This window comes from Schistocerca serialis, chromosome 2 (assembly GCF_023864345.2).
Source record: "Schistocerca serialis cubense isolate TAMUIC-IGC-003099 chromosome 2, iqSchSeri2.2, whole genome shotgun sequence".
NCBI classification, from domain to species: domain Eukaryota; kingdom Metazoa; phylum Arthropoda; class Insecta; order Orthoptera; family Acrididae; genus Schistocerca; species Schistocerca serialis.
In genome coordinates, this window is record NC_064639.1 from 26,721,672 (window position 1) to 26,865,850 (window position 144,179).

Here is a 144,179-nt window from a genome sequence, read left to right on the forward strand (position 1 = left end):
GGAATACATTGAACCTGCAGTGGTGTATCGGAAACTAATATTGGTCTCACAGGAAAGGAACAAAGCACAGACTCTAAGAAGTCTCACTCTTCTTGCACTTAAGGCATCATAGTGCCATTTGTAGTTAATTCCGATGCGATTTCTGTGTTTCATCGTCAATGTGAAGGTTCAAGAAATACATTGATCCGGCAGCGGTATATCGGAAACTAATACTGGTCTCACAGGAAAGGATCAATGCACAGACTCGAAGAAGTCACACTCCTCTTGCACTTAAGGCGGCATTCTGCCTTTTGTATTAAATTCCGATGCGGTTTCTGTGTTTCATCGTCAATGTGAATGTCCAACGAATACATTGAACCTGCAATGGTGTATCCTAAACTAATACTGGTCTCACAGGGAATGCTCAAAGCACCGACTGTAGGAAGAGTCTCTGTTCTTGTAGTTAAGGTAGCATTGTGCATTTTGTATTTAATTCCGATGCGATTTCTGTGTTTCATCGTTAATGTGTATGTCCAAGGCTTACATAGAACCTGCAGTGGTGCATCGGAAACTAATACTGGTCTCACAGGAAAGGATCAAAGCACAGACCCTAAGAAGTCTCACTCATCTTGCACTTAGGGCGGGATTGTGCCTTTTGTATTTAATTCCCATCTAATTTCAGTGTTTCATCGTCAGAGTGAATGTCCAAGGAATTCATTGAACCTACAGTGGTGAATCGGAAACTAATACTGGTCTCACAGGGAAGGCTGAAAGCACCGACTGTAAGAAGAGTCTGTATCCTTGTACTTAAGGCGGCATTGTGCCTTTTGTATTTAATTCCGATGAGATTTCTGTGTTTCATCGTCAATGTGACAGATCCAAGGAATACATTGAACCTGCAGTGGTGTATCGGACACTAATACTGGTCTCACAGGAAAAGATCAAAGCACAGACTCTAAGAAGTCTCACTCTTCTTGCACTTAAGGTGGCATTGTGAGTTTTGTATTCAATTCCGATTTAATTTCAGTGTTTCATCGTCAATGTGTATGTCCAAGCAATACATTGAACCTGCAGTGCTGTATCGGAAACTAATACTGGACTCACAGAGAAAGCTCAAAGCAACGACTGTAAGAAGAGTCTCTATTCTTGTACTTAAGGCAGAATTGTGCCTTTTGCATTTAATTCCGATGCGATTTCTGTGTTTCATCGTCAAAGTGAAGGTCCAAGGAATACATTGAACCTGCAGTGGTGTATCGGAAACTAATACTGGCCTCACAGGAAAGGATCAAAGCACAGACTCTAAGAAATCTCACTCCTTTTGCACTTAAGGCGGCATTGTGCCTTTTGTATTTAATTCCGATGCGATTTCTGTGTTTCATCGTCAATGTGAAGGTCCAAGGAATACATTGAATCTGCAGTGGTAAATTGGAAACTGATACTGGTCTTACAGGAAAGGATCAAAGCACAGACTCTAAGAAGTCACCCTCCTCTTCCACTTAAGGCGGCATTGTGCCTTTTGTATTTAATTCCTATGCGATTTCTGTGTTTCATCGTCAATGTGAATGTCCAAGAAATACATTGAAGCTGCAGTAGTGTATCGGAAACTAATACTGGTCTCGCAGGAAAGGATCAAAGCACAGATTCGAAGAAGTCTCACTCTTGTTGCACTTAAGGCGGCAATGTGCCTTTTGTGTTTAATTCCGATGCGATTTCAGTGTTTCATCGTCAATGGGTATGTCCAAGGAGTGCATTGTACCTGCAGTGGTGTGTCAGAAACTAATACTGGTCTCACAGGGAATGCTCAAAACACCGACTGTAAGAAGAGTCTCTATTCTTATACTTAAGGCGGCATTGTGCCTTTTGTATTTAATTCCGAATCGATTTCTGTGTTTCATCGTCAATGTGAAGGTCCAAGGAGTACATTGAACCTGCAGTGGTGTAACGGAAATTAATACTGGTCTCACAGGAATGGATCAAAGCACAGACTCTAAGAAGTCACACTCATCTAGCACTTAGGGCGACATTGTGCCTTTTGTATTTAATACCGATGCGATTTCTGTATTTCATCGTCAACCTGTATGTCCAAGGAATACATTGAACCTGCAGTGGTGTATCGGAAACTAATACTGGTCTCACAGGAAAGGATCATAGCACAGACTGTAAGAAGTCTGTCTCTTCTTGCACTCAAGTCGCATTGTGCCTTTTGTATTTAATTCCGATCCAATTTTAGTGTTTCATCATCAACGTGTATGTCCAAGGAATACATTGAACCTGCAGTGGTGTATCGGAAACTAATACTGGTCTCAATGAAAAGAATCAAAGCACAGACTCTAAGAAATCTCACTCTTCTTGCACTTAAGACGGCATTGTGAGTTTTGTATTCAATTCCGATTTAATTTCAGTGTTTCATCGTCAATGTGTATGTCCATGGAATACATTGAACCTGCAGTGGTGTATCGGAAACTAATACTGGTATCACAGGGAATGCTCAAAACACCGACTGTAAGAAGAGTCTCTATTCTTGTACTTAAGGCTGCATTGTGCCTTTTGTACTTAATTCCGACGCGATTTCTGTCTTTCATCGTCAATGTGAAGGTCCAAGGAATACATTGAAACTGCAGTGGTGTATCGGAAACTAATACTGCTCTCACAGGAAAAGATCAAAGCACTGACTCTAAGCAGTCTCTCTCCTCTTGAACTTAAGGCGGCATTGTGCCTTTTGTATTTAATTCCGATCTAATTTCAGTGTTTCATCGTCAATGTGTATGTCCATGGAATACATTGAACCTGCAGTGGTGTATCGGAAACTAATCCTGGTCTCACAGGGAATGCCCAGAACACCGACTGTAAGCGAGTCTCTATTCTTGTACTTAAGGCTGTATTGTGCCTTTTGTACTTAATTCCGACGCGATTTCTGTGTTTCATCGTCAATGCGAAGGTCCAAGGAATACATTGAACCTGCAGTGGTGTGTCGGAAACTAATACTTGTCTCACAGGGAATGCTCAAAGCACCGACTGTAAGACGAGTCTCTGTTCTTGTACTTAAGGTAGCATTGTGCATTTTGTATTTAATTCCGATGCGATTTCTGTGTTTCATCGTCAATGTGTATATCCAAGGCATACATAGAACCTGCAGTGTTGCATCGGAAACTAATACTGGTCTCACAGGAAAGGATCAAAGCACATACCCTAAGAAGTCTCACTCATCTTGCACTTAAGGCGGCATTGTGCCTTTTGTATTTAATTCCCATCTAATTTCAGTGTTTCATGGTCAGTGTGTATGTCCAAGGAATTCATTGAACCTGCAGTGGTGAATCGGAAACTAATACTGGTCTCACAGGGAAAGCTGAAAGCACCGACTGTAAGAAGAGTCTGTATCCTTGTACTTAAGGCGGCATTGTGCCTTTTGTATTTAATTCCGATGAGATTTCTGTGTTTCATCGTCAATGTAAATGTCCAAGGAATACATTGAACCAGCAGTGGTGTATCGGAAACTAATACTGGTCTCACAGGAAAGGAACAAAGCACAGACTCTAAGAAGTGTCACTCTGCTTGCACTTAAAGCGGCATTGTGCCATTTGTATTTAATTCCGATGCGATTTCTGTGTTTCATCGTCAATGTGAAGGTTCAAGGAATACATTGAACCTACAGTGGTATATCGGAAACTAATACTGGTCTCACAGGAAAGGATCAATTCACAGACTCGAAGAAGTCAGACTCTTCTTGCACTTAAGGCGGAATTCTGCCTTTTGTATTAAATTCCGATGCGATTTCTGTGTTTCATCGGCAATGTGAATGTCCAAGGAATACATTGAACCTGCAGTGGTGTATCGGAAACTAATACTGGTCTCGCAGGAAAGGATCAAAGCACAGACTCTAAGTAGTCTGACTCTTGTTGCACTTAAGGCGGCATTGTGCCTTTTGTATTTAATTCCGATGCGATTTCTGTGTTTCATCGTCAATGTGATGGTCCAAGGAATACTTTGAACCTGCAGTGGAGTATCGGAAACTAATACTTGTCTCACAGGAAAGGATCAATGCACAGACTCAAAGATGTCTTACTCTTCTTGCACTTAAGGCGGCATTGTGCTTTTTTTAATTAATTCCGATCTAATTTCAGTGTTTCATCGTCAATGTGTATGTCCATGGAATACATTGAACCTACAGTGGTGTATCGGAAACTAATACTGGTCTGACAGGGAATGCTTAAAACACCGACTGTAAGAAGAGTCTCTATTCATGTACTTAAATCTGCATTGTGCCTTTTGTACTTAATTCCGACGCGATTTCTGAGTTTCATCGTCAATGTCAAGGTCCATGGAATACATTGAACCTGCAGTGGTGTGTCGGAAACTAATACTGGTCTCACACGGAATGCTGAAAGCACCGACTGTAAGAAGAGTCTCTGTTCTTGTACTTAAGGTAGCATTGTGCCTTTTGTATTTAATTCCTATGCGATTTCTGTGTTTCATCGTCAATGTGAAGGTCCAAGGAGTACATTGAACCTGCAGTGGTGTAACGGAAATTAATACTGGTCTCACAGGAAAGGATCAAAGCACAGACTCTAAGAAGTCACACTCATCTAGCACTTAGGGCGACATTGTGCCTTTTGTATTTAATACCGATGCGATTTCTGTGTTTCATCGTCAACGTGTATGTCCAAGGAATACATTGAACCTGCAGTGGTGTATCGGAAACTAATACTGGTCTCACAGGAAAGGATCAAAGCACAGACTGTAAGAAGTCTGTCTCTTCTTGCACTCAAGTCGCATTGTGCCTTTTGTATTTAATTCCGATCCAATTTTAGTGTTTCATCATCAACGTGTATGTCCAAGGAATACATTGAACCTGCAGTGGTGTATCGGAAACTAATACTGGTCTCACAGGGAATGCTCAAAGCACCGGGCGTAAGAAGAGTCTCTGTTGTTGTACTTAAGGCGGCATTGTGCCTTTTCTACTTAATTCCGATGCGATTTCTGTGTTTCATCGTCAGTGTCAAGGTCCAATGAATACATTGAATCTGCAGTGGAGTATCGGAAACAAATACTGGTCTCAGAGGAAAGGATCACTGCACAGACTCTAAGAAGTCTCTCTCTTCTTGCACATAAGGCGGCATTGTGCCTTTTGTATTTAATTGCGATGCGATTTCTGTGTTTCATCGTCAATGTGAATGTCCAAGGAATACAATGAACCTGCAGTGGTGTATCGGACACTAATACTGGTCTCACAGGAAAGGATCAAAGCATAGAATCTAAGAAGTCTCACACTTCTTGCACTTAAGTCGTATTGTGCCTTTTGTATTTAATTCCTATCTAATTTCATTGTTTCATCGTCAACGTGTATGTCAAGGAATACATTGACCCTGTAGTGGTGTATCGGAAACTAATACTGGTATCACAGGGAATGCTCAAATCACCGACTGTAAGAAGTGTCTCTATTCCTGTACTTAAGGCGGCATTGTTAATTTTGTATTTAATTCAGATGCGATTTCTGTGTTTCATCGTCAATGTGAAGGTCCAAGGAATACATTGAACCTGCAGTGGAGTATCGGAAACTAATACTGGTCTCACAGAAAGGATCAAAGCACAGACTCTAAGAAGTCTCACTCTTCTTGCACTTAAGGTGGCACTGCGCCTTTTGTATTTAATTCCGATGTAATTTCAGTGGTTTATCGTCAATGTGTATGTCCTAGGAATACATTGAACCTGCAGTGGTGTATCGGAGACTAATACTGGTCTCACAGGAAAGGATCAAAACACAGACTCTAAGAAGTCTCACTCTTCTTGCACTTAAGGTGGCATTGTGAGTTTTGTATTCAATTCCGATTTAATTTCAGTGTTTCACCGTCAATGTGTATGTCCAAGCAATACATTGAACCTGCAGTGGTGTGTCAGAAACTAATACTGGTCTCACAGGGAATGCTCAAAACACCGACTGTAAGATGAGTTTCTATTCATATATTTAAGGCAGCATTGTGGCTTTTGTATTTAATTCCGACGCGATTTCTGTGTTTCATCGTCAATGTGAAGGTCCAAGCAGTACATTCAACCTGCAGTGGTGTGTCGGAAACTAATACTGGTCTCACAGGAAAGGACCAAACCACAGATTCTAAGAAGTCACACTGTTCTTGCACTTAAAGCGGCATTGTGCCTTTTGTATTTAATACCGATGAGATATCTGTGTTTCATCGTCAGTGTTAATGTCCAAGGAATACATTGAACCTGCAGTGGTGTATCGGAAACTAATACTGGTCTCCCAGGAAAGGATCAAAGCACAGACTCTAAGAAGTCTCACTCTTCTTGCACTTAAGTCGCATTGTGCCTTTAGTATTTAATTCTGATCTAATTTCAGTGTTTCATCGTCAACGTGTATGTCCAAGGAATACATTGAACCTGCACTGGTGTATCGGAAACTAATACTGGTCTCAAAGGGAATGCTCAAAGCACCGACCGTAAGAAGAGTCTCTATTCCTGTACTTAACGCGGCATTGTGCATTTTGTATTTAATTGTGGTGCGATTTCTGTGTTTCATCATCAATGTGAAGGTCCAAGAAATACATTGAACCTGCAGTGGTGCATCGGAAACTAATACCGGTTCACAGGAAAGGATCAAAGCACAGACTATAAGAAGTCCCACACTTCATGCACTTAAGGCGGCATTGTGCCTTTTGTATTTAATTCCGATCTAATTTCAGTAGTTCATTGTCAGTGTGTATGTCCAAGGAATACATTGAACCTGCAGTGCTGTATCGGAAACTAATAATGGACTCACAGGGAATGCTCAAAACACCGACTGTAAGAAGAGTCCCTATTCTTGTACTTAGGGCTGCATTGTGCCTTTTGCATTTAATTCCGATGCGATTTCTGTGTTTCATCGTCAATGTGAAGGTCCAAGGAATACATTGAACCTGCAGTGGTGTATCGGAAACTAATACTGGCCTCACAGGAATGGATCAAAGCACAGACTCTAAGAAATCTCACTCCTTTTGCACTTAAGGCGGCATTGTGCCTTTTGTATTTAATTCCGATGCGATTTCTGTGTTTCAATGTCAATGTGAAGGTCAAAGGAATACATTGAATCTGCAGTGGTAAATCGGAAACTGATACTGGTCTCACAGGAAAGGATCAAACCACAGACTCTAAGAAGTCACACTCCTCTTACACTTAAGGCGGCATTGTGCCTTTTGTATTTAATTCCGATGAGATTTCTGTGTTTCATCGTCAATGTGGATGTCCAAGAAATACATTGAACCTGCAGTGGTGTATCGGAAACTAATACTGGTCTCGCAGGAAAGGATCAAAGCACAGACTCGAAGAAGTCTCACTCTTGTAGCACTTAAGGCGGCAATGTGCCTTTTGTGTTTAATTCCGATGCGATTTCAGTGTTTCATCGTCAATGTGTATGTCCAAGGAGTACATTGTACCTGCAGTGGTGTGTCAGAAACTAATACTGGTCTCACAGGGAATGCTCATAACACCGACTGTAAGAAGAGTCTCTATTCTTATACTTAAGGCGACATTGTGCCTTTTGTATTTAATTCCGAATCGATTTCTGTGTTTCATCGTCAATGTGAAGGTCCAAGGAGTACATTGAACCTGCAGTGGTGTATCGGAAACTAATACTGGTCTCACAGGAAAGGATCAAAGCACAGCCTCTAAGAAGTCACACTCTTCTTGCACTTAAGGCGGCATTGTGCCTTTTGTATTTAATACCGATGCGATTTCTGTATTTCATCGTCAACGTGTATGTCCAAGGAATACATTGAACCTGCAGTGGTGTATCGGAAACTAATACTGGTCTCACAGGAAAGGATCAAAGCACAGACTCTAAGAAGTCACACTCTTCTGGCACTCAAGTCGCATTGTGCCTTTTGTATTTAATTCCGATCTAATTTCAGTGTTTCATCATCAACGTGTATGTCCAAGGAATACATTGAACCTGCAGTGGTGTATCGGAAACTAATACTGGTCTCACAGGGAATGCTCAAAGCACTGGGTGTAAGAAGAGTCTCTGTTCTTGTAGTTAAGGCGGCATTGTGCATTTTCTATTTAAATCCGATGCGATTTCTGTGTTTCATCGTCAATGTCAAGGTCCAATGAATACATTGAATCTGCAGTGGAGTATCGGAAACTAACATTGGTATCAGAGGAAAGGATCTCTGCACAGACTCTAAGAAGTCTCTCTCTTCTTGCACTTAAGGCGGCATTGTGCCTTTTGTATTTAATTCCGATGCGATTTCTGTGTTTCATCGTCAACGTGTATGTCCAAGGAATACATTGAACCTGCAGTGGTGAATCGGAAACTAATACTGGTCTCACAGTGAATGCTCAAAGCACCGACTGTAAGAAGAGTCTCTATTCCTGTACTTAAGGCGGCATTATTAATTTTGTATTTAATTGCGATGCGATTTCTGTGTTTTCATCAACAATGTGAAGGTCCAAGGAATACATTGAACCTGTAGTGGTGCATCGGAATCTAATACTGGTTCACAGGAAAGTATCAAAGCACAGACTATACGAAGTCCCACTCTTCTTGCACTTAAGGGGGCTTTGTGCCTTTTGTATTTAATTCCGATCTAATTTCAGTAGTTCATCGTAAGTGTGTATGTCCAAGGAATACATTGAACCTGCAGTGGTGTATCGGAAACTAATACAGGTCCAACAGGGAAAGCTCAAATCACCAACTGTAAGAAGTGTCTCTATTCTTGTACTTAAGGCGGCATTGTGCCTTTTGTATTTAATTCCGATGCGATTTCTGTGTTTGATCGTCAATGTGAATGTCCAAGGAATACATTGAACCTGCAGTGGTGTATCGCACACTAATACTGGTCTCACAGGAAAGGATCAAAGCACAGACCCTAAGAAGTATCACTCTTCTTGCACCTAAGGCGGCATTGTGCCATTTGTATTTAATTCCGATGCGATTTCTTTCCTTCATTGTCAATGTGAAGGTTCAAGGAATACATAGTACCTGCAGTGGTATATCGGAAACTAATACTGCTCTCACAGGAAAGGATCAAAGCACACACTCGAAGAAGTCACACTCTTCCTGCTCTTAAGGCGGCATTCTGCCTTTTGTATTTAATTCCGATGCGATACCTGTGTTTCATCGTCAATGTGAAGGTCCTAGGAATACATTGAACCTGCTTAGGTGTATCAGAAACTAATACTGGTCTCACAGGGAATGCTCAAAGCACCCACTGTGAGAAAAGTTTCTAATCTTGTACTTAAGGCGGCATTATGCCCTTTTAATTTAATTGCGATGCGATTTCTGTGTTTCGTCGTCAATGTGAAGGTCCAAGGAATACATTGATCCTGCAGTGGTGTATCGGAAACTAATACTGGTCTCACAGGGTATGCGCAAAGCACCGCCTGTAAGAAGAGTCTGTATTGTTGTACTTAAGGCGGCATTTTGCCTTTTCTATATAATTCCGATGCGATTTCTATGTTTCTTCGACAATGTGAATGTCCTAGGAATACATTGAACCTGCAGTGGTGTATCGGAAACTAATACTGGTCTCACAGGGTGTGCTCAAAGCACCGACTGTAAGAAGAGTCTCTATTCTTGTACTTAAGGCGGCATTGTGCATTTTGTATTTAATTCCGATGCGATTGCAGTGTTTCATCGTCAATGTGTATGTCCAGTTAATACATTGAACCTGGAGTGGTGTATCGGAAACCAATACTGGCGTCACAGGGAATGGTCAAAGCACCGACTGTACGAAGAGTCACTATTCTTGTACTTGTGGCGGCATTGTGCCTTTTGTATTTAATTCCGATGCGATTTCCCTGTTTCATCGACAATGGGAAGATCCAAGGAATACATTGAACCTGCAGTGGTGTATCACAAACTAATACTGGTCTCACAGGGAATGCTCAAATCACCGACAGTAAGAAGAGTCTATATTCGTGTACTTAAGGCGGCATTGTGCCTTATGTATTTAATTCCGATTCGATTTCTGTATTTCATCGTAAATATGAAGGGCCAACGAATACATTGAACCTGCAGTGGTGTATCGGAAACTAATACTGGTCTCACAGGAAAGGATAAAAACACAGACTCTAAGAAGTCTCATTCTTCTTGTACTTAAGGCGGCATTGAGTCTTTTGTATTTAATTCCGATGTAATTTCAGTGTTTCACTGTCAATGTGTTGTCCAAGGAAAATATTGAACCTGCAGTGGTGTATCGGAAACTAATACTGGTCTCACATTGAATGCTCAAAGCACCGACTGAAAGAACAGTGTCTATTCTTGTAGTTATGGTGGCATTGTGCCTTTTGTATTTAATTCCGATGCGATTTCGGTGTTTCATCGTCAATGTGAGGGTCCGTGGAATACACTGAACCTGCAGTGGTGTATCGGAAACTAATACTGGTCTCACCGGGAATGCTCAAAGCACCCAATGTAACAAAAGTTTGTAATGTTGTACTTAAGGCGGCTTTGTGCATTTTGTATTTAATTTTGATGCGATTTCTGTGTTTCATCGTCAATGTGTGAGTCGGAGGAATACATTGAACCTGCAATGCTATTTCGGAAAATAATACTGGTCTCACAGGAAAGGATCAAAGCACAGACTCTAAGAAGTCTCTCTCTTCTTGCACTTAAGGCGGCATTGTACCTTTGGTATTTACTTCCGATGTAATTTCAGTGTTCCATCGTCAATGTGTATGTCCAAGGAATACATTGAACCTGCAGTGGTGTATCGGAAACTAATACTGGTCTCACAGGCAATGCTCAAAGCACCGACTGTAAGAAGTGTCTCTATTCTTGTACGTAAGTCGGCATTTTGCCTTATGTATTTAATTCCGATTCGATATCTGTATTTCATCATCAATATGAAGGGCCACGGAATACAATGAACCTGCTGTGGGGTATCGGAAACTAATACTGGCCTCACAGGAAAGGATAAAAACACAGACTCTAAGAAGTCTCATTCTTCTTGTACTTAAGGCGGCATTGAGTCTTTTGTATTTAATTCCGATGTAATTTCAGTATTTCATCGTCAATGTGTATGTCCAAGGAATACATTGAACCTGCAATGCTGAATCGGAAACTAATACTGGTCTCACAGGGAAAGCTCAAAGCATCGACTGTAAGAACAGTCTCTATTCTTTTACTTATGGTGGCATTGTGCCTTTTGTATTTAATTCCGATGCGATTTCTGTTGTTCTTCGTCAATGTGAAGGTCCGAGGAATACACTGAACCTGCAGTGGTGTATCGGAAACTAATACTGGTCTCACAGGCAATGCTCAAAGCACCGACTGTAAGAAGAGTCTCTATTCTTGTACTTAAGTCGGCATTGTGCCTTATGTATTTAATTCCGTTGCGATTTCTGTGTTTCATCGTCAATGTGATGGTCCAAGGAATACATTGAACCGGCAGTGGTGTATCGGAAACTAATACTGGTCTCACAGGGAATGCTCAAAGCACCGACTGTAAGAAGAGTCTCTATTCTTGTACTTAAGGCTTCATTGTGCATTTTGTATTAAATTCCGATACGATTTCAGTGTTTCATCGTCAATGTGTATGTCCAGATAATACATTGAACCTGCAGTGGTGTATCGGAAAGTAATACTGGTCTCACAGGGAATGCTCAAAGCACCGACTGTACGAAGAGTCACTATTCTTGTACTTGTGGCGGCATTGTGCCTTTTGTATTTAATTCCGATGCTATTTCCCTGTTTCATCGTCAATGTGAACATCCAAGGAATACATTGAACCTGCAGTGGTGTATCAGAAACTAATACTGGTCTCACAGGGAATGCTCAAATCACCGACTGTAAGAAGAGTCTATATTCTTGTACTGAAGGCGGCATTGGGCCTTTTGTTTTTAATTCAGATTCGATTTCTGTATTTCATCGTCAATATGAAGGGCCAAGGAATACATTGAACCTGCGGTGGAGTATCGGAAAGTAATACTGGTCTCACAGGAACGGATAAAAGCACAGACTCTAAGAAGTCTCATTCTTCTTGTGCTTAAGGCGGCATTGAATCTTTTGTATTTAATTCCGATGTAATTTCAGTGCTTCATCGTCAATGTGTATGTCCAAGGAATACATTGAACCTGCTGTGGTGTATCGGAAACTAATACTGGCCTAACAGGAAAGAATAAAAACACAGACTCTAAGAAGTCCCATTCTTCTTGTACTTAAGGCGGCATTGAGTCTTTTGTATTTAATTCCGATGTAATTTCAGTGCTTCATCGTCAATGTGTATGTCCAAGGAATACATTGAACCTGCAGTGGTGTATCGGAAACTAATACTGGTCTCACAGGGAATGCTCAAAGCACCGACTGTTAGGGCAGTCTCTATTCTTGTAGTTATGTTGGCATTGTGCCTTTTGTATTTAATTCCGATGCGATTTCTGTGTTTCATCGTCAATGTGAAGGTCCGAGGGATACACTGAACCTGCAGTGGTGTATCGGAAACAAATACTGGTCTCACAGGGAAAGCTCAAAGCACCGACTGTAAGCAGAATCAATATTCTTGTACTTAAGGCGTTATTGTGCCTTTTGTATTTAATTCGGATGCGATTTCTGTGTTTCATCGTCAGTGTCAGGGTCCAAGGAATACATTGAACCAGGAGTGGTGTATCGGAAACTAATTATGGTCTCACAGGAAAGGATCAAGGCACAGACTCCAAGAAGTGTCACTCTTCTTGCACTTAAGGCGGCATTGTGCCTTTTGTATTTAATTCCGATGCGATTTTAGTGTTTCATCGTCAATTTGTAAGTCCGAGGAATACATTGAACCTGCAGTGCTGTATCGGAAACTAATACTGGTCTCACAGGAAAGGATCAATGCACAGACTCTAGGAAGTCTCACTCTTCTTGCACTTAAGGCGGCATTGTGCCTTTTGAATTTAATTCCGATGTAATTTCAATGTTCCATCGTCAATGTGTATGTCCAAGGAATACATTGAACCTGCAGTGGTGTATCGGAAACTAATACTGGTCTCACAGGGTATGGTCAAAGCACCGACTGTAAGAAGAGCCTCTGTTCTTGTACTTAAGGTGGCATTGTACATTTTTATTTAATTCCGATGCGATTTCAGTGTTTCATCGTCGATGTGTATGTCCAGTTAATACATTGAACCTGCAGTGGTGTATCGGAAACTAATACTGGTCTCACAGGGAATGCTCTAAGCTCCGACTGTACGAAGAGTCACCATTCTTGTACTTGTGGCGGCATTGTGCCTTATGTATTTAATTCCGATGCGATTTCCCTGTTTCATCGTCAATGTGAAGATCCAAGGAATACATTGAACCTGCAGTGGTGTATCAGAAACTAATACTGGTCTCACAGGGAATGCTCAAATTACCGACTGTAAGAAGAGTCTCTATTCTTGCACCCAAGGCGGCATTGTGCCTTTTGTATTTAATTCCGATGTAATTTCAGTGTTACATCGTCAATGTGTATGTCCAAGGAATACATTGATCCTGCAGTGGTGTATCGGAAACTAATACTGGTCTCACAGGGAATGCTCAAAGCACCGACTGTAAGAAGAGTCTCTATTCTTGTACTTAAGGCGGCATTGTGCATTTTGTATTTAATTCCGATGCGATTTCTGTGTTTCATCGTCAATGTGAAGGACCAAGGAATACATTGAACCTCCTGTGGTGTATCGGAAACTAATACTAGGCTCACAGGAAAGGATCATAGCACAGACTCTAAGAAGTCTCACTCTTCTTGCACTTATGGCGGAATTGTTCGTTTTGTATTTAATTCCGATGTAACTTCAGTGTTTCATTGTCAATGTTTATGTCCAAAGAGTACACTGAACCTGCAGTGGTGTATCGGAAATTAAAACTGGTCTCACAGGGAATGCTCAAAGCACCGACTGTAAGAAGAGCCTCTATTCTTGTACTTAAGGCGGCATAGTGCATTTTGTCTTTTATTCCGAAGCGATTTCTGTGTTTCATCGTCAATGTGAAGGTCCTAGGAATACATTGAACCTGCAGTGGTGTATCGGAAACTAATTATGGTCTCACAGGAAAGGATCAAGGCACAGCCTCCAAGAAGTGTCACTCTTCTTGCACTTAAGGCGGCATTGTGCCTTTTGTATTTAATTCCGATGCGATTTTAGTGTTTCATCGTTAATGTGTATGTCCGAGGAATACATTGAACCTGCAGTGCTGTATCGGAAACTAATACTGGTCTCACAGGAAAGGATCAAAGCACAGACTCTACGAAGTCTCACTCTTCTTGCACTTAAGGCGGCATTGTGCCTTTTGAATTTAATTCCGATGTAATTTCAGTGTTCCATCGTCAATGTGTATGTCCAAGGAATACATTGAACCTGCAGTGGTGTATCGGAAACTAATACTGGTCTCACAGGGAATGCTCAAAGCACCGACTGTTAGAGCAGTCTCTATTCTTGTAGTTATGGTGGCATTGTGCCTTTTGTATTTAATTCCGATGCGATTTCTGTGTTTCATCGTCAATGTGAAGGTCCGAGGGATACACTGAACCTGCAGTGGTGTATCGGAAACTAATACTGGTCTCACAGGGAAAGCTCAAAGCACCGACTGTAAGCAGAATCAATATTCTTGTACTTAAGGCGTTATTGTGCCTTTTGTATTTAATTCGGATGCGATTTCTGTGTTTCATCGTCAATGTCAGGGTCCAAGGAATACATTGAACAAGGAGTGGTGTATCGGAAACTAATTATGGTCTCACAGGAAAGGATCAAGGCACAGACTCCAAGAAGTGTCACTCTTCTTGCACTTAAGGCGGCATTGTGCCTTTTGTATTTAATTCCGATGCGATTTTAGTGTTTCACCGTCAATGTGTAAGTCCGAGGAATACATTTAACCTGCAGTGCTTTATCGGAAACTAATACTGGTCTCACAGGAAAGGATCAAAGCACAGACTCTAAGAAGTCTCACTCTTCTTGCACTTAAGGCGGCATTGTGCCTTTTGAATTTCATTCCGATGTAATTTCAGTGTTCCATCGTCAATGTGTATGTCCAAGGAATACATTGAACCTCCAGTGGTGTATCGGAAACTAATACTGGTCTCACAGGGTATGCTCAATGCACCGACTGTAAGAAGAGCCTCTGTTCTTGTACATAAGGTTGCATTGTACATTTTGTATTTAATTCCGATGCGATTTCAGTGTTTCATCGTCGATGTGTATGTCCAGTTAATACATTGAACCTGCAGTGGAGTATCGGAAACTAATACTGGTCTCACAGGGAAGGATCAAAGCACAGACTCTAAGAAGTCTCACTCTTCTTGCACTTAAGGCGGCATTGTGCCTTTTATATTTAATTCCGATGTAATTTCGGTGTTTCATCGTCAATCTGTATGTCCAATGAATACATTGAACCTGCTGTGGTGTATCGGAAACTAATACTGGTCTCACAGGGAATGTTTAAAGCACCGACTGTTAGAAGAGTCTCTATTCTTGTACTTAAGTCGGCATTGTGACTTTAGTATTTCATTCCGATGCGATTTCTGTGTTTCACCGTCAATGTGATGGTCCAAGGAATACATTGAACCTGCAGTGGTGTATCGGAAACTAATACTGGTCTCACAGGGTATGCTCAAAGCACCGACTGTAAGAAGAGTCTCTATTCTTGTACTTAAGGCGGCATTGGACATTTTGTATTTAATTCCGATGCGATTACAGTGTTTCATCGTCAATGTGTATGTCCAGTTAATACATTGAACCTGGAGTGGTGTATCGGAAACCAATATTGGCGTCACAGGGAATGGTCAAAGCACCGACTGTACGAAGAGTCACTATTCTTGTACTTGTGGCGGCATTGTGCCTTTTGTATTTAATTCCGATGCGATTTCCCTGTTTCATCGTCAATGGGAAGATCCAAGGAATACATTGAACCTGCAGTGGTGTATCGGAAACTAATACTCGTCTCACAGGGAATGCTCATGGCACCGACTGTTAGAGCAGTCTCTATTCTTGTAGTTATGGTGGCATTGTGCCTTTTGTATTTAATTCCGATGCGATTTCTGTGTTTCATCGTCAATGTGAAGGTCCGAGGTATACACTGAACCTGCAGTGGCGTATCGGAAACTAATACTGGTCTCACAGGGAAAGCTCAAAGCACCGACTGTAAGCAGAATCAATATTCTTGTACTTAAGGCGTTATTGTGCCTTTTGTATTTAATTCGGATGCGATTTCCGTGTTTCATCGTCAATGTCAGGGTCCAAGGAATACATTGAACCAGGAGTGGTGTATAGAAAACTAATTATGGTCTCACAGGAAAGGATCAAGGCACAGACTCCAAGAAGTGTCACTCTTCTTGCACTTAAGGCGGCATTGTGCCTTTTGTATTTAATTCCGATGCGATTTTAGTGTTTCATCGTCAATGTGTAAGTCCGAGGAATCCATTTAACCTGCAGTGCTGTATCGGAAACTAATACTGGTCTCACAGGAAAGGATCAAAGCACAGACTCTAGGAAGTCTCACTCTTCTTGCACTTAAGGCGGCATTGTGCCTTTTGAATTTAATTCCGATGTAATTTCAGTGTTCCATCGTCAATGTGTATGTCCAAGGAATACATTGAACCTCCAGTGGTGTATCGGAAACTAATACTGGTCTCACAGGGAATGCTCAAAGCACCGACTGTAAGAAGAGTCTCTATTCTTGTACTTAAGGCGGCATTGTGCATTTTGTATTTAATTCCGATGCGATTTCTGTGTTTCATCGTCAATGTGAAGGACCAAGGAATACATTGAACCTCCTGTGGTGTATCGGAAACTAATACTAGGCTCACAGGAAAGGATCATAGCACAGACTCTAAGAAGTCTCACTCTTCTTGCACTTATGGCGGAATTGTTTGTTTTGTATTTAATTCCGATGTAACTTCAGTGTTTCATTGTCAAAGCTTATGTCCAAAGAATATACTGAACCTGCAGTGGTGTATCGGAAACTAAAACTGGTCTCACAGGGAATGCTCAAAGCACCGACTGTAAGAAGAGCCTGTATTCTTGTACTTAAGGCGGCATAGTTCATTTTGCATTTTATTCCGATGCCATTTCTGTGTTTCATCGTCAATGTGAAGGTCCTAGGAATACATTGAACCTGCAGTGGTGTATCGGAAACTAATTATGGTCTCACAGGAAAGGATCAAGGCACTGACTCCAAGAAGTAACACTCTTCTTGCACTTAAGGCGGCATTGTGCCTTTTGTATTTAATTCCGATGGGATTTTAGTGTTTCATCGTCAATGTGTAAGTCCGAGGAATACATTGAACCTGCAGTGCTGTATCGGAAACTAATACTGGTCTCACAGGAAAGGATCAAAGCACAGACTCTAAGAAGTCTCACTCTTCTTGCACTTAAGGCGGCATTGTGCCTTTTGAATTTAATTCCGATGTAATTTCCGTGTTCCATCGTCAATGTGTATGTCCAAGGAATACATTGAACCTGCAGTGGTGTATCGGAAACTAATACTGGTCTCACAGGGTATGCTCAAAGCACCGACTGTAAGAAGAGCCTCTGTTCTTGCACTTAAGGTGGCATTGTACATTTTGTATTTAATTCCGATGCGATTTCAGTGTTTCATCGTCGATGTGTATGTCGAGTTAATACATTGAACCTGCAGTGGTGTATCGGAAACTAATACTGGTCTCACAGGAAAGGATCAAAGCACAGACCCTAAGAAGTCTCACTGTTCTTGCACTTAAGGCGGCATTGTGCCTTTTATATTTAGTTCCGATGTAATTTCGGTGTTTCATCGTCAATGTGTATGTCCAAGGAATACATTGAACCTGCAGTGGTGTATCGGAAAGTAATACTGGTCTCACAGGGAATGCTCGAAGCACCGACTCTAAGCTGAATCTCATTTCTTGTACTTAAGGCATCATTGTGCCTTTTGTATTTAATTCCGATGCGATTTCTGTGTTGCATCGTCAATGTGAAGGTCCAAGGAATACATTGAACCTGCAGTGGTGTATCGGAAACTAATACTGGTCCACAGGGAATGCTCAAAGCACTGACTGTAAGAAGAGCCTCTATTCTTGTACTTAAGGCGGTATAGTGCCTTTTGTATTTTATTCCGATGCGATTTCCCTGTTTCATCGTCACTGTGATGATCCAAGGAATACTTTGAACCTGCAGTGGAGTATCTGACACTAATACTGGTCTCACAGGGAACGCTCAAATCACCGACTGTAAGAAGAGTCTATATTCTTGTACTTAAAACAGCATTGTGCCTTTTGTATTTAATTCCGATTCGATTTTTGTATTTCATCGTCAATGTGAAGGTCCAAGGAATACATTGAACCTGCAATGGTGTTTCGGAAACTAATACTTGTCTCACAGGAAAGGATTAAAGCCCAGACTCCAAGAAGTGTCACTCTTCTTGCACTTAAGGCGGCATTGTGCCATTTGTATTTAATTCCGATGTGATTTCAGTGTTTCATCGTCAATGTGTAAGTCCAAGGAATACATTGAACCTGCATTGCTGTATCGGAAACTAATACTGGTCTCAATGGAAAGGATCAAAGCACAGACTCTACGAAGTCTCACTCTTCTTGCACTTAAGGCGGCATTGTGCCTCTTGTATTTAATTCCGATATAATTTCTGTTTTTCATCGGCAATGTGTATTTCCAAGGAATTCATTGAACTTGCAGTGGTGTATCGGAAACTAATACTGGTCTCACAGGAAGGGATAAGAACACAGACTCTAAAAAGTCTCACTCCTCTTGTACTTAAGGCGGCATTGAGTCTTTTGTATTTAATTCCGATGTAATTTCAGTGTTTCATCGTCAATGTGAATGTCCAAGGAATACATTGAACCTGCAGTGGTGTATCGGAAAGTAATACTGGTCTCACAGGGAATACTCAAAATACCGACTGTAAGAATAGTCTCTATTCTTGTATTTAAGGCGGCATTGTGCCTTTTGTATCTAATTCCGATGCGATTTCTGTGTTTCATCGTCGATGTGATGGTCCAAGGAATACATTGAACCTGCAGTGGTGTATCGGAAACTAATTTTGGTCTCACAGGGAATGCTCAAAGCACCGACTGTAAGAAGAGTCTCTATTCTTGCACTTAAGGCGGCATTGTGTCTTTTGTATTTAATTCCGATATAATTTCTGTTTTTTATCGGCAATGTGTATGTCCAAGGAATACATTGAACCTGCAGTGGTGTATTGGAAACTAATACTGGTGTCACAGGGAATGCTCAAAGCAACGACTGTAAGAAGAGTCTCTATTCTTGTACTTAAGGCGGCATTGTGCCTTTTGTATTTAAATCCGATGTAATTTCTGTGTTTCATCGTCAATGTGAAGGTCCGAGGAATACATTGAACCTGCAGTGGTGTACCGGAAACTAATACTGGTCTCACCGAGAATGCTCAAAGCACCGACCATAAGAAGAGTCTCTATTCTTGTACTTAAGGCGGCATTGTGCCTTTTGTATTTAATTCCGATGCGATTACTGTGTTTCATCGTCAATATGAAGGTCCAAGGAATACATTGAACCTGCAGTGGTGTATCGGAAACTAATACTGGTCTCACAGGGAATGCTCATGGCGCCGACTGTAAGAAGAGTCCCTATTCGTGTACTGAAGGCGGCATTGAGCATTTTGTATTTAATTCCGATGCGATTTCTGTGTTTCATCGTCAATGTGAAGGTCCAAGGAATTAATTGCACCTGCAGTGGTGTATCGGAAACTAATACTGGTCTCACAAAAAAGGATTAAAGCACAGACTCTAAGAAGTCTCACTCTTCTTGCACTTTTGGGGGAATTGTTCGTTTTGTATTAAATCCGATGTAATTTCTGTGTTTCATCGTCAATGTGTATGTCCAAGGAATACATTGAACCTGCAGTGGTGTATCGGAAACTAATACTGGTCTCACAGGGAATGCTCAAAGCATCGACTGTAAGATGTGTCTCTATTCTTGTACTTGAGGCGGCTTTGTGCCTTTTGTATTTAATTCCGATGCGATTTCTGTCTTTCATCGTCAATGTGAAGGTCCAAGGAATACATTAAACCTGCAGTGGTGTATCGGAAACTAATACTGGTCTCACAGGGAATGCGCAAGGCACCGACTGTAAGAAGAGTCTGTATTCTTGTACTTAAGGCGGCATTTTGCTTTTGTATTTAATTCCGATGCGATTTCTGTGTTTCTTCGTCAATGTGAAGGTCCTAGGAATACATTGAACCTGCAGTGGTCTATCGGAAACTAATACTGGTCTCTCAGGGAATGCTCAAAGCACCGACTGTAAGAAGAGTCTCTATTCTTGCACTTAAGGCGGCATTGTGCCTCTTGTATTTAATTCCGATATAATTTCTGTTTTTCGTCGGCAATGTGTATGTGCAAGGAATACATTGAATCTGCAGTGGTGTATTGGAAACTAATACTGGTCTCACAGGAAATGCTCAAAGCACCGACTGTAAGAAGAGTCACTATTCTTGTACTTAAGGCGGCATTGTGCCTTTTGTATTTAATTCCGATGTAAATTCAGTGTTTCATCGTCAATGTGTATGTCCAGTCAATACATTGAACCTGCAGTGGTGTATCGGAAACTAATACTGGTATCACAGGGAATGCTCAAGGCACCGACTGTACGAAGAGTCACTATTCTTGTACTTGTGGCGACATTGTGCCTTTTGTATTTAATTCCGATGCAATTTCTGTGTTTCATCGTCAATGTGAAGATCCAAGGAATACATTGAAACTGCAGTGGTGTATCGGAACTAATACTGGTCTCACAGGGAATGCTCAAAGCACCGACTGTAAGAAAAGGCTCTATTCTTGTACTTAAGGCGGCATTGTGCCTTTTGTATTTAATTCCGGTGCGATTTCTGTGTTTCATCGTCAATGTGAAGGACCAAGGAATACATTGAACCTGCAGTGGTGTATCGGAAACTAATACTGGTCTCACAGGAAAGGATAAAAACACAGGCTCTAAGAAGTCTCACTCTTCTTGTACTTAAGGCGGCATTGAGTCTTTTGTATTTAATTCCGATGTAATTCCAGTGTTTCATCGTCAATGTGTATGTCCAAGGAATACATTGAACCTGCAGTGGTGTATCGGAAACTAATACTGGACTCACAGGGAATGCTCAAAGCACCGACTGTAAGAAAAGTTTCTAATCTTGTACTTAAGCCGGCTTTGTGCCTTTTGTATTTAATTCCGATGCGATTTCTGTGTTTCATCGTCAATGTGAAGGTCCAAGGAATACATTAAACCTGCAGTCATGTATAGGAAACTAATACTGGTCTCACAGGGAATGCGCAAAGCCCCGACTCTAAGAAGGGTCTGTATTCTTGTACTTAAGGCGGCATTTCGCCTTTTGTATTTAATTCCGATGCGATTTCTGTGATTCTTCGTCAATGTGAAGGTCCTAGGAAGACATTGAACCTGCGGTGGCCTATCAGAAACTAATACTGGTCTCACAGGCAATGCTCAAACCACCGACTGTAAGAAGGGTCTCTATTCTTGCACTTAGGGCGGCATTGTGCCTTTTGTGTTTAATTCCGTTATAATTTCTGTTTTTCTTCGGCAATGTGTATGTCCAAGGAATACATTGAACCTGCAGTGGTGTATTGGAAACTAATACTGGTCTCACAGGGAATGCTCTAAGCACCGACTGTAAGAAGAGTCTCTATTCTTGTACTTAAGGCGGCATTGTGACATTTGTATTTAATTCCGATGTATTTTCAGTGTTTCATCGTAAATGTGTATGTCCAGTCAATTCATTGAACCTGCAGTGGTGTATCGGAAACTAATTCTGGTCTCACAGGGAATGCTCAAAGCACCGACTGTAGGAAGAGTCACTATTCTTGTACTTGAGGCGGCATTGTGCCTTTTGTATTTAATTCCGATGCGATTTCTCTTTTTCATCGTCAATGTGAAGATCCAAGGAATACATTTAACCGGCATTGTTGTATCGGAAACCAATACTGGTCTCACAGGGAATGCTCAAAGCACCGACTGTAAGAAGAGTCTATATTCTTGTACCTAATGCGGCATTGTGCCTTTTGTGTTTAACTCCGATTCGATTTCTGTATTTCTTCGTCAATGTGAAGGACCAAGGAATACATTGAACTTGCAGTGGTGTATCGGAAACTAATACTGGTCTCACAGGAAGGGATAAGAACACAGACTCTAAGAAGTCTCACTCCTCTTGTACTTAAGGCGGCATTGAGTCTTTTGTATTTAATTCCGATGTAATTTCAGTGTTTCATCGTCAATGTGAATGCCCAAGGAATACATTGAACCTGCAGTGGTGTATCGGAAAGTAATACTGGTCTCACAGGGAATACTCAAAATACCGACTGTAAGAATAGTCTCTATTCTTGTATTTAAGGCGGCATTGTGCCTTTTGTATCTAATTCCGATGCGATTTCTGTGTTTCATCGTCGATGTTATGGTCCAAGGAATACATTGAACCTGCAGTGGTGTATCGGAAACTAATTTTGGTCTCACAGGGAATGCTCAAAGCACCGACTGTAAGAAGAGTCTCTATTCTTGCACATAAGGCGGCATTGTGTCTTTTGTATTTAATTCCGATATAATTTCTGTTTTTTATCGGCAATGTGTATGTCCAAGGAATACATTGAACCTGCAGTGGTGTATTGGAAACTAATACTGGTGTCAAAGGGAATGCTCAAAGCAACGACTGTAAGAAGAGTCTCTATTCTTGTACTTAAGGCGGCATTGTGCCTTTTGTATTTAATTCCGATGTAATTTCTGTGTTTCATCGTCAATGTGAAGGTCCGAAGAATACATTGAACCTGCAGTGGTGTATCGGAAACCAATACTGGTCTCACAGGGAATGCTCAAACCACCGACCGTAAGAAGAGTCTCTATTCTTGTACGTAAGGCAGCATTGTGGCTTTTGTACTTAATTCCAATGCGATTTCTGTGTTTCATCGTCAATGTGAAGGTCCAAGGGATACATTTACCCTGCAGTGGTTTATCGGAAAGTAATACTGATCTCACAGGGAATGCTTAAAGCACCGATTGTAAGAATGGTCTCTATTCGTGTACTTAAGGCGGCATTGTGCCTTTTGTATTTAATTCTGATGCGATTTCTGTGTTTCATCGTCAATGTGAAGGTCCTAGGAATACATTGAACCTGCTTAGGTGTATCAGAAACTAATACTGGTCTCACAGGGAATGCTGAAAGTACCGACTGTAAGAAGAGTCTCTATTCTTGTATTTAAGACGGCATTGTGCCTTTTGTATTTAATTCCGATGCGATTTCTGTGTTTCATCGTCAATGTGAAGGTCCAAGGGATACATTGAACCTGCAGTGGTGTATCGGAAACTAATACTAGCCTCACAGGGAATGCTCAAAGCACCGACTGTAAGAAGAGTCTCTATTCTTGTACTTACGCGGCAGTTTGCCTTTTGTATTTCATTCCGATGCGATATCTGTGTTTCATCGTCAATAAGAATGTCCAAGGAATACATTGAACCTGGAGTGGTGTATCGGAAACTAATTCTGGTCTCACAGGGAATGCTCAAAGCACCGACTGTATGAAGAGTCTCTATTCTTGTAGTTAAGGCGACTTTGTGCCTTTTGTATTCAATTCCGATGCGATTTCTGTGTTTCATTGTCAATGTGAAGGTCCTACGAATACATTGAATATGCTGAGGTGTATCGGAAACTAATACTGGTCTCACAGGGAATGCTGAAAGCACCGACTGTAAGAAGAGTCTCTATTCTTGTACTACACGGCAGTTTGCCTTTTGTATTTCATTCCGATGCGATTTCTGTGTTTCATCGTCAATGTGAAGGTCCAAGGGATACATTTAACCTGCAGTGGTGTATCGGAAACTAATACTGGTCTCACAGGGAATGCTCATAGCACCGACTGTAAGAAGGATCTCTATTCTTGTACTTAAGGCGGCATTGTGCCTTTTGAATTTATTTGCGATGCGATTACTGTGTTTCATCGTCAATGTGAAGGTCCAAGGAATACATTGTGCCTGCAGTGGTGTATCGGAAACTAATACTGGTCTCACACGGAATGCTAAAAGCACCGACTTTAAGAAGAGTCTCTATTCTTGTACTTAAGGCGGCATAGTGCCTTTTGTATTTAATTCCCATGCGATTTCTGTGTTTCATCGTCAATGTGAAGGTCCTAGGAATACATTGAACCTGCTGAGGTGTATCGGAAACTAATACTGGTCTCACAGGGAATGCTGAAAGCACCGACTGTAAGAAGAGTCTCTATTCTTGTACTACACGGCAGTTTGCCTTTTGTATTTCATTCCGATGCGATTTCTGTGTTTCATCGTCAATGTGAAGGTCCAAGGTTTACATTGAACCTGCAGTGGTGTATCGGAAACTAATACTGGTCTCACAGGGAATGCTCAAAGCACCGACTGTAAGAAGAGTCACTATTCTTGTACTTAAGGCGACATTGTGCCTTTTGTATTTAATTCCGATGCGATTTCTGTGTTTCATCGTCAATGTGAAGGTCCTACGAATACATTGAACCTGCTGAGGTGTATCGGACACTAATACTGGTCTCACAGGGAATGCTGAAAGCACCGACCGTAAGAAGAGTCTCTATTCTTCTACTTACACGGCAGTTTGCCTTTTGTATTTCATTCCGATGCGATTTCTGTGTTTCATCGTCAATGTGAAGGTAAAAGGAATACATTGAACCTGGAGTGGTGTATCGGAAACTAATTCTGGTCTCACAGGGAATGCTCAAAGCACCGACTGTAAGAATGGTCTCTATTCGTGTACTTAAGGCGGCATTGTGCCTTTTGAATATAATTCCAATGCGATATCTGTGTTTCATCGTCTATGTGAAGGTCCAAGGGATACATTTAACCTGCAGTGGTGTATCGGAAATTAATACTGGTCTCACAGGGAATGCTCATAGCACCGACTGTAAGAAGGATCTCTATTATTGTACGTAAGGCGGCATTGTGCCTTTTGAATTTAATTCCGATGCGATTTCTGTGTTTCATCGTCAATTTGAAGGTCCAAGGAATACATTGTGCCTGCAGTGGTGTATCGGAAACTAATACTGGTCTCACAGGGAATGCTCAAAGCACCGACTGTAAGAAGAGTCTCTATTCTTGTACTGAAAGCGGAATTGTGCCTTTTGTATTTAATTCCAATGCGATTTCTGTGTTTCATCGTCAATGTGAAGGTCCTAGGAATACATTGAACCTGCTTAGGTGTATCGGAAACTAATACTAGTCTCACAGGGAATACTGAAAGCACCGACTGTAAGAAGAGTCTCTATTCTAATATTTAAGTTGGCATTGTGCCTTTTGTATTTAATTCCGATGCGATTTCTGTGTTTCATCGTCAATTTGAAGGTCCAAGGAATACATTGAACCTGCAGTGGTGTATCGGAAACTAATACTGGTCTCACAGGGAATGCTCAAAACACCGACTGTAAGAAGAGTCTCTATTCTTGTACTTAAGGCGACATTGTGCCTTTTGAATTTAATTCCGATGCGATTTCTGTGTTTCATCGTCAATGTGAAGGCCCTAGGAATACATTGAACCTGCTGAGGTGTATCGGAAGCTAATACTGGTCTCAAAGGGAATGCTCAAAGCACCGACTGTAAGAAGAGTCTCCATTCTTTTACTTATTCGGCAGTTTGCCTTTTGTATTTCATTCAGTTGCGATATCTGTATTTCGTCGTCAATGTGAATGTCCAAGGAATACATTGAACCTGGAGTGGTGTATCGGAAACTAATTCTGGTCTCACAGGGAATGCTCAAAGCACCGACTGTAAGAAGAGTCACTATTCTTGTACTTAAGGCGACATTGTGACTTTTGTATTTAATTCCGATGCGATTTCTGTGTTTCATCGTCAATGTTAAGGTCCTAGGAATACATTGAACCTGCAGTTGTGTATCGGAAACTAATACTGGTCTCACAGGGAATGCTCAAAGCACCGACAGTAAGAAGAGTCCCTATTCTTGTACTTAAGGCGACATTGTGCCTTTTGTATTTAATTCCGATGCGATTTCTGTGTTTCATCGTCAATATGAAGGTCCGAGGAATACATTGAACCTGCTGAGGAGTATCGGAAACTAATAGTGGTCTCACCGGGAATGCTGAAAACACCGACTGTAACAAGAGTCTCTATTCTTGTACTTACGCGGCATTTTGCCTTTTGTATTTCATTCCGATGCGATTTCTGTGTTTCATCGTCAATGTGAACGTCCAAGGAATACATTGAACCGGGAGTCGTGTATCGGAAACTAATTCTGGTCTCACAGGGTATGCTCAAAGCACCGACCGTAAGAAGAGTCTCTATTCTTGTACTTAAGGCGGCATTGCGCCTTTTGTATTTAATTCCGATGCGATTTCTGTGTTTTATCGTCAATGTGAAGGTCCTAGGCATACATTGAACCTGCTGAGGTGTATCGAAAACTAATACTGGTCTCACAGGGAATGCTGAAAGCACCGACTGTAACAAGAGTCTCTATTCTTGTACTTACGCAGCAGTTTGCCTTTTGTATATCATTCCGTTGCGATTTCTGTGTTTCATCGTCAATGTAAAGGTCCAAGGAATACATTGAACCTGCTGAGGTTTATCGGAAACTAATACTTGTCTCACAGGGAATGCTGAAAGCACCGACTGTAAGAATGGTCTCTATTCTTGTACTTAAGGCGGCATTGTGCCTTTTGAATTTAATTCCAATGCGATATCTGTGATTCATCGTCAATGTGAAGGACCAAGGGATACATTTAACCTGCAGTGGTGTATCGGAAACTAATACTGGTCTCACAGGGAATGGTCATAGCACCGACTGTAAGAAGGGTCTCTAATCTTGTACTTAAGGCGGCATTGTGCCTTTTGAATTTAATTCCGTTGCGATTTCTGTGTTTCATCGTCAATGTGAAGGTCCTAGGAATACATTGAACCTACTGAGGTGTATCGGAAACTAATACTGGTCTCACAGTGAAAGCTCAAAGCACCGACAGTAAGAAGAGTCTTTATTCTTGTACTTGAGGCAACATTGTGTCTTTTGTATTTAATTCCGATGGGATTTCTGTGTTTCATCGTCAATATGAAGGTCCTAGGAATATATTGAACCTGGAGTGGTGTATCGGAAACTAATACTGGTCTCACAGGGAATGCTGAAAGCACCGACTGTAAGAAGAGTCTCTATTCTTGTACTTACGCGGCAGTTTGCCTTTTGTATTCCGTTCCGATGCGATTTCTGTGTTTCATCGTCAATGTGAATGTCCAAGGACTACATTGAACCTAGAGTGGTGTATCGGAAACTAATTTTGATCTCACAGGGAATGCTCAAAGCACCGACTGTGAGAAGAGTCTCTATTCTTGTACTTATGGCGGCATTGCGCATTTTGTATTTAAATCCGATGCGATTTCTGTGTTTCATCGTCATTGTGAAGGTCCTAGGAATACATTGAACCTGCTGAGGTGTATCGGAAACTAACACTGGTCTCACAGGGAATGCTGAAAGCACCGACTGTAAGAGGACTCTCGATTCTTGTACTTACGCGGCAGTTTGCTTTTTGTATTTCATTCCGATGCGATTTCTGTGTTTCATCGTCAATGTGAAGGTCCTAGGAATACATTGAACCTGCAGTTGTGTATCGGAAACTAATAGTGGTCTCACACTGAATGCTCAAGGCACCGACAGTAAGAATAGTCTCTATTCTTGTACTTAAGGCGACATTGTGCCTTTTGTATTTAATTCCGATGCGAGTTCTGTGTTTCATCGTCAATATGAAGGTCCTAGGAATACATAGAACCTGCTGAGGAGTATCGGAAACTAATACTGGTCTCACCGGGAATGCTGAAAGCACCGAGTGTAAGAAGAGTCTCTATTCTTGTACTTACGCGGCAGTTTGCCTTTTGTATTACATTCCGATGCGATTTCTGTGTTTCATCGTCAATGTGAATGTCCAAGGACTACATTGAACCTAGAGTGGTGTATCGGAAACTAATTCTGGTCTCACAGGGATTGCTCAAAGCACCGACTGTGAGAAGAGTCTCTATTCTTGTACTTAAGGTGGCATTGCGCATTTTGTATTTAATGCCGATGCGATTTCTGTGTTTCATCGTCATTGTGAAGCTCCTAGGAATACATTGAACCTGCTGAGGTGTATCGGAAACGAATACTGGTCTCACAGGGAATGCTGAAAGCACCGACTTTAACAAGAAACTCTATTCTTGTACTTAAGGCGGCATTGTGCCTTTTGAATTTATTTCCGATGCGATTTCTGTGTTTCATCGTCAATGTGAAGGTCCAAGGAACACATTGTGCCTGCAGTGGTGTATCGCAAACTAATACTGGTCTCACATCGAATGCTCAAAGCACCGACTGTAAGAAGAGTCTCTATACTTGTACTTAAGGCGGCATTGTGCCTTTTGTATTTATTTCCGATGCGATTTCTGTGTTTCATCGTCAATGTGAATGTCCAAGGAATACATTGAACCAGGAGTGGTGTATCGGAAACTAATTCTGGTCTCACAGGGAATGCTCAAAGCACCGACTGTATGAAGAGTCTCTATTCATGTACTTAAGGCGGCATTGCGCCTTTTGTATTTAATTCCGAAGCGATTTCTGTGTTTCATCGTCAATGTGAAGGTCCTAGGAATACATTGAACCTGCTGAGGTGTATCGGAAACTAATACTGGTCTCACAGGGAATGCTGAAAGCACCGACTGTAAGAAGAGTCTCTATTCTTGTACTTACGCGGCAGTTTGCCTTTTGTATTTCATTCCGATGCGATTTCTGTGTTTCATCGTCAATGTGAAGGTCTAAGGAATACATTGAACCTGCAGTGGTGTATCGGAAACTAATTCTGGTCTCACAGGGAATGCTCAAAGCACCGACAGTAAGAAGAGTCGCTATTCTTGTACTTAAGGCGACATTGTGTTTTTTGTATTTAATTCCGATGCGATTTCTGTGTTTCATCGTCAATGTGAAGTTCCTAGGAATACATTGAACCTGCTGAGGTGTATCGGAAACTAATACTGATCTCACAGGGAATGCTGAAAGCACCGACTGTAAGAAGAATCTCTATTCTTGTACTTACGCGGCAGTTTGCCTTTTGTATTTCATTCCGATGCGATTTCGGTGTTTCATCGTCAATGTGAATGTAAAAGGAATACATTGAACCTGGAGTGGTGTATCGGAAACTATTACTGGTCTCACAGGGAATGCTCAAAGCACCGATTGTAAGAAGAGTCTCTATTTTTCTACTTAAGGCGACATTGTGCCTTTTGTATTTAATTCCGATGCGATTTCTGTGTTTCATCGTCAATGTGTAGGTCCTAGGAATACATTGAACCTGCAGTGGTGTATCGGAAACTAATTCTGGTCTCACAGGGAATACTCAAAGCACCGAACGCAAAAAGAGTCTCTATTCTTCTACTTAAGGCGACATTGTGCCTTTTGTATTTAATTCCGATGCGTTTTCTGTGTTTCAACATCAATGTGAAGGTCCTAGGAATACATTGAACCTGCAGTTGTGTATCGGAATCTAACACTGGTCTCACAGGGAATGCTCAAACCACCGACTGTATGAAGAGTCTCTATTCTTGTACTTAAAGTGGCATTGCGTCTTTTGTTTTTAATTCCGATGCGATTTCTGTGTTTCATCGTCAATGTGAAGGTCCTAGGAATACATTGAACCTACTGAGGTGTATCGGAAACTAATTCTGGTCTCACAGGGAATGCTCAAAGCACCGACTGTAAGAAGAGTCACTATTCTTGTACTTAAGGCGACATTGTGACTTTTGTATTTAATTCCGATGCGATTTCTGTGTTTCATCGTCAATGTTAAGGTCCTAGGAATACATTGAACCTGCAGTTGTGTATCGGAAACTAATACTGGTCTCACAGGGAATGCTCAAAGTACCGACAGTAAGAAGAGTCCCTATTCTTGTACTTAAGGCGACATTGTGCCTTTTGTATTTAATTCCGATGCGATTTCTGTGTTTCATCGTCAATGTGAATGTCCAAGGACTACATTGAACCTAGAGTGGTGTATCGGAAACTAATTTTGATCTCACAGGGAATGCTCAAAGCACCGACTGTGAGAAGAGTCTCTATTCTTGTACTTACGCGGCAGTTTGCCTTTTGTATTACATTCCGATGCGATTTCTGTGTTTCATCGTCAATGTGAATGTCCAAGGACTACATTGAACCTAGAGTGGTGTATCGGAAACTAATTCTGGTCTCACAGGGATTGCTCAAAGCACCGACTGTGAGAAGAGTCTCTATTCTTGTACTTAAGGCGGCATTCCGCATTTTGTATTTAATGCCGATGCGATTTCTGTGTTTCATCGTCATTGTGAAGCTCCTAGGAATACATTGAACCTGCTGAGGTGTATCGGAAACTAATACTGGTCTCACAGGGAATGCTGAAAGCACCGACTTTAACAAGAAACTCTATTCTTGTACTTACGCGGCAGTTTGCCTTTTGCATTTCATTCCGATGCGATTTCTGTGTTTCATCGTCAATGTGAAGGTCCAAGGAATACATTGAACCTGCTGAGGTGTATCGGAAACTAATACTGGTCTCACAGGGAATGCTCTAAGCACCGACTGTAAGAAGAGTCTCTATTCTTGTACTTACGCGGCAGTTTGCCTTTTGTATTTCATTCCGATGCGATTTCTGTGTTTCATCGTCAATGTGAAGGTCTAAGGAATACATTGAACCTGCAGTGGTGTATCGGAAACTAATTCTGGTCTCACAGGGAATGCTCAAATCACCGACAGTAAGAAGATTCGCTATTCTTGTACTTAAGGCGACATTGTGTTTTTTGTATTTAATTCCGATGCGATTTCTGTGTTTCATCGTCAATGTGAAGTTCCTAGGAATACATTGAACCTGCTGAGGTGTATCGGAAACTAATACTGATCTCACAGGGAATGCTGAAAGCACCGACTGTAAGAAGAGTCTCTATTCTTGTACTCACGCGGCAGTTTGCCTTTTGTATTTGATTCCGATGCGATTTCGGTGTTTCATCGACAATGTGAATGTAAAAGGAATACATTGAACCTGGAGTGGTGTATCGGAAACTATTACTGGTCTCACAGGGAATGCTCAAAGCACCGACTGTAAGAAGAGTCTCTATTCTTCTACTTAAGACGACATTGTGCCTTTTGTATTTAATTCCGATGCGATTTCAGTGTTTCATCGTCAATGTGTAGGTCCTAGGAATACATTGAACCTGCAGTGGTGTATCCGAAACTAATTCTGGTCTCACTGGGAATACTCAAAGCACCGACTGCAAGAAGAGTCTCTATTCTTGTACTTAAGGCGGCATTGCGCATTTTGTATATAATTCCGATGCGATTTCTGTGTTTCATCGTCAATGTGAAGGTCTAAGGAATACATCGAACCTGCAGTGGTGTATCGGAAACTAATTCTGGTCTCACAGGGAATGCTCAAAGCACCGACAGTAAGAAGAGTCGCTATTCTTGTACTTAAGGCGACATTGTGCCTTTTGTATTTAATTCCGATGCGATTTCAGTGTTTCATCGTCAATGTGTAGGTCGTAGGAATACATTGAACCTGCAGTGGTGTATCCGAAACTAATTCTGGTCTCACTGGGAATACTCAAAGCACCGACTGCAAGAAGAGTCTCTATTCTTGTACTTAAGGCGGCATTGCGCATTTTGTATTTAATTCCGATGCGATTCCTGTGTTTCATCGTCAATGTGAAGGTCCTAGGAATACACTGAACCTGCTGAGGTGTATCGGAAACTAATACTAGTCTCACAGGGAATGCTGAAAGCACCGACTGTAAGAAGAGTCTCTATTCTTGTACTTAAGACGACATTGTGCCTATTGTATTTAATTCCGATGCGATTTCTGTGTTTCAACATCAATGTGAAGGTCCTAGGAATACATTGAACCTGCAGTTGTGTATCGGAAACTAACACTGGTCTCACAGGGAATGCTCAAAGCACCGACAGGAAGAAGAGTCTCTATTCTTGTACATAAGGCGACATTGTGCCTTTTGTATTTAATTCCGATGCGATTTCTGTGTTTCATCGTCAATGTGAAGGTCCTAGGAATACATTGAACCTGCAGAGGTGAATCGGAAGCTAATACTGGTCTCACAGGGAATTCTGAAAGCACCGACTGTAAGAAGAGTCTCTATTCTTGTACTTACGCGGCAGTTTGCCTTTTGTATTTCATTCAGATGCGATATCTGTGTTTCATCGTCAATGTGAATGTCCAAGGAATACATTGAACCCTGAGTGGTGTATCGGTAACTAATTCTGGTCTCACAGGGAATGCTCAAAGCACCGACTGTATGAAGAGTCTCTATTCTTGTACTTAAGGCGGCATTGCGCCTTTTGTATTTAATTCCGATGCGATTTCTGTGTTTCATCGTCAATGTGAAGGTCCTAGGAATACATTAAACCGGCTGAGGTGTATCGGAAACTAATACTGGTCTCACAGGGAATGCTGAAAGCACCGACTGTAAGAAGAGTCTCTATTCTTGTACTTACGCGGCAGTTTGCCTTTTGTATTTCATTCCGATGCGATTTCTGTGTTTCATCGTCAATGTGAAGGTCTAAGGAATACATTGAACATGCAGTGGTGTATCGGAAACTAATTCTGGTCTCACAGGGAATGCTCAAAGCACCGACAGTAAGAAGAGTTTCTATTCTTGTACTTAAGGCGACATTGTGCTTTTTGTATTTAATTCCGATGCGATTTCTGTGTTTCATCGTCAATGTGAAGTTCCTATTAATACATTGAACCTAGTGAGGTGTATCGGAAACTAATACTGATCTCACAGGGAATGCTGAAAGCACCGACTGTAAGAAGAGTCTCTATACTTGTACTTACGCTGCAGTTTGCCTTTTGTATTTCATTCCGATGCGATTTCGGTGTTTCATCGTCAATGTGAATGTAAAAGGAATACATTGAACCTGGAGTGGTGTATCGGAAACTATTACTGGTCTCACAGGGAATGCTCAAAGCACCGATTGTAAGAAGAGTCTCTATTTTTCTACTTAAGGCGACATTGTGCCTTTTGTATTTAATTCCGATGCGATTTCTGTGTTTCATCGTCAATGTGTAGGTCCTAGGAATACATTGAACCTGCAGTGGTGTATCGGAAACTAATTCTGGTCTCACAGGGAATACTCAAAGCACCGAACGCAAAAAGAGTCTCTATTCTTCTACTTAAGGCGACATTGTGCCTTTTGTATTTAATTCCGATGCGTTTTCTGTGTTTCAACATCAATGTGAAGGTCCTAGGAATACATTGAACCTGCAGTTGTGTATCGGAATCTAACACTGGTCTCACAGGGAATGCTCAAACCACCGACTGTATGAAGAGTCTCTATTCTTGTACTTAAAGTGGCATTGCGTCTTTTGTTTTTAATTCCGATGCGATTTCTGTGTTTCATCGTCAATGTGAAGGTCCTAGGAATACATTGAACCTGCTGAGGTGTATCGGAAACTAATACTGGTCTCACAGGGAATGCTGAAAGCACCGACTGTAAGAAGAGTCTCTATTCTTGTACTTACGCGGCAGTTTGCCTTCTGTATTTCATTCCCATGCAATTTCTGTGTTTCATCGTCAATGTTAATGTCCAAGGAATACATTGAACCTGGAGTGGTGTATCGGAAACTAATACTGGTCTCACAGGGAATGCTCAAAGCACCGACTGTAAGAAGAGTCTCTATTCTTGTACTTAAGGCGACATTGTGCCTTTTGTATTTAATTCCGATGCGATTTCTGTGTTTCAACGTCAATGTGAGGGTCCTAGGAATACATTGAACCTGCAGTTGTGTATCGGAAACTAACACTGGTCTCACAGGGAATGCTCAAAGCACCGACAGTAAGAAGAGTCTCTATTCTTGTACTTAAGGCGGCATTGCGCCTTTTGTATTTAATTCCGATGCGATTTCTGTGTTTCATCGTCAACGTGAAGGTTCTAGGAATACATGGAACCTGCTGAGGTGTATCGGAAACTAATACTGGTCTCACAGGGAATGCTGAAATCACCGACTGTAAGAATGGTCTCTATTCTTGTACTTAAGGCGGCATTGCGCATTTTGTATTTAATTCCGATGCGATTTCTGTGCTTCATCGTCAATGTGAAGGTCCAAGGAATACATTGAACCTGCAGTGGTGTATCGGAAACTAATACTGGTCTCACAGGGAATGCTCAAAGCACCGACTGTAAGAAGAGTCTCTATTCTTGTACATAAGGCGACATTGTGGCTTTTGTATTTAATTCCGATGCGATTTCTGTGTTTCATCGTCAATGTGAAGGTCCTAGGAATACATTGCACCTGCTGAGGTGTATCGGAAACTAATACTGGTCTCACAGGGAATGCTGAAAGCACCGACTGTAAGAATGGTCTCTATTATTGTACTTAAGGCGGCATTGTGCCTTTTGAATTTAATTCCAATGCGATATCTGTGTTTCATCGGCAATGTGAAGGTCCAAGGGATACATTTAACCTACAGTGGTGTATCGGAAACTAATACTGGTCTCACAGGGAATGCTCATAACACCGACTGTAAGGAGGGTCTCTATTCTTGTACTTAAGGCGACATTGTGTCTTTTGAATTTAATTCCGATGCGATTTCTGTGTTTCATCGTCAATGTGAAGGTCCAAGGAATACATTGTGCCTGCAGTGGTGTATCGGAAACTAATACTGGTCTCTCAGGGAATTCTCAAAGCACCGACTGTAAGAAAAGTCTCTAATCTTGTACTTAAGGCGGCATTGTGCCTTTTGTATTTATTTCCGATGCGATTTCTGTGTTTCATCGTCAATATGAAGGTCCTAGGCATACATTGAACCTGCTGAGGTGTATCGGAAACTAATACTGTTCTCACAGGGAATGCAGAAAGCACCGACTGTAAGAAGAGTCTCTATTCTTGTACTTAAGACGGCATTGTGCCTTTTGTATTTAGTTCCGATGCGATTTCTGTGTTTCATCGTCAGTGTGAAGGTCCAAGGAATACATTGAACCTGCAGTGGTGTATCGGAAACTAATACTGGTCTCACAGGGAATGCTCAAAGCACCGACTGTAAGAAGAGTCTCTATTCTTGTACTTAAGGCGACATTGTGCCTTTTGTATATAATTCCGATGCGATTTCTGTGTTTCATCGTCAATGTGAAGGTCCTAGGAATACATTGAACCTGCAGAGGTGTATCGGAAACTAATACTGGTCTCACAGGGAATTCAGAAAGCACCGACTGTAAGAAGAGTCTCTATTCTTGTACTTACGCGGCAGTTTGCCTTTTGTATTTCATTCCGATGCGATATCTGTGTTTCATCGTCAATGTGTATGTCCAAGGAATACATTGAACCTGGAGTGGTGTATCGGAAACTAATTCTGGTCTCACAGGGGATGCTCAAAGTACCGACGGTAAGAAGAGTCTCTATTCTTGTACTTAAGGCGGCATTGCGTCTTTTGTATTTAATTCCGATGCGATTTCTGTGTTTCATCGTCACTGTGGAGGTCCTAGGAATACATTGAACCTGCTGAGGTGTATCGGAAACTAATACTGGTCTCACAGGGAATGCTGAAAGCACCGACTGTAAGAAGAGTCTCTATTCTTGTACTTACGCGGCAGTTTGCCTTTTGTATTCCATTCCGATGCGATTTCTGTGTTTCATCGTCAATGTGAATGTCCAAGGACTACATTGAACCTAGAGTGGTGTATCGGAAACTTATTCTGGTCTCACAGGGAATGCTCAAAACACCGACTGTAAGAAGAGTTTCTCTTCTTGTACTTATGCAGCAGTTTACCTTTTGTATTTCATTCCAATGCGATTTCTGTGTTTCATCGTCAATGTGAAGGTCCAAGGAATACATTGAAACTGCAGTGGTGTATCGGAAACTAATACTGGTCTCACAGGGAATGTCAAAGCACCGACTGTAAGAAGAGTCTCTATTCTTGTACTTAAGGCGACATTGTGCCTTTTGTATTTAATTCCAATGCGATTTCTGTGTTTCATCGTCAATGTGAAGGTCCTAGGAATACACTGAACCTGCTGAGGTGTATCGGAAACTAATACTGGTCTTACAGGGAATGCTGAAATCACCGACAGTAAGAATGGTCTCTATTCTTGTACTTAAGGCGGCATTGTGCCTTTTGAATTTAATTCCGATGCGATTTCTGTGTTTCATCGTCAATGTGAAGGTCCAAGGAATACATTAAACCTGCAGTGGTGTATCGGAAACTAATACTGGTCTCACAGGGAATGCTCAAAGCACCGACTGTAAGAAGAGTCTCTATTCTTGTACTTAAGGCGACATTGTGCCTTTTGTATATAATTCCGATGCGATATCTGTGTTTCATCGTCAATGTGAAGGTCCTAGGAATACATTGAACCTGATGAGGTGTATCGGAAGCTAATACTGGTCTCACAGGAAATTCTGAAAGCACCGACAGTAAGAAGAGTCTCTATTCTTGTACTTACGCGGCAGTTTGCCTTTTGTATTTCATTCCGATGCGATATCTGTGTTTCATCGTCAATGTGAATGTCCAAGGGATACATTGAACCTGGAGTGGTGTATCGGAAACTAATTCTGGTCTCACAGGGAATGCTCAAAGCACCGACTGTAAGAAGAGTCTCTATTCTTGTACTTAAGGCGGCATAGCGCCTTTTGTATTTAATTCCGATGCGATTTCTGTGTTTCATCGTCACTGTGAAGGTCCTAGGAATACATTGAACCTGCTGAGGTGTATCGGAAACTAATACTGGTCTCACAGGGAATGCTGAAAGCACCGACTGTAAGAAGAGTCTCTATTCTTGTACTTACGCGGCAGTTTGCCTTTTGTATTTCATTCCGATGCGATATCTGTGTTTCATCGTCAATGTGAAGGTCCAAGGAATACATTGAACCTGCAGTGGTGTATCGGAAACTAATACTGGTCTCACAGGGAATGCTCAAAGCACCGACTGTAAGAAGAGTCTTTATTCTTGTACTTATGACGGCATTGTGCCTTTTGTAATTAATTCCGATGCGATTTCTGTGTTTCATCGTCAATGTGACGGTCCAAGGAATACATTGAACCGGCAGTGGTTAATCAGAATCTAATACTGGTCTCAAAGGAATGCTCAAAGCAACGACTGTAAGAAGCGTCTCTATTCTTGTCCTTAAGGCGGCATTGCGCCTTTTGTATTTAATTCCGATGCGATTTCTGTGTTTCATCGTCTATGTGAAGGTGCAAGGAATACATTGAACCTGCAGTGGTGTATCGGAAACTAATACTGGTCTCACAGGGAATGCTCTAAGCACCGACTGTAAGAAGAGTCTCTATTCTTGTACTTAAGGCGGCATTGCACCTTTTGTATTTAATTTCGATGCGATTTCTGTGTTTCATCGTCAATGTGAAGTTCCTAGGAATACATTGAACCTGCTGAGGTGTATCGGAAACTAATACTGGTCTCACAGGAAATGCTGAAAGCACCGACTGTAAGAAGAGTCTCTATTCTTGTACTTAAGGCGACATTGTGCCATTTGTATTTAATTCCGATGCGATTTCTGTGTTTCATCGTCAATGTGAAGTTCCTAGGGATACATTGAACCTGCTGAGGTGTATCGGAAACTAATACTGGTCTCACAGGAAATGCTGAAAGCACCGACTGTAAGAAGAGTCTCTATTCTTGTACTTACGCAGCAGTTTGCCTTTTGTATTTCCTTCCGATGCGATTTCTGTGTTTCATCGTCAATGTGAAGGTCCAAGGAATACATTGAACCTGCAGTGGTGTATCGGAAACTAATACTGGTCTCACAGGGAATGCTCAAAGCACCGACTGTAAGAAGAGTCTTTATTCTTGTACTTATGACGGCATTGTGCCTTTTGTAATTAATTCCGATGCGATTTCTGTGTTTCATCGTCAATGTGACGGTCCAAGGAATACATTGAACCGGCAGTGGTTAATCAGAATCTAATACTGGTCTCAAAGGAATGCTCAAAGCAACGACTGTAAGAAGCGTCTCTATTCTTGTCCTTAAGGCGGCATTGCGCCTTTTGTATTTAATTCCGATGCGATTTCTGTGTTTCATTGTCTATGTGAAGGTGCAAGGAATACATTGAACCTGCAGTGGTGTATCGGAAACTAATACTGGTCTCACAGGGAATGCTCTAAGCACCGACTGTAAGAAGAGTCTCTATTCTTGTACTTAAGGCGGCATTGCACCTTTTGTATTTAATTTCGATGCGATTTCTGTGTTTCATCGTCAATGTGAAGGTCCAAGGAATACATTGAACCTGCAGTGGTGTATCGGAAACTAATACTGGTCTCACAGGGAATGCTCAAAACACCGACTGTAAGAAGAGTCTCTATTCTTGTACTTAAGGCGACATTGTGCCTTTTGCATTTAATTCCGATGCGATTTCTGTGTTTCATCGTCAATGTGAATGTCCAAGGAATACATTGAACCTGGAGTGGTGTATCGGAAACTAATTCTGGTCTCACAGGGAATGCTCAAAGCACCGACTGTAAGAAGAGTCTCTATTCTTGTACTTACGCAGCAGTTTGCCTTTTGTATTTTATTCCAATGCGATTTCTGTGTTTCATCGTCAATGTGAAGGTCCAAGGAATACATTGAACCTGCAGTGGTGTATCGGAAACTAATACTGGTCTCACAGGGAATGCTCAAAGCAACGACTGTAAGAAGAGTCTCTATTCTTGTACTTAAGGCGACATTGTGCCTTTTGTATTTAATTCCAATGCGATTTCTGTGTTTCATCGTCAATGTGAAGGTCCTAGGAATACACTGAACCTGCTGAGGTGTATCGGAAACTAATACTGGTCTCACAGGGAATGCTGAAAGCACCGACTGTAAGAAGAGTCTCTATTCTTGTACTTACGCGGCAGTTTGCCTTTTGTATTTCATTCCGATGCGATATCTGTGTTTCATCGTCAATGTGAAGGTCCAAGGAATACATTGAACCTGCAGTGGTGTATCGGAAACTAATACTGGTCTCACAGGGAATGCTCAAAGCACCGACTGTAAGAAGAGTCTTTATTCTTGTACTTATGACGGCATTGTGCCTTTTGTAATTAATTCCGATGCGATTTCTGTGTTTCATCGTCAATGTGACGGTCCAAGGAATACATTGAACCGGCAGTGGTTAATCAGAATCTAATACTGGTCTCAAAGGAATGCTCAAAGCAACGACTGTAAGAAGCGTCTCTATTCTTGTCCTTAAGGCGGCATTGCGCCTTTTGTATTTAATTCCGATGCGATTTCTGTGTTTCATCGTCTATGTGAAGGTGCAAGGAATACATTGAACCTGCAGTGGTGTATCGGAAACTAATACTGGTCTCACAGGGAATGCTCTAAGCACCGACTGTAAGAAGAGTCTCTATTCTTGTACTTAAGGCGGCATTGCACCTTTTGTATTTAATTTCGATGCGATTTCTGTGTTTCATCGTCAATGTGAAGTTCCTAGGAATACATTGAACCTGCTGAGGTGTATCGGAAACTAATACTGGTCTCACAGGAAATGCTGAAAGCACCGACTGTAAGAAGAGTCTCTATTCTTGTACTTAAGGCGACATTGTGCCATTTGTATTTAATTCCGATGCGATTTCTGTGTTTCATCGTCAATGTGAAGTTCCTAGGAATACATTGAACCTGCTGAGGTGTATCGGAAACTAATACTGGTCTCACAGGAAATGCTGAAAGCACCGACTGTAAGAAGAGTCTCTATTCTTGTACTTACGCAGCAGTTTGCCTTTTGTATTTCCTTCCGATGCGATTTCTGTGTTTCATCGTCAATGTGAAGGTCCAAGGAATACATTGAACCTGCAGTGGTGTATCGGAAACTAATACTGGTCTCACAGGGAATGCTCAAAGCACCGACTGTAAGAAGAGTCTTTATTCTTGTACTTATGACGGCATTGTGCCTTTTGTAATTAATTCCGATGCGATTTCTGTGTTTCATCGTCAATGTGACGGTCCAAGGAATACATTGAACCGGCAGTGGTTAATCAGAATCTAATACTGGTCTCAAAGGAATGCTCAAAGCAACGACTGTAAGAAGCGTCTCTATTCTTGTCCTTAAGGCGGCATTGCGCCTTTTGTATTTAATTCCGATGCGATTTCTGTGTTTCATCGTCTATGTGAAGGTGCAAGGAATACATTGAACCTGCAGTGGTGTATCGGAAACTAATACTGGTCTCACAGGGAATGCTCTAAGCACCGACTGTAAGAAGAGTCTCTATTCTTGTACTTAAGGCGGCATTGCACCTTTTGTATTTAATTTCGATGCGATTTCTGTGTTTCATCGTCAATGTGAAGTTCCTAGGAATACATTGAACCTGCTGAGGTGTATCGGAAACTAATACTGGTCTCACAGGAAATGCTGAAAGCACCGACTGTAAGAAGAGTCTCTATTCTTGTACTTAAGGCGACATTGTGCCATTTGTATTTAATTCCGATGCGATTTCTGTGTTTCATCGTCAATGTGAAGTTCCTAGGAATACATTGAACCTGCTGAGGTGTATCGGAAACTAATACTGGTCTCACAGGAAATGCTGAAAGCACCGACTGTAAGAAGAGTCTCTATTCTTGTACTTACGCAGCAGTTTGCCTTTTGTATTTCCTTCCGATGCGATTTCTGTGTTTCATCGTCTATGTGAAGGTGCAAGGAATACATTGAACCTGCAGTGGTGTATCGGAAACTAATACTGGTCTCACAGGGAATGCTCAAAGCACCGACTGTAAGAAGAGTCTTTATTCTTGTACTTATGACGGCATTGTGCCTTTTGTAATTAATTCCGATGCGATTTCTGTGTTTCATCGTCAATGTGACGGTCCAAGGAATACATTGAACCGGCAGTGGTTAATCAGAATCTAATACTGGTCTCAAAGGAATGCTCAAAGCAACGACTGTAAGAAGCGTCTCTATTCTTGTCCTTAAGGCGGCATTGCGCCTTTTGTATTTAATTCCGATGCGATTTCTGTGTTTCATCGTCTATGTGAAGGTGCAAGGAATACATTGAACCTGCAGTGGTGTATCGGAAACTAATACTGGTCTCACAGGGAATGCTCTAAGCACCGACTGTAAGAAGAGTCTCTATTCTTGTACTTAAGGCGGCATTGCACCTTTTGTATTTAATTTCGATGCGATTTCTGTGTTTCATCGTCAATGTGAAGGTCCAAGGAATACATTGAACCTGCAGTGGTGTATCGGAAACTAATACTGGTCTCACAGGGAATGCTCAAAACACCGACTGTAAGAAGAGTCTCTATTCTTGTACTTAAGGCGACATTGTGCCTTTTGCATTTAATTCCGATGCGATTTCTGTGTTTCATCGTCAATGTGAATGTCCAAGGAATACATTGAACCTGGAGTGGTGTATCGGAAACTAATTCTGGTCTCACAGGGAATGCTCAAAGCACCGACTGTAAGAAGAGTCTCTATTCTTGTACTTACGCAGCAGTTTGCCTTTTGTATTTTATTCCAATGCGATTTCTGTGTTTCATCGTCAATGTGAAGGTCCAAGGAATACATTGAACCTGCAGTGGTGTATCGGAAACTAATACTGGTCTCACAGGGAATGCTCAAAGCAACGACTGTAAGAAGAGTCTCTATTCTTGTACTTAAGGCGACATTGTGCCTTTTGTATTTAATTCCAATGCGATTTCTGTGTTTCATCGTCAATGTGAAGGTCCTAGGAATACACTGAACCTGCTGAGGTGTATCGGAAACTAATACTGGTCTCACAGGGAATGCTGAAAGCACCGACAGTAAGAATGGTCTCTATTCTTGTACTTAAGGCGACATTGTGCCTTTTGAATTTAATTCCGATGCGATTTCTGTGTTTCATCGTCAATGTGATGGTCCAAGGAATACATTAAACCTGCAGTGGTGTATCGGAAACAAATACTGGTCTCACAGGGAATGCTCAAAGCACCGACTGTAAGAAGAGTCTCTATTCTTGTACTTAAGGTGACATTGTGCCTTTTGTATATAATTCCGATGCGATTTCTGTGTTTCATCGTCAATGTGAAGGTCCTAGGAATACATTGAACCTGCAGAGGTGTATCGGAAGCTAATACTGGTCTCACAGGAAATTCTGAAAGCACCGACTGTAAGAAGAGTCTCTATTCTTGTACTTACGCGGCAGTTTGCCTTTTGTATTTCATTCCGATGCGATATCTGTGTTTCATCGTCAATGTGAATGTCCAAGGGATACATTGAACCTGGAGTGGTGTATCGGAAACTAATTCTGGTCTCACAGGGAATGCTCAAAGAACCGACTGTAAGAAGAGTCACTATTCTTGTACTTAAGGCGGCATTGTGCCTTTTGTATTTAATTCCGATGCGATTTCTGTGTTTCATCGTCACTGTGAAGGTCCTAGGAATACATTGAACCTGCTGAGGTGTATCGGAAACTAATACTGGTCTCACAGGGAATGCTGAAAGCACCGACTGTAAGAAGAGTCTCTATTCTTGTACTTACGCGGCAGTTTGCCTTTTGTATTTCATTCCGATGCGATATCTGTGTTTCATCGTCAATGTGAATGTCCAAGGGATACATTGAACCTGGAGTGGTGTATCGGAAACTAATTCTGGTCTCACAGGGAATGCTCAAAGCACCGACTGTAAGAAGAGTCTCTATTCTTGTACTTAAGGCGGCATAGCGCCTTTTGTATTTAATTCCGATGCGATTTCTGTGTTTCATCGTCACTGTGAAGGTCCTAGGAATACATTGAACCTGCTGAGGTGTATCGGAAACTAATACTGGTCTCACAGGGAATGCTGAAAGCACCGACTGTAAGAAGAGTCTCTACTCTTGTACTTACGCGGCAGTTTGCCTTTTGTATTTCATTCCGATGCGATATCTGTGTTTCATCGTCAATGTGAATGTCCAAGGGATACATTGAAACATCAGTGGTGTTTCGGAAACTAATACTGGTCTCACAGGGAATGCTCAAAGCACCGACTGTAAGAACAGTCTTTATTCTTGTACTTAAGGCGACATTGTGCCATTTGTATTTAATTCCGATGCGATTTCTGTGTTTCATCGTCAATGTGAAGTTCCTAGGAATACATTGAACCTGCTGAGGTGTATCGGAAACTAATACTGGTCTCACAGGAAATGCTGAAAGCACCGACTGTAAGAAGAGTCTCTATTCTTGTACTTACGCAGCAGTTTGCCTTTTGTATTTCCTTCCGATGCGATTTCTGTGTTTCATCGTCAATGTGAAGGTCCAAGGAATACATTGAACCTGCAGTGGTGTATCGGAAACTAATACTGGTCTCACAGGGAATGCTCAAAGCACCGACTGTAAGAAGAGTCTTTATTCTTGTACTTATGACGGCATTGTGCCTTTTGTAATTAATTCCGATGCGATTTCTGTGTTTCATCGTCAATGTGACGGTCCAAGGAATACATTGAACCGGCAGTGGTTAATCAGAATCTAATACTGGTCTCAAAGTAATGCTCAAAGCAACGACTGTAAGAAGCGTCTCTATTCTTGTCCTTAAGGCGGCATTGCGCCTTTTGTATTTAATTCCGATGCGATTTCTGTGTTTCATCGTCTATGTGAAGGTGCAAGTAATACATTGAACCTGCAGTGGTGTATCGGAAACTAATACTGGTCTCACAGGGAATGCTCTAAGCACCGACTGTAAGAAGAGTCTCTATTCTTGTACTTAAGGCGGCATTGCACCTTTTGTATTTAATTTCGATGCGATTTCTGTGTTTCATCGTCAATGTGAAGGTCCAAGGAATACATTGAACCTGCAGTGGTGTATCGGAAACTAATACTGGTCTCACAGGGAATGCTCAAAACACCGACTGTAAGAAGAGTCTCTATTCTTGTACTTAAGGCGACATTGTGCCTTTTGCATTTAATTCCGATGCGATTTCTGTGTTTCATCGTCAATGTGAATGTCCAAGGAATACATTGAACCTGGAGTGGTGTATCGGAAACTAATACTGGTCTCAAAGGGAATGCTCAAAGCACCAACTGTAAGAAGAGTCTCTATTCTTGTACTTAAGGCGACATTGTGCCTTTTGTATTTAATTCCGATGCGATTTCTGTGTTTCATCGTTAATGTGAAGGTCCTAGGAATACATTGAACCTGCAGTTGTGTATCGGAAACTAATACTGGTCTCACAGGGAATGCTCAAATCACCGACAGTAAGAAGAGTCTCTATTCTTGTACTTAAGCCGACATTGTGCCTTTTGTATTTAATTCCGATGCGATTTCTGTGTTTCATCGTCAATATGAAGGTCCTAGAAATACATTGAACCTTCTGAGGAGTATCGGAAACTAATACTGGTCTCACCGGGAATGCTGAAAGCACCGACTGTAAGAAGAGTCTCTATTCTTTTACTTACGCGGCAGTTTGCCTTTTGTATTTCATTCCGAAGCGATTTCTGTGTTTCATCGTCAATGTGAATGTCCAAGGAATACATTGAACCTGGAGTGGTGTATCGGAAACTAATTCTGGTCTCACAGGGAATGCTCAAAGCACCGACTGTAAGAAGAGTCTCTATTCTTGTACTTACGCAGCAGTTTGCCTTTTGTATTTTATTCCAATGCGATTTCTGTGTTTCATCGTCAATGTGAAGGTCCAAGGAATACATTGAACCTGCAGTGGTGTATCGGAAACTAATTCTGGTCTCACAGGGAATGCTCAAAGCAACGACTGTAAGAAGAGTCTCTATTCTTGTACTTAAGGCGACATTGTGCCTTTTGTATTTAATTCCAATGCGATTTCTGTGTTTCATCGTCAATGTGAAGGTCCTAGGAATACACTGAACCTGCTGAGGTGTATCGGAAACTAATACTGGTCTCACAGGGAATGCTGAAAGCACCGACAGTAAGAATGGTCTCTATTCTTGTACTTAAGGCGACATTGTGCCTTTTGAATTTAATTCCGATGCGATTTCTGTGTTTCATCGTCAATGTGATGGTCCAAGGAATACATTAAACCTGCAGTGGTGTATCGGAAACTAATACTGGTCTCACAGGGAATGCTCAAAGCACCGACTGTAAGAAGAGTCTCTATTCTTGTACTTAAGGTGACATTGTGCCTTTTGTATATAATTCCGATGCGATTTCTGTGTTTCATCGTCAATGTGAAGGTCCTAGGAATACATTGAACCTGCAGAGGTGTATCGGAAGCTAATACTGGTCTCACAGGAAATTCTGAAAGCACCGACTGTAAGAAGAGTCTCTATTCTTGTACTTACGCGGCAGTTTGCCTTTTGTATTTCATTCCGATGCGATATCTGTGTTTCATCGTCAATGTGAATGTCCAAGGGATACATTGAACCTGGAGTGGTGTATCGGAAACTAATTCTGGTCTCACAGGGAATGCTCAAAGAACCGACTGTAAGAAGAGTCACTATTCTTGTACTTAAGGCGGCATAGCGCCTTTTGTATTTAATTCCGATGCGATTTCTGTGTTTCATCGTCACTGTGAAGGTCCTAGGAATACATTGAACCTGCTGAGGTGTATCGGAAACTAATACTGGTCTCACAGGGAATGCTGAAAGCACCGACTGTAAGAAGAGTCTCTATTCTTGTACTTACGCGGCAGTTTGCCTTTTGTATTTCATTCCGATGCGATTTCTGTGTTTCATCGTCAATGTGAAGTTCCTAGGAATACATTGAACCTGCTGAGGTGTATCGGAAACTAATACTGGTCTCACAGGGAATGCTGAAAGCACCGACTGTAAGAAGAGTCTCTATTCTTGTACTTACGCGGCAGTTTGCCTTTTGTATTTCATTCCGATGCGATTTCTGTGTTTCATCGTCAATGTGAAGGTCCAAGGAATACATTGAACCTGCAGTGGTGTATCGGAAACTAATACTGGTCTCACAGGGAATGCTCAAAGCACCGACTGTAAGAAGAGTCTTTATTCTTGTACTAATGACGGCATTGTGCCTTTTGTAATTAATTCCGATGCGATTTCTGTGTTTCATCGTCAATGTGACGGTCCAAGGAATACATTGAACCGGCAGTGGTGTATCAGAAACTAATACTGGTCTCAAAGGGAATGCTCAAAGCAACGACTGTAAGAAGCGTCTCTATTCTTGTCCTTAAGGCGGCATTGCGCCTTTTGTATTTAATTCCGTTGCGATTTCTGTGTTTCATCGTCTATGTGAAGGTGCAAGGAATACATTGAACCTGCAGTGGTGTATCGGAAACAAATACTGGTCTCACAGGGAATGCTCAAAGCACCGACTGTAAGAAGAGTCTCTATTCTTGTACTTAAGGCGGCATTGCACCTTTTGTATATAATTTCGATGCGATTTCTGTGTTTCATCGTCAATGTGAAGGTCCAAGGAATACATTGAACCTGCAGTGGTGTATCGGAAACTAATACTGGTCTCACAGGGAATACTCAAAGCACCGACTGTAAGAAGAGTCTCTATTCTTGTACTTAAGGCGACATTGTGCCTTTTGTATTTAATTCCGATGCGATTTCTGTGTTTCATCGTCAATGTGATGGTCCTAGGAATACATTGAAACTGCTGAGGTGTATCGGAAACTAATACTGGTCTCACAGGGAATGCTGAAAGCACCGACTGTAGGAAGAGTCTCTATTCTTGTACTTAAGACGGCATTGTGCCTTTTGGATTTAATTCCGATGCGATTTCTGTGTTTCATCGTCAATGTGAAGGTCCTAGGAATACATTGAACCTGCAGAGGTGTATCGGAAACTAATACTGGTCTCACAGGGAATTCAGAAAGCCCGACTGTAAGATGAGTCTCTATTCTTGTACTTACGCGGCAGTTTGCCTTTTGTATTTCATTCCGATGCGATATCTGTGTTTCATCGTCAATGTGAATGTCCAAGGAATACATTGAACCTGGAGTGGTGTATCGGAAACTAATTCTGGTCTCACAGGGAATGCTCAAAGTACCGACGGTAAGAAGAGTCTCTATTCTTGTACTTAAGGCGGCATTGCGTCTTTTGTATTTAATTCCGATGCGATTTCTGTGTTTCATCGTCACTGTGGAGGTCCTAGGAATACAATGAACCTGCTGTGGTGTATCGGAAACTAATACTGGTCACACAGGGAATGCTGAAAGCACCGACTGTAAGAAGAGTCTCTATCCTTGTACTTACGCGGCAGTTTGCCTTTTGTATTCCATTCCGATGCGATTTCTGTGTTTCATCGTCAATGTGAATGTCCAAGGACTACATTGAACCTAGAGTGGTGTATCGGAAACTAATTCTGGTCTCACAGGGAATGCTCAAAGCACCGACTGTAAGAAGAGTCTCTATTCTTGTACTTACGCAGCAGTTTGCCTTTTGTATTTTATTCCAATGCGATTTCTGTGTTTCATCGTCAATGTGAGGGTACAAGGAATACATTGAACCTGCAGTGGTGTATCGGAAACTAATACTGGTCTCACAGGGAATGCTCAAAGCACCAACTGTAAGAAGAGTCTCTATTCTTGTACTTAAGGCAACATTGTGCATTTTGTATTTAATTCCGATGCGATTTCTGTGTTTCATCGTCAATATGAAGGTCCTAGGAATACATTGAACCTGCTGAGGAGTATCGGAAACTAATACTGGTCTCACCGGGAATGCTGAAAGCACCGACTGTAAGAAGAGTCTCTATTCTTTTACTTACGCGGCAGTTTGCCTTTTGTATTTCATTCCGATGCGATTTCTGTGTTTCTTCGTCAATGTGAATGTCCAAGGAATACATTGAACCTGGAGTGGTGTATCGGAAACTAATTCTGGTCTCACAGGGAATACTCAAAGCACCGACTGTAAGAAGAGTCTCTATTCTTGTACTTAAGGCGACATTGTGCCTTTTGTATTTAATTCCGATGCGATTTCTGTGTTTCATCGTCAATGTGATGGTCCTAGGAATACATTGAAACTGCTGAGGTGTATCGGAAACTAATACTGGTCTCACAGGGAATACTCAAAGCACCGACTGTAAGAAGAGTCTCTATTCTTGTACTTAAGGCGACATTGTGCCTTTTGTATTTAATTCCGATGCGATTTCTGTGTTTCATCGTCAATGTGATGGTCCTAGGAATACATTGAAACTGCTGAGGTGTATCGGAAACTAATACTTGTCTCACAGGGAATGCTGAAAGCTCCGACTGTAAGAAGAGTCTCTATTCTTGTACTTACGCGGCAGTTTGCCTTTTGTATTTCATTCCGATGCGATTTCTGTGTTTCATCGTCAATGTGAAGTTCCTAGGAATACATTGAACCTGCTGAGGTGTATCGGAAACTAATACTGGTCTCACAGGGAATGCTGAAAGCACCGACTGTAAGAAGTGTCTCTATTCTTGTACTTACGCGGCAGTTTGCCTTTTGTATTTCATTCCGATGCGATTTCTGTGTTTCATCGTCAATGTGAAGGTCCAAGGAATACATTGAACCTGCAGTGGTGTATCGGAAACTAATACTGGTCTCACAGGGAATGCTCAAAGCACCGACTGTAAGAAGAGTCTTTATTCTTGTACTAATGACGGCATTGTGCCTTTTGTAATTAATTCCGATGCGATTTCTGTGTTTCATCGTCAATGTGACGGTCCAAGGAATACATTGAACCGGCAGTGGTGTATCAGTAACTAATACTGGTCTCAAAGGGAATGCTCAAAGCAACGACTGTAAGAAGAGTCTCTATTCATGTCCTTAAGGCGGCATTGCGCCTTTTGTATATAATTCCGATGCGATTTCTGTGTTTCATCGTCTATGTGAAGGTGCAAGGAATACATTGAACCTGCAGTGGTGTATCGGAAACTAATACTGGTCTCACAGGGAATGCTCAAGCACCGACTGTAAGAAGAGTCTCTATTCTTGTACTTAAGGCGGCATTGCACGTTTTGTATTTAATTTCGATGCGATTTCTGTGTTTCATCGTCAATGTGAAGGTCCAAGGAATACATTGAACCTGCAGTGGTGTATCGGAAACTAATACTGGTCTCACAGGGAATGCTCATAGCACCGACTGTAAGAAGAGTCTCTATTCTTGTACTTAAGGCGACATTGTGCCTTTTGTATTTAATTCCGATGCGATTTCTGTGTTTCATCGTCAATGTGATGGTCCTAGGAATACATTGAACCTGCTGAGGTGTATCGGAAACTAATACTGGTCTCACAGGGAATGCTGAAAGCACCGACTGTAGGAAGAGTCTCTATTCTTGTACTTAAGACGGCATTGTGCCTTTTGTATTTAATTCCGATGCGATTTCTGTGTTTCATCGTCAATGTGAAGGTCATAGGAATACATTGAACCTGCAGAGGTGTATCGGAAACTAATACTGGTCTCACAGGGATTTCAGAAAGCACCGACTGTAAGATGAGTCTCTATTCTTGTACTTACGCGGCAGTTTGCCTTTTGTATTTCATTCCGATGCGATATCTGTGTTTCATCGTCAATGTGAATGTCCAAGGAATACATTGAACCTGGGGTGGTGTATCGGAAACTAATTCTGGTCTCACAGGGAATGCTCAAAGTACCGACGGTAAGAAGAGTCTCTATTCTTGTACTTAAGGCGGCATTGCGTCTTTTGTATTTAATTCCGATGCGATTTCTGTGTTTCATCGTCACTGTGGAGGTCCTAGGAATACATTGAACCTGCTGAGGTGTATCGGAAACTAATACTGGTCACACAGGGAATGCTGAAAGCACCAACTGTAAGAAGAGTCTCTATTCTTGTACTTACGCGGCAGTTTGCCTTTTGTATTCCATTCCGATGCGATATCTGTGTTTCATCGTCAATGTGAATGTCCAAGGACTCCATTGAACCTACAGTGGTGTATCGGAAACTAATTCTGGTCTCACAGGGAATGCTCAAAGAACCGACTGTAAGAAGAGTCTCTATTCTTGTACTTAAGGCGGCATTGCGCATTTTGTGTTTAATTCCAATGCGATTTCTGTGTTTCATCGTCAATGTAAAGGTCCTAGGAATACATTGAACCTGCTGAGGTGTATCGGAAACTAATACTGGTCTCACAGGGAATGCTGAAAACACCGACTGTAAGAAGAGTCTCTATTCTTGTACTTACGCGGCAGTTTGCCTTTTGTATTTCATTCCGATGCGATTTCTGTGTTTCATCGTCAATGTGAATGTCCAAGGAATACATTGAACCTGGAGTGGTGTATCGGAAACTAATACTGGTCTCACAGGGAATGCTCAAGGCACCGACTGTAAGAAGAGTCTCTATTCTTGTACTTAAGGCGACATTGTGCCTTTTGTATTTAATTCCGATGCGATTTCTGTGTTTCATCGTCAATGTGAAGGTCCTAGGAATACATTGAACCTGCAGTTGTGTATCGGAAACTAATACTGGTCTCACAGGGAATGCTCAAATCACCGACAGTAAGAAGAGTCTCTATTCTTGTACTTAAGGCGACATTGTGCCTCTTGTATTTAATTCCGATGCGATTTCTGTGTTTCATCGTCAATATGGAGGTCCTAGGAATACATTGAACATTCTGAGGAGTATCGGAAACTAATACTGGTCTCACCGGGAATGCTGAAAGCACCGACTGTAAGAAGAGTCTCTATTCTTGTACTTACGTGGCAGTTTGCATTTTGCATCTCATTCCGATGCGATTTCTGTGTTTCAACGTCAATGTGAATGTCCAAGGAATACATTGAACCTGGAGTGGTGCATCGGAAACTAATTCTGGTCTCACAGGGAATGCTCAAAGCACCAACTGTAAGAAAAGTCTCTATTCTTGTACTTAAGTCGGCATTGCGCCTTTTGTACTTAATTCCGATGCCATTTCTGTGTTTCATCGTCAATGTGAAGGTCCTAGGAATACACTGAACCTGCTGAGGTGTATCGGAAACTAATACTTGTCTCACAGGGAATGCTGAAAGCACCGACTGTAAGAAGAGTCTCTATTCTTGTACTTACGCGGCAGTTTGCCTTTTGTATTTCATTCCGATGCGATTTCTGTGTTTCATCGTCAATGTGAAGGTCCTAGGAATACATTGAACCTGCAGTTGTGTATCGGAAACTAATACTGGTCTCACAGGGAATGCTCAAATCACCGACAGTAAGAAGAGTCTCTATTCTTGTACTTAAGGCGACATTGTGCCTCTTGTATTTAATTCCGATGCGATTTCTGTGTTTCATCGTCAATATGGAGGTCCTAGGAATACATTGAACATTCTGAGGAGTATCGGAAACTAATACTGGTCTCACCGGGAATGCTGAAAGCACCGACTGTAAGAAGAGTCTCTATTCTTGTACTTACGTGGCAGTTTGCATTTTGCATCTCATTCCGATGCGATTTCTGTGTTTCAACGTCAATGTGAATGTCCAAGGAATACATTGAACCTGGAGTGGTGCATCGGAAACTAATTCTGGTCTCACAGGGAATGCTCAAAGCACCAACTGTAAGAAAAGTCTCTATTCTTGTACTTAAGTCGGCATTGCGCCTTTTGTACTTAATTCCGATGCCATTTCTGTGTTTCATCGTCAATGTGAAGGTCCTAGGAATACACTGAACCTGCTGAGGTGTATCGGAAACTAATACTTGTCTCACAGGGAATGCTGAAAGCACCGACTGTAAGAAGAGTCTCTATTCTTGTACTTACGCGGCAGTTTGCCTTTTGTATTTCATTCCGATGCGATTTCTGTGTTTCATCGTCAATGTGAAGGTCCAAGGAATACATTGAACCTGCAGTGGTGTATCGGAAACTAATACTGGTCTCACAGGGAATGCTCAAAAGCACCGACTGTAAGAAGAGTCTTTATTCTTGTACATATGACGGCATTGTGCCTTTTGTAATTAATTCCGATGCGAATTCTGTGTTTCATCGTCAATGTAACGGTCCAAGGAATACATTGAACCGGCAGTGGTGTATCAGAAACTAATACTGGTCTCAAAGGGAATGCTCAAAGCAACGACTGTAAGAAGCGTCTCTATTCTTGTCCTTAAGGCGGCAGTTTGCCTTTTCTATTTAATTTCGATGCGATTTCTGTGTTTCATCGTCAATGTGAAGGTCCAAGGAATACATTGAACCTGCAGTGGTGTATCGGAAACTAATACTGGTCTCACAGGGAATGCTCAAAGCACCGACTGAAAAAAGAGTCTCTATTCTTGTACTTAAGGCGACATTGTGCCCTTTGTATTTAATTCCGATGCGATTTCTGTGTTTGATCGTCAATGTGATGGTCCTAGGAATACATTGAACCTGCTGAGGTGTATCGGAAACTAATACTGGTCTCACAGGGAATGCTGAAAGCACCGACTGTAGGAAGAGTCTCTATTCTTGTACTTAAGACGGCATTGTGCCTTTTGTATTTAATTCCGATGCGATTTCTGTGTTTCATTGTCAATGTGAAGGTCCAAGGATACATTGAACCTGCAGTGGTGTATCGGAAACTAATACTGGTCTCACAGGGTATGCTCAAAGCACCGACTGTAAGAAGAGTCTCTATTCTTGTACTATAGGCGGCATTGCGCCTTTTGTATTTAATTCCGATGCGATTCCTGTGTTTCATCGTCAATGTGAAGATCCAAGGAATACATTGAACCTGCAGTGGTGTATCGGAAACTAATACTGGTCTCACAGGGAATGCTCATAGCACCGACTGTAAGAAGAGTCTCTATTCTTGTACTTAAGACGGCATTGAGCCTTTTGTATTTAATTCCGATGCGATTTCTGTGTTTCATCGTCAATGTGAAGATCCAAGGAATACATTGAACCTTGAGTGGTGTATCAGAAACTAATACTGGTCTCAAAGGGAATGCTCAATGCACCGACTGTAAGAAGAGACTCTATTCTTGTACTTAAAGCGGCATCGCGCCTTTTGTATTTAATTCCGATGCGATTTCTGTGTTTCATCGTCAATGTGAAGGTGCAAGGAATACATTGAACCTGCAGTGGTATATCGGAAACTAATACTGGTCTCACAGGGAATGCTCAATGCACCGACTGTAAGAAGAGTCTCTATTCTTGTACTTAAGGCGGCATTGCACATTTGTATTTAATTCCGATGCGATTTCTGTGTTTCGTCGTCAATGTGAAGTTCCAAGGAATACATTGAACCTGCAGTGGTGTATCGGAAACTAATACTAGTCTCACAGGGAAGGCTCAAAGCACCGACAGTAAGAAGAGTCTCTATTCTTGTACTTATGACGGCATTGTGCCTTTTGTAATTACTTCCGATGCGATTTCTGTGTTTCATCGTCAATGTGAAGGTCCTAGGAATACATTGAACCTCCTGAGGTGTATCGGAAACTCATACTGGTCTCACAGGGAATGCAGAAAACACCGACTGTAAGAAGAGTCTCTATTCTTGTTCTTACGCGGCAGTTTGCATTTTGTATTTCATTCCGATGCGATTTCTGTGTTTCATCGTCAATGTGAAGGTCCAAGGAATACAATGAACATGGAGTTGTGTATCGGAAACTAATACTGGTCCCACAGGGAGTGCTCAAAGCACCGAGTGTAAGAAGAGTCTCTATTCTTGTACTTTAGGCGACATTGTGCTTTTTGTAATTAATTCCGATGCGATTTCTGTTTTTCATCGTCAATGTGAAGGTCCCAGGAATACATTGAACCTGCTGAGGTGTATAGGAAACTAATACTGGTCTCACAGGGAATGCTGAAAGCACCGACTGTAGGAAGAGTCTCTATTCTTGTACTTACGCGGCAGTTTGCCTTTTGTATTTCATTCCGATGCGATTTCTTTGTTTCATCGTCAATGTGAAGGTCCAAGGAATACATTGAACCTGGAGTGGTTTATCGGAAACTAATTCTGGTCTAACAGGCAATGCTCAAAGCACCGACTGTAAGAAGAGTCTCTATTCTTGTACTTAAGGCGACATTGTGCCTTTTGTATTTAATTTCGATGCGATTTCTGTGTTTCATCGTCAATGTGAAGGTCCTAGAAATACATTGAACCTGCTGAGGTGTATCGGAAACTAATACTGGTCTCACAGGGAATGCTGAAAGCACCGACTGTAAGAAGGGTCTCTATTCTTGTACTTAGGCGGCAGTTTGCCTTTTGTATTCCATTCCGATGAGATTTCTGTCTTTCATCGTCAATGTGAATGTCCAAGGAATACATTTAACCTGGAGTGGTGTATCGGAAACTAATACTGGCCTCACAGGGAATGCTCAAAGCACCGACTGTAAGAAGAGTCTCTATTCTTGTACTTAAGGCGACATTGTGCGTTTTGTATTTAATTCAGATGCGATTTCTGTGTTTCATCGTCAATGTGAAGGTCCTAGGAATACATTGGACCTGCTGAGGTGTATCGGAAACTAATACTGGTCTCACAGGGAATGCTGAAAGCACCGACTGTAAGAAGAGTCTCTATTCTTGCACATAAGACGGCATTGTGCATTTTGTATTTAATTCCGATGCGATTTCTGTGTTTCGTCGTCAATGTGAAGGTCCTAGGAATACATTGAAACTGCTGAGGTGTATCGGAAACTAATGCTGGCCTCACAGGGAATGCTGAAAGCACCGACTGTAAGAAGAGTCTCTATTCTTGTACTTAAGACGGCATTGTGCATTTTGTATTTCATTCCGATGTGATTTCTGTGTCTCATCGTCAATGTGATGGTCCAAGGAATACATTGAACCTGCAGTGCTGAATCGGAAACTGATACTGGTCTCACAGGGAATGCTCAAATCACCGACTGTAAGAAGAGTCTCTATTCTTGTACTTAAGGCGGTATTGCACCTTTTGTATTAAATTCCGATGCGATTTCTGTGTTTCATCGTCAATGTGAATTTCCAAGGATTACATTGAACCTTGAGTGGTGTATCGGAAACAAATACTGGTCTCACAGGGAATGCTCAAAGCACCGACTGTAAGAAGAGTCTCTATTCTTGTACTTAAGTAGTCATTGTGCCTTTTGTATTTAATTCCGATGCGATTTCTGTGTTTCATCGTCAATGTGAAGGTCCTAGGAATACATTGAACCTGCAGTTGTGTATCGGAAACTAATACTGGTCTCACAGGGAATGCTGAAAGCACCGACTGTAAGAAGAGTCTCTATTCTTGTTCTTAAGCGGCAGTTTGCCTTTTGTATTTCATTCCAATGCGATTTCTGTGTTTCATCGTCAATGTGAATGTACAAGGAATACATTGTACCTGGAGTGGTGTATCGGAAACTAATACTGGCCTCACAGGGAATGCTCAAAGCACCGACTGTAAGAAGAGTCTCTATTCTTGTACTTAAGGCGACATTGTGCGTTTTGTATTTAATTCAGATGCGATTTCTGTGTTTCATCGTCAATGTGAAAGTCCTAGGAATACATTGGACCTGCTGAGGTGTATCGGAAACTAATACTGGTCTCACAGGGAATGCTGAAAGCACCGACTGTAAGAAGAGTCTCTATTCTTGTACTTAAGCGGCAGTTTGCCTTTTGGATTTCATTCCAATGCGATTTCTGTGTTTCATCGTCAATGTTAATGTCCAAGGAATACATTGAACCTGGAGTGGTGTATCGGAAACTAATACTAGTCTCACAGGGAATGCTCAAAGCACGGACTGTAAGTAGAGTCTCTATTCTTGTACTTAAGGCGACATTGTGCCTTTTGTATTTAATTCCGATGCGATTTCTGTGTTTCATCGTCAATGTGAAGGTCCTAGGATTACATTGAACCTGCAGTGGTGTATCGGAAACTAATACTGGTCTCACAGGGAATGCTCAAAGCACCGACTGTAAGAAGAGTCTCTATTCTTGTACTTAAGGCGACATTGTGCCTTTTGTAATTTATTCCGATGCGATTTCTGTGTTTCAACGTCAATGTGAAGTTCCTAGGAATACATTGAACCTGCTGAGGTGTATTGGAAACAAATACAGGTCTCACAGGGAATGCTGATAGCACCGACTGAAAGAAGAGACTCTATTCTTGTACTTACGCGGCAGTTTGCCTTTTGTATTTCATTCCGATGCGAATTCTGTGTTTCATGGTCAATGTGAATGTCCAAAGAATACATTGAACCTGGAGTAGTGTATCGGAAACTAATTCTGGTCTCACAAGGAATGCTCAAAGCACCGACTGTAAGAAGAGTCTTTATTCTTGTACTAATGACGGCATTGTGCCTTTTGTAATTAATTCCGATGCGATTTCTGTGTTTCATCGTCAATGTGACGGTCCAAGGAATACATTGAACCGGCAGTGGTGTCTCAGAAACTAATACTGGTCTCAAAGGGAATGCTCAAAGCAACGACTGTAAGAAGAGTCTCTATTCTTGTCCTTAAGGCGGCATTGCGCCTTTTGTATATAATTCCGATGCGATTTCTGTGTTTCATCGTCTATGTGAAGGTGCAAGGAATACATTGAACCTGCAGTGGTGTATCGGAAACTAATACTGGTCTCACAGGGAATGCTCAAAGCACCGACTGTAAGAAGAGTCTCTATTCTTGTACTTAAGGCGGCATTGCACGTTTTGTATTTAATTTCGATGCGATTTCTGTGTTTCATCGTCAATGTGAAGGTCCAAGGAATACATTGAACCTGCAGTGGTGTATCGGAAACTAATACTGGTCTCACAGGGAATGCTCAAAGCACCGACTGTAAGAGGAGTCTCTATTCTTGTACTTAAGGCGACATTGTGCCTTTTGTATTTAATTCCGATGCGATTTCTGTGTTTCATCGTCAATGTGATGGTCCTAGGAATACATTGAACCTGCTGAGGTGTATCGGAAACTAATACTGGTCTCACAGGGAATGCTGAAAGCACCGACTGTAGGAAGAGTCTCTATTCTTGTACTTAAGACGGCATTGTGCCTTTTGTATTTAATTCCGATGCGATTTCTGTGTTTCATCGTCAATGTGAAGGTCCTAGGAATACATTGAACCTGCAGAGGTGTATCGGAAACTAATACTGGTCTCACAGGGATTTCAGAAAGCACCGACTGTAAGATGAGTCTCTATTCTTGTACTTACGCGGCAGTTTGCCTTTTGTATTTCATTCCGATGCGATATCTGTGTTTCATCGTCAATGTGAATGTCCAAGGAATACATTGAACCTGGAGTGGTGTATCGGAAACTAATTCTGGTCTCACAGGGAATGCTCAAAGTACCGACGGTAAGAAGAGTCTCTATTCTTGTACTTAAGGCGGCATTGCGTCTTTTGTATTTAATTCCGATGCGATTTCTGTGTTTCATCGTCACTGTGGAGGTCCTAGGAATACATTGAACCTGCTGAGGTGTATCGGAAACTAATACTGGTCACACAGGGAATGCTGAAAGCACCAACTGTCAGAAGAGTCTCTATTCTTGTACTTACGCGGCAGTTTGCCTTTTGTATTCCATTCCAATGCGATATCTGTGTTTCATCGTCAATGTGAATGTCCAAGGACTCCATTGAACCTACAGTGGTGTATCGGAAACTAATTCTGGTCTCACAGGGAATGCTCAAAGCACCGACTGTAAGAAGAGTCTCTATTCTTGTACTTAAGGCGGCATTGCGCATTTTGTGTTTAATTCCAATGCGATTTCTGTGTTTCATCGTCAATGTAAAGGTCCTAGGAATACATTGAACCTGCTGAGGTGTATCGGAAACTAATACTGGTCTCACAGGGAATGCTGAAAACACCGACTGTAAGAAGAGTCTCTATTCTTGTACTTACGCGGCAGTTTGCCTTTTGTATTTCATTCCGATGCGATTTCTGTGTTTCATCGTCAATGTGAATGTCCAAGGAATACATTGAACCTGGAGTGGTGTATCGGAAACTAATACTGGTCTCACAGGGAATGCTCAAAGCACCGACTGTAAGAAGAGTCTCTATTCTTGTACTTAAGGCGACATTGTGCCTTTTGTATTTAATTCCGATGCGATTTCTGTGTTTCATCGTCAATGTGAAGGTCCTAGGAATACATTGAACCTGCAGTTGTGTATCGGAAACTAATACTGGTCTCACAGGGAATGCTCAAATCACCGACAGTAAGAAGAGTCTCTATTCTTGTACTTAAGGCGACATTGTGCCTCTTGTATTTAATTCCGATGCGATTTCTGTGTTTCATCGTCAATATGAAGGTCCTAGGAATACATTGAACATTCTGAGGAGTATCGGAAACTAATACTGGTCTCACCGGGAATGCTGAAAGCACCGACTGTAAGAAGAGTCTCTATTCTTGTACTTACGTGGCAGTTTGCATTTTGTATCTCATTCCGATGCGATTTCTGTGTTTCAACGTCAATGTGAATGTCCAAGGAATACATTGAACCTGGAGTGGTGCATCGGAAACTAATTCTGGTCTCACAGGGAATGCTCAAAGCACCAACTGTAAGAAAAGTCTCTATTCTTGTACTTAAGTCGGCATTGCGCCTTTTGTACTTAATTCCGATGCCATTTCTGTGTTTCATCGTCAATGTGAAGGTCCTAGGAATACACTGAACCTGCTGAGGTGTATCGAAAACTAATACTGGTCTCACAGGGAATGCTGAAAGCACCGACTGTAAGAAGAGTCTCAATTCTTGTACTTACGCGGCAGTTTGCCTTTTGTATTTCATTCCGATGCGATTTCTGTGTTTCATCGTCAATGTGAAGGTCCAAGGAATACATTGAACCTGCAGTGGTGTATCGGAAACTAATACTGGTCTCACAGGGAATGCTCAAAGCACCGACTGTAAGAAGAGTCTTTATTCTTGTACTTATGACGGCATTGTGCCTTTTGTAATTAATTCCGATGCGATTTCTGTGTTTCATCGTCAATGTAACGGTCCAAGGAATACATTGAACCGGCAGTGGTGTATCAGAAACTAATACTGGTCTCAAAGGGAATGCTCAAAGCAACGACTGTAAGAAGCGTCTCTATTCTTGTCCTTAAGGCGGCATTGCACCTTTTGTATTTAATTTCGATGCGATTTCTGTGTTTCATCGTCAATGTGAAGGTCCAAGGAATAAATTGAACCTGCAGTGGTGTATCGGAAACTAATACTGGTCTCACAGGGAATGCTCAAAGCACCGACTGAAAAAAGAGTCTCTATTCTTGTACTTAAGGCGACATTGTGCCCTTTGTATTTAATTCCGATGCGATTTCTGTGTTTGATCGTCAATGTGATGGTCCTAGGAATACATTGAACCTGCTGAGGTGTATCGGAAACTAATACTGGTCTCACAGGGAATGCTGAAAGCACCGACTGTAGGAAGAGTCTCTATTCTTGTACTTAAGACGGCATTGTGCCTTTTGTATTTAATTCCGATGCGATTTCTGTGTTTCATTGTCAATGTGAAGGTCCAAGGAATACATTGAACCTGCAGTGGTGTATCGGAAACTAATACTGGTCTCACAGGGTATGCTCAAAGCACCGACTGTAAGAAGAGTCTCAATTCTTGTACTTAAGGCGGCATTGCGCCTTTTGTATTTAATTCCGATGCGATTCCTGTGTTTCATCGTCAATGTGAAGATCCAAGGAATACATTGAACCTGCAGTGGTGTATCGGAAACTAATACTGGTCTCACAGGGAATGCTCATAGCACCGACTGTAAGAAGAGTCTCTATTCTTGTACTTAAGACGGCATTGACCCTTTTGTAACGGCATTGAGCCTTTTGTATTTAATTCCGATGCGATTTCTGTGTTTCATCGTCAATGTGAAGATCCAAGGAATACATTGAACCATGAGTGGTGTATCAGAAACTAATACTGGTCTCAAAGGGAATGCTCAATGCACCGACTGTAAGAAGAGTCTCTATTCTTGTACTTAAAGCGGCATCGCGCCTTTTGTATTTAATTCCGATGCGATTTCTGTGTTTCATCGTCAATGTGAAGGTGCAAGGAATACATTGAACCTGCAGTGGTGTATCGGAAACTAATACTGGTCTCACAGGGAAGGCTCAAAGCACCGACAGTAAGAAGAGTCTCTATTCTTGTACTTATGACGGCATTGTGCCTTTTGTAATTACTTCCGATGCGATTTCTGTGTTTCATCGTCAATGTGAAGGTCCTAGGAATACATTGAACCTCCTGAGGTGTATCGGAAACTCATACTGGTCTCACAGGGAATGCAGAAAACACCGACTGTAAGAAGAGTCTCTATTCTTGTTCTTACGCGGCAGTTTGCATTTTGTATTTCATTCCGATGCGATTTCTGTGTTTCATCGTCAATGTGAAGGTCCATGGAATACAATGAACATGGAGTTGTGTATCGGAAACTAATACTGGTCCCACAGGGAGTGCTCAAAGCACCGAGTGTAAGAAGAGTCTCTATTCTTGTACTTAAGGCGACATTGTGCTTTTTGTAATTAATTCCGATGCGATTTCTGTGTTTCATCGTCAATGTGAAGGTCCCAGGAATGCATTGAACCTGCTGAGGTGTATCGGAAACTAATACTGGTCTCACAGGGAATGCTGAAAGCACCGACTGTAGGAAGAGTCTCTATTCTTGTACTTACGCGGCAGTTTGCCTTTTGTATTTCATTCCGATGCGATTTCTTTGTTTCATCGTCAATGTGAAGGTCCAAGGAATACATTGAACCTGGAGTGGTTTATCGGAAACTAATTCTGGTCTAACAGGCAATGCTCAAAGCACCGACTGTAAGAAGAGTCTCTATTCTTGTACTTAAGGCGACATTGTGCCTTTTGTATTTAATTTCGATGCGATTTCTGTGTTTCATCGTCAATGTGAAGGTCCTAGAAATACATTGAACCTGCTGAGGTGTATCGGAAACTAATACTGGTCTCACAGGGAATGCTGAAAGCACCGACTGTAAGAAGGGTCTCTATTCTTGTACTTAGGCGGCAGTTTGCCTTTTGTATTCCATTCCGATGAGATTTCTGTCTTTCATCGTCAATGTGAATGTCCAAGGAATACATTTAACCTGGAGTGATGTATCGGAATCTAATACTGGCCTCACAGGGAATGCTCAAAGCACCGACTGTAAGAAGAGTCTCTAATCTTGTACTTAAGGCGACATTGTGCGTTTTGTATTTAATTCAGATGCGATTTCTGTGTTTCATCGTCAATGTGAAGGTCCTAGGAATACATTGGACCTGCTGAGGTGTATCGGAAACTAATACTGGTCTCACAGGGAATGCTGAAAGCACCGACTATAAGAAGAGTCTCTATTCTTGCACATAAGACGGCATTGTGCATTTTGTATTTAATTCCGATGCGATTTCTGTGTTTCGTCGTCAATGTGAAGGTCCTAGGAATACATTGAAACTGCTGAGGTGTATCGGAAACTAATGCTGGCCTCACAGGGAATGCTGAAAGCACCGACTGTAAGAAGAGTCTCTATTCTTGTACTTAAGACGGCATTGTGCATTTTGTATTTCATTCCGATGTGATTTCTGTGTCTCATCGTCAATGTGATGGTCCAAGGAATACATTGAACCTGCAGTGCTGAATCGGAAACTGATACTGGTCTCACAGGGAATGCTCAAATCACCGACTGTAAGAAGAGTCTCTATTCTTGTACTTAAGGCGGTATTGCACCTTTTGTATTAAATTCCGATGCGATTTCTGTGTTTCATCGTCAATGTGAATTTCCAAGGATTACATTGAACCTTGAGTGGTGTATCGGAAACAAATACTGGTCTCACAGGGAATGCTCAAAGCACCGACTGTAAGAAGAGTCTCTATTCTTGTACTTAAGTTGTCATTGTGCCTTTTGTATTTAATTCCGATGCGATTTCTGTGTTTCATCGTCAATGTGAAGGTCCTAGGAATACATTGAACCTGCAGTTGTGTATCGGAAACTAATACTGGTCTCACAGGGAATGCTGAAAGCACCGACTGTAAGAAGAGTCTCTATTCTTGTTCTTAAGCGGCAGTTTGCCTTTTGTATTTCATTCCAATGCGATTTCTGTGTTTCATCGTCAATGTGACTGTACAAGGAATACATTGTACCTGGAGTGGTGTATCGGAAACTAATACTGGCCTCACAGGGAATGCTCAAAGCACCGACTGTAAGAAGAGTCTCTATTCTTGTACTTAAGGCGACATTGTGCGTTTTGTATTTAATTCAGATGCGATTTCTGTGTTTCATCGTCAATGTGAAAGTCCTAGGAATACATTGGACCTGCTGAGGTGTATCGGAAACTAATACTGGTCTCATAGGGAATGCTGAAAGCACCGACTGTAAGAAGAGTCTCTATTCTTGTACTTAAGCGGCAGTTTGCCTTTTGGGTTTCATTCCAATGGGATTTCTGTGTTTCATCGTCAATGTGAATGTCCAAGGAATACATTGAACCTGGAGTGGTGTATCGGAAACTAAAACTAGTCTCACAGGGAATGCTCAAAGCACGGACTGTAAGTAGAGTCTCTATTCTTGTACTTAAGGCGACATTGTGCCTTTTGTATTTAATTCCGATGCGATTTCTGTGTTTCATCGTCAATGTGAAGGTCCTAGGATTACATTGAACCTGCAGTGGTGTATCGGAAACTAATACTGGTCTCACAGGGAATGCTCAAAGCACCGACTGTAAGAAGAGTCTCTATTCTTGTACTTAAGGCGACATTGTGCCTTTTGTAATTAATTCCGATGCGATTTCTGTGTTTCAACGTCAATGTGAAGTTCCTAGGAATACATTGAACCTGCTGAGGTGTATTGGAAACTAATACAGGTCTCACAGGGAATGCTGATAGCACCGACTGAAAGAAGAGACTCTATTCTTGTACTTACGCGGCAGTTTGCCTTTTGTATTTCATTCCGATGCGAATTCTTTGTTTCATGGTCAATGTGAATGTCCAAAGAATACATTGAACCTGGAGTAGTGTATCGGAAACTAATTCTGGTCTCACAAGGAATGCTCAAAGCACGGACTGTAAGTAGAGTCTCTATTCTTGTACTTAAGGCGACATTGTGCCTTTTGTATTTAATTCCGATGCGATTTCTGTGTTTCATCGTCTATGTGAAGGTGCAAGGAATACATTGAACCTGCAGTGGTGTATCGGAAACTAATACTGGTCTCACAGGGAATGCTCAAAGCACCGACTGTAAGAAGAGACTCTATTCTTGTACTTAAGGCGGCATTGCACGTTTTGTATTTAATTTCGATGCGATTTCTGTGTTTCATCGTCAATGTGAAGGTCCATGGAATACATTGAACCTGCAGTGGAGTATCGGAAACTAATACTGGTCTCACAGGGAATGCTCAAAGCACCGACTGTAAGAAGAGTCTCTATTCTTGTACTTAAGGCGACATTGTGCCTTTTGTATTTAATTCCGATGCGATTTCTGTGTTTCATCGTCAATGTGATGGTCCTAGGAATACATTGAACCTGCTGAGGTGTATCGGAAACTAATACTGGTCTCACAGGGAATGCTGAAAGCACCGACTGTAGGAAGAGTCTCTATTCTTGTACTTAAGACGGCATTGTGCCTTTTGTATTTAATTCCGATGCGATTTCTGTGTTTCATCGTCAATGTGAAGGTCCTAGGAATACATTGAACCTGCAGAGGTGTATCGGAAACTAATACTGGTCTCACAGGGATTTCAGAAAGCACCGACTGTAAGATGAGTCTCTATTCTTGTACTTACGCGGCAGTTTGCCTTTTGTATTTCATTCCGATGCGATATCTGTGTTTCATCGTCAATGTGAATGTCCAAGGAATACATTGAACCTGGAGTGGTGTATCGGAAACTAATTCTGGTCTCACAGGGAATGCTCAAAGTACCGACGGTAAGAAGAGTCTCTATTCTTGTACTTAAGGCGGCATTGCGTCTTTTGTATTTAATTCCGATGCGATTTCTGTGTTTCATCGTCACTGTGGAGGTCCTAGGAATACATTGAACCTGCTGAGGTGTATCGGAAACTAATACTGGTCACACAGGGAATGCTGAAAGCACCAACTGTAAGAAGAGTCTCTATTCTTGTACTTACGCGGCAGTTTGCCTTTTGTATTCCATTCCGATGCGATATCTGTGTTTCATCGTCAATGTGAATGTCCAAGGACTCCATTGAACCTACAGTGGTGTATCGGAAACTAATTCTGGTCTCACAGGGAATGCTCAAAGCACCGACTGTAAGAAGAGTCTCTATTCTTGTACTTAAGGCGGCATTGCGCATTTTGTGTTTAATTCCAATGCGATTTCTGTGTTTCATCGTCAATGTAAAGGTCCTAGGAATACATTGAACCTGCTGAGGTGTATCGGAAACTAATACTGGTCTCACAGGGAATGCTGAAAACACCGACTGTAAGAAGAGTCTCTATTCTTGTACTTACGCGGCAGTTTGCCTTTTGTATTTCATTCCGATGCGATTTCTGTGTTTCATCGTCAATGTGAATGTCCAAGGAATACATTGAACCTGGAGTGGTGTATCGGAAACTAATACTGGTCTCACAGGGAATGCTCAAAGCACCGACTGTAAGAAGAGTCTCTATTCTTGTACTTAAGGCGACATTGTGACTTTTGTATTTAATTCCGATGCGATTTCTGTGTTTCATCGTCAATGTGAAGGTCCTAGGAATACATTGAACCTGCAGTTGTGTATCGGAAACTAATACTGGTCTCACAGGGAATGCTCAAATCACCGACAGTAAGAAGAGTCGCTATTCTTGTACTTAAGGCGACATTGTGCCTCTTGTATTTAATTCCGATGCGATTTCTGTGTTTCATCGTCAATATGAAGGTCCTAGGAATACATTGAACATTCTGAGGAGTATCGGAAACTACTACTGGTCTCACCGGGAATGCGGAAAGCACCGACTGTAAGAAGAGTCTCTATTCTTGTACTTACGTGGCAGTTTGCCTTTTGTATCTCATTCCGATGCGATTTCTGTGTTTCAACGTCAATGTGAATGTCCAAGGAATACATTGAACCTGGAGTGGTGCATCGGAAACTAATTCTGGTCTCACAGGGAATGCTCAAAGCACCAACTGTAAGAAAAGTCTCTATTCTTGTACTTAAGTCGGCATTGCGCATTTTGTACTTAATTCCGATGCCATTTCTGCGTTTCATCGTCAATGTGAAGGTCCTAGGAATACACTGAACCTGCTGAGGTGTATCGGAAACTAATACTGGTCTCACAGGGAATGCTGAAAGCACCGACTGTAAGAAGAGTCTCTATTCTTGTACTTACGCGGCAGTTTGCCTTTTGTATTTCATTCCGATGCGATTTCTGTGTTTCATCGTCAATGTGAAGGTCCAAGGAATACATTGAACCTGCAGTGGTGTATCGGAAACTAATACTGGTCTCACAGGGAATGCTCAAAGCACCGACTGTAAGAAGAGTCTTTATTCTTGTACTTATGACGGCATTGTGCCTTTTGTAATTAATTCCGATGCGATTTCTGTGTTTCATCGTCAATGTAACGGTCCAAGGAATACATTGAAACGGCAGTGGTGTATCAGAAACTAATACTGGTCTCAAAGGGAATGCTCAAAGCGACGACTGTAAGAAGCGTCTCTATTCTTGTCCTTAAGGCGGCATTGCACCTTTCGTATTTAATTTCGATGCGATTTCTGTGTTTCATCGTCAATGTGAAGGTCCAAGGAATACATTGAACCTGCAGTGGTGTATCGGAAACTAATACTGGTCTCACAGGGAATGCTCAAAGCACCGACTGAAAAAAGAGTCTCTATTCTTGTACTTAAGGCGACATTGTGCCCTTTGTATTTAATTCCGATGCGATTTCTGTGTTTGATCGTCAATGTGATGGTCCTAGGAATACATTGAACCTGCTGAGGTGTATCGGAAACTAATACTGGTCTCACAGGGAATGCTGAAAGCACCGACTGTAGGAAGAGTCTCTATTCTTGTACTTAAGACGGCATTGTGCCTTTTGTATTTAATTCCGATGCGATTTCTGTGTTTCATTGTCAATGTGAAGGTCCAAGGAATACATTGAACCTGCAGTGGTGTATCGGAAACTAATACTGGTCTCACAGGGTATGCTCAAAGCACCGACTGTAAGAAGAGTCTCTATTCTTGTACTTAAGGCGGCATTGCGCCTTTTGTATTTAATTCCGATGCGATTCCTGTGTTTCATCGTCAATGTGAAGATCCAAGGAATACATTGAACCTGCAGTGGTGTATCGGAAACTAATACTGGTCTCACAGGGAATGCTCATAGCACCGACTGTAAGAAGAGTCTCTATTCTTGTACTTAAGACGGCATTGAGCCTTTTGGGGTTAATTCCGATGCGATTTCTGTGTTTCATCGTCAATGTGAAGATCCAAGGAATACATTGAACCTTGAGTGGTGTATCAGAAACTAATACTGGTCTCAAAGGGAATGCTCAATGCACCGACTGTAAGAAGAGTCTCTATTCTTGTACTTAAAGCGGCATCGCGCCTTTTGTATTTAATTCCGATGCGATTTCTGTGTTTCATCGTCAATGTGAAGGTGCAAGGAATACATTGAACCTGCAGTGGTATATCGGAAACTAATACTGGTCTCACAGGGAATGCTCAATGCACCGACTGTAAGAAGAGTCTCTATTCTTGTACTTAAGGCGGCATTGCACATTTGTATTTAATTCCGATGCGATTTCTGTGTTTCGTCGTCAATGTGAAGTTCCAAGGAATACATTGAACCTGCAGTGGTGTATCGGAAACTAATACTGGTCTCACAGGGAAGGCTCAAAGCACCGACAGTAAGAAGAGTCTCTATTCTTGTACTTATGACGGCATTGTGCCTTTTGTAATTACTTCCGATGCGATTTCTGTGTTTCATCGTCAATGTGAAGGTCCTAGGAATACATTGAACCTCCTGAGGTGTATCGGAAACTCATACTGGTCTCACAGGGAATGCAGAAAACACCGACTGTAAGAAGAGACTCTATTCTTGTTCTTACGCGGCAGTTTGCATTTTGTATTTCATTCCGATGCGATTTCTGTGTTTCATCGTCAATGTGAAGGTCCAAGGAATACAATGAACATGGAGTTGTGTATCGGAAACTAATACTGGTCCCACAGGGAGTGCTCAAAGCACCGAGTGTAAGAAGAGTCTCTATTCTTGTACTTAAGGCGACATTGTGCTCTTTGTAATTAATTCCGATGCGATTTCTGTGTTTCATCGTCAATGTGAAGGTCCCAGGAATACATTGAACCTGCTGAAGTGTATCGGAAACTAATACTGGTCTCACAGGGAATGCTGAAAGCACCGACTGTAGGAAGAGTCTCTATTCTTGTACTTACGCGGCAGTTTGCCTTTTGTATTTCATTCCGATGCGATTTCTTTGTTTCATCGTCAATGTGAAGGTCCAAGGAATACATTGAACCTGGAGTGGTTTATCGGAAACTAATTCTGGTCTAACAGGCAATGCTCAAAGCACCGACTGTAAGAAGAGTCTCTATTCTTGTACTTAAGGCGACATTTTGCCTTTTGTATTTAATTTCGATGCGATTTCTGTGTTTCATCGTCAATGTGAAGGTCCTAGAAATACATTGAACCTGCTGAGGTGTATCGGAAACTAATACTGGTCTCACAGGGAATGCTGAAAGCACCGACTGTAAGAAGGGTCTCTATTCTTGTACTTAGGCGGCAGTTTGCCTTTTGTATTCCATTCCGATGAGATTTCTGTCTTTCATCGTCAATGTGAATGTCCAAGGAATACATTTAACCTGGAGTGGTGTATCGGAAACTAATACTGGCCTCACAGGGAATGCTCAAAGCACCGACTGTAAGAAGAGTCTCTATTCTTGTACTTAAGGCGACATTGTGCATTTTGTATTTAATTCCGATGCGATTTCTGTGTTTCGTCGTCAATGTGATGGTCCTAGGAATACATTGAAACTGCTGAGGTGTATCGGAAACTAATGCTGGCCTCACAGGGAATGCTGAAAGCACCGACTGTAAGAAGAGTCTCTATTCTTGTACTTAAGACGGCATTGTGCATTTTGTATTTCATTCCGATGTGATTTCTGTGTCTCATCGTCAATGTGACGGTCCAAGGAATACATTGAACCTGCAGTGCTGAATCGGAAACTGATACTGGTCTCACAGGGAATGCTCAAATCACCGACTGTAAGAAGAGTCTCTATTCTAGTACTTAAGCGGCAGTTTGCCTTTTGTATTTCATTCCAATGCGATTTCTGTGTTTCATCGTCAATGTGACGGTCCAAGGATTACATTGAACCTTGAGTGGTGTATCGGAAACAAATACTGGTCTCACAGGGAATGCTCAAAGCACCGACTGTAAGAAGAGTCTCTATTCTTGTACTTAAGTTGTCATTGTGCCTTTTGTATTTAATTCCGATGCGATTTCTGTGTTTCATCGTCAATGTGAAGGTCCTAGGAATACATTGAACCTGCAGTTGTGTATCGGAAACTAATACTGGTCTCACAGGGAATGCTGAAAGCACCGACTGTAAGAAGAGTCTCTATTCTTGTTCTTAAGCGGCAGTTTGCCTTTTGTATTTCATTCCAATGCGATTTCTGTGTTTCATCGTCAATGTGAATGTACAAGGAATACATTGTACCTGGAGTGGTGTATCGGAAACTAATACTGGCCTCACAGGGAATGCTCAAAGCACCGACTGTAAGAAGAGTCTCTATTCTTGTACTTAAGGCGACATTGTGCGTTTTGTATTTAATTCAGATGCGATTTCTGTGTTTCATCGTCAATGTGAAAGTCCTAGGAATACATTGGACCTGCTGAGGTGTATCGGAAACTAATACTGGTCTCACAGGGAATGCTGAAAGCACCGACTGTAAGAAGAGTCTCTATTCTTGTACTTAAGCGGCAGTTTGCCTTTTGGATTTCATTCCAATGCGATTTCTGTGTTTCATCGTCAATGTGAATGTCCAAGGAATACATTGAACCTGGAGTGGTGTATCGGAGACTAATACTAGTCTCACAGGGAATGCTCAAAACACGGACTGTAAGTAGAGTCTCTATTCTTGTACTTAAGGCGACATTGTGCCTTTTGTATTTAATTCCGATGCGATTTCTGTGTTTCATCGTCAATGTGAAGGGCCTAGGATTACATTGAACCTGCAGTGGTGTATCGGAAACTAATACTGGTCTCACAGGGAATGCTCAAAGCACCGACTGTAAGAAGAGTCTCTATTCTTGTACTTAAGGCGACATTGTGCCTTTTGTATTTAATTCCGATGCGATTTCTGTGTTTCAACGTCAATGTGAAGTTCCTAGGAATACATTGAACCTGCTGAGGTGTATTGGAAACTAATACAGGTCTCACAGGGAATGCTGATAGCACCGACTGTAAGAAGAGTCTCTATTCTTGTACTTAAGCGGCAGTTTGCCTTTTGTATTTCATTCCGATGCGAATTCTGTGTTTCATGGTCGATGTGAATGTCCAAAGAATACATTGAACCTGGAGTAGTGTATCGGAAACTAATTCTGGTCTCACAAGGAATGCTCAAAGCACCGACTGTAAGACGAGTCTCTATTCTTGTACTTAAGGCGGCATTGCGCCTTTTGTATTTAATTCCGATGCAATTTCTGTGTTTCATCGTCAATGTGAAGGTCCTAGGAATACATTGAACCTGCTGAGGTGTATCGGAAACTAATACTGGTCTCACAGGGAATGCTGAAAGCACCGACTGTAAGAAGAGTCTATATTCTTGCACATAAGACGGCATTGTGCCTTTTGTATTTAATTCCGATGCGATTTCTGTGTTTCGTCGTCAATGTGAAGGTCCTAGGAATACATTGAAACTGCTGAGGTGTATCGGAAACTAATGCTGGCCTCACAGGGAATGCTGAAAGCACCGACTGTAAGAAGAGGCTCTATTCTTGTACTTAAGACGGCATTGTGCCTTTTGTATTTCATTCCGATGTGATTTCTGTGTCTCATCGTCAATGTGATGGTCCAAGGAATACATTGAACCTGCAGTGGTGAATCGGAAACTGATACTGGTCTCACAGGGAATGCTCAAATCACCGACTGTAAGAAGAGTCTCTATTCTTGTACTTAAGGCGGTATTGCACCTTTTGTATTAAATTCCGATGCGATTTCTGTGTTTCATCGTCAATGTGAATTTCCAAGGATTACATTGAACCTTGAGTGGTGTATCGGAAACAAATACTGGTCTCACAGGGAATGCTCAAAGCACCGACTGTAAGAAGAGTCTCTATTCTTGTACTTAAGTTGTCATTGTGCCTTTTGTATTTAATTCCGATGCGATTTCTGTGTTTCATCGTCAATGTGAAGGTCCTAGGAATACATTGAACCTGCAGTTGTGTATCGGAAACTAATACTGGTCTCACAGGGAATGCTGAAAGCACCGACTGTAAGAAGAGTCTCTATTCTTGTTCTTAAGCGGCAGTTTGCCTTTTGTATTTCATTCCAATGCGATTTCTGTGTTTCATCGTCAATGTGAATGTACAAGGAATACATTGTACCTGGAGTGGTGTATCGGAAACTAATACTGGCCTCACAGGGAATGCCCAAAGCACCGACTGTAAGAAGAGTCTCTATTCTTGTACTTAAGGCGACATTGTGCGTTTTGTATTTAATTCAGATGCGATTTCTGTGTTTCATCGTCAATGTGAAAGTCCTAGGAATACATTGGACCTGCTGAGGTGTATCGGAAACTAATACTGGTCTCACAGGGAATGCTGAAAGCACCGACTGTAAGAAGAGTCTCTATTCTTGTACTTAAGCGGCAGTTTGCCTTTTGGATTTCATTCCAATGCGATTTCTGTGTTTCATCGTCAATGTGAATGTCCAAGGAATACATTGAACCTGGAGTGGTGTATCGGAAACTAATACTAGTCTCACAGGGAATGCTCAAAGCACGGACTGTAAGTAGAGTCTCTATTCTTGTACTTAAGGCGACATTGTGCCTTTTGTATTTAATTCCGATGCGATTTCTGTGTTTCATCGTCAATGTGAAGGTCCTAGGATTACATTGAACCTGCAGTGGTGTATCGGAAACTAATACTGGTCTCACAGGGAATGCTCAAAGCACCGACTGTAAGAAGAGTCTCTATTCTTGTACTTAAGGCGACATTGTGCCTTTTGTATTTAATTCCGATGCGATTTCTGTGTTTCAACGTCAATGTGAAGTTCCTAGGAATACATTGAACCTGCTGAGGTGTATTGGAAACTAATACAGGTCTCACAGGGAATGCTGATAGCACCGACTGAAAGAAGAGACTCTATTCTTGTACTTACGCGGCAGTTTGCCTTTTGTATTTCATTCCGATGCGAATTCTGTGTTTCATGGTCAATGTGAATGTCCAAAGAATACATTGAACCTGGAGTAGTGTATCGGAAACTAATTCTGGTCTCACAAGGAATGCTCAAAGCACCGACTGTAAGACGAGTCTCTATTCTTGTACCTAATTCGGCATTGCGCCTTTTGTATTTAATTCCGATGCAATTTCTGTGTTTCATCGTCAATGTGAAGGTCCTAGGAATACATTGAACCTGCTGAGGTGTATCGGAAACTAATACTGGTCTCACAGGGAATGCTGAAAGCACCGACTGTAAGAAGAGTCTATATTCTTGCACATAAGACGGCATTGTGCCTTTTGTATTTAATTCCGATGCGATTTCTGTGTTTCGTCGTCAATGTGAAGGTCCTAGGAATACATTGAAACTGCTGAGGTGTATCGGAAACTAATGCTGGCCTCACAGGGAATCCTGAAAGCACCGACTGTAAGAAGAGTCTCTATTCTTGTACTTAAGACGGCATTGTGCCTTTTGTATTTCATTCCGATGCGATTTCTGTGTCTCATCTTCAATGTGATGGTCCAAGCAATACATTGAACCTGCAGTGGTGAATCGGAAACTAATACTGGTCTCACAGGGAATGCTCAAAGCACCGACTGTAAGAAGAGTCTCTATTCTTGTACTTAAGACGGCATTGAGCCTTTTGTATTTAATTCCGATGCGATTTCTGTGTTTCATCGTCAATGTGAAGATCCAAGGAATACATTGAACCTGCAGTGGTGTATCAGAAACTAATACTGGTCTCAAAGGGAATGCTCAATGCACCGACTGTAAGAAGAGTCTCTATTCTTGTACTTAAAGCGGCATCGCGCCTTTTGTATTTAATTCCGATGCGATTTCTGTGTTTCATCGTCAATGTGAAGGTGCAAGGAATACATTGAACCTGCAGTGGTATATCGGAAACTAATACTGGTCTCACAGGGAATGCTCAATGCACCGACTGTAAGAAGAGTCTCTATTCTTGTACTTAAGGCGGCATTGCACATTTGTATTTAATTCCGATGCGATTTCTGTGTTTCGTCGTCAATGTGAAGTTCCAAGGAATACATTGAACCTGCAGTGGTGTATCGGAAACTCATATTGGTCTCACAGGGAATGCAGAAAACACCGACTGTAAGAAGAGTCTCTATTCTTGTTCTTACGCGGCAGTTTGCCTTTTGTATTTCATTCCGATGCGATTTCTGTGTTTCATCGTCAATGTGAAGGTCCAAGGAATACAATGAACATGGAGTTGTGTATCGGAAACTAATACTGGTCCCACAGGGAGTGCTCAAAGCACCGAGTGTAAGAAGAGTCTCTATTCTTGTACTTAAGGCGACATTGTGCTTTTTGTAATTAATTCCGATGCGATTTCTGTGTTTCATCGTCAATGTGAAGGTCCCAGGAATACATTGAACCTGCTGAGGTGTATCGGAAACTAATACTGGTCTCACAGGGAATGCTGAAAGCACCGACTGTAGGAAGAGTCTCTATTCTTGTACTTATGCGGCAGTTTGCCTTTTGTATTTCATTCCGTTGCGATTTCTGTGTTTCATCGTCAATGTGAAGGTCCAAGGAATACATTGAACCTGGAGTGGTTTATCGGAAACTAATTCTGGTCTAACAGGCAATGCTCAAAGCACCGACTGTAAGGAGAGTCTCTATTCTTGTACTTAAGGCGACATTGTGCCTTTTGTATTTAATTTCGATGCGATTTCTGTGTTTCATCGTCAATGTGAAGGTCCTAGGAATACATTGAACCTGCTGAGGTGTATCGGAAACTAATACTGGTCTCACAGGGAATGCTGAAAGCACCGACTGTAAGAAGGGTCTCTATTCTTGTACTTAGGCGGCAGCTTGCTTTTGTATTCCATTCCGATGCGATTTCTGTCTTTCATCGTCAATGTGAATGTCCAAGGAATACATTTAACCCTGAGTGGTGTATCGGAAACTAATACTGGCCTCACAGGGAATGCTCAAAGCACCGACTCTAAGAAGAGTCTCTATTCTTGTACTTAACGACAATGTGCGTTTTGTATTTAATTCAGATGCGATTTCTGTGTTTCATCGTCAATGTGAAGGTCCTAGGAATACATTGGACCTGCTGAGGTGTATCGGAAACTAATACTGGTCTCACAGGAATGCTGAAAGCACCGACTGTAAGAAGAGTCTCTATTCTTGCACATAAGACGGCATTGTGCCTTTTGTATTTAATTCCGATGCGATTACTGTGTTTCGTCGTCAATGTGAAGGTCCTAGGAATACATTGAAACTGCTGAGGTGTATCGGAAACTAATGCTGGCCTCACAGGGAATGCTGAAAGCACCGACTGTAAGAAGAGTCTCTATTCTTGTACTTAAGACGGCATTGTGCCTTTTGTATTTCATTCCGATGTGATTTCTGTGTCTCATCGTCAATGTGATGGTCCAAGGAATACATTGAACCTGCAGTGGTGAATCGGAAACCAATACTGCTCTCACAGGGAATGCTCAAAGCACCGACTGTAAGAAGAGTCTCTATTCTTGTACTTAAGGCGGCATTGCACCTTTTGTATTAAATTCCGATGCGATTTCTGTGTTTCATCGTCAATGTGAATTTCCAAGATTTACATTGAACCTTGAGTGGTGTATCGGAAACAAATACTGGTCTCACAGGGAATGCTCAAAGCACCGACTGTAAGAAGAGTCTCTATTCTTGTACTTAAGTTGTCATTGTGCCTTTTGTATTTAATTCCGATGCGATTTCTGTGTTTCATCGTCAATGTGAAGGTCCTAGGAATACATTGAACCTGCAGTTGTGTATCGGAAACTAATACTGGTCTCACAGGGAATGCTGAAAGCACCGACTGTAAGAAGAGTCTCTATTCTTGTTCTTAAGCGGCAGTTTGCCTTTTGTATTTCATTCCAATGCGATTTGTGTGTTTCATCGTCAATGTGAATGTCCAAGGAATACATTGAACCTGGAGTGGTGTATCGGAAACTAATACTGGCCTCACAGGGAATGCTCAAAGTCCCGACTGTAAGAAGAGTCTATATTCTTGTACTTAAGGCGACATTGTGCGTTTTGTATTTAATTCAGATGCGATTTTTGTGTTTCATCGTCAATCTGAAGGTCCTAGGAATACATTGGACCTGCTGAGGTGTATCGGAAACTAATACTGGTCTCACAGGGAATGCTGAAAGCACCGACTGTAAGAAGAGTCTCTATTCTTGTACTTAAGCGGCAGTTTGCCTTTTGTATTTCATTCCGATGCGATTTCTGTGTTTCATCGTCAATGTGAATGTCCAAGGAATACATTGAACCTGGAGTGGTGTATCGGAAACTAATACTAGTCTCACAGGGAATGCTCAAAGCACGGACTGTAAGTAGAGTCTCTATTCTTGTACTTAAGGCGACATTGTGCCTTTTGTATTTAATTCCGATGCGATTTCTGTGCTTCATCGTCAATGTGAAGGTCCTAGGATTACATTGAACCTGCAGTGGTGTATCGGAAACTAATTCTGGTCTCACAGGGAATGCTCAAAGTACCGACGGTAAGAAGAGTCTCTATTCTTGTACTTAAGGCGGCATTGCGTTTTTTGTATTTAATTCCGATGCGATTTCTGTGTTTCATCGTCACTGTGGAGGTCCTAGGAATACATTGAACCTGCTGAGGTGTATCGGAAACTAATACTGGTCTCACAGGGAATGCTGAAAGCACCGACTGTAAGAAGAGTCTCTATTCTTGTACTTAAGCGGCAGTTTGCCTTTTGTATTTCATTCCGATGCGATTTCTGTGTTTCATCGTCAATGTGAAGGTCCCAGGAATACATTGAACCTGCTGATGTGTATCGGAAACTAATACTGGTCTCACAGGGAATGCTGAAAGCACCGACTGTAGGAAGAGTCTCTATTCTTGTACTTATGCGGCAGTTTGCCTTTTGTATTTCATTCCGTTGCGATTTCTGTGTTTCATCGTCAATGTGAAGGTCCAAGGAATACATTGAACCTGGAGTGGTTTATCGGAAACTAATTCTGGTCTAACAGGCAATGCTCAAAGCACCGACTGTAAGAAGAGTCTCTATTCTTGTACTTAAGGCGACATTGTGCCTTTTGTATTTAATTTCGATGCGATTTCTGTGTTTCATCGTCAATGTGAAGGTCCAAGGAATACATTGAACCTGGAGTGGTGTATCGGAAACTAATTCTGGTCTCACAGGGAATGCTCAAAGCACCGACTGTAAGAAGAGTCTCTATTCTTGTACTTAATGCGGCATTGTGCCTTTTGTATTTAATTCCGATGCGATTTCTGTGGTTCATCGTCAATGTGAAGGTCCAAGGGATACATTGAACCTGCAGTGGTGTATCGGAAACTAATACTGGTCTCACAGGGAATGCTCAATGCACCGACTGCAAGAACAGTCTCTATTCTTGTACTTAAAGCGACATTGTGCCTTTTGTATTTAACTCCGATGCGATTTCTGTGTTTCATCGTCAATGTGAAGGTCCTAGGAATACATTGAATCTGCTGAGGTGTAGCGGAAACTAATACAGGTCTCACAGGGAATGCTGTAAGCACCGACTGTAAGAAGAGTCTCTATTCTTGTCCTTAAGACGGCATTGTGCTTTTTTGTATTTAATTCCGATGCGATTTCTGTGTTTCATCGTCAATGTGAAGGTCCAAGGAATACATTGAACTTGCAGTGGTGTATCGGAATGTAATACTGGTCTCACAGGGAATGCTCACAGCACCGATTGTAAGAAGAGTCTCTATTCTTGTACTTAAGGCGGCATTGCGCATTTTGTATTTAATTCCGATGCGATTTCTGTGTTTCATCGTCAATGTGAAGGTCCAAGGAATACACTGAACCTGCAGTGGTGTATCGGAAACTAATACTGGTCCCACAGGGAATGCTCATCGCACCGGCTGTAAGAAGAGTCTCTATTCTTGTACTTAAGGCGGCATTGCACCTTTTGTATTAAATTCCGATGCGATTTCTGTGTTTCATCGTCAATGTGATATTCCAAGGAATACATTGAACCTGCAGTGGTGAATCGGAAACTAATACTGGTCTCACAGGGAATGCTCAAAGCACCGACTGTAAGAAGAGTCTCTATTCTTGTACTTATGACGGCATTGTGCCTTTTGTAATTAATTCCGATGCGATTTCTGTGTTTCATCGTCAATGTGAAGGTCCAAGGAATATATTGAACCTGCAGTGGTGTATCGAAAACTAATACAGGTCTCACAGGGAATGCTCATAGCACCGACTGTAAGAAGAGTTTCTATTCTTGTACTTCAAACGGCATTATGCCAATTGTAATTAATTCGGATGCGATTTCTGTGTTTCATCGTCAATGTGAAGGTCCAAGGAATACATTGAACCTGCAGTGGTGTATCGGAAACTAATACTGGTCTCACAGGGAATGTTCAAAGCACCGACTGTAAGAAAAGTCTCTATTGCTGTACTTAATTCGGCATTGTGGCTTATGTATTTAATTTCGATGTGATATATGTGTTTCATCGTCAATGTGAGGTCCAAGGAACACATTGAACCTGCAGTGGTGTATCGGAAACAAATACTGGTCTCACAGGAAAAGATCAAAGCACAGACTCGAAGAAGTCTAACTCTTCCTGCACTTAAGGCGGCATTGCGCCTTTTTTATTTAATTCCAATGAAATTTCAGTGGTCCATCGTCAATGTGTATGTCCTAGGAATACATCGATTCTGCAGTGGTGTATCGGAAAATAATACTGGTCTCACAGGGAATGCCCAAAGCACCGACTGTAAGAAGAGTCTCTATTCTTGTACGTAAGGCGGTATTGTGCCTTCTGTATTTAATTCCGATGTGATTTCAGTATTTCATCGTGAATGTGTATGTCCAAGGAATACATTGAACCTGCAGAGGTGAATGGAAACTAATACAGGTCACACAGGGAATGCTCAAAGCACCGACTGTAAGAAGAGTCTCTATTCTTGTACTTAAGGCGGCATTGTGCCTTTGGTATTTAATTCCGATGCGATTTCTGTGTTTCATCGTCAATGTGTATGTCCAAGGAATACATTGAACCTGCAGTGGTGTATCGGAAACTAATACTGGTCTCACAGGGAATGCTCAAAGCACCGACTGTAAGAACAGTCTCTATTCTTGTACTAAAGGCGGCATTGTGCCCTTTGTATTTAATTCCGATGCGATTTCTGTGTATCATCGTCAATGTGTATGTCCAACGAATACTTTAAACCTGCAGTGGTGTATCGGAAACTAATACTGGTCTCACTGGGAATGCTCAAAGCATGGACTGTTAGATGAGTCTCTATTCTTGTACTTAAGGCGGTATGCCTGTTGTATTTAATTCCGATGCGATTTCAGTGTTTCATCGTCAATGTGTATGTCCAAGGAATACATTGAACCTGCAGAGGTGTATCGGAAGCTAATACTGGTCTCACAGGGGATGCTCAAAACACCGACCGTAAAAAGAGTCTCTATTCTTGTACTTAAGGCGGCATTGTGCTTTTTGTATTTAATTCCGATGCGATTTCTGTGTTTCATCGTCAATGTGTATGTCCAAGGAATACATTGAACCGGCAGTGGGCTATCGGAAACTATTACTGGTCTCACAGGGAATGCTAAAAGCACCGACTGTAAGAAGAGTCCTTATTCTTGTCCTTAAGGCGGCATTGTGTCTTTTGTATTTAATTCCGATGCGATTTCTGTGTTTCATCGTCAATGTGAAGGTCCAAGGAATACATTGAACCTGCAGTGGTGGATCGGAAACTAATACTGGTCTCACAGGAAAGGATCAAAGCACAGACTCTAAGAAGTCTCACTCTTCCTGCACTTAAGGCGGCATTGTGTCTTTTATATTTAATTTCGATGTAATTTCAGTGTTTCATCGTAATGTGTATGTCCAAGGAATACATTGAAGCTGCAGTGGTGCATCGGAAACTAATACTGGGCTCACAGGAAAGGATCAAAGGATAGACTCTAAAAAGTCTCACTCTTCTTGTACTTAAGGCGGCATTGTTGCTTTTGTATTTAATTCCGATGTAATTTCAGTGTTTCATCATCAATGTGTATGTCCAAGGAATACATTGAACCAGCAGTGGTGTATCGGAAACTAATACTGGTCTCACAGGGAACGCTCAAAACACCCACTGTAAGAAGAATCTCTATACTTGTACTTTAGGCGGCATTGTGAATTTTGTATTTAATTCCGATGCGATTTCTGTGTTTCATCGTCATTGTGAAGGTCCAAGGAATATATTGAACCTGCAGTGGTGTATCGAAAACTAATACAGGTCTCACAGGGAATGCTCATAGCACCGACTGTAAGAAGAGTTTCTATTCTTGTACTTCAAACGGCATTGTGCCAATTGTAATTAATTCGGATGCGATTTCTGTGTTTCATCGTCAATGTGAAGGTCCAAGGAATACATTGAACCTGCAGTGGTGTATCGGAAACTAATACTGGTCTCACAGGGAATGTTCAAAGCACCGACTGTAAGAAAAGTCTCTATTGTTGTACTTAAATCGGCATTGTGGCTTATGTATTTAATTTCGATGTGATATATGTGTTTCATCGTCAATGTGAGTTCCAAGGAACACATTGAACCTGCAGTGGTGTATCGGAAACAAATACTGGTCTCACAGGAAAAGATCAAAGCACAGACTCGAAGAAGTCTAACTCTTCCTGCACTTAAGGCGGCATTGCGCCTTTTTTATTTAATTCAAATGAAATTTCAGTGGTCCATCGTCAATGTGTATGTCCTAGGAATACATCGATTCTGCAGTGGTGTATCGGAAAATAATACTGGTCTCACAGGGAATGCCCAAAGCAGCGACTGTAAGAAGAGACTCTATTCTTGTACGTAAGGCGGTATTGTGCCTTCTGTATTTAATTCCGATGTGATTTCAGTATTTCATCGTGAATGTGTATGTCCAAGGAATACATTGAACCTGCAGAGGTGAATGGAAACTAATACAGGTCACACAGGGAATGCTCAAAGCACCGACTGTAAGAAGAGTCTCTATTCTTGTACTTAAGGCGGCATTGTGCCTTTGGTATTTAATTCCGATGCGATTTCTGTGTTTCATCGTCAATGTGTATGTCCAAGGAATACATTCAACCTGCAGTGGTGTATCGGAAACTAATACTGGTCTCACAGGGAATGCTCAAAGCACCGACTGTAAGAACAGTCTCTATTCTTGTACTAAAGGCGGCATTGTGCCCTTTGTATTTAATTCCGATGCGATTTCTGTGTATCATCGTCAATGTGTATGTCCAACGAATACATTAAACCTGCAGTGGTGTATCGGAAACTAATACTGGTCTCACTGGGAATGCTCAAAGCATGGACTGTTAGATGAGTCTCTATTCTTGTACTTAAGGCGGTATGCCTGTTGTATTTAATTCCATTGCGATTTCAGTGTTTCATCGTCAATGTGTATGTCCAAGGAATACATTGAACCTGCAGAGGTGTATCGGAAGCCAATAGTGGTCTCACAGGGGATGCTCAAAACACCGACCGTAAAAAGAGTCTCTATTCTTGTACTTAAGGCGGCATTGTGCTTTTTGTATTTAATTCCGATGCGATTTCTGTGTTTCATCGTCAATGTGTATGTCCAAGGAATACATTGAACCGGCAGTGGGCTATCGGAAACTAATACTGGTCTCACAGGGAATGCTAAAAGCACCGACTGTAAGAAGAGTCCTTATTCTTGTCCTTAAGGCGGCATTGTGACTTTTGTATTTAATTCCGATGCGATTTCTGTGTTTCATCGTCAATGTGAAGGTCCAAGGAATACATTGAACCTGCAGTGGTGGATCGGAAACTAATACTGGTCTCACAGGAAAGGATCAAAGCACAGACTCTAAGAAGTCTCACTCTTCCTGCACTTAAGGCGGCATTGTGTCTTTTATATTTAATTTCGATGTAATTTCAGTGTTTCATCGTAATGTGTATGTCCAAGGAATACATTGAACCTGCAGTGGTGTATCGGAAACTAATACTGGTCTCACAGGCAAGGATCAAAGCACAGACTCTAAGAAGTCTCACTCTTCTTGAACTTAAGGTGGCATTGTGCCCATTGTATTTAATTCCGATCTAATTTCAGATTTTCATCACCAACGTGTACGTCGAAGGAATACATTGAACCTGCAGTGGTGTATCGGAACTAATACTGGTCTCACAGAGTATGCTCAAAACACCGACTGTAAGAAGTGTCTCTATTCTTGTACTTAAGGCGGCATTGTGCCCTTTGTATTTAATTCCGATGCGATTTCTGTGTTTCATCGTCAATGTGTATGTCCAAGGAATACATTGAACATGCAGTGGTGCATCGGAAACTAATACTAGTCTCACAGGGAAGGATCAAAGACCAGACTATAAGACGTCTCACTCTTCTTGCAATTAAGGTTGCAATGAGCCTTTTGTATTTAATTCCGATTCGATTTCTATGTTTCATCGTCAATGTGAAGGTCCAAGGAATACATTGAACCTGCAGTGGTGTATCGGAAACTAATACTGGTCTCACAGGAAAGGATCAAAGCACAGACTCTAAGAAGTCTCACTCTACTTGCACTTAAGGCGGCATTGAGCCTTTTGTATTTAATTCCGATGCGATTTCTGTGTTTCATCGTCAATGTGTATGTCCAAGGAAAACATTGAACCTGCAGTGGTGTATCGGAAACTAATACTGGTCTCACAGGAAATGCTCATAGCACCGACTGTAAGAAGAGTCTCTATTCTTGTACTTAAGGCGGCATTGAGCATTTTGTATTTAATTCCGATGCGATTTCTCTGTTTCATCGTCAATGTGAAGGTCCAAAGAATACATTGAACCTGCAGTGGTTAATCGGAAACTAATACTGGTCTTACAGGAAAGGATAAAAGCACGGACTCTAAGAAGTCTCACTCTTCTTGCACTTAAGCCGGCATTGTGTCTTTTGTATTTAATTCCGATGCGATTTCTGTGTTTCATCGTCAATGTGTATGTCCAAGGAAAACATTGAACCTTCAGTGGTGCATCGGAACCTAATACTGGTCTCACAGGGAATGCTCAAAACACCGACTGTAAGAAGAGTCTCTATTCCTGTACTTAGGGTGGCATTGTGACTTTTGTATTTAATTCCGATGCGATTTCTATGTATCATCGTCATTGTGAAGGTCCAAGGAATACATTGAACCTGCAGTGGTGTTTCGGAAATTAATACTGGTCTCACAGGAAATGATCAAAGCACAGACTCTAAGAAGTCTCACTCTTCTTGCACTTAAGGCGGCATTGTGCCTTTTGTATTTAATTCCGTTGCGATTTCTGTGTTTCATCGTCAATGTGAAGGTCCATGGAATACATTGAACTTGCAGTGGTGTATCGGAAACTAATACTGGTCTCGCAGGAAAGGATCAAAGCACCGACTGTAAGAAGAGTCTCTATTCTTGTACTTAAGGCGGTATTGTGCCTTTTGTATTTAATTCCGATGCGAATCCTGTGTTTCATCCTCAATGTGTACGTCCAAGAAATACATTGAACCTGCAGTGGTGTATCGGAAACTAATACTGGTCTCACAGGGAAAGCTCAAAGCATCCACTGAAAGAAGAGTCTCTATTCTTGTACTTAAGGCGGCATTGTGCCTTTTGTAATTAATTCCGATGCGATTTCTGTGTTTTTATCGTCATTGTGAAGGTCCAAGGAATACATTGAACCTGCTGTGGTGTATCGGAAACTAATACTGGTCTCACAGGGAATGCTCAAGGCACCGACTGTAAGAAGGGTCTTAATCTTGTACTAGAGGCGGCATTGAGCTTTTTGTATTTAATTCCGATGCGATTTCTGTGTTTCATCGTCAATGTGTATGTCCAAGGAAAACATTGACCTGCAGTAGTGTATCGGAAGCTAATACTGGTCTCACAGGGAATGCTCTAAGCACCGACTGCAGGAAGAGTCTCGATTCTTGTACTTAAGGCGGCATTGTGCCTTTTGTATTTAATTCCGTTGCGATTTCTGTGTTTCATCGTTAATGCGTATGTCCAAGGAATACATTGAACCTGCAGTGGTGCATGGGAAACTAATACTGGTCTCACAGGAAAGGATCAAAGCCCAGACTCTAAGACGTCTCACTCGTCTTGCACTTCAGGTTGCATTGAGCCTTTTGTATTTAATTCCGATGCGATTTCTGTGTTTCATCGTCAATGTGAAGGTCCATGGAATACATTGAACCTGCAGTGGTGTATCGGAAACTAATACTGGTCTCACAGGGAATGCTCAAAGCACTGACTGTAAGAAGAGTCTCTATTCTTGTACTTACGGCGGCATTATGCCTTTGGTATTTAATTCCGATGCGATTTCTGTGTTTGATCGTCAATGCGAAGGTCCAAGGATTACACTGAACCCGCAGTGGTGTATCGGAAACTAATACTGGTCTCACAGGAAAGGATCAAAGCACAGACTCTAAGAAGTCTCACTCTTCTTGCACTTAACGCGGCATTTTGCCTTTTGTATGTAATTCCGATGAGATTTCTGTGTTTCATCGTCAATGTGAAGGTCCATGGAATACATTGAACGTGCAGTGGTGTATCGGAAACTAATACTGGTCTCAAAGGAAAGGGTCAAATCACAGACTCTAAGAAATCTCACTCTTCTTGCACTCAAGGCGGCATTGTGCCTTTTGTATTTAATTACGATGCGATTTCTGTGTTTCATCGTCAATGTGAAGGTCCAAGGAATACATTGAACCTGCAGTGTTGTATCGGAAACTAATACTGGTCTCACAGGAAACGATCGAGGCACAGACTCTAAGAAGTCTCACTCTTCTTGCACTTAAGGCGGCATTGTGCCTTTTGTATTTAATTCCGATCTAATTTCAGTTTTTCATCACCAACGTGTACGTCCAAGGAATACATTGAACCTGCAGTGGTGTATCGGAAAGTAATACTGGTCTCACAGGGAATGCTCAAAGCACCGACTGTAAGATGAGTCTCTATTCTTGTACTTAGGGCGGCATTGTGCCTTTTGTATTTAATTCCGATGCGATTTCTGTGTTTCATCGTCAATGTGAATGTCCAAGGAACACATTGAACCTGCAGTGGTGTATCGGAAACTAATACTGGACTCACAGGAAAGGATCAAAGCACAGACTCTAAGAAGTCTCACTCTTCTTGCACTTAAGGCGGCATTGTGCCTTTTGTATTTAAATACGATGCGATATCTGTGTTTCATCGTCAATGTGAATGTCCAAGGAACACATTGAACCTGCAGTGGTGTATCGGAAACTAATACTGATCTCACAGGGAATGCTCAAAGCACCGACCGTAAGAAGAGTCTATATTCTTGTACTTACGGCGGCATTGTGCCTTTTGTATTTAATTCCGATGCGATTTCTGTGTTTCATCGTCAATGTGTATGTCCAAGGAATACATTGAACCCGCAGTGGTGCATCGGAACCTAATACTGGTCTCACAGGGAATGCTCAAAACACCGACTGTAAGAAGAGTGTCTATTCTTGTACTTAAGGCGGCATTGTGCCTTTTGTATTTAATTCCGATGCGATTTCTATGTATCATCGTCATTGTGAAGGTCCAAGGAATACATTGAACCTGCTGTGGTGTATCGGAAACTAATACTGGTCTCACAGGAAAGGATCAGAACACAGACTCTAAGCAGTCTCACTCTTCTTGCACTTAAGGCGGCATTGTGCCTTTTGTATTTAATTCCGATGCGATTTCTGTGTTTCATCGTCAATGTGAAGGTCCAAGGAATACATTCAACCTGCAGTGGTTTATCGGAAACTAATACTGGTCTCACAGGAAAGGATCAAAGCTCAGACTCTAAGAATACACACTCTTCTTGCACTTAAGGTGGCATTGTGCCTTTTGTATTTAATTCCGTGACGATATCTGTCTTTCATCGTCAATGAGAATGTCCCTGGAATACATTGAACCTGCAGTGGTGTATCGGAAACTAATACTGGTCTTACAGGAAAGGATCAAAGCACAGACTCTAAGAAGTCTCACTCTTCTTGCACTTAAGGCGGCATTGTGCCTTTTGTATTTAATTACGATGCGATTTCTGTGTTTCATCGTCAATGTGAAGGTCCAAGGAATACATTGAACCTGCAGTGGTGTATCGGAAACTAATACTGGTCTCACAGGCAAGGATCAAAGCACAGACTCTAAGAAGTCTCACACTTCTTGAACTTAAGGCGGCATTGTGCCCTTTGTATTTAATTCCGATCTAATTTCAGTTTTTCATCACCAACGTGTACGTCCAAGGAATACATTGAACCTGCAGTGGTGTATCGGAACTAATACTGGTCTCACAGAGAATGCTCAAAACACCGACTGTAAGAAGTGTCTCTATTCTTGTACTTAAGGCGGCATTGTGCCTTTTGTATTTAATTCCGATGCGATTTCTGTGTTTCATCGTCAATGTGTATGTCCAAGGAATACATTGAACCCGCAGTGGTGCATCGGAACCTAATACTGGTCTCACAGGGAATGCTCAAAACACCGACTGTAAGAAGAGTGTCTATTCTTGTACTTAAGGCGGCATTGTGCCTTTTGTATTTAATTCCGATGCGATTTCTATGTATCATCGTCATTGTGAAGGTCCAAGGAATACATTGAACCTGCTGTGGTGTATCGGAAAGTAATACTGGTCTCACAGGAAAGGATCAAAACACAGACTCTAAGAAGTCTCACTCTTCTTGCACTTAAGGCGGCATTGTGCCTTTTGTATTTAATTCCGATGCGATTTCTGTGTTTCATCGTCAATGTGCAGGTCCAAGGAATACATTCAACCTGCAGTGGTTTATCGGAAACTAATACTGGTCTCACAGGAAAGGATCAAAGCACAGACTCTAAGAAGTCTCACTCTTCTTGCACTTAAGGCGGCATTGTGCCTTTTGTATTTAATTCCGATGCGATTTCTGTGCTTCATCGTCAATGTGAACGTCCAAGGAATACATTGAACCTGCAGTGGTGTATCGGAAACTAATACAGGTCTCACAGGAAAGGATCAAAGCACAGACTCTAAGAAGACACACTCTTCTTGCACTTAAGGCGGCATTGTGCCTTTTGTATTTAATTCCGTTGCGATATCTGTATTTCATCGTCAATGTGAATGTCCAAGGAACACATTGAACCTGCAGTGGTGTATCGAAAACTAATACTGGTCTCACAGGAAAGGATCAAAGCACAGACTCTAAGAAGTCTCACTCTTCTTGCACTTAAGGCGGCATTGTGCCTTTTGTATTTAAATACGATGCGATATCTGTGTTTCATCGTCAATCTGAATGTCCAAGGAACACATTGAACCTGCAGTGGTGTATCGGAAACTAATACTGGTCTCACAGGGAATGCTCAAAGCACCGACCGTAAGAAGAGTCTCTATTCTTGTACTTATGGCGGCATTGTGCCTTTTGTATTTAATTCCGATGCGATTTCTGTGTTTCATCGTCAATGTGTATGTCCAAGGAATACATTGAACCCGCAGTGGTGCATCGGAACCTAATACTGGTCTCACAGGGAATGCTCAAAACACCGACTGTAAGAAGAGTGTCTATTCTCGTACTTAAGGCGGCATTGTGGCTTTTGAATTTAATTCCAATGCGATTTCTATGTATCATCGTCATTGTGAAGGTCCAAGGAATACATTGAACCTGCTGTGGTGTATCGGAAACTAATACTGGTCTCACAGGAAAGGATCAAAACACAGACTCTAAGAAGTCTCACTCTTCTTGCACTTAAGGCGGCATTGTGCCTTTTGTATTTAATTCCGATGCGATTTCTGTGTTTCATCGTCAATGTGAAGGTCCAAGGAATACATTCAAACTGCAGTGGTTTATCGGAAACTAATACTGGTCTCACAGGAAAGGATCAAAGCACAGACTCTAAGAATACACACTCTTCTTGCACTTAAGGCGGCATTGTGCCTTTTGTATTTAATTCCGTTGCGATATCTGTGTTTCATCGTCAATGAGAATGTCCCTGGAATACATTGAACCTGCAGTGGTGTATCGGAAACTAATACTGGTCTTACAGGAAAGGATCAAAGCACAGACTCTAAGAAGTCTCACTCTTCTTTCACTTAAGGCGGCATTGTGCCTTTTTTATTTAATTACGATGCGATTTCTGTGTTTCATCGTCAATGAGAAGGTCCAAGGAATACATTGAACCTGCAGTGGCGTATCGGAAACTAATACTGGTCTCACAGGCAAGGATCAAAGCACAGACTCTATGAAGTCTCACACTTCTTTAACTTAAGGCGGCATTGTGCCCTTTGTATTTAAATCCGATCTAATTTCAGTTTTTCATCACCAACGTGTACGTCCAAGGAATACATTGAAACTGCAGTGGTGTATCGGAACTAATACTGGTCTCCCAGAGAATGCTCAAAACACCGACTGTAAGAAGAGTCTCTATTCTTGTACTTAAGGCGGCATTGAGCATTTTGTATTTAATTCCGATGCGATTTCTCTGTTTCATCGTCAATGTGAAGGTCCAAGGAATACATTGAACCTGCAGTGGTTAATCGGAAACTAATACTGGTCTCACAGGAAAGGATAAAAGCACAGACTCTAAGAAGACTCACTCTTCTTGCACTTAAGGCGGCATTGTGTCTTTTGTATTTAATTCCGATGCGATTTCTGTGTTTCATCTTCAATGTGTATGTCCAAGGAAAACATTGAACCTTCAGTGGTGCATCGGAACCTAATACTGGTCTCACAGGGAATGCGCAAAACACCGACTGTAAGAAGAGTCTCTATTCCTGTACTTAAGGTGGCATTGTGCCTTTTGTAATTATATCCGATGCGATTTCTATGTATCATCGTCATTGTGAAGTTCCAAGGAATACATTGAACCTGCAGTGGTGTATCGGAAACTAATACTGGTCTCACAGGAAATGATCAAAGCACAGACTCTAAGAAGTCTCACTCTTCTTGCACTTAAGGCGGCATTGTGCATTTTGTATTTAATTCCGTTTCGATTTCTGTGTTTCATCGTCAATGCGAAGGTCCATGGAATACACTGAACCTGCAGTGGTGTATCGGAAACTAATACTGGTCTCGCAGGAAAGGATCAAAGCACCGACTGTAAGAAGAGTCTCTATTCTTGTACTTAAGGCGGTATTGTGCCTTTTGTATTTAATTCCGATGCGAATCCTGTGTTTCATCCTCAATGTGAACCTCCAAGAAATACAATGAACCTGCAGTGGTGTATCGGAAACTAATACTGGTCCCACATGGAATGCTCAAAGCACCGACTGTAAGAAGAGTCTCTGTTCTTGTACTTAAGCCGGCATTGAGCCTTTTGTATTTAATTCCGATGCGATTTCTGTGTTTCATCGTCAATGTGTATGTCCAAGGAAAACATTGAACCTGCAGTGTTGTATCGGAAGCTAATACTGGTCTCACAGGTAATTCTCTAAGCACCGACTGCAGGAAGAGTCTCGATTCTTGTACTTAATGCGGCATTGTGCATTTTGTATTTAATTCCGTTGCGATTTCTGTGTTTCATCGTTAATGCGTATGTCCTAGGAATACATTGAACCTGCAGTGGTGCATCGGAAACTAATACTGGTCTCAGTGGAAAGGATCAAAGCCCAGACTCTAAGACGTCTCACTCGTCTTGCACTTCAGGTTGCATTGAGCCTTTTGTATTTAATTCCGATGCGATTTCTGTGTTTCATCGTCAATGTGAAGGTCCATGGAATACATTGAACCTGCAGTGGTGTATCGGAAACTAATACTGATCTCACAGGAAAGGATCAAATCTCAGACTCTAAGAAGTCACACTCTTCTTGCACTTAAGGCGGCATTGTGCCTTTTGTATTTAATTCCGTTGCGATATCTGTGTTTCATCGTCAATGTAAATGTCCAAGGAATACATTGAACCTGCAGTGGTGTATCGGAAACTAATACTGGTCTCACAGGGAAAGCTCAAAGCATCGACTGTAAGAAGAGTCTCTATTCTTGTACTTAAGGCGGCATTGTGCCTTTTGTATTTAATTCCGATGCGATTTCTATGTATCATCGTCATTTTGAAGGTCCAAGGAATACATTGAACCTGCTGTGGTGTATCGGAAACTAATACTGGTCTCACAGGCAAGGATCAAAGCACAGACTCTAAGAAGTCTCACACTTCTTGAACTTAAGGCGGCATTGTGCCCTTTGTATTTAATTCCGATCTAAATTCAGTTTTTCATCACCAACGTGTACGTCCAAGGAATACATTGAACCTGCAGTGGTGTATCGGAACTAATACTGGTCTCACAGAGAATGCTCAAAACACCGACTGTAAGAAGAGTCTCTATTCTTGTACTTAAGGCGGCATTGTGCCTTTTGTATTTAATTCCGATGCGATTTCTGTGTTTCATCGTCAATGTGTATGTCCAAGGAATACATTGAACATGCAGTGGTGCATCGGAAACTAATACTAGTCTCACAGGGAAGGATCAAAGACCAGACTATAAGACGTCTCACTGTTCTTGCAATTAAGGTTGCAATGAGCTTTTTTTATTTAATTCCGATGCGATTTCTATGTTTCATCGTCAATGTGAAGGTCCAAGGAATACATTGAACCTGCAGTGGTGTATCGGAAACTAACACTGGTCTCACAGGAAAGGATCAAAGCACAGACTCTAAGAAGTCACACTCTACTTGCACTTAAGGCGGCATTGAGCCTTTTGTATTTAATTCCGATGCGATTTCTGTGTTTCATCGTCAATGTGTATGTCCAAGGAAAACATTGAACCAGCAGTGGTGTATCGGAAACTAATACTGGTCTCACAGGGAATGCTCAAAGCACCGACTGTAAGAAGAGTCTCTATTCTTGTACTTAAGGCGGCATTGAGTATTTTGTATTTAATTCCGATGCGATTTCTCTGTTTCATCGTCAATGTGAAGGTCCAAGGAATACATTGAACCTGCAGTGGTTAATCGGAAACTAATACTGGTCTCACAGGAAAGGATAAAAGCACAGACTCTAAGAAGTCCCACTCTTCTTGCACTTAAGGCGGCATTGTGTCTTTTGTATTTAATTCCGACGCGATTTCTGTGTTTCATCTTCATTGTGTATGTCCAAGGAAAACATTGAACCTTCAGTGGTGCATCACAACCTAATACTGGTCTCACAGGGAATGCTCAAAACACCGACTGTAAGAAGAGTCTCTATTCCTGTACTTAAGGTGGAATTGTGCCTTTTGTATTTAATTCCGATGCGATTTCTATGTATCATCGTCATTGTGAAGGTCCAAGGAATACATTGAACCTGCAGTGGTGTATCGGAAACTAATACTGGTCTCACAGGAAATGATCAAAGCAAAGACTCTAAGAAGTCTCACTCTTCTTGCACTTAAGGCGGCATTGTGCCTTTTGTATTTAATTCCGTTTCGATTTCTGTGTTTCCTCGTCAATGTGAAGGTCCATGGAATACATTGAACCTGCAGTGGTGTATCGGAAACTAATACTGGTCTCGCAGGAAAGGATCAAAGCACCGACTGTAAGAAGAGTCTCTATTCTTGTACATATGCGGTATTGTGCCTTTTGTATTTAATTCCGATGCGAATCCTGTGTTTCATCCTCAATGTGTACGTCCAAGAAATACATTGAACCTGCAGTGGTGTATCGGAAACTAATACTGGTCCCACATGGAATGCTCAAAGCACCGACTGTAAGAAGACTCTCTATTCTTGTACTTAAGCTGGCATTGAGCCTTTTGTAGTTAATTCCGATGCGATTTCTCTGTTTCATCGTCAATGTGAAGGTCCAAGGAATACATTGAACCTGCAGTGGTGGATCGGAAACTAATACTGGTCTCACAGGAAAGGATCAAAGCACAGACTCTAAGAAGTCTCACTCTTCTTGCACTTAAGGCGGCATTGTGCCTTTTGTATTTAATTCCGATGCGATTTCTGTGTTTAATCATCAATGTGAAGGCCCGAGGAATACATTAAACCTGCAGTGGTGTATCGGAAACTAATACTGATCTCACAGGAAAGGGTCAAATTTCAGACTCTAAGAAGTCACACTCTTCTTGCACTTAAGGCGGCATTGTGCCTTTTGTATTTAATTCCGTTGCGATATCTGTGTTTCATCGTCAATGTAAATGTCCAAGGAATACATTGAACCTGCAGTGGTGTATCGGAAACTAATACTGGTCCCACAGGGAAAGCTCAAAGCAACGACTGATAGAAGAGTCTCTATTCTTGTACTTTAGGCGGCATTGTGGCTTTTGTATTTAATTCCGATGCGACTTCTGTGTTTTTATCGTCATTGTGAAGGTCCAAGGAATACATTGAACCTGCTGTGGTGTATCGGAAACTAATACTGGTCTCACAGGGAATGCTCAAGGCACCGACTGTAAGAAGAGTCTTAATCTTGTACTAGAGGCGGCATTGTGCCTTTTGTATGTAATTCCGATGCGATTTCTGTGTATCATCGTCAATGAGTATGTCCAAGGAATACATTGAACCTGCTGTGGTGTATCGGAAACTAATACTGGTCTCACAGGAAAGGATCAAAGCACAGACTCTAAGAAGTCTCACTCTACTTGTACTTAAGGCGGCATTGAGCCGTTTGTATTTAATTCCGATGCGATTTCTGTGTTTCATCGTCAATGTGTATGTCCAAGGAAAACATTGAACCTGCAGTGGTGTATCGGAAGCTAATACTGGTCTCACAGGGAATTCTCTAAGCACCGACTGCAGGAAGAGTCTCGATTCTTGTACTTAAGGCGGCATTGTGCCTTTTGTATTTAATTCCGTTGCGATTTCTGTGTTTCATCGTTAATGCGTATCTCCTAGGAATACATTGAACCTGCAGTGGTGTATCGGAAACTAATACTGGTCTCACAGGAAAGGATCAAAGCCCAGACTCTAAGACGTCTCACTCGTCTTGCACTTCAGGTTGCATTGAGCCTTTTGTATTTAATTCCGTTGCGATTTCTATGTTCCATCGTCAATGTGAAGGTCCATGGAGTACATTGAAGCTGCAGTGGTGTATCGGAAACTAATACTGGTCTCACAGGGAATGCTCAAAGCACTGACTGTAAGAAGAGTCTCTATTCTTGTACTTACGGCGGCATTGTGCCTTTGGTATTTAATTCCGATGCGATTTCTGTGTTTCATCGTCAATGTGAAGGTCCAAGGAATACATTGAACCTGCAGTGTTGTATCGGAAACTAATACTGGTCTCACAGGAAACGATCTAAGCACAGACTCTAAGCAGTCTCACTCTTCTTGCACTTAAGGCGGCATTGTGCCTTTTTTATTTAATTCCGATCTAATTTCAGTTTTTCATCACCAACGTGTACGTCCCAGGAATACATTGAACCTGCAGTGGTGTATCGGAAACTAATACTGGTCTCACAGGAAAGGATCGAAGCACAGACTCTAAGAAATCTCGCTCTTCTTGCACTCAAGGCGGCATTCTGCCTTTTGTATTTAATTCCGATGCGATTTCTGAGTTTCACCGTCAATGTGAAGGTCCAAGGAATACATTGAACCTGCAGTGGTGTATCGGAAACTAATACTGGTCTCACAGGAAAGGATCAAATCACAGACTCTAAGAAGTCTCACTCTTCTTGCACTTAAGGCGGCATTGTGCCTTTTGTATTTGATTCCGATGCTATTTATGTGCTTCATCGTTAATGTGAACGTCCAAGGAATACATTGAACCTGCAGTGGTGTATCGTAAACTAATACAGGTCTCACAGGAAAGGATCAAAGCACAGACTCTAAGAAGACACACTCTTCTTGCACTTAAGGCGGCATTGTGCCTTTTGTATTTAATTCCGTTGCGATATCTGTGTTTCATCGTCAATGTGAATGTCCAAGGAACATATTGAACCTGCAGTGGTGTATCGGAAACTAATACTGGACTCACAGGAAAGGATCAAAGCACAGACTCTAAGAAGTCTCACTCTTCTTGCACTTAAGGCGGCATTGTGCCTTTTGTATTTAATTACGATGCGATATCTGTGTTTCATCGTCAATGTGAATGTCCAAGGAGCACATTGAACCTGCAGTGGTGTATCGGAAACTAATACTGGTCTCACAGGAAAGGATCAAAGCACAGACTCTAAGAAGTCTCACTCATCTTGAACTTACGGCGGCATTGTGCCCTTTGTATTTAATTCCGATCTAATTTCAGTTTTTCATCACCAACGTGTACGTCCCAGGAATACATTGAACCTGTAGTGGTGTATCGGAAACAAATACTGGTCTCACAGAGAATGCTCAAAACACCGACTGTAAGAAGATTCTCTATTCTTGTACTAAAGGCGGCAATGTGCCTTTTGTATTTAATTCCGATGCGATTTCTGTGTTTCATCGTCATTGTGTATGTCCAAGGAATACATTGAACATGCAGTGGTGCATCGGAAACTAATACTGGTCTCACAGGAAAGGATCAAAGACCAGACTATAAGACGTATCACTCTTCTTGCAATTAGGTTTGCAATGAGCCTTTTGTATTTAATTCCGATGCGATTTCTATGTTTCATCGTCAATGTGAAGGTCCAAGGAATACATTGAACCTGCAGTGGTGTATCGGAAACTAATACTGGTCTCACAGGAAAGGATCAAAGCACAGACCCTAAGAAGTCTCACTCTACTTGCACTTAAGGCGGCATTGAGCCTTTTGTATTAAATTCCGATGCGATTTCTGTGTTTCATCGTCAATGTGTATGTCCAAGGAAAACATTGAACCAGCAGTGGTGTATTGGAAGATAATACTTGTCTCACAGGGAATGCTCTAAGCACTGACTGTAGGAAGAGGCTCTATTCTTGTACTTAAGGCGGCTTTGTGCCTTTTGTATTTAATTCCGTTGCAATTTCTGTGTTTCATCGTCAATGCGTATGTCCTACGAATACATTGAACCTGCAGTGGTACATCGGAAACTAATACTGGTCTCACAGGAAAGGATCAAAGGCCAGACTCTAAGACGTCTCACTCTTCTTGCGCATCAGATTGCATTGAGCCTTTTGTATTTAATTCCGATGCGATTTCTGTGTTTCATCATCAATATCAAGGTCCAAGGAATACATTGATCCTGCAGTGGTGTATCGGAAACTAATACTTTTCTCATAGGGAATGCTCAAAGCACCGACTTTAAGAAGAGTCTCTATTCTTGTCCTTAAGGCGGCATTGTGCCTTTTGTATTTAATTCCGATGCGATTTCTGTGTTTCATCGTCAATGTGTATATCCAAGGGATACATTGAACCTGCAGTGGTGTATCGGAAACTAATACTGGTCTCACAGGGAATGCTCAAAGCACCAACCGTAAGAAGAGTCTCTATTCTTGTACTTACGGCGGCATTGTGCCTTTTGTATTTAATTCCGATGCGATTTCTGTGTTTCATCGTCAATGTGTATGTCCAAGGAATACATTGAACCCGCAGTGGTGCATCGGAATCTAATACTGGTCTCACAGGGAGTGCTCAAAACACCGACTGTAAGAAGAGTGTCTATTCTTGTACTTAAGGCGGCATTGTGATTTTTGTATTTAATTCCGATGCGATTTCTGTGTTTCATCGTCATTGTGAAGGTCCAAGGAATACATTGAACCTGCTGTTGTGTATCGGAGACTAATACTGGTCTCACAGGAAAGGATCAAAACACAGACTCTAAGAAGTCTCACTCTTCTTGCACTTAAGGCGGCATTGTGCCTTTTGTATTTAATTCCGATGCGATTTCTGTGTTTCATCGTCAATGTGAAGGTCCAAGGAATACATTCAACCTGCAGTGGTATATCGGAAACTAATACTGGTCTCACAGGAAAGGATCAAAGCACAGACTCTAAGAAGTCTCCCTCATCTTGAACTTACGGCGGCATTGTGCCCTTTGTATTTAATTCCGATCTAATTTCAGTTTTTCATCACCAACGTGTACGTCCAAGGAATACATAGAACCTGCAGTGGTGTATCGGAACTAATACTGGTCTCACAGAGAATGCTCAAAACACCGACTGTAAGAAGAGTCTCTATTCTTGTACTTAAGGCGGCATTGTGCCTTTTGTATTTAATTCCGATGCGATTTCTGTGTTTCATCGTCAATGTGTATGTCCAAGGAATACATTGAACATGCAGTAGTGCATCGGAAACTAATACTAGTCTCACAGGGAAGGATCAAAGTCCAGACTATAAGACGTCTCACTCTTCTTGCAATTAAGGTTGCAATGAGCATTTTGTATTTAATTCCGATGCGATTTCTATGTTTCATCGTCAATGTGAAGGTCCAAGGAATACATTGAACCTGCAGTGGTGTATCGGAAACTAATACTGGTCTCACAGGAACGGATCAAAGCACAGACTCTAAGATGTCTCACTCTACTGGCACTTAATGCGGCATTGAGCCTTTTGTATTTAATTCCGATGCGATTTCTGTGTTTCATCGTCAATGTGTATGTCCAAGGAAAACATTGAACCTGCAGTGGTGTATCGGAAACTAATACTGGTCTCACAGGAAATGCTCAAAGCACCGACTGTAAGAAGAGTCTCTATTCTTGTACTTACGGCGGCATTGTGCCTTTTGTATTTAATTCCGATGCGATTTCTGTGTTTCATCGTCAACGTGTATATAAAAGGAATACATTGAACCCGAGGTGGTGCATCGGAACGTAATACTGGTCTCACAGGGAATGCTCAAAACACCGACTGTAAGAAGAGTCTCTATTCTTGTACTTAAGGCGGCATTGTGACTTTTGTATTTAATTCCGATGCGATTTCTATGTATCATCGTCATTGTGAAGGTCCAAGGAATACATTGAACCTGCAGTGGTGTATCGGAAACTAATACTGGTCTCACAGGAAATGATCAAAGCACAGACTCTAAGAGGTCTCACTCTTCTTGCACTTAAGGCGGCATTGTGCCTTTTGTATTTAATTCCGTTTCGATTTCTGTGTTTCATCGTCAATGTGAAGGTCCATGGAATACATTGAACCTGCAGTGGTGTATCGGAAACTAATACTGGTCTCGCAGGAAAGGATCAAAGCACCGACTGAAAGAAGAGTCTCTATTCTTGTACTTATGCGGTATTGTGCCTTTTGTATTTAATTCCGATGCGAATCCTGTGTTTCATTCTCAATGTGTACGTCCAAGAAATACATTGAACCTGCAGTGGTGTATCGGAAACTAATACTGGTCCCACATGGAATGCTCAAAGCACCGACTGTAAGAAGACTCTCTATTCTTGTACTTAAGCCGGCATTGAGCCTTTTGTATTTAATTCCGATGCGATTTCTCTGTTTCATCGTCAATGTGAAGGTCCAAGGAATACATTGAACCTGCAGTGGTGGATCGGAAACTAATACTGGTCTCACAGGAAAGGATCAAAGCACAGACTCTAAGAAGTCTCACTCTTCTTGCACTTAAGGCGGCATTGTGCCTTTTGTATTTAATTCCGATGCGATTTCTGTGTTTCATCATCAATGTGATCGCCCAAGGAATACATTAAACATGCAGCGGTGTATCGGAAACTAATACTGATCTCACAGGAAAGGATCAAATCTCAGACTCTAAGAAGTCACACTCTTCTTGCACTTAAGGCGGCATTGTGCCTTTTGTATTTAATTCCGTTGCGATATCTGTGTTTCATCGTCAATGTAAATGTCCAAGGAATACATTGAACCTGCAGTGGTGTATCGGAAACTAATACTGGTCCCACAGGGAAAGCTCAAAGCATCGACTGAAAGAAGAGTCTCTATTCTTGTACTGAAGGCGGCTTTGTGGCTTTTGTATTTAATTCCGATGCGATTTCTGTGTTTTTATCGTCATTGTGAAGGTCCAAGGAATACATTGAACCTGCTGTGGTGTATCGGAAACTAATACTGGTCTCACAGGGAATGCTCAAGGCACCGACTGTAAGAAAGTCTTCATCTTGTACTAGAGGCGGCATTGTGCCTTTTGTATGTAATTCCGATGCGATTTCTGTGTATCATCGTCAATGAGTATGTCCAAGGAATACATTGAACCTGCTGTGGTGTATCGGAAACTAATACCGGTCTCACAGGAAAGGATCAAAGCACAGACTCTAAGAAGTCTCACTCTACTTGCACTTAAGGCGGCATTGAGCCTTTTGTATTTAATTCCGATGCGATTTCTGTGTTTCATCGTCAATGTGTATGTCCAAGGAAAACATTGAACCTGCAGTGGTGTATCGGAAGCTAATACTGGTCTCACAGGGAATTCTCTAAGCACCGACTGCAGGGAGAGTCTCGATTCTTGTACTTAAGGCGGCATTGTGCCTTTTGTATTTAATTCCGTTGCGATTTCTGAGTTTCACCGTCAATGTGAAGGTCCAAGGAATACATTGAACCTGCAGTGGTGTATCGGAAACTAATACTGGTCTCACAGGGAATGCTCAAAGCACTGACTGTAAGAAGAGTCTCTATTCTTGTACTTACGGCGGCATTGTGCCTTTGGTATTTAATTCCGATGCGATTTCTGTGTTTCATCGTCAATGTGAAGGTCCAAGGATTACATTGAACCTGCAGTGGTGTATCGGAAACTAATACTGGTCTCACAGGAAAGGATCAAAGCACAGACTCTAAGAAGTCTCACTCTTCTTGCACTTAAGGCGGCATTTTGCCTTTTGTATGTAATTCCGATGCGATTTCTGTGTTTCATCGTCAATGTGAAGGTCCATGGAAGACATTGAACGTGCAGTGGTGTATCGAAAACTAATACTGGTCTCACAGGAAAGGGTCAGATCACAGACTCTAAGAAATCTCACTCTTCTTGCACTCAAGGCGGCATTGTGCCTTTTGTATTTAATTACGATGCGATTTCTGTGTTTCATCGTCAATGTGAAGGTCCAAGGAATACATTGAACCTGCAGTGTTGTATCGGAAACTAATACTGGTCTCACAGGAAACGATCTAAGCACAGACTTTAAGAAGTCTCACTCTTCTTGCACTTAAGGCGGCAATGTGCCTTTTTTATTTAATTCCGATCTAATTTCAGTTTTTCATCACCAACGTGTACGTCCCAGGAATACATTGAACCTGCAGTGGTGTATCGGAAACTAATACTGGTCTCACAGGAAAGGATCAAAGCACAGACTCTAAGAAATCTCGCTCTTCTTGCACTCAAGGCGGCATTCTGCCTTTTGTATTTAATTCCGATGCGATTTCTGAGTTTCACCGTCAATGTCAAGGTCCAAGGAATACATTGAACCTGCAGTGGTGTATCGGAAACTAATACTGGTCTCAGAGGGAATTCTCAAAGCACCGACTGTAAGAAGAGTCTCTATTCTTGTACTTAAGGCGGCATTTTGCCTTTTGTATTTAATCCCGATGCGACTTCTGTGTTTCATCGTCAATGTGTATGTCCAAGGAATACATTGAACCTGCAGTGGTGTATCGGAAAGTAATACTGGTCTCACAGGGAATGCTCAAAGCACCGACTGTAAGATGAGTCTCTATTCTTGTACTTAGGGCGGCATTGTGCCTTTCGTATTTAATTCCGATGCGATTTCTGTGTTTCATCGTCAATGTGAAGGTCCAAGGAATACATTGAACCTGCAGTGGAGTATCGGAAACTAATACTGGTCTCACAGGAAAGGATCAAAGCACAGACTCTAAGAAGTCTCACTCTTCTTGCACTTAAGGCGGCATTGTGCCTTTTGTATTTAATTCCGATGCGATATCTGTGCTTCATCGTCAATGTGAACGTCCAAGGAATACATTGAACCTGCAGTGGTGTATCGTAAACTAATACAGGTCTCACAGGAAAGGATCAAAGCACAGACTCTTAGAAGACACACTCTTCTTGCACTTAAGGCGGCATTGTGCCTTTTGTATTTAATTCCGTTGCGATATCTGTGTTTCATCGTCAATGTGAATGTCCAAGGAACACATTGAACCTGCAGTGGTGTATCGGAAACTAATACTGGACTCACAGGAAAGGATCAAAGCACAGACTCTAAGAAGTCTCACTCTTCTTGCACTTAAGGCGGCATTGTGCCTTTTGTATTTAATTACGATGCGATATCTGTGTTTCATCGTCAATGTGAATGTCCAAGGAACACATTGAACCTGCAGTGGTGTATCGGAAACTAATACTGGTCTCACAGGAAAGGATCAAAGCACAGACTCTAAGAAGTCTCACTCATCTTGAACTTACGGCGGCATTGTTCCCTTTGTATTTAATTCCGATCTAATTTCAGTTTTTCATCACCAACGTGTACGTCCAAGGAATACATTGAACCTGTAGTGGTGTATCGGAAACTAATACTGGTCTCACACAGAATGCTCAAAACACCGACTGTAAGAAGAGTCTCTATTCTTGTACTAAAGGCGGCATTGTGCCTTTTGTATTTAATTCCGATGCGATTTCTGTGTTTCATCGCTATTGTGTATGTCCAAGGAATACATTGAACATGCAGTGGTGCATCGGAAACTAATACTGGTCTCACAGGAAAGGATCAAAGACCAGACTATAAGACGTCTCACTCTTCTTGCAATTAGGTTTGCAATGAGCCTTTTGTATTTAATTCCGATGCGATTTCTATGTTTCATCGTCAATGTGAAGGTCCAAGGAATACATTGAACCTGCAGTGGTGTATCGGAAACTAATACTGGTCTCACAGGAAAGGATCAAAGCACAGACCCTAAGAAGTCTCACTCTACTTGCACTTAAGGCGGCATTGAGCCTTTTGTATTAAATTCCGATGCGATTTCTGTGTTTCATCGTCAATGTGTATGTCCAAGGAAAACATTGAACCTGCAGTGGTGTATTGGAAGCTAATACTGGTCTCACAGGGAATGCTCTAAGCACTGACTGTAGGAAGAGTCTCTATTCTTGTACTTAAGGCGGCTTTGTACCTTTTGTATTTAATTCCGTTGCGATTTCTGTGTTTCATCGTCAATGCGTATGTCCTACGAATACATTGAACCTGCAGTGGTACATCGGAAACTAATACTGGTCTCACAGGAAAGGATCAAAGGCCAGACTCTAAGACGTCTCACTCTTCTTGCGCATCAGGTTGCATTGAGCCTTTTGTATTTAATTCCGATGCGATTTCTGTGTTTCATCATCAATGTCAAGGTCCAAGGAATACATTGATCCTGCAGTGGTGTATCGGAAACTAATACTTTTCTCACAGGGAATGCTCAAAGCACCGACTTTAAGAAGAGTCTCTATTCTTGTTCTTAAGGCGGCATTGTGCCTTTTGTATTTAATTCCGATGCGATTTCTGTGTTTCATCGTCAATGTGTATATCCAAGGGATACATTGAACCTGCAGTGGTGTATCGGAAACTAATACTGGTCTCACAGGGAATGCTCAAAGCACCAACCGTAAGAAGAGTCTCTATTCTTGTACTTAAGGCGGCATTGACCATTTTGTATTTAATTCCGATGCGATTTCTGTGTTTCATCGTCAATGTGAAGGTCCAAGGAATACATTGAACCTGGAGTGGTGTATCGGAAACTAAAACTGGTCTCACAGGCATGGATCAAAGCACAGACTCTAAGAAGGCTCACTCTTCTTGAACTTAAGGCGGCATTGTGCCCTTTGTATTTAATTCCGATTTAATTTCAGTTTTTCATCATCAACGTGTACGTCCAAGGAATACATTGAACCTGCAGTGGTGTATCGGAACTAATACTGGTCTCACAGAGAATGCTCAAAACACCGACTGTAAGAAGAGTCTCTATTCTTGTACTTAAGGCGGCATTGTGCCTTTTGTATTTAATTCCGATGCGATTTCTGTGTTTCATCGTCAATGTGTATGTCCAAGGAATACATTGAACATGCAGTAGTGCATCGGAAACTAATACTAGTCTCACAGGGAAGGATCAAAGACCAGACTATAAGACGTCTCACTCTTCTTGCAATTAAGGTTGCAATGAGCCTTTTGTATTTAATTCCGATGCGATTTCTATGTTTCATCGTCAATGTGAAGGTCCAAGGATTACATTGAACCTGCAGTGGTGTATCGGAAACTAATACTGGTCTCACAGGAAAGGATCAAAGCACAGACTCTAAGATGTCTCACTCTACTTGCACTTAATGCGGCATTGAGCCTTTTGTATTTAATTCCGATGCGATTTCTGTGTTTCATCGTCAATGTGTATGTCCAAGGAAAACATTGAACCTGCAGTGGTGTATCGGAAACTAATACTGGTCTCACAGGGAATGCTCAAAGCACCGACTGTAAGAAGAGTCTCTATTCTTGTACTTACGGCGGCATTGTGCCTTTTGTATTTAATTCCGATGCGATTTCTGTGTTTCATCGTCAACGTGTATATCCAAGGAATACATTGAACCCGCAGTGGTGCATCGGAACGTAATACTGGTCTCACAGGGAATGCTCAAAACACCGACTGTAAGAAGAGTCTCTATTCTTGTACTTAAGGCGGCATTGTGACTTTTGTATTTAATTCCGATGCGATTTCTATGTATCATCGTCAATGTGTATGTCCAAGGAAAACATTGAACCTGCAGTGGTGCATCGGAACCTAATACTGGTCTCACAGGGAATGCTCAAAACACCGACTGTAAGAAGAGTCTCTATTCCTGTACTTAAGGTGGCATTGTGCCTTTTGTATTTAATTCCGATGCGATTTCTATGTATCATCGTCATTGTGAAGGCCCAAGGAATACATTGAACCTGCAGTGGTGTATCGGAAACTAATACTGGTCTCACAGGAAATGATCATAGCACAGACTCTAAGAAGTCTCACTCTTCTTGCACTTAAGGCGGCATTGTCCCTTTTGTATTTAATTCCGATGCGATTTCTGTGTTTCATCGTCAATGTGAAGGTCCATGGAATACATTGAACCTGCAGTGGTTTATCGGAAACTAATACTGGTCTCGCAGGAAAGGATCAAAGCACCGACTGAAAGAAGAGTCTCTATTCTTGTACTTAAGGCGGCATTGTGCCTTTTGTATTTACTTTCCGATGCGAATCCTGTGTTTCATCCTCAATGTGTACGTCTAAGAAATACATTGAACCTGCAGTGGTGTAACGGAAACTAATACTGGTCCCACATGGAAGCTCAAAGCACCGACTGTAAGAATAGTCTCTATTCTTGTACTTAAGCCGGCATTGAGCATTTTGTATTTAATTCCGATGTGATTTCTATGTATTATCGTCATTGTGAAGGTCCAAGGAATACATTGAACCTGCAGTGGGGTATCGGAAACTGATACTGGTCTCACAGGAAATGATCAAAGCACAGACTCTAAGAAGTCTCGCTCTTCTTGCACTTAAGGCGGCATTGTGCCTTTTGTATTTAATTCCGATGCGATTTCTCTGTTTCATCGTCAATGTGAAGGACCAAGGAATACATTGAACCTGCAGTGGTGGATCGGAAACTAATACTGGTCTCACAGGAAAGGATCAAAGCACAGACTCTAAGAAGTCTCACTCTTCTTGCACTTAAGGCGGCATTGTGCCTTTTGTATTTAATTCCGATGCGATTTCTGTGTTTCATCGTCAATGTGAATGCCCAAGGAATACATTAAACCTGCAGTGGTGTATCGGAAACTAATACTGGTCTCACAGGAAAGGATCAAATCTCAGACTCTAAGAAGTCACACTCTATTTGCACTTAAGGCGGCATTTTGCCTTTTGCATTTAATTCCGTTGCGATATCTGTGTTTCATCGTCAATGTAAATGTCCAAGGAATACATTGAACCTGCAGTGGTGTATCGGAAACTAATACTGGTCTCACACGGAAAGCTCAAAGCATCGACTGAAAGAAGAGTCTCTATTCTTGTACTTAAGGCGGCATTGTGCCTTTTGTATTTAATTCCAATGCGATTTCTGTGTTTTTATCGTCATTGTGAAGGTCCAAGGAATACATTGAACCTGCTGTGGTGTATCGAAAACTAATACTGGTCTCACAGGGAATGCTCAAGGCACCGACTGTAAGAAGATTCTTATTCTTGTACTAGAGGCGGCATTGTGCCTTTTGTATGTACTTTCGATGCGATTTCTGTGTATCATCGTCAACGTGTATGTCCAAGGAATACATTGAACCTGCAGTGGTGTATTGGAAACTAATACTGGTCTCGTAGGGAATGCTCAAAGCACCCACTGTAAGAAAAGCCTCTATTCTTGTACTTAAGGCGGTATTGTGCCTTCTGTATTTAATTCCGATGCGATTTCAGTGTTTCATCGTCAATGTGTATGTCCAAGGAATACATTGAACCTGCAGTGGTGGATCGGGAAGTAATACTGGTCTCACAGGAAAGGATCAAAGCACAGGCTCTAAGAAGTCTCACTCTTCTTGCACTTAAGGCGGCATTGTGCCTTTTGTATTTAATTCCGATGCGATTTCTGTGTTTCATCGTCAATGTGAAGGCCCAAGGAATACATTAAACCTGTAGTGGTGTATCGGAAACTAATACTGGTCTCACAGGAAAGGATCAATGCTCTAAGAAGTCACACTCTTCTTGCACTTAAAGCGGCATTGTGCCTTTTGTATTTAATTCCGTGCGATATCTGAGTTTCATCGTCAATGTGAATGTCCAAGGAATACATTGAACATGCAGTGGTGTATCGGAAACTAATACTGGTCTCACAGGGAAAGCTCAAAGCATCAACTGTAAGAAAAGTCTCTATTCTTGTACTTAAGGCGGCATTGTGCCTTTTGTATTTAATTCCGATGCGATTTCTGTGTTTTTATCTTCATTGTGAAGGTCCAAGGAATACATTGAACCTGCAGTGGTGTTTCGGAAACTAATACCGGTCTCACAGGAAAGGATCAAAACACAGACTCTAAGAAATCGCACTCTTCTTGCACTTAAGGCGGCATTGTGCCTTTTTTATTTAATTCCGATGCGATTTCTGTGTCTCATCGTCAATGTGAATGTCCAAGGAATACATTGAACCTGCAGTGCTGTATCGGAAACTAATACTGGTCTCATAGGAAAGGATGAAAGCACAGACTCTAAAAAGTCTCACTCTTCTTGCACTTAACGCGGCATTGTGCCTTTTGTATTTAATTACGATGCGATTTCTGTGTTTCATCGTCAATGTGAAGTTCCAAGGAATACATTGAACCTGCAGTGGTGTATCGGATACTAATACTGGTCTCACAGGGAATGCTCAAAGCACCGACTGTAAGAAGAGTCTCTATTCTTGTACTTAAGGCGGCATTGTGCCTTTTGTATTTAATTCCATTGCGATTTCTGTGTTTCGTCGTCAATGTGTACGTCCAAGCAATACATTGAACCTGCAGTGGTGCATCGGAAACTAATACTGGTCTCAGAGAAAAGGATCAAAGCCCAGACTCTAAGACGTCTCACTCTTCTTGCACTTCAGGTTGCATTGAGCCTTTTGTATTTAATTCCGATGCGATTTCTGTGTTTCATCGTCAATGTGAAGGTCCAAGGAATACATTGAACCGGCAGTGGTGTATCGGAAACTAATACTGGTCTCACAGGGAATGCTCAAAGCACCGACTGTAAGAAGAGTCTCTATTCTTGTACTTAAGGCGGCATTGTGCCTTTTGTATTTAATTCCGATGTGATTTCTGTGTTTAATAGTCAATGTGTATGTCCAAGAAATACATTGAACCTGCAGTGGTGTATCGGAAACTAATACTGGTCTCACAGGGAATGCTTAAAGCACCGACTGTAAGAAGAGTCTCTAATCTCGTACTTAGGGCGGCATTGTGCTTTTTGTATTTAATACCGATGCGATTTCTGTGTTTCATCGTCAATGTGTATGTCCAAGGAATACATTGAACCTGCAGTGGTGCATCGGAACCTAATACTGGTCTCACAGCGAATGCTCAAAACACCGACTGTAAGAAGAGTCTCTATTCTTGTACTTAAGGCGGCATTGTGCCTTTTGTATTTAATTCCGATGTGATTTCTATGTATCATCGTCAATGTGAAGGTCCAAGGAATCCATTGAACTGCCAGTGGTGTATCGGAAACTAATACAGGTCTCACAGGGAATGCTCAAAGCACCGACTGTAAGAAGAGTCTCTATTCTTGTACTTAAGGCGGCGTTGTGCCTTTGGTATTTAATTCCAATGCGATTTCTGTGTTTCATCGTCAATGTGAAGGTCCAAGGAATACATTGAACCTGCAGTGGTGTATCGGAAACTAATACTGGTCTCACAGGAAAGGATCAATGCACAGACTCTAAGAAGTCTCACTCTTTTTGCACTTAAGGCGGCATTGTGCCTTTTGTATTTAATTCCGATGGGATTTCTGTGTTTCATCGTCAATGTGAAGGTCCAAGGAATACCTTGAACCTGCAGTGGTGTATCGGAAACTAATACTGGTCTCACAGGAAAAGATCAAAGCACAGACTCTAAGAAGTCTCACTCGTCTTGCACTTAAGGCGGCATTGGGCCTTTTGTATTTAATTCCGATGCGATTTCTGTGTTTCATCGTCAATGTGAAGCTCCAAGGAATGCATTAAACCTGCAGTGGTGTATCGGAAACTAATACTGGTCTCACAGGGAAAGCTCAAAGCACCGCCTGTAAGAAGAGTCTCTATTCTTGTACTTTATGCGGCATTGTGACTTTTGTATTTAATTCCGATGCGATTTCTGTGTTTCATCATCAATGTGAAGGTCCAAGGAATACATTGAACCTGCAGTGGCGTATCGGAAACTAATACTGGTCTCACAGAAAAGGATCAAAGAACAAACTCTAAGATGTCTCTTTCTTCTTGTACTTAAGGCGGCATTGTGCCTTTTGTATTTAATTCCCATGCGATTTCTGTGTTTCATCGTCAATGTGAAGGTCCAATTAATCCATTGAACCGGCAGTGGTGTATCGGAAACTAATACTGGTCTCACAGGGAATGCTCAAAGCACCGACTGTAAGAAGAGTCTCTATTCTTGTACTTAAGGCGGCATTGTGCCTTTGGTATTTAATTCCAATGCGATTTCTGTATTTCATCGTCAATGTGAAGGTCCAAGGAATACATTGCACCTGCAGTGGTGTATCGGAAACTAATGCTGGTCTCACAGGAAAAGATCAAAGCACAGACTCTAAGAAGTCTCACTCGTCTTGCACTTAAGGCGGCATTGTGCCTTTTGTATTTAATTCCGTTGCGATATCTGTGTTTCATTGTCAATGTGAATGTCCAAGGAATACATTGAACCAGCAGTGGTGTATCGGAAACTAATACTGGTCTCACAGGAAAGGTTCAAAGCACAGACTCTAAGAAGTCTCACTCTTCTTGCACTTAAGGCGGCATTGTACCTTTTGTATTTAATTCCGATTTAATTTCAGTTTTTTATCACCAACGTGTACGTCCAAGGAATACATTGAACCTGCAGCGGTGTATCGGAAAATAATACTGGTCTCACAGAGAATGCTCAAAACACCGACTGTAAGAAGAGTCTCTATTCTTGTACTTAAGGCGGCATTGTGCCTTTTGTATTTCATTCTGATGCGATTTCTGTGTTTCATCGTCAATGTGAGGGTCCAAGGAATACATTGAACCTGCAGTGGTGTATCGGAAACTGATACTGGTCTCACAGGAAAGGATCAAAGCACAGACTCTAAGAAGTCTCACTCTACTTGCATTTAAGGCGGCATGGAGCCTTTTTTATTTAATTCCGATGCGATTTCTGTGTTTCGTCGTCAATGTGAAGGTCCAAGGAATACTTTGAACCTGCAGTGGTGTATCGGAAACTAATACAGGTCTCACAGCGAATGCTCAAAGCACCGACTGTAAGAAGAGTCTTATTCTTGTACTAGAGGCGGCATTGTGCCTTTTGTATGTAATTCCGATGCGATTTCTGGGTATCATCGTCAATGTGTATGTCCAAGGAATACATTGAACCTGCAGTGGTGTATCGGAAACTAATACTGGTCTCACAGGGAATGCTAAAATCACCGACTGTAAGAAGAGTCTCTGTTCTTGTACTTAAGGCGGTATTGTGCCTTCTGTATTTAATTCCGATGCGATTTCACTGTTTCATCGTCAATGTGTATGTCCAAGGAATACATTGAACCTGCAGTGGTGTATCGGAAACTAATACTGGTCTCACAGGGAATGCTCAAAGCACCGACTGTAAGAAGAGCCTCTATTCTTGTACTTAGGGCGGCATTGTGCCTTTTGTATTAAATTCCGATGCGATTTCTGTGTTTCATCGTCAATGTGTATGTCCAAGGAATTCATTGAACCTGCAGTGGTGCATCGGAACCTAATACTGGTCTCACAGCGAATGCTCAAAACACCGACTGTAAGAAGAGTCTCTATTCTTGTATTTAAGGCGGCATTGTGCCTTTTGTATTTAATTCCGATGCGATTTCCAAGTATCATCGTCAATGTGAAGGTCCAAGGAATCCATTGAACCGGCAGTGGTGTATCGGAAACTAATACAGGTCTCACAGGGAATGCTCAAAGCACCGACTGTAAGAAGAGTCTCTATTCTTGTACTTAAGGCGGCATTGTACCTTTGGTATTTAATTCCAATGCGATTTCTGTGTTTCATCGTCAATGTGAAGGTCCAAGGAATACTTTGAACCTGCAGTGGTGTATCGGAAACTAATACAGGTCTCACAGGGAAAGCTCAAATCACCGACTGTAAGAAGAGTCTCTATTCTTGTACTTAGGGCGGCATTGTGGCTTTGGTATTTAATTCCGATGCGATTTCTGTGTTTCATCGTCAATGTGTATGTCCAAGGAATACATTGAACCTGCAGTGGTGTATCGGAAACTAATACTGGTCTCACAGGGAATGCTCAAAGCACCGACTGTAAGAAGAGTCTTATTCTTGTACTAGAGGCGGCATTGTGCCTTTTGCATGTAATTCCGATGCGATTTCTGTGTATCATCGTCAATGTGTATGTCCAAGGAATACATTGAACCTGCAGTGGTGTATCGGAAACTAATACTGGTCTCACAGGGATTGCTAAAATCACCGACTGTAAGAAGAGTCTCTATTCTTGTACTTAAGGCGGTATTGTGCCTTCTGTATTTAATTCCGATGCGATTTCACTGTTTCATCGTCAATGTGTATGTCCAAGGAATACATTGAACCTGCAGAGATGTATCGGAAACTAATACTGGTCTCACAGGGAATGCTGAAAGCACCGACTGTAAGATGAGACTCTATTCTTGTACTTAGGGCGGCATTGTGCCTTTTGTATTAAATTCCGATGCGATTTCTGTGTTTCATCTTCAATGTGTATGTCCAAGGAATTCATTGAACCTGCAGTGGTGCATCGGAACCTAATACTGGTCTCACAGCGAATGCTCAAAACACCGACTGTAAGAAAAGTCTATATTCTTGTACTTAAGGCGGCATTGTGCCTTTTGTATTTAATTCCGATGCGATTTCTATGTATCATCGTCAATGTGAAGGTCCAAGGTATCCATTGACCCGGCAGTGGTGTATCGGAAACTAATACAGGTCTCACAGGGAATGCTCAAAGCACCGACTGTAAGTAGAGTCTCTATTCTTGTACTTAAGGCGGCATTGTGCCTTTGGTATTTAATTCCAATGCGATTTCTGTGTTTCATCGTCAATGTGAAGGTCCAAGGAATACATTGACCCTGCAGTGGTGTATCGGAAACTTATACTGGTCTCACAGTAAAGGATCAATGCACAGACTCTAAGGAGTCTCACTCTTCTTGCACTTAAGGCGGCATTGTGCCTTTTGTATTTAATTCCGATGCGATTTCTGTGTTTCATCGTCAATGTGAAGGTCCAAGGAATACATTGAACCTGCAGTGGTGTATCGGAAACTAATACTGGTCTCACAGGAAAGGATCAAATCACAGACTCTAAGAAGTCTCACACTTCTTGCACTAAAGGCGGCATTGTGCCTTTTATATTTAATTACGATGCGATTTCTGTGTTTCATCGTCAATGTGAGGGTCCAAGGATTACATTGAACCTGCAGTGGTGTATCGGAAACTAATACTGGTCTCACAGGAAAAGATCAAAGCACAGACTCTAAGGAAGTCTCACTCGTCTTGCACTTTAGGCGGCATTGTGCCTTTTGTATTTAATTCCGATGCGATTTCTGTGTTTCATCGTCAATGTGAAGGTCCAAGGAATACATTGAAGCTGCAGTGGTGTATCGGAAACTAATACTGGTCTCACAGGGAAAGCTCAAAGCACCGACTGTAAGAAGAGTCTCTATTCTTGTACACTATGCGGCATTGTGCCTTTTGTATTTAATTCCGATGCGATTTCTGTGTTTCATCGTCATTATGAAGGTCCAAGGAATACATTGAACCTGCAGTGGTGTATCGGAAACTAATACCGGTCTCAAAGGAAAGGATCAAACCACAGACTCTAAGAAGTCTCACTCATCTTGCACATAAGGCGGCATTGTGCCTTTTGTATTTAATTCCCATGCGATTTCTGTGTTTCATCGTCAATGTGAAGGTCCAATGAATACATTAAACCTGCAGTGGTGTATCGGAAACTAATACTGGTCTCACAGGGAAAGCTCAAAGCACCGCCTGTAAGAAGAGTCTCTATTCTTGTACTTAATGCGGCATTGTGACTTTTGTATTTAATTCCGATGCGATTTCTGTGTTTCATCATCAATGTGAAGGTCCCAGGAATACATTGAACCTGCAGTGGCGTATCGGAAACTAATTCTGGTCTCACAGGAAAGGATCAAAGCACAGACTCTAAGAAGTCTCTCTCTTCTTGTACTTAAGGCATACATTGAACCTGCAGTGGTGTATCGGAAACTAATACTGATCTCCCAGGAAATGATCAAAGCACAGACTCTAAGAAGTCACACTCTTATTGCACTTAAGGCGGCATTGTGCCTTTTGTATTAAATTAAGTTTTGATATCTGTGTTTCATCGTCAATGTGAAGGTCCTAGGAATACATTGAACCTGCAGTGGTGTATGGGAAACTAATACTGGTCTCACAGGAAAGGATCAAAGCACAGACTCTAAGAAGTCTCACTCTTCTTGCACTTAAGGCGGCATTGTACCTTTTGTATTTAATTCCGATATAATTTCAGTTTTTCATCTCCAACGTGTACGTCCAAGGAATACATTGAACCTGCAGCGGTGTATCGGAAACTAATACTGGTCTCACAGAGAATGCTCAAAACACCGAGTGTAAGAAGAGTCTCTATTCTTGTACTTAAGGCGGCGTTGTGCCTTTTGTATTTAATTCCGAACGATTTCTGTGTTTCATCGTCAATGTGTATGTCCAAGGAATACATTGAACCAGCAGTGGTGCATCGGAAGCTAATACTGGTCTCACAGGAAAGGATCAAAGCACAGACTCTAAGACGTCTCACTCTTCTGGCACTTAATAATGCAATGAGCCATTTATATTTAATTCCGATGCGATTTCTGTGTTTCATCGTCAATGTGAAGGTCCAAGGAATACATTGAACCTGCAGTGGTGTATCGGAAACTAATACTGGTCTCACAGGAAAGGATCGAAGCACAGACTCTAAGAAGTCTCACTCTACTTGCACTTAAGGCGGCATAGAGCCTTTTTTATTTAATTCCGATGCAATTTCTGTGTTTTATCGTCAATGTGTAAGTCCAAGGAAAACATTGAACCTTGCAGTGGTGTATCGGAAGCTAATTCTGGTCTCACCGGGAATGCTCTAAGCACCGACTGTAGGCAGAGTCTCTATTCTTGTACTAAAGGCGGCATTGTGCCATTTGTATTTAATTCCGATGCGATTTCTTTGTATCATCGTCAATGTGTATGTCCAAGGAATACATTGAACCTGCAGTGGTGTACCGGAAACTAATACTGGCCTCACAGGGAATGCTAAAATCACCGACTGAAAGAAGAGTCTCTATTCTTGTACTTAAGGCGGTATTGTGCCTTCTGTATTTAATTCCGATGCGATTTCACTGTTTCATCGTCAATGTGTATGTCCAAGGAATTCATTGAACCTGCAGTGGTGCATCGGAACCTAATACTGGTCTCACAGGGAATGCTCAAAACACCGACTGTAAGAAGAGTCTCTATTCTGGTACTTAAGGCGGCATTGTGCCTTTTGTATTTAATTCCGATGCGATTTCTATGTATCATCGTCAATGTGAAGGTCCATGGAATACATTGAACCTGCAGTGGTGTATCGGAAACTAATACAGGTCTCACAGGGAATGCTCAAAGCACCGAATGTAAGAAGAGTCTCTATTCTTGTACTTAAGGCAGCATTGTGCATTTTTGTATTTAATTCCGATGCGATTTCTGTGTTTCATCGTCAATGTGAAGGTCCAAGGCATACATTGAACCTGCAGTGGTGTATCGGAAACTAATACTGGTCTCACAGGAAAGTATTAAAGCACAGACTCTAAAAAGTCTCATTCTTCTTGCACTTAAGGCGGCATTGTGCCTTTTGTATTTAATTCCGATGCGATTTCTGTGTTTCATCGTCAATGTGAAGGTCCAAGGAATACATTGAAGCTGCAGTGGTGTATCGGAATCTAATACTGGTCTCACAGGGAAAGCTCAAAGCACCGACTGTAAGAAGAGTCTCTATTCTTGTACACTATGCGGCATTGTGCCTTTTGTATTTAATTCCGATGCGATTTCTGTGTTTCATCGTCATTGTGAAGGTCCAAGGAATACATTGAACCTGCAGTGGTGTATCGGAAACTAATACCGGTCTCAAAGGAAAGGATCAAACCACAGACTCTAAGAAGTCTCACTCATATTGCACATAAGGCGGCATTGTGCCTTTTGTATTTAATTCCGATGCGATTACTGTGTTTCATCGTCAATGAGAAGGTCCATAGAATACATTAAACCTGCAGTGGTGTATCGGAAACTAATACTGGTCTCACAGGGAAAGCTCAAAGCACCGCCTGTAAGAAGAGTCTCTATTCATGTACTTAATGCGGCATTGTGACTTTTGTATTTAATTTCGTTGCGATTTCTGTGTTTCATCGTCAATGTGTATGTCCAAGGAAATCATTGAACCTTGCAGTGGTGTATGGGAAGCTAATACTGGTCTCACAGGGAATGCTCTAAGCACCGAGTGTAGGCAGAGTCTCTATTCTTGTACTAATGGCGGCATTGTGCCTTTTGTATTTAATTCCGATGCGATTTCTGTGTATCATCGTCAATGTGTATGTCCAAGTAATACATTGAACCTGCAGTGGTGTATCGGAAACTAATACTTGTATCACAGGGAATGCTCAAAGCACCGACTGTAAGAAGAGTCTCCATTCTTGTACTTAGGGTGGCATTGTGCCTTTTGTATTTAACTCCGATGCGATTTCTGTGTTTCAACGTCAACGTGTATGTCCAAAGAATACATTGAACCTGCAGTGGTGCATCGGAACCTAATACTGGTCTCACAGGGAAAGCTCAAAACACTGACTGTAAGAAGAGTCCCTATTCTGGTACTTAAGGCGGCATTGTGCCTTTTTGTATTTAATTCCGATGCGATTTCTGTGTTTCATCGTCAATGTGAAGGTCCAAGGCATACATTGAACCTGCAGTGGTGTATCGGAAACTAATACTGGTCTCACAGGAAAGGATCAAAGCACAGACTCTAAGAAGTCTCACTCTTCTTGCACTTAAGGCGGCATTGTGCCTTTTGTATTTAATTCCGATGCGATTTCTGTGTTTCATTGTCAATGTAAAGGTCCAAGGAATACATTGAACCTACAGTGGTGTATCGGAAACTAATACTGGTCTCACAGGAAAGGATCAAAGCACAGACTCTAAGATGTCTCACTCTTCTTGCACTTAAGGCGGCATTCTGCCTTTTGTATTTAATTCCGATGTAATTTCAGTTTTCCATCACCAACTTGTACGTCCAACGAATACATTGAACCTGCAGTGGTGTATCGGAAACTAATACTGCTCTCACAGAGAATACTCAAAACACCGACTGTAAGAAGAGTCTCTATTCATGTACATAAGGCGGCATTGTGCCTTTTGTATTTAATTCCGATGCGATTTCTGTGTTTCATCGTCAATGTGTATGTACAAGGAATACATTGAACCTGCAGTGGTGCATCGGAAACTAATACTGGTCTCACAGGAGAGGATCAAAGCACAGACTCAAAGACGTCCCACTCTTCTTGCACTTAAGGTTGCAATTAGCCTTTTGTATTTCATTCCGATGCGATTTCTGTGTTTCATCTTCAATGTGAAGGTCCAAGGAATACATTGAACCTGCAGTGGTGTATCGGAAACTAATACTGGTCTCACAGGAAAGGATCAAAGCACAGACTCTAAGAAGTCTCACTCTACTTGCACTTAATGCGTCATTGAGCCCTTTTTATTTAATACAGATGCGAATTCTGTGTTTCATCGTCAATGTGAAGGTCCAAGGAATACATTAAACCTGCAGTGGTGTATCGGAAACTAATACTGGTCTCACACGAAAGGATCAAAAGACAGACTCTAAAAAGTCTCACTCTTCTTGCACTTAAGGCGGCATTGTGGCTTTTGTATTTAATTCCGATGTAATGTCAGTGTTTCATCAGCAATGTGTATGTCCAAGGAATACATTGAACCAGCAGTGGTGTATCGGAAACTATTACTGGTCTTACAGGGAACGCTCAAAGCACCGACAGTAAGATGAGTCTCTATTTTTGTACTTAAGGCGGCATTGTGCCTTTTGTATTTAATTCCGATGCGATTTCTGTCTTTCATCGTCATTGTAAAGGTCCAAGGAATACATTGACCTTGCAGTGGTGTATCGGAAACTGATACCGATCTCACAGGAAAGGATCAAAGCACACACTCTAAGAAGTCTCACTCTTCTTGCACTTAAGGCGGCATTGTGCATTTTGTATTTAATTCCGATGCGATTTCAGTGTTTCATCGTCAATGTGAAGGTCCAAGGAATACATTAAACCAGCAGTGGTGTATCGGAAACTAATACTGGTCTCACAGGAAAGGATCAAAGCACAGAATCTAAGAAGTCACTCTTGTTGTGTCGGTAGCTGGGCCGACACCGTGAAGTTGAGATGGCTGAAAATGAACTCTAGACTAACGCTGTAGCCGATAGGGCACGCACGGCTAAAGCAGACGGGCGTGAAGTCTGGAACATGAGAACTTATAAATGAATAAGAAGAAAAGTATGTAGATGCTTATTACTTATCTTTTTATTAGTCCTTGGAATACATCTCTCTTGAATACTCGTAAGCTATAGGCACTGATACAAATGGCGCCTTGCTAGTTCGTAGCCATTAACTTAGCTGATGGCTATTCTGTCTCTCGGCTAATGAGAGAGAAAAGGCTTCGTACATCTGGTCGGTAGCTAGGTTCTCGTACAACTGGGCGGTAGCTAGGTTCTCGTACAACTGGGCGGTAGCTAGGTTCTCGTACAACTGGGCGGTAGCTAGGTTCTCGTACAACTGGGGCTGAGTCTCTCTCGTATCACGAGACCTGCCTTGGTGGTGGCGCTAGGTCTGCGATCACAGTGGCGACACGCGGGTCCGACATGTACTACATGGACCGCGGCCGATTTAAGCTACCACCTAGCAAGTGTGGTGTCTGGCGGTGACACCACATTCCTCCCCCGCAAATCGGCGAACGGTCGTGTGATAAGGCTTCCGCCCGCCGTGGGGAGGACCACATGTTGACGTATGCGATGAGGTGGGGAGCCTAACAACAGGCGAGGCTGTGCCACCCGCACCCGGCCATACGGTCCGAGGGGAGCTAGGAAACGCCTGAAAAACTATTCCAGGGTGCACGTCAACATGCGGCGTATGCGCCCGTAAAGAGACAGGAGTGACCGAAGGATCAACCTCCATTGCGTCGGGGTAGCCGACGCGCGATGACGGCATGTGGTCCGGAGCGGGCGGGAGTTCCATGGCGGAGGACAGCTGGTCACGGGAAGCGATCGGCGGCGCGTGACCCTGGGAGGCGCTTGGCGGCTGCAACGAAGCGTCGAATGCGGGCGGCGCCGGCGGGAGAACAAGCGGCGGCGGCGGCGGCGGCGGCGGCGGCTGCTGCTGCTGCGGCGGCGGCGGCGCGTCGCCATGGGGCAAAATGGAAGGCATCGTCGGTAACACCTGGGGATGAGGCGAGCCAGTAGATGGGTCCCCAGGGCGCTGACCGGACGGCACCGTCGCTGAAAGCAGACGGGGAGCGGCAGAACCCGAGCGACGACAGAGGCGCAGCTGATTGAGATGCCGACGCACCTCACCAGAGGCCCCCAAAACCAAATACATCGCGCGGCCGAGGCAGGGAAGAATGCGCCCTGCGAGCCAACGCCGTGAACCTCGATAGTTGCGATAAAATACAACGTCGCCTGGAGCAAAAGCAGGAGTCTGCCGCTGCACAGGAACCTGATGCGGCGGATGCAGCAAAGACATCAAGGTGCGATGAGGACGACCGTGGAGCAACTCAGCCGGCGTGCGACCATCTCGGGGCTGAGAGCGATACGAAGACAAAAAGAGCAACAATGCGTCCTCCCGAGAATGCGACTCTTTCAATTTCAACATCTGTGACTTGAAAGTCCGGACCAATCGTTCTGCGGCACCGTTGGACTGAGGCGAAAACGGCGCGGATGTCAGATGTTGAATACCATTGGCCTGGCAGAATGACTGAAATTCCGCGGACATGAATTGTGGGCCATTGTCGGAAACAGTAGTCTGCGGCAGACCTTCAATGCAAAAGATAGCAGACAACGCTTGGATGGTGGCGGAGGACGTCGTGGAAGACATCCGGACAACAAAAGGAAAATTACTGAAGGCGTCGACCAGAACCAACCATCGAGCATTCCAGAATGGACCAGCAAAATCAATGTGCAAGCGTTGCCAAGGGGAAGTGGCTTTAGGCCACGCAAAGACTTTCCGCGGCGGTGCGGACTGTTGTTCGGCACACGCCGGGCACGAAGAACACATATTCGTAATCGCAGCATCGATTCCGAACCAAGTACAGTGCTGACGAGCAAGTTGTTTCGTTCGCACTATACCCCAATGTCCTTGGTGAAGAAGCCGTAAAACAGAGGACTGTAACGAACGTGGGACCACGACTCTGGACTGATCATTATCAGAACGCAACAACAAAACACCACGTCGAACAAAAAGTCTCTCCTTGTGAGCAAAAAATCGGCGAACCAACGGATCCTCGATCCGAGACTTTGACAAAGGCCATTGCGTAGCAACAAAACGTAAAACAGTAGCAAGGACAGGGTCAGCAGCGGTGGCTGTAGCGACACGACGAAAATCAATCGGAAACGATTCGACCACTTCATCGGTTTCCGAATCAATGAACATGCAAGCAAGTTCGGAAGAATCGAATGCGTGATCCTCAGCAACAGGCAAACGGGACAACGCATCGGCGTTTCCGTGCTTAGCAGTGGACCGATACAAGATATCGTATCGGTACTGCGAGAGGAAAATAGACCAGCGAATGAATTTCTGCGCTGTACGAGGAGGTACAGGCTTGGTCGGATGAAAAAGCGATGTCAAAGGTTTGTGGTCTGTGATGATGGTAAAGTGACGACCATACAAGAAATCATGGAACTTAGTAACACCAAACACGAGAGCCAAAGCTTCTTTCTCTATCTGTGAATAATTTCTTTGCGCAGACGAGAGCAATTTGGACGCAAAGGCAATAGGGCGATCATGGGAGCCAACTTTGTGCGCAAGCACAGCACCGATACCGAAATCCGATGCATCTACCATCAACAAAAGGGGTTTCTGGGGATCGAATGGCGTAAGGCAAGTATTAGAAAGCAACGCCGATTTCAACTGGCGAAAGGCGCGTTCACATTCCGCCGTCCAGACGAACGGAACACCTTTACGGCGTAAGCGATGAAGTGGAGCTGAAATGGAAGAGGCATTGCGCAGAAAGCGATGATAATAGTTGATTTTACCCAACACACTCTGTAGCTGTTTCACATTTTGAGGGGAAGGCAATTCTTGTATGGCACGGAGGTGCTCGGGACTCGGATGTATGCCTTGGGCATTAATGACATGTCCCAGGTATGGTAAGTCACGAGCAAAAAACACACATTTGTCCTTCCTCAAGCGAAGACCATTTTGCCGCAAGACCTGAAATAATGTTCGTAAGTTCGCAAGATGATCTTCTTCTGTCTGTCCGGAGATCACTATATCGTCCAGATAGTTTGCTGCAGTAGGGACCGACGCACAAATAGTTTGTAAATATTGCTGAAACAAGGCAGGGGCGGATGCACACCCGAATGGCAGTCTTTTGAAGCGGTACAATCCAAGATGCGTGTTAACCACCAATACGCGCTGGGATTCGTCGTCCACCGGTATTTGCAAGTACGCATCGGCTAGGTCCAACTTTGAAAAATATTTTCCCGGGCACAGTTTAGCAAAAAGATCTTCCGGGCGGGGCAAAGGAAAAGTAGCAGTCACTAGCTGCGGATTCACTGTGGCCTTGAAGTCCACGCAAAGTCTCAATTTTCCGGAAGGTTTTGGCAAAATTACTAAGGGTGAGGCCCAGAGAGAAGCTTGCACACGTTCAATTACACCCTGTGATTCGAGATCGCGTAACGTTCTTGCGACCTCATCACGCAATGCGTGGGGAACATTGCGCGCCCTGAAAAATTTCGGTTGCGCGTTTACCTTCAGTTCTAAATGTGCTTCATAGTTTTTAGCGCAACCTAAGCCCGGTGCAAAAATGTCTGCAAATTCGTCACACAGCCGAGAAACACTGTCTGTAGGCACAGTGTGATTCACTGATAGCACCTGATTTACAATAGACATGTTAAACAACTGAAATAAATCTAGCCCAAACAAGTTCACCGCAGAAGAAGAACGAAGAACGTAAAATGACACAAGTTTTGTTTGTCCCTTGTATGTTGCAAGAAGGCTGCACTGTCCTAACACAGGAATTGTCTGTCCGGAATATGTAGTTAGCTTAACATTTGCGGAACGCAACGGAGGTTTGCCCAGTTGTTTGTACGTGTCGTGATTGAGCAATGAAACTGCAGCTCCGGTATCGAGCTGGAATGGTATCACTTTGCCTTCAAGGTCTAAGTCCACAAAAAGTTTGTTGTCCTGCTGACGACAAGAGCGACTGTTTTGTGCAATTGGAACAGACACTGGTACAGAATCACTTGCTAATTGACGTGATTTCCGGCGACGTCGACGCACAGTTTTTGTGGGACGAACACAGTCACTGTTAGAGAAAGTGTCACTGGACGGAGCGGAATTAACGACATGAATGTCCATAGGCGAAGGTCCACGAGCCTGAGTGTCCTGGGTTCGATTCCGGCGCGAAGCAAAGGGCCTGGAATGATTGTGATTGTCTGATCTGAGCTTTTTCTGGCAAACACTTTGAACATGTCCTTTCTTATTGCAGAAAAAGCAAATAGCTTGGCGTGACGGGCAATGTTCACGCGAATGTCTAGTAGCACACCGCGGGCATGATTTCACTGCATTTGTGGGCTGGCGCGGCACACCTGGCTTAGCACGCGGCGGTCGCTGTGTCGACGTGCGCAAGGCCCGGTTACCGGGCCGCGCAGCGCGTCCAGCGGGCCGGTTAATGTTACACACGGCTGGCGAAGTTTCAAAAGATTCCTGAGCACAGTCAAGTGTGTCCTGTCTATCCAATATGTCTATCACTTGCTGAAGGGAGGGATTAAATAGTTTCAAAATTTGCTCCCGTATGCGAACATCAGAAACGTTCTGTGCTATTGCATCACGCACCATTGTATCTGAATAAGAAAGACCACAGTCACATTCAAAGGCACAGTCCCTAGTAAGTCCTTGCAATGTTGCTACCCACTCCCTATTAGTTTGACCGGCCGTACGTTTTGTACGAAAGAACGTATACCGTTTTGCAACCACATTAACTGTTTCTTTGAAATAGGCATCTAATGCAGACAAAATTTCCTCGTATGACAGAGTTGCTACGTCGCGTCGGGGAAACAATTTCACTATCACACGGTATGTGGACACACCGACACAAGAAAGCAAAAACGGCTGCCGCTCATTACCTTGAATTCTGTAGGCAGCAAGGTGGAAGTTGAACTGGCGAGACCACTCTTGCCACGTCTCATCGGCTGCCACGTATGGTCGAAAGGGAGGTGCAACAGCGTTTAGTGGCAGCGGTAGCGAAGAAGCGGCGGCGGCCGCATCGGTTTGAATGGGACGTTGACCCTGGACGAGCTGTCCAAGGGCATCCAGTAACGCCTGCGTCTGCTGATTCTGCAAGCGATAAAATTCGGACAGTACATCTGGAGAATGTGGCGAAGCCATGACACAAATAAATGTAAGCAATCAGAACACTTTAAATCGTCGCCAATGTTGTAAACGAATTAATACAAACTCTTTTGCTCGTCGCCAATAAATGTTGTGTCGGTAGCTGGGCCGACACCGTGAAGTTGAGATGGCTGAAAATGAACTCTAGACTAACGCTGTAGCCGATAGGGCACGCACGGCTAAAGCAGACGGGCGTGAAGTCTGGAACATGAGAACTTATAAATGAATAAGAAGAAAAGTATGTAGATGCTTATTACTTATCTTTTCATTAGTCCTTGGAATACATCTCTCTTGAATACTCGTAAGCTATAGGCACTGATACAAATGGCGCCTTGCTAGTTCGTAGCCATTAACTTAGCTGATGGCTATTCTGTCTCTCGGCTAATGAGAGAGAAAAGGCTTCGTACATCTGGTCGGTAGCTAGGTTCTCGTACAACTGGGCGGTAGCTAGGTTCTCGTACAACTGGGGCTGAGTCTCTCTCGTATCACGAGACCTGCCTTGGTGGTGGCGCTAGGTCTGCGATCACAGTGGCGACACGAGGGTCCGACACGTACTACTTGGACCGCGGCCGATTTAAGCTACCACCTAGCAAGTGTGGTGTCTGGCGGTGACACCACAACTCTCTTCTTGCCCTTAAGGCGGCATTGTGCCTTTTGTATTTAATTCCGATGCGATTTCTGTGTTTCATCGACATTGTGAAGGTCTAAGGAATACATTGAACCTACAGTGATGTATCGGAAACTAATACTGGTTTCACAGTAAAGGAGCAAAGCACCGACTGTAAGAAGAGTCTCTATTCTTGTACTTAAGGCGGCATTGTGCCTTTTGTATTTAATTGCGATGCGATTTCTGTGTTTCATCATCAATGTGACGGTCCAATGAATACATTGAACCTGCAGTGGTGTATCGGAAACTAATACCGGTCTCACAGGAAACGATCAAAGCACAGACTCTAAGAAGTCTCACTCTACTTGCACTTAAGGCGCCATTGAGCCTTTTTTATTTTATTCCGATGCGATTTCTGTGTTTCATCGTCAATGTGTATGTCCAAGAAAAACATTGAACTTGCAGTGGTGTATCGGAAGAAATTACTGGTCTCACAGGGAATGCTCTAAGCACCTACTGTAGGAAGAGTCTCTATTCTTGTACTTAAGGCGGCATTGTGCCTTTTGTATTTATTTCCGTTGCGATTTCTGTGTTTCATCGTCAATGTGTATGTCCAAGGAATACATTGAACCTGCAGTGGTGTATCGGAAACTAATACTGGTCTCACAGGGAATGCTCAAAGCACCGACAGTAAGAAGAGTCTCTATTCTTGTACTTAAGGCGGTATTGTGCCTCCTGTATTTAATTCCGATGCGATTTCAGTGTCTCATCGTCAATGTGTATGTCCAAGGAATACATTGAACCTGAAGATGTGTATCGGAATCTAATACTGGTCTCACAGGGAATGCTCAAAGCACCGACTGTAAGAAGAGTCTCTATTCTTGTACTTAGGGCCGGATTGTGCCTTTTGTATTTAATTCCGATGCGATTTCTGTGTTTCATCGTCAATGTGTATGTCCAAGGAATTCATTGAACCTGCAGTGGTGCATCGGAACCTAATACTGGTCTCACAGGGAATACTCAAAACACCGACTGTAAGAAGAGTCTCTATTCTTGTACTTAAGGCGGCATTGTGCCTTTTGTATTTAATTCCGATGCGATTTCTATGTATCATCGTCAATGTGAAGGTCCAAGGAATACATTGAACCGGCAGTGGTGTATCGGGAACTTATACAGGTCTCACAGGGAATGCTCAATGAACCGACTGTTAGAAGAGTCACTATTCTTGTACTTAAGGCGGCATTGTGCCTTTGGTATTTAATTCCGATGCGATTGCTGTGTTTCATCGTCAATGTGAATGTCCAAGGAATACATTAAACCTGCAGTGGTGTATCGGAAACTAATACTGGTCTCACAGGAAAGTATCAAAGCACAGACTCTATGAAGTCTCACTCTTCTTGCACTTAAGGCGGCAATGTGCCTTTTGTATTTAATTCAGATGCGATTTCTGTGTTTCATCGTCAATGTGAAGGTCCAAGGAATGCTTTGAACCTGCAGTGGTGTATCGGAAACTAATACTGGTCTCACAGGGAATGCTCCAAGCACCGACTGTAAGAAGAGTCTCTATTCTTCTACTTAAGGCGGCATTATGCTTTTTGTATTTAATTCAAATGCGATTTCGTTGTTTCATCGTCAATGTGTATGTCCAAGGAATACATTGAACCTGCAGTGGTGTATCGGAAACTAATAATGGTCTCACAGGGAATGCTCAAAGCACCGACTGTAAGAAGAGTCCCTATTCTTGTGCTTAGGGCGGCATTGTGCCTTTTGTATTTAATTGCGATGCGATTTCTGTGTTTCATCGTCAATGTGTATGTCCAAGGAATACTTTGAACCTGCACTGGTGCATCGGAACCTAATACTGGTCTCACAGGGAATACTCAAAACACCGACTGTAAGAAAAGTCTCTATTCTTGTACTTAAGGCGGCATTGTGCCTTTTGTATTTAATTCCGATGCAATTTCTATGTATCATTGTCAATGTGAAGGTCCAAGGAATACATTGAACCTGCAGTGGTGTATCGGAAGCTAATACTGGTCTCACAGGGAATGCTCTAAGCACCGACTGTAGGAAGAGTCTCTATTCTTGTACTTAAGGCGGCATTGTGCCTTTTGTATTTATTTCCGTTGCGATTTCTGTGTTTCATCGTCAATGTGTATGTCCAAGGAATACATTGAACCTGCAGTGGTGTATCGTTCACTAATACTGGTCTTACAGGAAAGGATCAAAGCCCAGACTCTAAGACGTCTCACTCTTCTTGCACTTCAGGTTGCATTGAGCCTTTTGTATTTAATTCCGATGCGATTTCTGTGTTTCATCGTCAATGTGAAGGTCCAAGGAATACTTTGAACCTGCAGTGGTGTATCGGAAACTAATACTGGTCTCACAGGGAATGCTCAAAGCACCGACTGTGAGAGGAGTCTCTATTCTTGTACTTAAGGCGGCATTGTGCTTTTTGTATTTAATTCAGATGCGATTTCGTTGTTTCATCGTCAATGTGTATGTCAAAGGAATACATTGAACCTGCAGTGGTGTATTGGAAACTAATACTGGTCTCACAGGGAATGCTCAAAGCACCGACTGTAAGAAGAGTCTCTATTCTTGTGCTTAGGGCGGCATTGTGCCTTTTGTATTTAATCGCGATGCGATTTCTGTGTTTCATCGTCAATGTGTATGTCCAAGGAATACATTGAACCTGCAGTGGTGCATCGGAACCTAATACTGGTCTCACAGGGAATGCCCAAAACACCGACTGTAAGAAGAGTCTCTATTCTTGTACTTAAGGCGGTATTCTGAATTTTGGATTTAATTCCGATTCGATTTCTACGTATTATCGTCAATGTGAAGGTTCAAGGAATACATTGAACCTGCAGGGGTGTATCGGAAACTAATACAGGTCCCACAGGGAATGCTCAAAGCACCAGCTGTAAGAAGAGTCACTATCCTCGTACTTAATTCGGCATTGTGCCTTTCGTATTTAATTCCGATGCGATTTCTGTGTTTCATCGTCAATGCGTATGTCCAAGGAATCCATTGAACCTGCAGTGGTGTATCGGAAACTAATACTGGTCTCACAGGGAATGCTCAAAGCACCGACTGTAAGAAGAGTCTCTATTCTTGTACTTAAGGCGGTATTGTGCTTTCTGTATTTAATTCCGATGCGATTTCAGTGTCTCATCGTCAATGTGTATGTCCAAGGAATACATTGAACCTGCAGATGTGTATCGGAAACTAATACTGGTCTCACAGGGAATGCTCAAAGCACCGACTGTAAGAAGAGTCTCTATTCTTGTACTTAGGGCCGGATTGTGCCTTTTGTATTTAATTCCGATGCGATTTCTGTGTTTCATCGTCAATGTGTATGTCCAAGGAATTCATTGAACCTGCACTGGTGCATCGGAACCTAATACTGGTCTCACAGGGAATACTCAAATCACCAACTGTAAGAAGAGTCTCTATTCTTGTACTTAAGGCGGCATTGTGCCTTTTGTATTTAATTCCGATGCGATTTCTATGTATCATCGTCAATGTGAAGGTCCAAGGAATACATTGAACCGGCAGTGGTGTATCGGAAACTTATACAGGTCTCACAGGGAATGCTCAATGCACCGACTGTTAGAAGAGTCACTATTCTTGTACTTAAGGCGGCATTGTGCCTTTGGTATTTAATTGCGATGCGATTAATGTGTTTCATCGTCAATGTGAAGGTCCAAGGAATACATTGAACCGGCAGTGGTGTATCGGAAACTAATACTGGTCTCACAGGAAAGTATCAAACACAGACTCTAAGAAGTCTCACTCTTCTAGCACTTAAGGCGGCAATGTGCCTTTTGTATTTAATTCAGATGCGATTTCTGTGTTTCATCGTCAATGTGAAGGTCCAAGGAATACTTTGAACCTGCAGTGGTGTATCGGAAACTAATACTGGTCTCACAGGGAATGCTCAAAGCACTGACTGTAAGAAGAGTCTCTATTCTTGTACTTAAGTCGGCATTGTGCTTTTTGTATTTAATTCAGATGAGATTTCCTTGTTTCATCGTCAATGTGTATGTCCAAGGAATACATTGAACCTGCAGTGGTGTATCGGAAACTAATACTGGCCTAACAGGGAATGCTCAAAGCACCGACAGTAAGAAGAGTCTCTATTCTTGTGCTTAGGGCGGCTTTGTGCCTTTTGTATTTAATTGCGATGCGATTTCTGTGTTTCATCGTCAATGTGTATGTCCAAGGAATACTTTGAACCTGCAGTGGTGCATCGGAACCTAAAACTGGGTGTCACAGGGAATGCTCAAAACACCGACCGTAAGAAGAGTCTCTATTCTTGTACTTAAGGCGGCATTCTGAATTTTGGATTTTAATCCGATGCGATTTCTACGTATTATCGTAAATGTGAAGGTTCAAGGAATACATTGAACCTGCAGGGGTGTATCGGAAACTAATACAGGTCCCACAGGGAATGCTCAAAACACCGACTGTAAGAAGAGTCTCTATCCTCGTACTTAATTCGGCATTGTGCCTTTGGTATTTAATTCCGATGCGATTTCTGTGTTTCATCGTCAATGTGTATGTCCAAGGAATACATTGAAGCTGCAGTGGTGTATCGGAAACTAATACTGGTCTTACAGGAAAGGATCAAAGCCCAGACTCTAAGACGTCTCACTCTTCTTGCACTTCAGGTTGCATTGAGCCTTTTGTATTTAATTCCGATGCGATTTCTGTGTTTCATCGTCAATGTGAAGGTCCATGGAATACTTTGAACCTGCAGTGGTGTATCGGAAACTAATACTGGTCTCACAGGGAATGCTCAAAGCACCGACTGTAAGAAGAGTCTCTATTCTTGTACTTAATGCGGCATTGTGCTTTTTGTATTTAATTCAGATGCGATTTCGTTGTTTCATCGTCAATGTGTATGTCCAAGGAATACATTGAACCTGCAGTGGTGCATCGGAAACTAATACTGGTCTCACAGGAACGGATCAAAGCACAGTCTCTAAGACGTATCACTCTTCTTGCACTTAGGGTTGCAATGAGCCTTTTGTATTTAATTCCGATGCGATTTCTGTGTTTCATCGTCAATGTGAAGGACCAAGGAATACATTGAACCTGCAGTGGTGTATCGGAAACTAATACTGGTCCCACAGGAAAGGATCATAGCACAGACTCTAAGAAGTTACACTCCTCTTGCACTTAAGTCGTCATTGTGCCTTTAGTTTTAATTCCGTTGCGATATCTGTGTTTCATCGTCAATGTGAATGTCCAAGGAATACATTGATCCTACAGAGGTGTATCGGAAACTAATACTTGTCTCACAGGAAAGGATCAAAGCACTGACTCTCAGAAGTCTCACTCTTCTTGCACTTAAGGCGGCATTGTGCCTTTTGTATTTAATTCCGATCTAATTTCAGTTTTTCATCACCAACTTGTACGACCAAGAAATACATTGAACCTGCAGTGGTGTATCGGAAACTAATACTGGTCTCACAGAGAATGCTCAAAACACCGACTGTAAGAAGAGTCTCTATTCTTGTACTTAAGGCGGCATTGTGCCTTTTGTATTTAATTCCGATGCGATTTCTGTGTTTCATCGTCAATGTGTATGTCCAAGGAATACATTGAACCTGCAGTGGTGCATCGGAAACTAATACTGGTCTCACAGGGAATGCTCAAAGCACCGACTGTAAGAAGAGTCTCTATTCTTGTACTTAAGTCGGCATTGTGCTTTTTGTATTTAATTCAGATGCGATTTCCTTGTTTCATCGTCAATGTGTATGTCCAAGGAATACATTGAACCTGCAGTGGTGTATCGGAAACTAATACTGGCCTAACAGGGAATGCTCAAAGCACCGACTGTTAGAAGAGTCTCTATTCTTGTGCTTAGGGCGGTATTGTGCCTTTTGTATTTAATTGCGATGCGATTTCTGTGTTTCATCGTCAATGTGTATGTCCAAGGAATACTTTGAACCTGCAGTGGTGCATCGGAACCTAATACTGGGGGTCACAGGGAATTTCAAAACACCGACCGTAAGAAGAGTCTCTATTCTTGTACTTAAGGCGGCATTCAGAATTTTGGATTTAAATCCGATGCGATTTCTACGTATTATCGTAAATGTGAAGGTTCAAGGAATACATTGAACCTGCAGGGGTGTATCGGAAACTAATACAGGTCCCACAGGGAATGCTCAAAACACCGACTGTAAGATGAGTCTCTATCCTCGTACTTAATTCGGCATTGTGCCTTTGGTATTTAATTCCGATGCGATTTGTGTGTTTCATCGTCAATGTGTATGTCCAAGGAATACATTGAAGCTGCAGTGGTGTATCGGAAACAAATACTGGTCTTACAGGAAAGGATCAAAGCCCAGACTCTAAGACGTCTCACTCTTCTTGCACTTCAGGTTGCATTGAGCCTTTTGTATTTAATTCCGATGCGATTTCTGTGTTTCATCGTCAATGTGAAGGTCCATGGAATACTTTGAACCTGCAGTGGTGTATCGGAAACTAATACTGGTCTCACAGGGAATGCTCAAAGCACCGACTGTAAGAAGAGTCTCTATTCTTGTACTTAAGGCGGCATTGTGCTTTTTATATTTAATTCAGATGCGATTTCGTTGTTTCATCGACAATGTGTATGTCCAAGGAATACATTGACCCTGCAGTGGCGTATCGGAAACTAATACTGGTCTTACAGGGAATGCTCAAAGCACCGACTGTAAGAAGAGTCTCTATTCCTGTGCTTAGGGCGGCATTGTGCCTTTTGTATTTAATTGCGATGCGATTTCTTTGTTTCATCGTCAATGTGTATGTCCAAGGAATACATTTAACCTGCAGTGGTGCATCGGAACCTAATACTGGTCTCACAGGGAATGCTCAAAACACCGACTGTAAGAAGAGTCTCTATTCTTGTACTTAAGGCGGCATTCTGAATTTTGGATTTAATTCCGATGCGATTTCTGTGTTTCATCGTCAATGTGTGTGTCCAAGGAATTCATTGAACCTGCAGTGGTGCATCGGAACCTAATACTGGTCTCACAGGGAATACTCAAAACACCGACTGTAAGAAGAGTCTCTATTCTTGTACTTAAGGCGGCATTGTGCCTTTTGTATTTAATTCCGATGCGATTTCTATGTATCATCATCAATGTGAAGGTCCAAGGAATACATTGAACCGGCAGTGGTGTATCGGAAACTAATACAGGTCTCACAGGGAATGCTCAATGCACCGACTGTTAGAAGAGTCACTATTCTTGTACTTAAGGCGGTATTGTTCCTTTGGTATTTAATTCCGATGCGATTGCTGTGTTTCATCGTCAATGTGAACGTCCAAGGAATACATTGAACCTGCAGTGGTGTATCGGAAACTAATACTGGTCTCACAATAAAGTATCAAAGCACAAAGTCTAATAAGTCTCACTCTTCTTCCACTTAAGGCGGCAATATGCCTTTTGTATTTAATTCAGATGCGATTTCTGTGTTTCATCGTCAATGTGAAGGTCCAAGGAATACATTGAACCTACATTGGTGTATCGGAAACTAATACTTGTCTCACAGGAAAGGATCAAAGCACTGACTCTCAGAAGTCTCACTCTTCTTGCACTTAAGGCGGCATTGTGCCTTTTGTATTTAATTCCGATCTAATTTCAGTTTTTCATCACCAACTTGTACGACCAAGAAATACATTGAACCTGCAGTGGTGTATCGGAAACTAATACTGGTCTCACAGAGAATGCTCAAAACACCGACTGTAAGAAGAGTCTCTATTCTTGTACTTAAGGCGGCATTGTGCCTTTTGTATTTAATTCCGATGCGATTTCTGTGTTTCATCGTCAATGTGTATGTCCAAGGAATACATTGAACCTGCAGTGGTGCATCGGAAACTAATACTGGTCTCACAGGAACGGATCAAAGCACAGTCTCTAAGACGTCTCACTCTTCTTGCACTTAGGGTTGCAATGAGCCTTTTGTATTTAATTCCGATGCGATTTCTGTGTTTCATCGTCAATGTGAAGGACCAAGGAATACATTATACCTGCAGTGGTGTATCGGAAACTAATACTGGTCCCACAGGAAAGGATCATAGCACAGACTCTAAGAAGTTACACTCCTCTTGCACTTAAGTCGTCATTGTGCCTTTAGTTTTAATTCCGTTGCGATATCTGTGTTTCATCGTCAATGTGAATGTCCAAGGAATACATTGAACCTACAGAGGTGTATCGGAAACTAATACTTGTCTCACAGGAAAGGATCAAAGCACTGACTCTCAGAAGTCTCACTCTTCTTGCACTTAAGGCGGCATTGTGCCTTTTGTATTTAATTCCGATCTAATTTCAGTTTTTCATCACCAACTTGTACGACCAAGGAATACATTGAACCTGCAGTGGTGTATCGGAAACTAATACTGGTCTCACAGAGAATGCTCAAAACACCGACTGTAAGAAGAGTCTCAATTCTTGTACTTAAGGCGGCATTGTGCCTTTTTTATTTAATTCCGATGCGATTTCTGTGTTTCATCGTCAATGTGTATGTCCAAGGAATACATTGAACCTGCAGTGGTGCATCGGAAACTAATACTGGTCTCACAGGAACGGATCAAAGCACAGTCTCTAAGACGTATCACTCTTCTTGCACTTAGGGTTGCAATGAGCCTTTTGTATTCAATTCCGATGCGATTTCTGTGTTTCATCGTCAATGTGAAGGTCCAAGGAATACATTGAACCTGCAGTGGTGTATCGGAAACTATTACTGGTCTCACAGGAAAGGATCAACCACACACTCCAAGAAGACTCACTCTACTTGCACTTAAGGCGGCATTAAACCTCTTTCATTTAATTCGGATCCGATTTCTGTTATTCATCGACAATGTGTATGTCCAAGGAAAACATTGAACCTGCAGTGATGTATCGGAAGCTAATACTGGTCTCACAGGGAATGCTCAAAGCACCGACTGTAGGAAGAGTCCCTATTCTTGTACTTAAGGCGGCATTGTGCGTTCTGTATTTAATTCCGTTGCGATTTGTGTGTTTCATCGTCAATGTGTGTGTCCAAGGAATACATTGAACCTGCAGTGGTGCATCGGAAACTAATACTGGTCTTACAGGAAAGGATCAAAGCCCAGACTCTAAGACGTCTCACTCTTCTTGCACTTCAGGTTGCATTGAGCCTTTTGTATTTAATTCCGATGCGATTTCTGTGTTTCATCGTCAATGTGAAGGTCCAAGGAATTATTTGAACCTGCAGTGGTGTATCGGAAACTAATACTGGTCTTACAGGGAATGCTCAAAGCACCGACTGTAAGAAGAGTCTCTATTCTTGTACTTAAGGCGGCATTGTGCTTTTTGTATTTAATTCAGATGCGATTTCGTTGTTTCATCGTCAATGTGTATGTCCAAGGAATACATTGAACCTGCAGTGGTGTATCGGAAACTAATACTGGTCTCACAGGGAATGCTCAAAGCACCGACTGTAAGAAGAGTCTCTATTCTTGTGCTTAGGGCGGCATTGTGCCTTTTGTATTTAATTGCGATGAGATTTCTGTGTTTCATCATTAATGTGTATGTCCAAGGAATACATTGAACCTGTGTGGTGCATCGGAACCTAATACTTGTCTCACAGGGAATGCTCAAAACACCGACTGTAAGAAGAGTCTCTATTCTTGTACTTAAGGCGGCATTCTGAATTTTGGATTTAATTCCGATGCGATTTCAACGTATTATCGTCAATGTGAAGGTTCAAGGAATACATTGAACCTGCAGGGGTGTATCGGAAACTAATACAGGTCCCACAGGGAATGCTCAAAGAACCGACTGTAAGAAGAGTCTCTATCCTCGTACTTAAGGCGGCATTGTGCATTTTGTATTTTATTCCGATGCGATTTCTGTATTTAATCGTCAATGTGAAGGTCCGCGGAATACATTGAACCTGCAGTGGTGTATCGGAAACTAATACTGGTCTCACAGGGAATGCTCAAAGCACCGACTGTAAGAAGAGTCTCTATTCTTGTGCTTAGGGCGGCATTGTGACATATGTATTTAATTGTGATGCGATTGCTGTGTTTCATCGTCAATGTGTATGTCCAAGGAATACTTTGAACCTGCAGTGGTGCATCGGAACCTAATACTGGTCTCACAGGGAATGCTCAAAACACCGACTGTAAGAACAGTCCCTATTCTTGAACTTAAGGCGGCATTCTGAATTTTGGATTTAAATCCGATGCGATTTCTACGTATTATCGTAAATGTGAAGGTTCAAGGAATACATTGAACCTGCAGGGGTGTATCGGAAACTAATACAGGTCCCACAGGGAATGCTCAAAGCACCGACTGTAAGAAGAGTCTCTATCCTCGTACTTAAGGCGGCATTGTGCCTTTGGTATTTAATTCCGATGCGATTTCTGTGTTTCATCGTCAATGTGTATGTCCAAGGAATACATTGAAGCTGCAGTGGTGTATCGGAAACTAATACTGGTCTTACAGGAAAGGATCAAAGCCCAGACTCTAAGACGTCTCACTCTTCTTGCACTTCAGGTTGCATTGAGCCTTTTGTATTTAATTCCGATGCGATTTCTGTGTTTCATCGTCAATGTGAAGGTCCAAGGAATTATTTGAACCTGCAGTGGTGTATCGGAAACTAATACTGGTCTTACAGGGAATGCTCAAAGCACCGACTGTAAGAAGAGTCTCTATTCTTGTACTTAAGGCGGCATTGTGCTTTTTGTATTTAATTCAGAAGCGATTTCGTTGTTTCATCGTCAATGTGTATGTCCAAGGAATACATTGAACCTGCAGTGGTGTATCGGAAACTAATACTGGTCTCACAGGGAATGCTCAAAGCACCGACTGTAAGAAGAGTCTCTATTCTTGTGCTTAGGGCGGCATTGTGCCTTTTGTATTTAATTGCGATGAGATTTCTGTGTTTCATCATTAATGTGTATGTCCAAGGAATACATTGAACCTGTGTGGTGCATCGGAACCTAATTCTTGTCTCACAGGGAATGCTCAAAACACCGACTGTAAGAAGAGTCTCTATTCTTGTACTTAAGGCGGCATTCTGAATATTGGATTTAATTCCGATGCGATTTCAACGTATTATCGTCAATGTGAAGGTTCAAGGAATACATTGAACCTGCAGGGGTGTATCGGAAACTAATACAGGTCCCACAGGGAATGCTCAAAGAACCGACTGTAAGAAGAGTCTCTATCATCGTACTTAAGGCGGCATTGTGCCTTTGGTAATTAATTGCGATGCGATTTCTGTGTTTCATCGTCAATGCGTATGTCCAAGGAATACATTGAACCTGCAGTGGTGTATCGGAACCTAATGCTGGTCTCACAGGGAATGCTCAAAGCACCGACTGTAAGAAGAGTCTCTATTCTTGTACTAAAGGCGGTATTGTGCCTTCTGTATTTAATTCCGATGCGATTTCAGTGTCTCATCGTCAATGTGTATGTCCAAGGAATAAATTGAACCTGCAGATGTGTATCGGAAACTAATACTGGTCTCACAGGGAATGCTCAAAGCACCGACTGTAAGAAGAGTCTCTATTCTTGTACTTAGGGCCGGATTGTGCCTTTTGTATTTAATTCCGATGCGATTTCTGTGTTTCATCGTCAATGTGAAAGTCCAAGGAATACATTGAACCTGCAGTGGTGTATCGGAAACTAATACTGGTCTCACAGGAAAGTATCAAAGCACAGAGTCTAATAAGTCTCACTCTTCTTGCACTTAAGGCGGCAATGTGCCTTTTGTATTTAATTCAGATGCGATTTCTGTGTTTCATCGTCAATGTGAAGGTCCAAGGAATACATTGAACCTACAGTGGTGTATCGTAAACTAATACTTGTCTCACAGGAAAGGATCAGAGCACTGACTCTCAGAAGTCTCACTCTTCTTGCACTTAAGGCGGCATTGTGCCTTTTGTATTTAATTCCGATCTAATTTCAGTTTTACATCACCAACTTGTACGACAAAGGAATACATTGAACCTGCAGTGGTGTATCGGAAACTAATACTGGTCTCACAGAGAATGCTCAAAACACCGACTGTTAGAAGAGTCTCTATTCTTGTACTGAAGGCGGCATTGAGCCTTTTGTATTTGATTCCGATGCGATTTCTGTGTTTCATCGTCAATGTGTATGTCCAAGGAATACATTGAGCCTGCAGTGGTGCATCGGAAACTAATACTGGTCTCACAAGAACGGATCAAAGCACAGTCTCTAAGACGTCTCACTCTTCTTGCACTTCGGGTTGCAATGAGCCTTTTGTATTTAATTTCGATGCGATTTCTGTGTTTCATCGTCAATGTGAAGGTCCAAGGAATACATTGAACCTGCAGTGGTGTATCGGAAACTAATACTGGTCCCACAGGAAAGGATCATAGCACAGACTCTAAGAAGTTACACTCCTCTTGCACTTAAGTCGGCATTGTGCCTTTAGTATTTAATTCCGTTGCGATATCTGTGTTTCATCGTCAATGTGATTGTCCAAGGAATACATTGAACCTACAGTGGTGTATCGGAAACTAATACTTGTCTCACAGGAAAGGATCAAAGCACTGACTCTCAGAAGTCTCACTCTTCTTGCACTTAAGGCGGCATTGTGCCTTTTTTATTTAATTCCGATCTAATTTCAGTTTTTTATCACCAACTTGTACGACCAAGGAATACATTGAACCTGCAGTGGTGTATCGGAAACTAATACTGGTCCCACAGGAAAGGATCATAGCACAGACTCTAAGAAGTTACACTCCTCTTGCACTTAAGTCGGCATTGTGCCTTTTGTATTTAATTCCGATGCGATTTCTGTGTTTCATCGTCAATGTGTAAGTCCAAGGAATACATTGAACCTGCAATGGGCTATCGGAAACTAATACTGGTCTCACAGGGAACGGTCAAAGCACCGACTGTAAGAAGAGTCTCTATTCTTGTACTTAAAGCGGCATTGTGCCTTTTTGTATTTTATTCCGATGTGATATCTGTGTTTCATCGTCAATGTGAAGGTCCAAGGAACACATTGAACCTGCAGTGGTGTATGGGAAACTAATACCGGTCTCACAGGAAAGGATCAAAGCTCAGACTCTAAGAAGTCTCACTCTTCTTGCACATAAGGCGGCATTGTGCCCTTTGTATTTAATTGCGATGCGATTTCTGTGTTTCATCGTCAATGTGAAGGTCCAAGGAATACATGAAACCTGCAGTGGTGTATCGGAAACTAATCCTGGTCCCACAGGAAAGGATCATAGCACAGACTCTAAGAAGTTACACTCCTCTTGCACTTAAGTTGGCATTGTGCCTTTAGTATTTAATTCCGTTGCGATATCTGTGTTTCATCGTCAATGTGAATGTCCAAGGAATACATTGAACCTGCAGTGGTGTATCGGAAACTAATACTGGTCTCACAGGGAAAGCTCAAATCATCGACTGTAAGAAGAGTCTCTATTCTTGTACTTAAGGCGGCATTGTGCCTTTTGTATTTAATTCCGTTGCGATATCTGTGTTTCATCGTCAAAGTGAATGTCCATGGAATTCATTGAATTTGCAGTGGTGTATAAGAAACTAATAGTGGTCTCACAGGAAAGGATCAACACACACTGTAAGGAGTCTCACTCTTCTTGCACTTAAGGCGGCATTGTGCCTTTTGTATTTAATTCCGATGCGATTTCAGTGTTTCGTCGTCAATGTGAAGGTCCAAGGAATACATTGAACCTACAGTGGTGTATCGGAAACTAATACTAGTTCACAGGAAAGGATCAAAGCACAGCCTCTAAGAAGCCTTAACCTTCTTGCACTTAAGTTGCATTGTGCTTTTTGTATTTAATTCCGATCTAATTTCAGTGTTTCATCGTCAACGTTTGTGTCCAAGGAATACATTGAACCTGCAGTGATGTATCGGAAACTAATACTGGTCTCACAGGGAATGCTCAAAGCACCGACTGGAAGAAGAGTCTCTATTCTTGTACTTAAGGCGACATTGTGCATTTTGTATTTAACTCCGATGCGATTTCTGTGTTTCATCGTCAATGCGTATGTCCAAGGAATACATTGAACCTGCAGTGGTGTGTCGGAAACTAATACTGGTCTCTCAGGGAATGCTCAAAGCACCGACTGTAAGAAGAGTCTCTATTCTTGTACTTAAGGCGGCATTGTGCCTTTTGTATTTAATTCCGATGCGATTTCTGAGTTTCATCGTCAATGTGAAGGTCCAAGGAATACATTGAACCTGCAATGGGCTATCGGAAACTAATACTGGTCTCACAGGGATTGCTCAAAGCACCGACTGTAAGAAGAGTCTCTATTCTTGTACTTAAGGCGGCATTGTGTCTTTTGTATTTAATTTCGATGCGATTTCTGTGTTTCAACGTCAATGTATATGTCCAAGGTATACATTGAACCGGCAGTGGTGTATCGGAAACTAATACTGGTCTCACAGGAAAGGATCAAATGAAAGACTCTAAGAAGTCTCACTCTTCTTGCACTTAAGGCGGCATTGTGCCCTTTGTATTTAATTCCGATGCGATTTCTGTGTTTCATCGTCAATGTGAAGATCCAAGGAATACATTAAACCTGCAGTGGTGCATCCGAAACTAATACTGGTCCCACAGGAAAGGATCAAAGCACAGACTCTAAGAAGTCACACTCTTCTTGCACTTAAGGCGGCATTGTGCCTTTTGTATTTAATTCCGTTGCGATATCTGTGTTTCATCGTCAATGTGAATGTCCATGGAATACATTGAATTTGCAGTGGTGTATCGGAAACTAATACCGGTCTCACAGGAAAGGATCAAAGCTCAGACTCTAAGAAGTCTCACTCTTCTTGCACTTAAGGCGGCATTGTGCCCTTTGTATATAATTGCGATGCGATTTCTGTGTTTCATCGTCAATGTGAAGGTCCAAGGAATACATGAAACCTGCAGTGGTGTATCGGAAACTAATCCTGGTCCCACAGGAAAGGATCATAGCACAGACTGTAAGAAGTTACACTCCTCTTGCACTTAAGTCGGCATTGTGCCTTTAGGATTTGATTCCTTTGCGATATCTGTGTTTCATCGTCAATGTGAATGTCCAAGGAATACAGTGAACCTGCAGTGGTGTATCGGAAACTAATACTGGTCTCACAGGGAAAGCTCAAATCATCGACTGTAAGAAGAGTCTCTATTCTTGTACTTAAGGCGGCATTGTGCCTTTTGTATTTAATTCCGTTGCGATATCTGTGTTTCATCGTCAAAGTGAATGTCCATGGAATTAATTGAATTTGCAGTGGTGTATAAGAAACTAATAGTGGTCTCACAGGAAAGGATCAACACACAGACTCTAAGGAGTCTCACTCTTCTTGCACTTAAGGCGGCATTGTGCCTTTTGTATTTAATTACGATGCGATTTCTGTGTTTCATCGTCAATGTGAAGGTCTAAGGAATACATTGAACCTGCAGTGGTGTATCGGAAACTAATACTGGTTCACAAGAAAGGATCAAAGCTCAGCCTCTAAGAACTCTTATTCTTCTTGCACTTAAGTTGCATTGTGCTTTTTGTATTTAATTCCGATTAAATTTCAGTGTTTCATCGTCAACGTTTGTGTCCAAGGAATACATTGAACCTGCAGTGGTGTATCGGAAACTAATACTGGTCTCACAAAGAATGCTCAAAGCACCGACTGTAAGAAGAGTCTCTATTCTTGTACTTAGGGCGGCATTGTGCCTTTGGTATTTAATTCCGATGCGATTTCTGTGTTTCATCGTCATTGTGAAGATCCAAGGAATACATTGAACCTGCATTGGTGTATCGGAAACTAATACCGGTCTCACAGGAAAGGATCAAAGCACAGACTCTAAGAAGTCTCTCTTTTCTTGCACTTAAGGTGGCATTGTGCCTTTTGTATTTAATTCCGATGCGATTTCTGTGTTTCATCGTCAATGTGAAGTTCCAAGGAATACATTAAACCTGCAGTGGTGTATCCGAGACTAATACTGGTCCTACAGGAAAGGATCAAAGCACAGACTCTAAGAAGTCACAATCTTCTTGCACTTAAGGCGGCATTGTGTCTTTTGTATTTAATTCCATAGCGATAACTGTGTTTCATCGTCAATGTGAATGTCCATGGAAGACATTGAATTTGCAGTGGTGTATCGGTAACTAATACTGGTCTCACAGGAAAGGATCAAAACACAGACTCTAAGGAGTCTTACTCTTCTTGCACTTAAGGCGGCATTGTGCCTTTTGTATTTCATTGCGATTCGATTTCTGTGTTTCATCGTCAATGTGAAGGCCCAAGGAAAACATTAAACCTGCAGTGGTGTATCGGAAACTAATACTGGTCTCACAGGAAAGGATCAAAGCACAGACTCTAAGAAGTCTCACTCTTCTTGCACTTAAGGCGGTATTGTGGCTATTGTATTAAATTCCGATCTAATTTCAGTGTTTCATCGTCAATGTGTATGTCCAAGGAATACATTGAACCAGCAGTGGTGTATCGGAAACTAATACTGGTCTCTCAGGGAAAGCTCAAATCACCGACTGTAAGAAGAGTCTCTATTCTTGTACTTAGGGCGGCATTGTGCCTATTGTATTTAATTCCGATGCGATTTCTGTGTTTCATCGTCTTTGTGAAGGTCCAAGAAATACATTCAACCTGCAGTGGGGTATCGGAAACTAATACCGGTCTCACAGGAAAGGATCAAAGCACAGACTCTAAGAGGTCTCACTTTTCTTGATCTTAAGTTGCATTGTGCCTTTTGTATTTAATTCCGATCTAATTTCAGTGTTTTATCGCCAACGTTTGTGTACAAGGAATGCATTGAACCTCCAGTGGTGAATCGGAAACTAATACTTGTCTCACAGAGAATGCTCAAAACACTGTATGTAAGAAGAGTCTCTATACTTGTACTTAGGGCGGCATTTTGCCTATTGTATTTAATTGCGATGCGATTTCTGTGTTTCATCGTCAATGTGAAGGTCCAAGGAAAACATTAAACCTGCAGTGGTGTATCGGAAACTAATACTGGTCTCACAGGAAAGGATCAAGGCACAGACTCTAAGAAGTCACACTCTTCTTGCACTTAAGTCGCCATTGTGCCTTTAGTATTTAATTCCGCTGCGATATCTGTGTTTCATCGTCAATGTGAATGACCAAGGAATACATTGAACCTGTAGTGGTGTATTGGAAACTAATACTGGTCTCTCAGGGAAAGCTCAAATCACCGACTGTAAGAAGAGTCTCTATTCTTGTACTTAGGGCGGCATTGAGCCTATTGTATTTAATTCCGATGCGATTTCTGTGTTTCATCGTCAATGTGAAGGTCCAAGGAATACATTGAACCTGCAGTGGGGTATCGGAAACTGATACTGGTTCACAGGAAAGGATCAAACCACAGACTATAAGAAGTCCCACTGTTCTTGCACTTAAGGCGGCATTGTGCCTTTTGTATTTAAGTCCGATCTACTTACAGTAGTTCATCGTCAGTGTGTTTGTCCAAGGAATACATTGAACCAGCAGTGGTGTATCGGAAACTAGTACTGGTCTCACAGAGAATGCTCAAAACACCGTATGTAAGAAGAGTCTCTATTCTAGTACTTAGGGCGGCATTGTGCCCATTCTATTTAATTCCGATGCGATTTCTGTGTTTCATCGTCAATGTGTATGTCCAAGGAATACATTGAACCTGCAGTGGTGAATCGGAAACTAATACTGGTCTCACAGGGAATGCTCAGAACACCGACTGTAAGAAGAGTCTCTATTTTCGTTCTTAAGGCTGCATTGTGCCTTTTGTATTTAATTCCGACGCGATTACTGTGTTTCATCGTCAATGAGAAAGGTCCAAGGAATACATTGAACCTGCAGTGGTGTATCGGAAACTAATACTGGTCTCAAGGGAATGCTCAAAGCACCGACTGTAAGAAGAGTCTCTGTTCTTGTACTTAAGGCGGCATTGTGCCTTTTGTATTTAATTCCGATGCGATTTCTGTGTTTCATCGTCAATGTGAATGTCCAATGAATACATTGAACCTGCAGTGGAGTATCTGGAACTAATACTGGTCTCACGGGAAAGGATCAATGCACAGACTCTAAGAAGTCTCACTCTTCTTGCACTTAAGGCGGCATTGTACCTTTTGTATTTAATTCCGATCTAATTTCAGTGTTTCATCATCAAAGTGTACGTCCAGGGAATACATTGAACCTGCAGTGGTGTATCGGAAACTAATACTGGCCTCACAGAGAATGCTCAAAACACTGTATGTAAGAAGAGTCTCTATTCTTGTACTTAGAGCGGCATTTTGCCTTTTGAATTTAATTCCGATGCGATTTCTGTGTTTCAACGTCAATGTGAAGGTCGAAGGAATACATTGAACCTGCAGTGGGGTATCCGAAACTAATACTGGTTCACAGGAAAGGATCAAAGCACAGACTCTAAGAAGTCTCACTCTTCTTGCACTTAGGTTAAATTGTGCCTTTTGTATTTAATTCTGATCTAATCTCAGTGTTTCATCGTCAACGTGTGTGTCCAAGGAATACATGGAACCTGCAGTGGTGTATCGGAAACTAATACTGGTCTCACAGGGAATGCTCAAAGCACCGACTGTAAGAAGAGTCTCTATTCTTGTTCTTAAGGCGGCATTGTGCCTTTTGTATTTAATTGCGATGCGATTTCTGTGTTTCATCATCAATGTGAAGGTCCAAGGAATACATTGAACCTGCAATGGTGTATCGGAAACTAATACTGGTCTCACAGGTAAGGATCAAATCACAACTTTAAGGAGTCTCACTCCTCTCGCACTTAAGGCGGCATTGTGCCTTTTGTATTTAATTCCGATGCGATTTCTGTGTTTCATCATCAATGTCAAGGTCCAAGGAATATATTGAAATTGCAAATGAGTATCGGAAACTAATACTGGTCTCACAGGAAAGGATCAATGCACAGACTCTAAGAAGTCTCACTCTTCTTGCACTTAAGGCGGCATTGTGCCTTTTGTATTTAATTCCGATGCGATTTCTGTGTTTCATCGTCAATGTGACGGTCCAAAGAATACATTGAACCTGCAGTGGTGTATCGGAAACTAATACTGGTCTCACAGGGAACGGTCAAAGCACCGACTGTAAGAAGAGTCTCTATTCTTGTACTTAAAGCGGCATTGTGCCTTTTTGTATTTGATTCCGATGTGATATCTGTGTTTCATCGTCAATGTGAAGGTCCAAGGAACACATTGAAACTGCAGTGGTGTATCGGAAACTAATACCGGTCTCACAGGAAAGGATCAAAGCACAGACTCTAAGAAGTCTCACTGTACTTGCACTTAAGGCGGCATTGTGCCTTTTGTATTTAATTGCGATGCGATTTCTGTGTTTCATCGTCAATGTGAAGGTCCAAGGAATACATTAAACCTGCAGTGGTGTATCGGAAACTAATACTGGTCTCACAGGAAAGGATCAAAGCACAGACTCTAAGAAGTCACACTCTTCTTGCACTTAAGTCGGCATTGTGCCTTTAGTATTTAATTCCGTTGCGATATCTGTGCTTCATCGTCAATGTGAAAGTCCATGGAATACATTGAATTTGCAGTGGTGTATCGGAAACTAATACTGGTCTCACAGGAAATAATCAAAACACAGACTCCAAGGAGTCGCACTCTTCTTGCACTTAAGGCGGCATTGTGCCTTTTGAATTTAATTACGATGCGATTTCTGTGTTTCATCGTCAATGTGAACGTCCAAGGAATACATTGAACCTGCAGTGGTGTATCGGAAACTAATACTGGTTCACAGGAAAGGATCAAAGCCCAGCCTCTAAGAAGTCTTACTCTTCTTGCACTTAAGTTGCATTGTGCCTTTGGTAAATAATTCCGATCTAATTTCAGTGTTTTATCGTCAACGTTTGTGTCCAAGGAACACATTGAACCTGCAGTGGTGTATCGGAAACTAATACTGGTCTCACAGGGAATGCTCAAAGCACCGACTGTAAGAAGAGTCTCTATTCGTGTACTTAAGACGGCATTGTGCCTTTTCTATTTAATTGCGATGCGATTTCTGTGTTTCATCATCAATGTAAAGGTCCAAGGAATACATTGAATCTGCAGTGGTGTATCGGAAACTAATACTGGTTCACAGGAAAGGATCAAACCACAGACTATAAGAAGTCCCACTCTTCTCGTACTTAAGGCGGCATCGTGTCTTTTGTATTTAAGTCTGATCTACTTACAGTAGTTCATTTTCAGTGTGTTTGTAGAAGGAATACATTGAACCTGCAGTGGTGTATCGGAAACTAATACTGGTCTCACAGGGAAAGCTCAAAGCACCGACTGTAAGAAGAGTGTCTATTCTTGTACTTAAGGCGGCATTGTGCCTTTTGTATTTAATTCCGATACGAATTCTGTATTTCATCGTCAATTTGAATGTCCAAGGAATACATTGAACCTGCAGTGGTGTATCGGAAACTAATACTGGTCTCACAGGAACGGATCAAAGCACAGACTGTCAGAAGTCTCACTCTTCTAGCACTTAAGGCAGCATTGTGCCTTTTGTATTTAATTCCGATGCGATTTCTGTGTTTCATCGTCAATGTGAATGTCCAATGAATACATTGAACCTGCAGTGGAGTATCTGGAACTAATACTGGTCTCACGGGAAAGGATCAATGCACAGACTCTAAGAAGTCTCACTCTTCTTGCACTTAAGGCGGCATTGTACCTTTTGTATTTAATTCCGATCTAATTTCAGTGTTTCATCATCAAAGTGTACGTCCAGGGAATACATTGAACCTGCAGTGGTGTATCGGAAACTAATACTGGCCTCACAGAGAATGCTCAAAACACTGTATGTAAGAAGAGTCTCTATTCTTGTACTTAGAGCGGCATTTTGCCTTTTGAATTTAATTCCGATGCGATTTCTGTGTTTCAACGTCAATGTGAAGGTCGAAGGAATACATTGAACCTGCAGTGGGGTATACGAAACTAATACTGGTTCACAGGAAAGGATCAAAGCACAGACTCTAAGAAGTCTCACTCTTCTTGCACTTAGGTTAAATTGTGCCTTTTGTATTTAATTCTGATCTAATCTCAGTGTTTCATCGTCAACGTGTGTGTCCAAGGAATACATGGAACCTGCAGTGGTGTATCGGAAACTAATACTGGTCTCACAGGGAATGCTCAAAGCACCGACTGTAAGAAGAGTCTCTATTCTTGTTCTTAAGGCGGCATTGTGCCTTTTGTATTTAATTGCGATGCGATTTCTGTGTTTCATCATCAATGTGAAGGTCCAAGGAATACATTGAACCTGCAATGGTGTATCGGAAACTAATACTGGTCTCACAGGTAAGGATCAAATCACAACTTTAAGGAGTCTCACTCCTCTCGCACTTAAGGCGGCATTGTGCCTTTTGTATTTAATTCCGATGCGATTTCTGTGTTTCATCATCAATGTCAAGGTCCAAGGAATATATTGAAATTGCAAATGAGTATCGGAAACTAATACTGGTCTCACAGGAAAGGATCAATGCACAGACTCTAAGAAGTCTCACTCTTCTTGCACTTAAGGCGGCATTGTGCCTTTTGTATTTAATTCCGATGCGATTTCTGTGTTTCATCGTCAATGTGACGGTCCAAAGAATACATTGAACCTGCAGTGGTGTATCGGAAACTAATACTGGTCTCACAGGGAACGGTCAAAGCACCGACTGTAAGAAGAGTCTCTATTCTTGTACTTAAAGCGGCATTGTGCCTTTTTGTATTTGATTCCGATGTGACATCTGTGTTTCATCGTCAATGTGAAGGTCCAAGGAACACATTGAAACTGCAGTGGTGTATCGGAAACTAATACCGGTCTCACAGGAAAGGATCAAAGCACAGACTCTAAGAAGTCTCACTGTACTTGCACTTAAGGCGGCATTGTGCCTTTTGTATTTAATTGCGATGCGATTTCTGTGTTTCATCGTCAATGTGAAGGTCCAAGGAATACATTAAACCTGCAGTGGTGTATCGGAAACTAATACTGGTCTCACAGGAAAGGATCAAAGCACAGACTCTAAGAAGTCACACTCTTCTTGCACTTAAGTCGGCATTGTGCCTTTAGTATTTAATTCCGTTGCGATATCTGTGCTTCATCGTCAATGTGAAAGTCCATGGAATACATTGAATTTGCAGTGGTGTATCGGAAACTAATACTGGTCTCACAGGAAATAATCAAAACACAGACTCCAAGGAGTCGCACTCTTCTTGCACTTAAGGCGGCATTGTGCCTTTTGAATTTAATTACGATGCGATTTCTGTGTTTCATCGTCAATGTGAACGTCCAAGGAATACACTGAACCTGCAGTGGTGTATCGGAAACTAATACTGGTTCACAGGAAAGGATCAAAGCCCAGCCTCTAAGAAGTCTTACTCTTCTTGCACTTAAGTTGCATTGTGCCTTTGGTAATTAATTCCGATCTAATTTCAGTGTTTTATCGTCAACGTTTGTGTCCAAGGAACACATTGAACCTGCAGTGGTGTATCGGAAACTAATACTGGTCTCACAGGGAATGCTCAAAGCACCGACTGTAAGAAGAGTCTCTATTCGTGTACTTAAGACGGCATTGTGCCTTTTCTATTTAATTGCGATGCGATTTCTGTGTTTCATCATCAATGTAAAGGTCCAAGGAATACATTGAATCTGCAGTGGTGTATCGGAAACTAATACTGGTTCACAGGAAAGGATCAAACCACAGACTATAAGAAGTCCCACTCTTCTCGTACTTAAGGCGGCATTGTGCCTTTTGTATTTAAGTCTGATCTACTTACAGTAGTTCATTTTCAGTGTGTTTGTAGAAGGAATACATTGAACCTGCAGTGGTGTATCGGAAACTAATACTGGTCTCACAGGGAAAGCTCAAAGCACCGACTGTAAGAAGAGTGTCTATTCTTGTACTTAAGGCGGCATTGTGCCTTTTGTATTTAATTCCGATACGAATTCTGTATTTCATCGTCAATTTGAATGTCCAAGGAATACATTGAACCTGCAGTGGTGTATCGGAAACTAATACTGGTCTCACAGGAACGGATCAAAGCACAGACTGTCAGAAGTCTCACTCTTCTATCACTTAAGGCAGCATTGTGCCTTTTGTATTTAATTCCGATGCGATTTCTGTGTTTCATCGTCAATGTGAATGTCCAATGAATACATTGAACCTGCAGTGGAGTATCTGAAACTAATACTGGTCTCACAGGAAAGGATCAATGCACAGACCCTAAGAAGTCACACTCTTCTTGCACTGAAGGCGGCATTGTACCTTTTGTATTTAATTCTGATCTAATTTCAGTGTTTCATCATCAAAGTGTACGTCCAGGGAATACATTGAACCTGCAGTGGTGTATCGGAAACTAATACTGGTCTCACAGAGAATGCTCACAACACGGTACGTAAGAATAGTTTCTATTCTTGTACGTAGGGCGGCATTTTGCCTTTTGTATTTAATTCCGACGCGATTTCTGTGTTTCATCGTCAATGTGAAGGTCGAAGGAATACATTGAACGTGCAGTGATGTATCGGAAACTAATACAGGTCTCACAGGGAAGAATCAAAGCACCGACTGTAAGAAGAGTCTCTATTCTTGTACTTAAGGCGGCATTGTGCCTTTTGTATTTAATGGCGATGCGATTTCTGTGTTTCATCATCAATGTGAAGGTCCAATGATTACATTGAACCTGCACTGATTTATCGGAAACTAATACTGGACACACAACAAAGGATCAAAGCACAGACTCTATGAAGTGTCACTCTTCTTGCACTTAAGGCGGCACTGTGCCTTTTGTATTTAATTCCGATGTAATTTCAGTGGTTTATCGTCAATGTGTATGTCCTAGGAATACATTGAACCTGCAGTGGTGTATCGGAAACTAATACTGGTCTCACAGGAAAGGATCAAAGCACATACTCTAAGAAGTATCACTCTTCTTGCACTTAAGGCGGCATTGTGAGTTTTGTATTCGTTTCCGATTTAAATTCAGTGTTTCATCGTCTATGTGTATGTCCAAGGAATACATTGACCAGCAGTCGTGTGTCAGAAACTAATACTGGTCTCTCAGGGAAAGCTCAAATCACCGACTGTAAGAAGAGTCTCTATTCTTGTACTTAGGGCGGCATTCTGCCTATTGTATTTAATTCCGATGCGATTTCTGTGTTTCATCGTCAATGTGAAGGTCCAAGGAATACATTGAACCAGCAGTGGGGTATCGGAAACTATTACCGGTCTCACAGGAAATTATCAAAGCACAGACCCTAAGAAGTCTCACTTTTCTTGCACTTAAGTTGCATTGTGCCTTTTGTATTTAATTCCGATCTATTTTCAGTGTTCTATCGTCAACGTTTGCGTCCATGGAATACATTGAACCTGCAGTGGTGAATCGGAAACTAATACTGGTCTCACAGGGATTGCTCAAAACACCGACTGTAAGAAGAGCCTCTATTTTTGTACTTAAGGCTGCGTTGTGCCTTTTGTATTTAATTCCGATGCGACTTCTGTGTTTCATCGCCAATGTGTATGTCCAAGGAATACATTGAACCTGCAGTGGTGAATCGGAAACTAATACTGGTCTCACAGGGAATGCTCAGAACACCGACTGTAAGAAGAGTCTCTACTTTCGTACTTAAGGCTGCATTGTGCCTTTTGTATTTAATTCCGACGCGATTACTGTGTTTCATCGTCAATGAGAAAGGTCCAAGGAATACATTTAACCTGCAGTGGTGTATCGGAAACTAATACTGGTCTCAAGGGAATGCTCAAAGCACCGACTGTAAGAAGAGTCTCTGTTCTTGTACTTAAGGCGGCATTGTGCCTTTTGTATTTAATTCCGATGCGATTTCTGTGTTTCATCGTCAATGTGAATGTCCAATGAATACATTGAACATGCAGTGGAGTATCTGGAACTAATACTGGTCTCACAGGAAAGGATCAATGCACAGACTCTAAGAAGTCTCACTCTTCTTGCACTTAAGGCGGCATTGTACCTTTTGTATTTAATTCCGATCTAATTTCAGTGTTTCATCATCAAAGTGTACGTCCAGGGAATACATTGAACCTGCAGTGGTGTATCGGAAACTAATACTGGTCTCACAGAGAATGTTCAAAACACTGTTTGTAAGAAGAGTCTCTATTCTTGTACTTAGAGCGGCATTTTGCCTTTTGAATTTAATTCCGATGCGATTTCTGTGTTTCAACGTCAATGTGAAGGTCGAAGGAATACATTGAACCTGCAGTGGTGTATCCGAAACTAATACTGGTTCACAGGAAAGGATCAAAGCACAGACTCTAAGAAGTCTCACTCTTCTTGCACTTAGGTTAAATTGTGCCTTTTGTATTTAATTTTGATCTAATCTCAGTGTTTCATCGTCAACGTGTGTGTCCAAGGAATACATGGAACCTGCAGTGGTGTATCGGAAACTAAAACTGGTCTCACAGGGAATGCTCAAAGCACCGACTGTAAGAAGAGTCTCTATTCTTATTCTTAAGGCGGCATTGTGCCTTTTGTATTTAATTGCGATGCGATTTCTGTGTTTCATCATCAATGTGAAGGTCCAAGGAATACATTGAACCTGCAGTGGTGTATCGGAAACTAATACTGGTCTCACAGGTAAGGATCA